This window comes from Myotis nattereri (genome assembly GCF_964212035.1).
Source record: "Myotis nattereri genome assembly, chromosome: 17".
In the NCBI taxonomy this organism is placed as follows: Eukaryota; Metazoa; Chordata; class Mammalia; order Chiroptera; family Vespertilionidae; genus Myotis; species Myotis nattereri.
In genome coordinates this window covers 9757757-9901073 of record NC_138092.1, presented here as the reverse complement: position 1 = coordinate 9901073, position 143317 = coordinate 9757757, and the positions used below count along the sequence as shown (strand labels likewise).

General features: G+C 46.1%; 3 protein-coding genes and 1 long non-coding RNA gene across 7 annotated transcripts; 2 read left to right on the top strand and 2 right to left on the bottom strand.

The window, feature by feature from the left end:
- Nucleotides 1-29883: 29883 nt before the first annotated feature.
- Nucleotides 29884-32778, bottom strand: LOC308533540. Its single transcript, XR_013997099.1, has 2 exons — nt 30732-32778; nt 29884-30622 (listed from the first exon to the last, which is right to left on the bottom strand). It is a non-coding gene; the product is annotated as an uncharacterized lncRNA (long non-coding RNA).
- A 10488-nt stretch (nt 32779-43266) lies between these two features.
- Nucleotides 43267-92219, bottom strand: PTDSS1 (phosphatidylserine synthase 1). 3 transcript variants are annotated; one of them, XM_081111720.1, is made up of 14 exons: nt 91931-92120; nt 83397-83488; nt 76276-76332; nt 72356-72400; nt 69052-69176; nt 67060-67218; nt 64496-64647; nt 61580-61721; nt 60664-60776; nt 59038-59103; nt 52710-52809; nt 47097-47165; nt 46344-46413; nt 43267-44309 (listed from the first exon to the last, which is right to left on the bottom strand). In XM_081111720.1, exons 1-14 carry the CDS (start codon nt 92107-92109, stop codon nt 44209-44211), a joined length of 1470 nt encoding a protein of 489 aa, XP_080967846.1. In that variant the 5' UTR covers nt 92110-92120; the 3' UTR covers nt 43267-44208. The 3 variants fall into 3 exon arrangements, with proteins under 3 accessions (XP_080967846.1, XP_080967847.1, XP_080967848.1); XM_081111721.1 differs by lacking the exon at nt 76276-76332 and having other exon boundaries at nt 91931-92219; XM_081111722.1 differs by lacking the exons at nt 76276-76332; nt 83397-83488 and having other exon boundaries at nt 91931-92177.
- A 312-nt stretch (nt 92220-92531) lies between these two features.
- On the top strand, nt 92532-110706 carry MTERF3 (mitochondrial transcription termination factor 3). Of its 2 annotated transcripts, XM_081111727.1 has the most exons (9): nt 92532-92642; nt 93266-93293; nt 94584-94926; nt 96199-96351; nt 100614-100803; nt 106443-106590; nt 107148-107219; nt 108768-108929; nt 110426-110706. In XM_081111727.1, the coding sequence occupies exons 3-9, from the start codon at nt 94599-94601 to the stop codon at nt 110618-110620; spliced, it is 1248 nt and encodes a 415-aa protein (XP_080967853.1). In that variant the 5' UTR covers nt 92532-92642; nt 93266-93293; nt 94584-94598; the 3' UTR covers nt 110621-110706. The 2 variants fall into 2 exon arrangements, with proteins under 2 accessions (XP_080967853.1, XP_080967854.1); XM_081111728.1 differs by lacking the exon at nt 92532-92642 and having other exon boundaries at nt 93033-93293.
- Nucleotides 110707-114525: 3819 nt separating this feature from the next.
- UQCRB (ubiquinol-cytochrome c reductase binding protein) lies at nt 114526-119074 on the top strand. The gene is made up of 4 exons (XM_081111237.1): nt 114526-114604; nt 117364-117435; nt 118060-118226; nt 118875-119074. Exons 1-4 carry the CDS (start codon nt 114586-114588, stop codon nt 118950-118952), a joined length of 336 nt encoding a protein of 111 aa, XP_080967363.1. The 5' UTR covers nt 114526-114585; the 3' UTR covers nt 118953-119074.
- Nucleotides 119075-143317: the final 24243 nt, after the last annotated feature.

Genomic DNA, 143317 nt, shown 5'->3' with positions numbered 1-143317 from the left:
TGGTTCAAATGTGAATCAACGCTGAGAATCACTATTTATCTAACACAAATTTAGTTTTAGCTCACAAGTTTTGAAATGTAGTTTCATGTTCCTTCAGTTCAAAATATTTTTTTAATTTCTCTTGACCAGACCATGAGATATTTAGGAGCATGAACCTCATCTCATAATTACTTTTGAATTCCTGGTGTCCTGTTTGATTAACAGACACAAAGCTAATACTGGTAAATGTTTGGTGGAATGAAAAATTGGATAAACTTAGGGGTATGGGAGAAAATGGGGGCCAGGTGCTCATAATCGTCATTAATATTTATTGACCACTCGCTACATTCTAGGCCATGTGCTGAGCCCCTGTCACACAGTGCACAGCCCTCTGGGGTAGCTCATTGTACATTGGAGGAGAATACGTTTCAGACAGATTGAGTTACTGGCGGTTCACACAGCTAGTAACCTGCAGAGCTGGGGTTCCAGTCACATCTGCCGAACGCCAAAGCCATGGATCGTGACCTTCCCAATGGGCTGCTGTTCACATCCCTGACCGGCTCGTCTAACCTTGCACACGGGTTATGGGAACATACAGGGGCTGGTGCCCTGAGTTTTCCCACCGTCTTTGCTGTGGATCTCCCCAAATCAGGACTGCGTGTGGGCTTCTTGGAAAAGCTCCGTTTGCCTTCTTGGTGTTACCTCATCGTCACATGGTCACGACCGCTGGCTAATTCACACCGAGCCCTGGCCAGAGGAGACAGCGCTGGGCGTTTTCAATAGTTCAGTACATTTAACCCTGTCAACGACTGCACGAGGAAGGTCGTTTCCGTAAACTCGTTTCACAAATGAGGACATTGAAACCCAGAGAGGCAAGTTACAACTTGCCCGGGGTTCCACCATTTCCGGAGACAGGCTGGTCCTTCATCCCCAGCAGTCTGGTTCCAGAGCCTGCTTCCACCGCCGGCCTACCCTGAAGGGCTGGGTGCTCCAGTGCCTGCGGGTCTTTATTGGCGTGGGGCCTGCAAAGGCCACGGCCATGGGCTGATCTCCGGTAGCACTAGCCTGCACCTTCACCTTGGCCAGATGTCCTGCAAACGTTTCACAAATCTCGGCCCTTGGTTACCAAGGAGACGGGGTGGATGGGTGCAGTCTGCCAGTACCACGGGGAAAACTCCTCTGATAAAAGGTCAGAACTAGCTTCTCCGTGTCGTTAAAATACCCTTTCAAAGCCGTGTCAGTCAGTGAATCCGGTGTATCTGCTTCTTCAAGTGCTAAGCCCGTCCCCGCTGGCTTCCATGCACAGAATGTTGGTTTTCCCATCCGTGATTTGTTGAAAGGGTCAAATTCCGCACTGGCAGTTTCATCAGAAAGGTAAATACTGCATGTTTAGATATTTGATGTGCTTAGTCGGAGAGCATTTTCCAGGGAAAGCTTGGGAGGCTTGTGCAGAGCCTAGAGTCACGGGACATGGAAGCAGCCAGGGGCTGTAGGGGCCGAAGTCCAGCGCCTCCTTTGACCGATAAGGGAGGCCCGGGGCAGCCGGCACCCACGCAGCTAGCAAATGCCAGAACCAGGACTCGAACTCCATCTGCCACTCACAGGCCACCTGAGACTGTGAAATTGTGTTGATTATCGCTTCACTGTGACGTGAAAATGGTTGTTTCGTAGTTGGAGAAGGAAGAAGGATGTGCTATTAAGGCATCGACATCTCTCTGATCAAAATGAAGTGAAAAATTGACTGCCTTTTTGGCCAATTTGATTAATTAAGGTAGTCAATAGGACGTTATTTCCTCAAATAGCCAGGTCCTATATTTGAATTCACTACTCTGTCTACTGATTCTATGTAACTACTTTGTGTATTTCACTGGAATTGTGTATTTCAATGGAATTGTATCGAAGGGTTGTTTGGTTTTTTTCCACCGTTCACTATTAGGAAAATTGTCACACCATTTAATAGATCTTTATACAATTTGCCTTGCACAAATCTTTGCCTGTAAAACAAGTTTGTCGCTTTAAAAATAATTTTGTAGCACAGAGATTCCATTTTGGATCATGAGAAAGTTCTGAAACTAGATAGCTATGATCGTTGCACATCATGAATGTACTTTATGCCACTGAATTGTATATCTTAAAATGGCTAAAATGACAAATTTTCTGTTATATTTCTCCATAATAAAAAACAAATGCTGGGGGGGGGGGGGGGATGAGGACACATTTGTAATACCTTAACTAATAATAAAAATATTTAAAAAAAAAACAACAACAAATGCATAAAGAAAACTAAGTATTGGGAATAAGAAAAAATTAGTTTAATTGCAAATAATATATTTCATTGATTTATTTAAGTACTCATATGGAGCATCTGCTATGAGTGATATATATATATATCACTCATACATATATATATGTATATATATATATATATTATTGATTTCAGAGAGGAAGGGAGAGGGAGAGAGAGAGATAGAAACATCAATGATAAGAGAGAATCATTGATTGGCTTCCTCCTGCACACCCCCCACTTGGAATCAACCCTGCAAGCCGAGCATGTGCCCTTGACTGACGGAAATTGAACCGGGGACCCTTCAGACCACAGGCCAACACTCTCTCCACTGAGCCAAACCAGCTAGGACGAGATGCGTATTTGAAAAATACTTAAAGGCCCTTGCTAGCTGTAAGATGTGATGGAAAGGTAAGCTATGTGTTTGTGTATAACTGTATGTGTTTGTGCAGTGAGTGATGGATAATGTCCATTCACTCTTCACCCTCTCATCCTGCTTTGCGCTTGGGGAGCCTCCCCGACAGGACTATAGCCACAGACTCTCTTACCATTGGCTTCTGTTTGGCTTGGCCAATGAGAGTTACTAGCAGAAGAAGAGAGGGAGGGCGTATGGGAGGTGGACTCCCTTTCTGCCAGGTCATTGTGTTACCGGAAGGAGATCAGGCCTGGAGTGGGTCAGCCTCAAGCAGGCCTGGAGTGTGTGGGTTCTTGACTTGATGTAGGGAAGATTTCACAGCCCAAGTCCAGGTGGTTTTGAGAGTAGGTTTATTAAAGCTGGGGGCAGTGAAGCAAGGGAGGATTTAGGGTAGAAGAAGCAACAGGGAGAGCCTAGCGGTGCTCTGCTTTGGCTCCCTAGAAACATTAAGGAAAGAAGTGAGCCACGGCAGGGATGCTGGTAGCTCACTGGGAAGTGAAGGTCAGAGTGATGGAAGTGAGCCTGGGCAGGGCTGCTTTAGCTCACTGGGAAGTGAAGGTCAGAGTGATGGAAGTGAGGCTGGGCGGGGCTGCTGTTAGCTCACTGGGAAGTCAGAGGAAAGAGGGGCCTTGGATGCAGGATCAGGGGTGAGCCTGGGAAGAGCCGCTGCTGCCCTCTGCTCCCCTGGTTGCAAGTGTTGTGGAGACCCTTAGAGTTTAACAGCGGTTTTCAACCTGTGGGTCGAGACCCCTTTGGCGGTCGAATGACCCTTTCACAGGGGTCACCTAAGACCATCCAGCATATCAGATATTTACATGACGATTCATAACAGTAGCAACATTACAGTTATGAAGTAGCAACGAAAATAATTTTATGGTTGGGTCACAACATGAGGAACTGTATTTAAAGGGCCAGAAGGTTGAGAACCACTGGTTTAGGAGGAAGTAAAAAGTTCATGCCCAAGGAGCATGGGCATGCCCTAGGGCCGTGGTTGGCAAACCGCGGCTCTTGAGCCACATGCAGCTCTTTGGCACCTTGAATGTGGCTCTTCCACAAAATACCACGTGCGGGCGCACACATACAGTGCGATTGAAACTTCATGGTCCATGCGCAGAAGTCGGTATTTTGCGGTTTGCCGACCACTGCCCTAGGGTAAGCCCGCCCTGGTTTTTGTCTTGAGGGTTTTTATCTTTTTTCTGAGGGCAAGAATGTTAGGGGAGGGTTTCAGCAAAATATTATCAGCTTTCCAGGTGTGTTTTTAACATGTTGATGTATTAAAATAAGTATAAGGGGAGGTTGGGCTTATTCTTTGGTCTGCTTTATTGTTTTGCTTTTTATCTTGGGTCTGTCTGATTCCAATTGGATTTTTCCCCAACTTCATCTGCCCTTGGGTTCTGCTGGCACAAATGGCATTAATTAGGTTTCTGTTCTCTATTTTTCTGACCAGAGTGATTTAAGCTATGTATTCTCGGGTTAGGGAGGAGAAGTATAAACCATTTGCTCAAAAGTGTCGCTGGTTAGGGAAGATAAGGTCTTGAGATTCACTGGCTGGCTGGAAGTTGTTCAAATTGTTTGGCCTGGTTTAGTTATCTGGTCTCAGTTTCCCCATTCCACTTGCCCAGGGAGTTTTCTAGCTTCTTACTCTCCTGTCCCAATTGTAGGTTGGTTGCATCCCTCTACCAAAGGCCAAAGCCCCTTATGGTTGGCCTCCCCTTGCAACTCCCTTCTCAGAGTGTTTGGAAGGGCCTTCTCCCCCTTCTTCTGGCTGAGGGTGGTGCCTAGTGGTCATCCCACTCACCAGGAGCCCGTGAGCGGCAAAGGAAAGCAAAGAAGTTACTAGAGCGTATTTTGGCATCTTCTAGACCTTATTTGATCTGTAAAATAAATATGTAAAAGGAGAGAAACAAACTAAAGATTAGCTCCCCGATTTGTTCCAACAAGCACAAGATAGGTTTAGAAGCACTATATTAGCTCCTTCCAGGATAATTCACTTTATCATCTTGAAGTGATCTTCAGCTTTGCATAAGGTAAGAGAAAGATATTTAAAAACAAAATTGGAAAGTGATTCATACCAACTTTTTTTCTGCATAAGGTGTGAGGCTGAAGCCACCTGCATGCATTTTCATGGTGTGTTTATAACAGATCTCGGCTCCCTGACGTCACCGTGCATCGCAGGTTGTGCGACAAGGGCGTTCAGGAGGCAGCCCAACACATGGGCATGAGGAGAGAGCTGTGTACGTAGGACGCAGCGAAAGACGGTGGGAGTGGAGCCAGGCCCCAGGAGGCCACATCCAGGAACGAACTGGAATAAATCAGCAATTACTCAGCTGGTTGCTAGGGGAAGCAGATGCTGAGAGCGGAGCGTTTACACCTGCTGGAAGGTGGAACCATCTGCAACCAGGAGGGCAGATGCACAGAGAAGCCACACCTCCCTCGGCGAGTGCACGCTGCTGGCTCATTGGTCATCCAGTAGGTACTGACTTCCATCTGTCTCCACATCTCTATTGTGCTCTACATTCCCACCGGTGTCTCACATACACTGTAATCCCGTCCGCCTCAGAGCCTTTGCACATGCTGTTCCCATGGCCAGGAATGCTCCTCCTTCCTCTTTGCCTAGGTAACTGCTTTTGCTCTCAGATCTTAGGATATATATATATATATATATATATATATATATATAGAGAGAGAGAGAGAGAGAGAGAGAGAGAGAGAGATCTGTGTATACAGATATCTTGCAATGAAATTATTGCGGATCATTAGCGGGAGCCTACATCCGGTGACAAGTGCTCTTATAGACAAAAGAGAAGACACAGACACAGGGAGGAGGTCATGGGACGACAGAGACAGAGATGGGAGTGATGCCACCATAATCCGAGGAACACCTGGATCCCCCATAACCTGAAGGAGGCCAAGAAAGAGACTCCCCTGGAACCGTGAGAGGGAGTGTGGTCCTGCCCCATGCGGGTTTCAGACTTCTGGCCTCCAGAACTGTGAGAGAATACATTTCTTTTGTTTTAAGCTGCCCCAGTCGTGGTAATTTGTTGTGGCCGCCACAGGAAAACGAATACAATTTTTTTATCCTCTATCTTAGTACTAGTATAGAGCTTGCCATATATTGGGTGTTTTCAAAAAGTGAATTACTTAAGAGATTCATACATAAGGATGATGAAATAACGCTTTAAATCATTTCCAACTAACTGGGATTGAAGATTATAAAATTACACTTGATGATAGATCCCCAGTTTGAGGGTTGGCTAGGAAGAGGACTAATATTTGTTGAGTGCCTGCTGTGTATTAGACACCAAGGTAAATTTCATTCATAAATCACATCACAGTGAGAATAAGTACTGTAAATTATGATGGCAAGAGCAAGGTTTTTGGAGTCCATTCGCACTCTGATTCTTAATAGCTGTATGAACTTCAGCAAATTAAACTCTCTTAATCAAACTTTATTTATCTGAAAAGTGGGGAAGTGGCTCCTATCTTCCTGCCCTGTTTTTAGGATGAAAGTGGTCCTGTTGTAATTAACCCAGTTATTAATTAATGAATAGGAATGGAAGAAAGGGAAGGCCAGATAATATAGGCACGCCATTGGTGCCAGGAAGCCGAGTTTAACACTCTCCAGGTCTGTTCCCTGCAGATCCTGGCAGGAGGGACTGGACAAAGAAGAATAGACACATACCCAGTAAGGTCTGATGATGAAGGAAAGGTAATTGCCTGTCAGTCACACCTGGGAACAGGGCATTGACCAGAATGGGCGTGGCCACTGCAAGGGTGCAAAAGCTGAGATACAGAAACTCCTCAACAAGGGAGCTTCTCTCTTGCTGGCGTGGCCCTCTTCCTCTCTTGGGACTCTTGTAGCAGGGGGCACGCTCAGCCATGTGGGCCCCACACACAATGGACTGATGGGTTAAAACTAGCCTGATGCTAGTCTCTGCCAGACTCACCTCCTCCAGGGAACACAGGCGCTGGACACTGGCTTTGCTTCTAGCTTCTAGCTGCACCTTTGCCAGGACTGGTTAAACAGAGACTTTGGAAACCAAGGGATAGAACTTCACGAAAATAAAAATAACTCATTCTCCCATGCAAGTCTTAGAAGAAAATTCTTTTTCTCAAGAGATGGTGAGAACCCCACTCCCACTAGCAACGGAGAAATTCCACCCGTGCAACTCTCTGATAACAAAAGGAGATCGTGTGTGCAGGAGCTGAGCACGGTGTCGGGCGCATAGAAAATCTCAACCAACAGTGACTGTGAGTGTAGCGTGGTGGTGGGCGCCGAGGGAGGGCTGGAACCGGGAGCTGGCGCCCTCACCTGAGCACAGCAGGTGGAAGATGGCCCCTTTCTAACACTTCAGCGAGCCGCTGCCCTGGGGGCCAGCTGAATCCTGCAGAGTCACACAGACCAGCCCTGGGATCAGCTGGGCTCTGCAGAAGGGGGCATGGTTTAAGCTATCTTACCAGTATCCTCCCTTTGAAAGACACCCCCTAGGGAGGAGGGGCCCTCAGCAGCAAGAGGCTGTTGTGGGGGTTACTTCTGACAGAGCACTGAATTGGGGAGGGCCAACTGAAGTCTAATCTCCACATAAGGGACCAGGGAGAAGGGAAACCCTCAGAGGGTGCCCCAAGAGCCAACAAATGCACTTCATATTTGAAGTGCTTACTAGTATAGTTGGATGCCTGCCATACCCTGAGAACAAATGGCAAGCCGGTGTCAAATAGAGTAGCTGTGGTGATCAACAGTGAGGATTACTAGCTTACAACAAGCAGGCTGGTAAGAGGAAACCTGCTTTCCCTTTCTGCTCCCCCAACACCAAAGCAGTGCATGCTGGGAGTGTTGGTAGAACCAGAGGAAGCCAGACCCACCCTCCAAAACCCTAGCATTAGACTCAACCCTGACTGCATATGAGAATCACTTGGGAGCTTTAAAAATATGCTTCATATGCCCAGATGTTCTGATTGAACAGGCTGGCATAGAACCCAGGCCTTAACATGTTCAATGGGCTGAGAAGCACTTCTCCAAAGCCGAAGTAGCCGCCTGTGCTCGGGAGAAGGTGCAGGGTTGCCAGGCTTAGCAAATAAAAATCAAAGTATTGGATGAGACCTACTTATAAGAAATGATTGGTCTCAAATTCTAATTACACTGGGCATTCTGTATTTCATCTGGCAATCTTCAGAAGGGAGAAAAAGTATTTGAAATGTACACCACTTTGAAATAAAGCAGAATCTTGAAGACCAAAAGTAACTGTTTAGTAATAAAAGGTGACTGAAACCTAAATAAATTGGGCCCATCTGCCCTTCAAAGGAGCGGCTACCGAGTGAGAAATGGGGGTGTGAGAGAGGCGGGAGCAGTTTCCTAAAAAATAAAGCCATTTCCTAGTACAATGTTACATGTTAATTATATCTCCACGTTTTAAAAAGCCATTGCATGCTGTGTGCCCAGCAAGTTGAGACCCCTCGTAAGCTGTTTAAATCATCTGACCGATAGCCTTGCCCCAGAGAAGAGCCAGCAGAAGCCTAAAGGATTTATGTGATTTGCGCCCACTCATCAATGCTGGCGACAGAGCCAGGATCTGGCCCAAGTTAAGGGGACAAGAAGGAGGAGGAGGAGGAGGAGGAGGAGGAGAAGGAGAAGGAGAAGAAATACAAAGTCCTTTCTACTGTGCCAAAATGACGTTCAGAAGTTTTCTCTGATCCTAGTAACACTGGTAGATTGATTCCCTAAAACAGTTACACTCTGGAACCAGCCCAGGGAAATGCACCCTCTTTAAGGGCAGAGGAGGGGAGCTGGGGCTGGAGCCCAGACCTGCAGGCTGGTCCCCTCCTGCCTTCCTGCCCTGCTTGAGTGGGGGGGCGGGGGGGGAGTGAGCTAGGGACACTGCTGTCCCCTTGTCCTCTCGGTTGCTGAGCAGCCAAACGGCAGCGGCTGCTTGAATGTTTGTTTTGTGTCAATCTCTGTTGTTCCACCTCGCTGTCTCCTGCTTATAATTCCGTCTTTTAATTAAATGCTATCTCACTGTGCCCGTACTTGCTGTGTTTGAGCCCCAGGGCTGTTTTAGGAAAAGGTACAATTTTGTAAATCAAATGGAGAAAAAAAATAAACAAAACCGCCTGTTCTGCAAGACTGTGTGCTGCCAAACACGGAGCTTCCCATCACTTCCACCCACTCCCCTTCTTCACCCCAGAGGGCGGGAGGCACCCCAGCCCCAGACAGAGGAACTCGGATTGGGGGTTCCCAGCCACAGGGCCTTGATTTGGGTGGGAGGGGGATGAGAGCAGCTGTCGTGACAAGTGGGGGCAGCATGTGGGGGAAGACAGGCTGCTGAAGGTGGCAGGTCCCCAAATTACCTTAGCTCACAGGTAAGAGGCGCAAATCTGACTCATGAGTAATATCAGCCTCCGCCTCGCCCATTCCCACACCTGGTAGAGGACAACGCGTCTTTTCCCCTCAGCCTCCCCCTTTCCTCGGCCACCTAGAGAATCCCATGTTTGCCAGCCTGTCTCCTGGGGTTTTGAGGGTTGGGATAAAGAACATGGGTACAAAGACACAGAAGTGGAAACACAGAAGGAAGAGAGAAGGGAAATGAACCCGCCAGGCTCCTGGGGTGGGCTCTGAGGAACATTGTGGTGGAGTTGAGAGTGAGCTACAAGAGCAGTTTTAGGCAGGGAGAGAGAGAGATTTGTTTTCCTAAATAATTTATCGAGACGAAATTTCCATAACATAAAATTAGCCACGTTTAAAGTGAACCATTCAGCGGCATTCGTTACAGTCACCATGTTGTATAACCACCACCTTCACCTCATTCCTAAACCGTCTCATCCCTTCCAGAGCAATAAACACGGGAAAGGGTGGTTCAGGATGGGTTGACGTGGACTTTGAGTTGGATCCATTCAATGTCGTACGGAGAAGTGATTCGTTTTTGTATGCCTTTTTATAGATCTTGCCACCTTACCAAATGCTTCATTAATGTGAGTGGTTGTTTTTGTTTGTTTGTTTGTGTTGTTGTTTTTAAGAGAAAAAACTAGAGTTTGGGGGGGGTGCTAGAATACAATCATGCTATTAGTGGAAGAAAATATTTATGTCAGTTACTCAATTTTATGCTCTTATTGTGTTTCCTAAAACACCTCCAAGGCACTGTTACATAGTAATGTTAATAGCGGGCATCAATCCGAAAGAGAAGAGCGAGAACCATGAGCAAAAAGAAAGATTCCAGTACTTGGGTTCCGTTTTCAAATGTTTGTACTAATCACTTTATTTTCTTAACGTGTTATAGTTGTTTAAATCTCTAAGTCTTTAAGAAAATACCAAATTAAAATGAAAATAGTGGGCATTCTTGCCTGGTTCTTGATTTTAATAAGAATGCTTTCCATCTTCTGCTGATTGGAATGATACTAGCTATTGGTTTTTGATAAAGAGACTTTATTATATCCAACAACTATTATTTTGTTCTTATTTTCCTTAAAGGTTAATAGGGGTAGCTGCTGAATTTTATGAAATGGCTTTTCAGGAACTATTAATAGGATGATATGATTTTTCACCTTTAATTTTTCAACAAAAGTATTATGTTAGATTTCTTGATGCTGTGTTTAATAATTCCAGAACAAACTCTTCTTAGCTGCAGTTTCATATTTCTAGACAACATTTGTTACTATTTTATTTAGGATTTTTTGCATCTATAACTGTAAGCTAGGTCAATAGTGTCCTTTTTTTTACTATCTTTATCAGAGTTAAATACTAAAATTATGCTTGCTTTATAAAATAAATTGAAAAACTTTCCATTTTTTTTTCCAGGGCCTAGAATAAATTAATTAGCATTGATATAATCTATTCTTTGAAGATTAGAAAACTGAGCTGTGGAGCCATCTGTCTCATTTCCCTTTTTAGTGCTAGATCTTAATCTTTTCCTTCTCTTTCACTATAATTAGTTCTTCAGGACTTTACTTCTTAGATTAATTTTGGTAATTTCCTTTAGATACTCAAACGCATTGTTATAGAGTGAGCATATAATACATTGTTATAATCATTTTCATCTCTCCTCTATCTGTGATGATGACTCTTTTTTTTCATTCCCAATCTATTTTTTGTCCTCTCTTTTCTTTAATCAGACTGGAGAGGGGATTATTCGTTCTGTTGAATTTTTTAAGAACTAGCCTTGGGGTTTGTTTATAGTGTCTACGGTGCTCCTGTTCCCTGTTTAGTTCACTCAGCGTTCATGTTTACTGATGATCCTCCTTTCGGAGGCTTGTCTTCCTCTCTCCCTCTCCCTCTCCGGAGGAGCCATCGTGGTTTTACTTTTTGGCTCCATCCCTCTCCCACTTCTAGGTTTAGCTGAAATGCGAAGGACTTCAAAAATATCATTATTACCATTTCCTTGGAGCATTCCTTGCCTATTTCAAGAGTCCTTATCTAGAACGTCTAGTCCACATTCTCAGGCAGCCTACCATATGGACTCAGGTCGTCCACATGTGTATTACATGGCATCACAGCTCACTTCCATTTCCTGTCATCTTCTTCTCCCCCGAGCTTGCGTTCTCTCTTCTGATTCATTTGTTGTTTAATGAGAATCCTTTCTCTAGCAGTCTCCCCAGGTGGGTTATGGGAATAACACGTACTCTGAATTCTCGCATTCCCCAACGGTCTTTCTTTCTCACCGACAGGCTAGCGCAGGAATCTTAGGTGGCAGTCATTTTTTCCCCTCAAAAGTCCCTAAGTGTTATACACCTAACTCCCAAAACTGCAAAGCTGACAGCCACTGTGCTTCTTTGAACTTGTCCTTTTTACCTGTGAACCTGAAAGACGTAACGCTTTACCTTTGGGATTCAGGAATTTACCAAGACATGCTTTGGTGTGAAATGTGGTGAACACGGCCTTTCTTCACCTGCGGGAAGTGTTCCTGCGTTGTTGTTGGGCGTTGCTGCTGCCCCGCCCGTCCACCCCTCCTTCGGGCATTGCGGTCTCCCTTGCAGTGGCCATCTCTTGGGGTTGGCTCTGTGGTTTTCTCTGTTTCTTCTACTTCATCCTCCAGGCCCTGAACTAAATCTCAGCACTGACTGTCCTGCTCTTCACCTAATGCACGTTGTTTTCATTTGAGAGTCATATTTGTTTGTTTAAATTCCAGGCTGCCTTTGTTTTTTTTTGTAATCCTCACTAGAGGATATTTTTCCCATTGATTTTTAGAGACAATGGGGTGGTGAGGGCCTTGGGGGCAGGGGGAGAATGGGAGCAGGCTGTAAGAGGTTAATGGGGGTGGGGGGAGAGAAGGATAATTTCAACAACAAAGATTAAAAGAAAAAAATTATTTTTATATATATATGTATATGTATACACACACACACACACACACACATACATAACACTAGAGGCCCAGTGCACGACATTCGTGCACTGGGAGGGGGGTCCCTCAGCCTGGCCTGCGCCCTTTTGCAGTCTGGGACCCCTTGAGGGATGTCTGCCTGCCGACTTAGGCTTGCTCCCCTAAGCCGGCAGTCGGACATCCCCCGAGGGGTCCTTAGCGCTGCTGTGGAGACAGGAGAGGCTCTTGCCACCACCACTGCACTTGCCAGCCATGAGCCCTGCTTCTGGCTGAGCGCACTCCCCCTGTGAGAGCACACTGACTACCAGGGGCAGCTCCTGCGTTGAGCGTCTGCCCTCTGGCGATATTGCACGTCATAGCTACCTGTCGTTCTGCTGTTCAGTTGATTTGCATTTATTATATAGGATATATTTATTATATAGGATATATTTGGAAAAAGAGGATGTGATACATTTACACAGTGGAATACCACACAACTATCAAAAGGAAGGAACTCTTGTCCTTTGAGACAGCATGGAGGGACCTGGAGAGCATTATGCTAAGCAAAATAATCCAGGCTGTCTTTTCAAGGCTTTTCTTAAATCTCCACAGCTTCTCTGTTATTTTTGTTGTATAGATTGTAGACTATCTTCCTCAGTAGTATAACTTTTTTAAGCATCTTTATTTGTTATATTCTGATTCGTTGTTGTTTCTCTCTCTCTCAAGCTGTTGCCCTTCTCGGATGTATTCTTTTTCTTCATTCACTTCTTGGGGCTCAGAAGTAGCTGCATAGAACCTCCCATGCAATCACTCCCATGTGGTCTCTGAGACCCCAGGGCTGGCAGGGGACCAAACGGTGGTGGTCAGACCCTGTGAGGACACACAGGAAGGAAGCCTTTAAGAGTCTCACCTTTCCATGGCCTCCCCACATCAAGACTGAAATGCCTCCACCTCCCTTTTCAGCTCTTGAGATGGGCTATGCCCGTGGATACAGACACTCTCCTGAGGTGGGCAGTCCTCAGGCTATGCATTCAGAGCCTCCCTGAGTCCCCCAGATACTAGTCCCCAGACTCTCCGATGGCCCAGAGGAGAGAAAGCCCCTTAACTTCCCCGACGCCCCCTTCCTGTGGCCAACATCTGCCTGGAGCAGGTAGGACAGACAGGCTGAACCCTGGGTTGGGAAGGAAAGGTGTTAGCACTTCTTCTCCAATTCCTGCTCATTTCCACAACTCAAAACTCTTCCTTTTTAAAGGATGTTCACAAACCAGTTCCTTTATGAATCCCTGATCGCCCGGTCCCAATGGCTCTCGCCTCTGGCTACACATGGGAATCCGATGAGGAACTTTTTAAAGCACCAATGCCAGGGTCTCTCCCTAGACTCGATTTGACAGCCCGGGCTTTGGGATTTGGGGAGTTCTCCAGGTGACGGTACCACGCAGCCAGGTGATCACTGACCTCACCTGCCGTGACCATCCCTCCCACCTGCTCTCAGCATTTAGTCCGTCCGTATGACACCTTCTGTGGGCTTGGCCTCCTACCAGTTAGCTTTTTGAGCTCCATGCACTTATTCACTCAGTAATTTAGTCACATCAGTGTTTCTCTCTCTCCCTCCCTCCCTTTCTCTCCCCTTCCCTATCACTCTCTCTGAAAAGCAATGGAAAGAATATTCTCAGGTAAGGATATTTTTTAAAATGTTCTGCAGATGAAGAAAGACCAGAAACCATTCTGGAAGTTTTCACCGAATCCAAGACCCAATCTTGGTAAATTTCTGAATTCCAAAGGTAAAGCCATAAACCTTTGGGTTCGCAGGTAAAAAGGCTGAGAAGCGACGCAGAGTGGCACTCAGCTCCGCTGTACTTGAAAGTGATTTTGGACTCTGGTCTCCAGAACTGGGAGAAAATAATTTCTGTTCCTTTAAGACACCAGGCTGTGCTAATTTGTTACAGCAGCTACAGAAAATTAATACACTATTTATCTTAACTATTTGGTTGAATTATTGCAATAGCTGTATTTATAATTTTTATTTTTGCTGTTTGCTTTTAAGGTCATTTTCCTAATTTTTTTATGTCTTTTCGGAAAAATGCATGCAAAGTTAATGGACCCAAGATTCATGTTACATGGAGCAAATTTCTATATCTTCCTATTTGCATTTACCGAGCAGTAAAGAATTGTTCTGCCCAATATTCATCTTATAATGAGGTCTATAGAGCTTCAGTACAATTTACATTTTAGTACTGAATTTGTATTTTAATCTTTAATAAAGAATCTGAATTTAGAGTATTGTAGTTCTGAAAGTTAGGTAAGAAGTTATTTTGTTGTTTTTTTCTCATAATAAGTTGTTTAAAAAAACAATTGCTTGTGAATGATATTGCTAATAAGTCCGTGTTGAACACAACTGGCTTTTACCTTTTGTGAGGTGAGTTCCCACAGTAAAAGCAGAGGCTGGGACAGGATAAGACACCTGAAGCCTCCTTTCGCTTACCTGGGAAAGGGTCTCGGACAGTTGAGTGGAATGTTTTGAACTGTGTGCCCAGGGGAGGAGCATGAGCTCAGGGAGCCGGGACCGGCCACTCCTTCCACCTCGTTTGTCAACTGAAAAAAACACACACATTTGTTTGTGATGGTCAGAGGAATCCTGTAGAGGGACTCCTGCCTTGTCTCCTTGTAAAAATGCAAATACAGATTCTCAGTATTCATAGCAGTGATGTTCTTTCTGTGAAGTCTCCATGAAACACTGAATTCACAAATACAGAACGATGGCTCCTAGGGGAAATGCAGGGGTAGGTTCCTGCCAGCTTCAGATCACCACATTTCCATCGGCTGAGCAGTACGTGGCCTTACTTCGTGTGTGTCTGTGCCTAAGCACATCTTATTGAGTACATGTGGTTGATTCCTCAACAATGAACTCACAGCCAACAGCACAAGAACTCGAGCCTGAGTAAAGCTCATCTAAACCCTCACCTGTTCTTCCTAAGGCACATCACAGACCCCCACGCACTGAGGAACCCCAGAGAGCAAGCACTTCGGCATGACACTTGAGCATCCTTTTATTTTTTAAAAACCTTTATCGTTGAAAGTTGTACAGAGGTCCCCCTGTTCCCCCCCCCCCCATTAACCTCTTCCAGCCCGCTCCCATCCCCCCCCTAGGCCCTCACCACCACATGGTCTGTGTCCGTGGGTCATGCATATAGGCATACAAGTTCATTGGTTGATCTCTACCCACCCACCCTCCCCTGCCTTCCCTCTGAGGTTCAACAGTCTGTTCCATGCTTCTATGTCTCTGGACCTATTTTGTTCATCAGTTTATTTGGTTCATTAGATTCCACATATGAGTGAGATCACGTGATACTTGTCTTTCTCTGATTGGCTTATTTTTGCTTAGCATAATGCTCTCCAGGTCCATCCATGCTGTTGCAAATGGTAAGATTCTTTTTTTTTATAGCCATGTAATATTCCATTGTGTAGATGTGCCACAGTTGTTTTTTATCCACTCATCTGTTGAGCATCCCTTTAAACAGCAAAATTAGCAACAAAGCGCACAAAAAATGCAAAAAAAAAAAAAAGCTAGTGGCGCCAAATATACTGCAAAAAAGACATGTTTATAATAGGAGAGCTGAAAGAAGAAGGCAGAGGCTGCGTGCTTTGTCCCAGCTGAGAGGGTGCTTCTGTGACAGGACAGCCTCTCCCAACTGTGAGCTTCTGGAACCAGAGGGGACAGTCTCTGGTCAAGAGCTGCCTCGTGCCCCCTCCTATTCAGTGATCCTGAGTACGATGCAGACACACTGGACGATTAAAGCCAGAGAGGCCTCGAACCTTCGCCTCTCGCACAGGTGGCGATGGTTGCAAACCTGGGCTGACGAGGTGGAGGTGGTTGGTAGCCTGGTCCACCCACGTTTCTCTCTGCCCGGGGAGAGGGGGTGGAGCAGCCTGAAGGCTCCTGGCTGTTGGGCAGTTTTCCTGGGACTGGGCTGAGGCCAGATGAGTGGGGAGAGGATGGGGAATGGGGAATGTCATGATTTAAGTAAACACTGACATTGGATGTACTCTGCGCCAGTACTAGATACATAATGCATTGCACAGAACTCGTTTCACCCCCCTGCAGTAAGCGTGAGGCGGACCCTGTCATTTCTAGGAACGCTCTTTTTGGGAAAGGAGGAAACTGAGGCTTAATAACTTGGCCAGAGTCATCAAGGCGACAGGTGGCATAGCCAGGACCCAAATCCAGGCAGAGTGGTTCCAGAGGCTGTGCTCATATCCACCAGGCCATAGACGGGGTGAGTGTGTGTGTGTGTGTGTGTGTGTGTGTGTGTGAGAGAGAGAGAGAGAGAGAGAGGGATTTTTTGTGTTGTTTTTATCACTGATGCCACAAATCTAACTAGAAACCATGCATTTGATTAAATTTTAGCCCTGGGGAGTGCTTAGGTGGCTATGGATGAGGCGTACACAAAACCCACTGTAGTAGCCAAATACTCTTCACTATAACATCAATCCCAGACGCGAGTAATGAGCAATTCCCTTTTGCTGCATTTCCCAACATGCTGTCGTCACATCAGTAGATTTTGTGTGTGCTTTCCTTCTCCACTGGTAGCGTTATAGCATTTTCCTTTCCATGCGTTTAAGATTTAATAACTTCAAATGCAGTCAACGTGCCATTTCTGAGCGCCCAGGCTCCATTTCCTGTGCCTCTGGCCTATTGAATAAGACTTCTTGGAGGAGATGCCTCGACTGTGGGACGCCAACTCAGCTGAAATAAAACAAGCTGCCCAGAAAAAGGATTTTTGCATATGCCAGTCCTCTGGTCTTAGCAATTCCAGTTGCCAGCCACTGCCTTTGAAATTGAGCTGGGCCGTGGTCAGTTACAGGCCTCGCCCCTTCATCTGCTTTGGGAAGTCCCATCAGACTGTGGGGTCACATCTACTTGGGCAACTCATGGGACACCCTGATATTTACCTGCAGTAAAGAGAACTCACAATGTGAGGATGGAAAGCGGGGAGGAAATAAACCTTATTGGGAGCCTGCTATCACTGGCAATTGCGCTAAATGCTTTACAAACCTACCCTCTTTCTACTCTCACAAGGGCCCCAGGAAGCAAGTCTCATGTCCGCGTGTTTATTTGGGAAGAGTTTGGCTACAAATTACAGGCAAACTAGCCAACAGAGGCTTAACAGGGACCTATTTGTCATGCAACTCATTGCAAGTCCGGAGGTGGGCAGCTCAGGGGTTTCCTGGGGATCCTGTGAGGCCACCAGAGACCAGGTTTCCACCGTCTGTTCAGCCTTGCTCCTCGTGGGTGTCACCCCATAGTTATGGGATGACTTGCTGTCCCTTCCGGCCTGAGGGAAGAAGACACACGGCAAAGAAAGTTCCTGCTAGCCCAGGCTGGCCTTTACGAAGCTTCCTATCTGTGTACTCAGTGATTTCTCCTCAAATGGGACCGTGGGAAGATGAAGGCTTTTATCTGGGACATCTCAGCTCCAAACAAAACCAGAGTTTTATTGGTAAAGAACAACGGGCAATGGATATGGGATAAGGAACGACAGTCTGCCACTCAGTGCTACAAATGAAAAATCAAGACAAGAGACATGAAGTAACTAAGTCCACACAACCAAAGGCTGGCCGAGCTGAGCCTGGAAGCCGCGCCTCCAGGGCTGAGCGCTTGCTCTTCTACCCGCTGTGCGGCCCTGGGACACAGCCCCACCGCGCCTCCTACTCACACTGCCAGGAGGCAGGCGTTTTCCTGCGCAAACTCATTTTACAGATGGGGAACTGGGGACACAGAGAGGGTGGGTGACACGTAAGAGAGGATTTGAACCCAAGCTGGCACTATAAAGCAGTGGTGGCATTAGTCTGAAAATGTAATGTGTCTGGTGAGATGGAGAGAGAGAGAGAGAGAGGGAGAGAGAGAAGGAAGAAAAGAAGAAAGAGGAGGAGGAGGAGGAGGGAGGAGGAAGGAGGAGGAGGAGGAAGGAAAAGAAGAAGAGAGATATGAGCGAGCTCAGCAGGGAGAGGGATCCTGAGACTTGGCTGGTACCAGGATAGGGTCTGCTATATAAAAATATACGTAGTCCGATATTAAAACCTCGTGAGTGGCATCAGAGTTCTTTAGACTGTGCATATCAAGTGATTCAGGAGAAACTCGTGTTGGCGTTGGTGTTTTCCATGGAATGACCCTTACAGGAACGGTTTGTATCAGAAATAGTGGAAGCTGGCGGAGCCCACTGCTAATTGGCCCTCCAGGCTTTGGTTTAGTCAGGGCTTACGAAGGACCAGGCACTGAGATAAATGCTTCCCACTCGTCATCTCATTTCATCCGTACGCAGCTCTGGGGCAAGATTTCCCATTTTCCGCACATCTCCGGTGAGATCTGGCCCCCAAGCACACGCCTGTGGGAGGGGCAGGGCTGGGATGTAATACAGGCCCGTCTGCGGCCACCTGCACAGGCCCTGTCCTGGGCGGGGACAGCATGGAAGCCAGGCACGGCCCAGAGACTTGCCAGCGCCTACCCCCTCCCTGCCCTGGTGCCCCTGAACCCCTGAAGCCAAGCGAGGGATCCTGCATTCATCTTTTCTCACTTCCCTTTTGTTAAATCAGCCCAACATGTCAGCCTGGGGAGATATTTTTGGTCCAGAAAACCAGCCGAATGCTGGGGATTAAACGACTTCAATGCTATTGCATTTCCCTACATCTGGCGGACAGAGCCTAACTGGATGTAAAATTAAAAGCCAATGAAAGTTTAACACCACTTTTTACGTGGGCAGTTGAGTTGCTTTCTTCCCGTGGCTCACAAGTGGAGCACGCGGGGCTGGTGTCTGAAAACCGAGCCACCTGGAGAGACACCGATGGCTCCCAAACAACACGGAGAGGTGGAGGGATTGGGCACGAGCAGGGAGCCGGGCCTGAGCGGAAGGCTATTGGAAAAGCCGGCCTGAAGGGCCCCGGCTGCTCCAGAGGCTCCCCAGGAAGCCCTCAGGCACAGACAAGGTACCAACGGGAGAGCGCATCTTATTTTATTTCATTTTTTTAAAATATATTTTATTGATTTTTTTTACAGAGAGGAAGGGAGAGGGATAGAGAGTTAGAAACATCCATGAGAGAGAAACATCGATCAGCTGCCTCCTGCACACCCCCTACTGGGGATGTGCCCGCAACCAAGGTACATGCCCTCAACCGGAATCGAACCTGGGACCCTTCAGTCCGCAGGCCGACGCTCTATCCACTGAGCCAAACCAGTTAGGGCGAGAGCGCATTTAAAAGCATCCTCCCGCTGGGCACGGGTGCTTGCGAGCCCCTGCGCTTTCCCACGAGTGTGTTCCGTCTCGGGGTAGACAGGCATTTCCTGTGGCCCTCGTAGGTTCTGTTATCCCTGCCCCCTGCCCAGGGAATTACTCACGATGTAGCCCACAGCGTCGGCCACATCTTCCCTCCGCTCCTGTCACACTGCCATGTATGGAAACACGCCACAGAGCCAACTCCCAGCTGGGACACCGTCATGGGCAGTGTGCAGGGTACCGTGGCCTCTCTATGCCAAGAAATCCTAAGGGTGGGTTGACAGCAACAGGTATGAAGTGTGTGTGTGTGTGTGTGTGTGAGAGAGAGAGAGAGAGAGAGAGAGAGAGAGAGAGAGAGAGAGTTTAAATAGCCTTTCTTGCTGCTAGAACAGAGTTGACAAATTTAAACCGAAGGCTTCATCGCCTTCAGCAGTTCTTGGATGGCAAAATGAATTTTAACTATTTAGAAAGGAATTTCCACTCAGTGCCTAGAAGTACAGTTGCAAGGCATGATGGGAGATATTTTTATTTTCTCCCCAAAATAAAGGATTTCAAATCCTCTCCACATTTGAACACGTTCTCAACGGAGGCAGCGAAAGCCACAGGGGTAGGGAGGATGACTCAGCCACAGGGTTAGCCCTGCTGGGGAAAGCAGAACTCACAGAGCCGTCACAGAGCGGCCTCGCAGAGTCTCCCGCCTGTGAGGGCCAGGGGCCAACCAGGAAGCCCCCTGGCTACCAAGCCCTTTGGCTACCATGCATTAATGTAATGAATTATTCTCACACTTCTTTTTGCCACAAATGCAATGCCCTGTTCTTAAAGGGGAATTAAAAGAAAAGCAACGAATAAGGAAGTCACGTGATTTTCATTATGAAAAGCCTTAGGCCTGGCCATGCCTACATGAAAGCAGACATGGGAGGCAGACGGGTATTCCTCCAGGGGAAATCATGTGAACGTGGGACCTCCATGCTCTTTCAGACAGGCATGAGGTCTTCGTGACCAACGCGTCCTTCCCCACTTGACCGTGACCTTCCAACCGCGGCGCCGCTGCCACTCAGGTGAGCGTCTGAAATGGTGAGCAGCTCTTGGTAAAATTCTGAGCAAAGTGTAGCCCTCCCTTCATCCACGCAGCCGCTGCATCCGGGGAAGTGCAGCCCCTTAGAACTCTGCAAAGACAGTGCTTTGCATTCACGTGTAAAATAAAAGTCTTCTCTAGGCTCAGATCATGATGAAGGGGTTTTTTAAACAGTGTGTCATGCTGTCCACTTGAAACTAATATCATCGTATATGTCAACTGTAATTGAAATTTTTTTTAATTAAAAACGAAAGCTCAGTTCTCCTTTATCATCGTCATTATTATCAAAGCTGTGATCTCACAGTAACCGTGTGTAAAAAGCTCACTCTGTTTCTAAAGCCCTGCAAAACGGTCCACCTGCCATCTACGTGCCGTTAAGCAGCTAATGTAATAGTGCCAGGAGTCAGGCCGAATGGTGTGCAGTGTGGAATGGCAGCTTTTCCATTTGCTAGCAATCTGGCTCCAGTTCCTTAAGTGTTTGAAGCCTCAGTTTCCTCATCTATTCCAAAAAGGATGGCATCTCTTCTATAAAGTAGCCCTTCCTGGGGAACTGTTAGCACATGCTTGGTCCAGAGCAAGCATCCCATACACGTCCGCAATTTTATAGTCTCCTTTCATTCTTCTGGCAACCCCGCTAACAGGGTTTATAGCTGCATGAGCGGAGGTTCCGAGAGGCGAAGCAGCATCCCAGAACCCAATGCACAGCTAAAGAGTGCCCGAGGTAGGATTTAAACCAGGCTCCTTCTGCCACAGTCTGCGCCCCTGGCCATGACTTCGTCTTGTTTCACCACTGTGGCGGTCTCAGCGTGAGCGAGGGAGCCAACGCTGCCTTAAGCACAATGCAGAAAACTGAAAAACAGAAAACACACAGTCTTACCGTTTCTGGGAAGGAAATGCAGGTGGGAGGGAGTCACATGCAGGGTGCCAGGGTGCCAGGGTGCCACTCCCAGCGCTGTGTGCTGGCTTCTGTGGCTCCTGAAATGGGGCATTGGAATTCTGAGTCTCTCTTCTCGAGAAAGCTGAGTTGGGCAAGAGCCTCCCTGGAAAATGTCACTATCGGCCCATGATCGCTTACTCAACATTTCCGATTCAGACAACCCCCCAACCAAAAGGCGGTCATCATTCCTTCCATGGCAGAACCTGACGTGACCTGAAATGACAGGTGCTTGTCACCATCTCTGTGGCCTCACCTGGGACAGTCACATGTTCACGGCAGAAATACCCATGCGATGGCAGTGAGTCTGAAAAATTCTCAATTCTCCAACACAGCTGGCCCTCCAGGTATCCTGAATGAAGGCTGGGAGCCTTTCTTTTTTTTTTTTTTTAAATCTCTGGCCATTCTTACTGCTTACCAGAGCAAAGCTAACAACCCCTCCAGGTTCTGTGACTTTCTTCACGGCATGACCTTCATCCAAGAGCCCTTCCGAGGACCCACAAGGCAGAATAAGAAGCCCCAGGCCATGCGGACCTGCCCAGCTCTACCTGGATACAGGCCCAGCCCCTCCCAGCACTGCGGCGGTCAACGCTGTAGCACAGAATTTCCCTGCCCAGAGTGCGGGTTCTGTGACTGTGATGTCGGGGCTCGGGTAAAGGTGCAGAGACAAACGGGAGCCCTGCCCCTCCCCAGTCTCCAGTCTCTTTCTTGGCACGTCTGGGACCAGGAATCGTTGGCTCACAGTATTTTCCTCCCACACGGCGTGAAAGCATATACTTTACGCCTAAATGCCCCCACATCACGCTCGGTCCTTCACCATTTATTTGAATGAGACAAAATGGGCCATAAGCTACAGGCCTGGTGCAGAGCTGCAAAGAAGAATAGCTCCGGATACATGACCCCTATCTCACCCTTTCCGGGAGTCCATTTTCTAACATTAAAAACCCCATTTAGCGCCTCTGCTGTGGCGCGGAATAGGTGGAGCGTCGCTTTCCCTCCATTTGTTTAGCTCTCCTTTGGCAAATGTCAAGCCCAAGTCTGTGTATTTGGACTGCGGTGGATCGAGCGAGGCCAGCAGCTTCCCGACGGGCTTTCCGTCTGCTGACAGCTCCTCGCCGACCTTCACTCCACCAGGAACCGTGACTCCTGGGAGCATCGACTCAATATGGCTTCTGGTTGCTTTCTTCTCTTCAAGATAAATATCAGAGGTCAGCCAACACAGGCTCCAGCTCCAGAGCTCGCCCCGGGAGCAAACTCAGCTGAAGGCTTGGAGCATTTAAACTGAACACAGACTAAAAATACTTCCATGTTTGGTCACTTCAAACGCATGATCTTTCCAGGGCTGTGCCTCATTCATTCATTCCCTTCTCATCAGTGACTTGCCTTTGGCCAAGAAATCATCATTGGTGACCCCTTTTCCAACACATGGGTGGGAGGCAGGGAGGAAGGAAAACAAAATTGGTTTCTTTTTTTTTTTTTTTTCAGTTACATTCCATTTTACAAACAAATTGAGCACCTGCTAACGGCCAGGTATTCTGCTTGGTACTAGGGAAAAAGGGACTAGGAATGACAGTCAAGTGAAGGAGACAGACCAGTTGACTCTCAGTGATGGGAAGTGAGCAAGGACACAAAGCATCAGAGAGCCCTGATGTGCAAGTGGGAGAGTCAGGGAAGGCTTCCTGGAGGTGGTGGCAGCTACTCTAAGTCCTGAAGATTGAAAAGGAGTTCCCCAAGCAAATCGGTGAGAAGGAGATGAAGATGCGGGTAGAGAACAGCTTTGGCAAAGGTTCTGAGGCAAGTACATGGTGTGACTTATAGTGCATGCAACTTATTTTTAAATATTTTAGCCTAGACCAGGGGTCCTCAAACTACGGCCCGCGGGCCACATGCGGCCCGCCGAAAACATTTATCCGGCCCGCCGGGTGTTTTTGCAGCCGCTGCCTGTCCAGCTTAGCAGCCGACCCATCCCGGGCCCACAGTGCGCATGTGTGGAATGTCTGAGGGACAGTGAACTGGCCCCCTGTTTAAAAAGTTTGAGGACCTCTGGCCTAGACAGTTCATTTTACATCCTAGAAGCAATTTGTTAACATCTGAAGCACTCTGATCAGGAATACACATTCCAGAGTGTTTTCTAAGCTTCTAATGAGAGCTTCAACAATCTTTTTTTCAGCTTTATTACTATTATTGACTTATATATGTAAGTTTAAGGCGTACTGTGCGATCGCTTGATACATATATGTTGCAAAATGATTACCACAATAAAGTTAGGTAACACCTCGTCCCCTCACATCATTACTGTTTTGTGTGTGCTGATAAAATTTAGTCTACGCTTTTAACAACTTTGAGGTTTTTGATACAGTACTGTTGCAGTCACCATGCTGGACAGTGGACCCTCAGGACTTCATCTTATACCGGGGGTTTGTACGCTTTGAACAACAACTTCCCATTTCCCTCACCCACCCACCTCCAGCCCCTGACAACCACTATTCTATGCTCTGTTTCTATGAGTTCCGCTTTCTTAGATTCCTCATATAACGGAGAGCATACAGTATTTGTCTTTCCCTAATTTATTACACGTAGCATAATGCCCTTAAGGTACATCTATGTTGACACAAAGTTAGGCTTTCCTTTTCATGGTTAAACTAGAGGCCTGGTGCACGCAATTATTGCACTGGGGGGGGGGGTCCCTCAGCCTGGCCCGCACCCTCTCGCAATCCAGGAGCCCTCTGGGGATGTCCAACTGATGGCTTAGGCCCGCTCCCCATGGGAAGTGGGCCTAAGCTGGCGGCTGGACATCCTTAGCGCTGCCACAGAGGCGGGAGAGGCTCTCACCACCGCTACTGCGCTCACCAGCTGTGAGCCCGGCTTCTGGCTGAGCAGCACTCCCCCTGTGGGAGCACACTGCCCACCAGGGAGCAGCTCTTATGCTGAGCATCTGCCCCCTGGTGGTCAGTGCTCATCATAACGATCGGTCATTCACCATTCAGTCAATTTGCATATTAGCCTTTTATTTTTTTATAAATATATTTTATTGATTTTTTACAGAGAGGAAGAGAGAGAGATAGAGAGTTAGAAACATCGATGAGAGAAACATCGATCAGCTGCCTCCTGCACATCCCCCACTGGGGAAGTGCCCACAACCCAGGTACATGCCCTTGACCGGAATCGAACCCGGGACCTTTCAGTCCGCAGGCCGACGCTCTATCCACTGAGCCAAACTGGTTTCGGCAAGCCTTTTATTATATACATCACATTTTCCTTATCTATTCATCCACTGATGGTGGACAATTATGTTGTGCCCATGTCTTGACTACTGCAGTGAACGTGGAGGTACAACTATCTCTCTGAAATGGTGATTTCATTTTATTTGAATACCCAGAAGGGAGATTGCTGGATCATATGGTAGTTATAGTTTTAATTTTATGAGGAACTTACACACAGTTTTCCATATATTTGCTACACCCATCCACAGAGCATAAGGATATTTCCTTTTCCATACTTTCTTGCCAACATTTGTCTTTTGCCTTTTTTATAATAGCCATTCTCACAAGTCTGAAGTGCTAGCTCATCATGGTTTGATTTGCATTCCCCTGATGTTTAATGATGTTGGGCATCTTTTTGTGTATCTGTTGGCCATTTGTATGTCTTCACTGGAAAAATGTTTAAGTCCTTTGTCCGTTTTTAATTGGACTGTTTGTTTTTCTATTGCATGATATGAGTTCCTTATATATTTTAGATATTAACACTTTATCAGATACGTGGTTTTCAAATATTTCTCCCATTTCCCAGGTTGCTTTGTATTTTGCTGAGTGTTTCTTTTGTTGTGCAAAAACAAAAAAATACAAAAGGCTTTTTAGTTTGATATAGTTCCACTTGTTTAGTTTTGCTTGCACCATTGGTGTTATATCTAAAATATCTTTCCCAAGACCAATGTCAAAGAACGTTTCCCTATGTTTTCTTCTAGTAGTTTTACAGGTGGGGCCTTACATGACAGTCTCTAATCCATTTTAAGTTAATTTTTGTGAGTGATATAAGATTGGGGTTTAATTTTATTCTTCTGTGTATGGGCATCCAGTTTTCCTAATACCATTAATATATCTATTTGATTTCACAGAGGAAGGGAGAGTGGGAGAGAGAGATAGAAACATCAATGATGAGAGAGAATCATTGATCGGCTGCTCCCTGTACACCCCCTATTAGGGATTGAGCCCGCAACCCAGGCATGTGCCCCTGACTGGAATTGAACCCGGGACCTCTCAGTCTGCAGGCTGACGTGCTATCCACTGAGCCAAACCAGCTAGGGCCTAACACCATTTATTAAAGAGACTATCTTTTCCCCCATTGGATATTTTTAACTTCCTTGTCAAATATTAATTGACCATAGATGTGTGTGACCATATATATATATTCTGGTAGAGCTTCAGCGATCTTTTTCTTTCATTGGCACTAGAGGGTTTGTTCATTGGTATAATGGGTTTAGAAATGATTTTTCATTTGTAAAATCAATGGTGCAAAAGATATGTGGATAGTCAGAAATATGATACAAGCCCTCTCTGCTTACATAAACAGAGTGTAAGAATTCTGGAGGCTCAGTAGCTTGCACCCTTTATCGTAGCCCACCACGCCTGAGACTCCACCTGACCTCTGTGCCGCCCTGAGCCGAGGAGGCTGTGGCCTGATTCTGACTAGGGGCTCGGATGAATGCTGCCACTACAATATCCTCTGTCCCGTGATGCCAAGTGTGGGTCAGACAGAGAGCAAAGATGTCATCAGACAGAAAAAAGGAACGTGCCTTATTTACAGCGCCTGCTTATTCATGTTTGTATGTGCAGCAGAATTGGGCCTGGGTCTCACTTTCAATGCAAAGGGACACCCCCTTAGTTGGACGGTTGTGGTAGATGAGACCGATAGTCCTCCCTCCCCTTAGCTGCGGAAGGCGGTAGCTACCCTGCACGAAGAACCGAATGATTCTAAGCCGCCAGCTTGGCTCGGGTCCATTTGCCGCAGCATGGAGCCTTGGTTTGTTTTTAACAGTGCTAGCCATCCTTCCCCACCGCCCCAGGGAGGGAGTTAGTCAAGATGGTGCGACTCAACTGAGCAGCAGGAAGAATGAATCCCGTGGAAAGAAGCCCAAGTCCCACCAGGAAGACAATACCAGTTCTGACCGGTCAGGGTGATGCAATGACAACAGTGAGATGACCACTTGGCAAGGGGGAGAGCTGAGAGCAGGATGGAAAGGGGAGTGAGGCACAGCTTAGGATGAGTGAGTCAGGACGGAGCCTGTGACCAGCAGGGGATTGCCAGAGTTTATCTTCTTTTGCTCTTTTTGAAAATTCCAACTTGAAAATTCCTATTGAAGACCTTCTATTGGTCTGGATGAGATAACGATCCCATCCCTAATGAATATGGCTTCGGGGGAAGGGAAATTATAATTACTGTCTGCCACGAGCATAAGGCACCATCAACATTGATGAAAATGGGTGTCCCTAGATAATCTACCAAAGTTCTAGCCATGAAAACTAGTCCAAATAACGCCCTCCCCCTCTCCCAGCCAGCTAACCCTTAGCAGTATGGTACAGGAGTTAAGCCCCCAGGCTCTGGAGTCAGAGAGATGTAGCTTCAAATCCCCACTTCCCCAGTTACATTAGTTGTGAGGCCTTGGGCAATGTGCCTAACCCCAGTGACTCAGTTTCCTAATCTGTAAAATGGGGAGGAAAAGATAATAATACCTCCGGGAAACTTAAAGGAGACAGGCAGCGAGAGCACTTAGAACCCAGCCTGGCTCCGATGGGAGCTCCGCCAGCTCTTCCTGCTCCCAGCAGCCCCGCGGGAGTGGGCAGCCTTCAGGAGGCAGCAGGGCCTCGGGCCACTGCCTGTTGCCAACAGAATGAGATCAGGTTAATGAGAGGAACAGACTGACCTGATTCACAGAACTCCAGTGAAGTGACCCATCTGACACCCCAGAGGAGATGGTGCCAGGGAGAGGAATTGCTTGGCATGTGATGCTTTCCAAAAGCAGGGATGAGGAGTCCTTTCAAAGCACCGGGTCTCTCCGCCATGGAGGGCTTCTGGGAGAGAGGCACTTCTCCAGCTCTACAGTGCTATTGCCCCCCGCCTTGTGGGTCACAGCCTGCAATCATCCCCTTTATGAAATAACTAGAGGCCCAGTGCACAACATTCATGCACTGTGGGGGAGGAGGGCTCCCTCAGCCCAGCCTGTGCCCTTTCGGGATAATTAAGGGGCCCCTGTAAAGAGAATCTGGGTATAATTACCTGACTCTTTAAGCTGCCCAGTGGAAACCAGGAGGCTGATTCACTCCAGTGGCTGCATATTCAGGCTTCTGGAAGCAGCAAGTGGAGTCTCACTTTGTGGGGGCTCAGACTCACATGGGGGGGCAGGGGGGTTGAAGGCTCCAGCCAGGCCTCCTCCCCTTCCTGTGCGGCAGGAGTTCACTTGGTCTTTAACACGGAGCAGAAGAAAGGGCCAGGGACTAGCTGGGCCAGGAGTCAGCTCATCGGTAGCCTCGATGGAGGCGGAGGCGTTGAAATGAAGCGAGTTGAAAGCGTATTAGTTGAAATGAGACGTTGCATCGAGGAGGGGCGGTGTTGAGGGGGGAAGCAAATGTAGTCATTCTGTGATGGGGCCTAATTTGATAATGAATGAGGAAGTTGTCGGTAAAACCTTGAGCGAGTCCCAGAAAATGAAGAAATCCGTCTTGATGAAGGAGAACCCAGGAGGAAGAGGTACTGGAACGCAGACAGCTCCCCAGCAAGCTCCCCGTGGTAAGTTGGGACCGTCTTCCCGCCCCAGCTGTTTTGTGTTGACTTGCCCAGATCCACTGCCTCTCCTAATGGAGATCCAGGGAAGAGGGAGCCTTGCAGGGGGTGGTGAAGCACACGCGTGTTTCCTTCTGCTTCTCCGAAGGGCAGGCCACGCCTCTCCCAGGCTCCTCAGGAATGGGGGGGGGGGGGGGGGCAGCTCCCTGGGGGCCAGCCAGGCTCCAGCTGCTGTCAGGCCCCAGGGCTGTGCCGACTCCCAGGGCGGGAAAGGGAGTCCTCGGGCCAGGTCCTGCAAGGGCGCCCGCAGCACAGTGGCTGGGGAGCCAGATGCCGGGGTTCAGCGTTCCACCTGGGGACACACGGTGCACGACCTCAGGCAGGCCGCTCAAGCTCTCTGATCTCCGGGCCCTCACGTGTACTCGGGACAGTAATTGTGCCTGCCTCCCGGGCCCTTAGGAGGCTGCAATGAGCCACCAGGTGTGAGGAGTTCGCAGCGCGGCCTGGCTCTGAAAGTCTGTTAGCTCTTCCCTAGTCCTTCGCTGTCCAGTGTGGTCACAACCGGCCACATGTGGCTGCTGAGCACCAGGCATGTGGCTGGTTTGGGTTGATAGGTGCCGTCCGTGTCAAATACACGCAGATGCCAAAAACTTTTACAAGAAGCAAGGAGAATATCCCATTGGCAGTTTTTATATCGATTTTATGTTGAGAGTGCCGAACCCTAATGAGGGCACTTGGGATATACTGGGTTAAATAAATATATGTTATTGAAATTCCTTTTACCTGCTCCTCTTAATTCTTTATTTTGGTCAAAAGCACATAACACAGAATCTTCAGCATTTAAAGGTGCTGCTTAGTATGTGCGGGATGGTCACACGGGTGACACAGATCTCCCACACGTTTTCGTCTTGCAAATCGGAAACTCTATCCCCAGGAAGTAACAACTCCCTTTTCCTCTTCAGGCAGAGCTTGGCAACCACCATCCTACTTTATGCTTCAAAGAACCTGACTGCTTTAGATGCCTCATGTTAAGTGAAATCATCCAGTATTGGTCTTTTCTTTTCTTTTTAAGGAACTCTTTTTAAAAATATATTTTATTGATTTTTTTTTTACAGAGAGGAAGGGAGAGGGATAGAGAGTTAGAAACATTGATGAGAGAGAAACATCAATCAGCTGCCTCCTGCACACCCCCTCCTGGGGATGTACCTGCAACCAAGGTACATGCCCTTGACCGGAATCAAACCTGGGACCTTTCAGTCCACAGGCCAACGCTCTATCCACTGAGCCGAACCAGTTAGGGCCAGTATTCGTCTTTTTGTAACTGACTTGTTTAACTTAGCATGAAGTCCTCAAGGTTCACCCATGTGGTAGCATGTAGCAGGATTTCCTTCCTTTTTAAGGCTACCGAATATTCTGTCCTTTTTATTTTGTTAAGATGGCTACTAGAAAACTTAACATTTTCTTTGTAGCTTGAATGCATTTCTACTGGACGGTGCTAGTACAGAATCGGTCCTCTCAACCACATCAGCTCCCATCCTTCCTTAGAACAATTAATTTGCAACACCCTCTCCCCTCTCCTGAAATAAATGTTATAGATAATATAACTCATCTATATGCACAATTGTTAAAAGTCAATATAATGGCCTACCTGTAATAAAAAGATAAAGGAAAAAAAATCTATAGTTTAAAATGTATTTCAACTTATGACTAGACACGAGTGCTTGAAGACAAAATAATCAGATGCTTGAATACATTTGCAGAGTCACCATTAATGGGCTATTAATGCAGAGTAATAACTCAAATTCTACGAATACTATTGCCTTCAGAGATGTGATTTTCTGAAATGAAACAACTCAGTCAAGTTCCAACAAAACAAAAGTTGTACAACATTTTTATTTATATGGTTACATTCTTGTGAAACTGAGTACTAAATGGAGAAAAACTATGTGTGTGTATATGGAAACGAGTTAGATTCTAGGTTCAGAGACTTACAGATTGTTCACTTAAATGAATATCCAGTGGGATAGTTAGAAATCAAGGACCCCAGAGTCATGGTTCATCGTTCAGAACTCTCCTGTGTGCTGCGGGACATCTTGTATTCCCATGTACCCTGGACGCCTGCTGAAGACCCGTGGCGTCCTCCAGTCACTGGGACAACCAAAAGCATCCATGCTCTGCCTCAGAGGCAGCAGAGACCCCACTGAGAAGCAGCAATATTGTGTTGTGAGGACCACAGGGTGGGCCCATCCATGGCCTTCAGTACCTCAGCCTAAGGCTAGCCCACCAGTCCAGCACGGACCACTTTCCACGCAGACATGTCCGATTGAGCCAGCCCAGGGTACATTGTGTCTTTGTCTGGGTACGGCTGTATCAGTACTCAGACTGCCGTTCCGTCCCCAGGGCCCACTGGCTCTGGGAACTTTTCCTGCTCTGTCCATCCCTGACCATCCTTCCCTTTTTGGAGGTTCCGGAACAGCCATCGAGCACACAGCTGATGCTCTTCTCAGGTGGGAAGCTTTTCCCCTCGTGAAATGGTGAACCTTTCAGAGGCAGGGGCAGCGTCTTCTGCTTCTTCCCGCCCTCACAGGCCCATGACACCGCTATGCGAAGGGGTGCAAATAAAGGTGGCATGAATGAAGAATCAAGGGGAAAGTTAGCAGACAAGGGGAGAAATTTGGGATTGGGGGATAGAGGGGACTATGAACTCACTTTCTGAGCTGGCTTGGGCATGGTCCTGGTGGAAGGGCCCCAGGGAGGGGGCCCTACAGTTGCAGGGCGCCTCTTTCCTAAGGAGCTTTGTTCTCCTAAAGCCCACTCTGGAATCGCAGAAGGACGCATCATCCTCCCGGCAGATTTTGCCACAAATTATCAGAGAGAGATCAAAATTAGGTGCGGCCTCTTCCAACTGAAAAGTTGAAGACCACCTCCAAATGCCTTACAGAGATGGATTTTATCAGCCAGTGGTGCCTACCAAGAGCGGAGAGAAAATTGTTTTGGCATAAAAATCCAAGTCCATTGGAGGCCCCTCCTAAAACATTTCTTTCTTTTTTTAAGAAAAACAGCTCGTTCTGAAAGTTGTTTCTTCCAAATATAGAACCTACTTAAACAGAGCTTAACCTTTCTGAGGTTCAAGTTCATTTATTCTTTGCATATACAATTTCAGCAGCTCCTTTATGTCTAAGAACAAAGGTTTGTTAAAGAGAAACCATCTCAACGTCTCCTTGGACATCAAATAGTTCTTCCGAGGAAATGCTTTGATGAGTTAAGTGTAAATGAGTAAGAAACATACGGCTTGGGTTTCTCATCTAATGCACATGGATTTGAGAATGAAGAGGGGAAAACCTTTTGGGGAAATATGGTTTGGATTTGGGCTCTGCCTACAACACAAACACTGATTAACTTAAAGAATATGGATTTTTTCCCTTGGGTCGCATTCCCCACCTTCAGCCTGAAGCATTAGCAATCATTCTTTCTAAAGATTTAATGTCAGATTGTAAGGCGGGGGAGAATTTTTGATTAGGGAATTCACAGGTTACCAATGTTCAAGAACCAAATCATTTGGTGACAGATCCACTTCCCAGCAGACTGGTTTTTAAGTGTTTTTTTCAGAAACATCTCTCTGTTGGCTAAAGCATCTCCCTAACCAGGAGGAGACCGGAGCCCTGTGTCTGGGTGAACTGAAAACACGGCCTTCTGGTAACCAGGCTCAGTGGCTGGTCATCCCATTAAGAAGGTCTTTTCCTACCCGGGGGTAGATGACTTTACCGGCGGTGGCCCTGATGTGACAATAGGCCTACACCAGGGAACCCAACTGAAGATCTTTTCTTTAGTCAGCACAAGCTTTCCTACAGCGGAGAGAAGGGGTAGATGGCATTAGGGATGTGAAAGCAGTTGACAGTGGTAGTGGCACATGGAAGGTGCTCCCTATATGTTGGTTCTGTCTGAGAAAATCTAAAAATAGACCCCTATGACCTCTGAGGATGGGAACTGCTCATCCCACACAGCCCTGCTAAGGGGTGGGCCCAGCCTAAGGACCAGGCAGCCCTGATCCCCGGATGTGGTTTGCCAGGGCAGGAATGTCGGAGCAGGGATCTGAAGGCAGCCCAAACCCTGGCGCTGGTGCAGTCAGCTGTGGGACCCCGGCCAAGTTACTTCACCACTCTGGGCCTCATTGTCTTTATTTTCCCTATATTTTTTCTAGAACATAAAAATTACCATCTTGACCATTTTTAAGTGTAGGATTCAGTAGTTTTCAATACATTCGTATATATCCATAATGATGCACACCACCTATCTCCAATAACATTTTTCATCTTGTAAAACTGAAGCTACATATCCACTAAACTACAACTCCCCATTTCTCTCTCCTCCACCAGCTTCCGGCAATTCCCATTCTACTTTCCAGCTCTGTGATTTTGACTACGCTCCTCATGTAAGTAGATTCATACAGACTTATTTCACTTAGCATAATATTCTCAAGGTGCATCATGTTGTGTCATATTGCAGAACTTCATTCCTTTTTAAGGCTGAATAATATTCTGTTGTATGTAGACACCACATTTTGTTTATCCACCCATCTATCGATGGACACACGTTGTTTCTACATTTTAGCTATTGCAAATAACGTTGCTGTGAATATACAAATCTCTTTGAGACCCTGCTTTCACTTCTTGTGGGTATCTACCCTGAAGTGGAATTCCTGGATCATAGGGTAATTCTATTTTTAATTTTTTTGAAGAATCACCATACTGTTTCCACAGCAGCTGCACCATGTTACATTCTCACCATGGTCCAGTTTTACCACATCCTCGCAGGCCAACAATTGCTATTTTGTTTTGCTTTGTTTTGCTTGAACAATAGCCATCCTAATGGGTGTGAGGGGAATCTTGGTGCCTTGACCTACGAACTGTAGGGGTTCGACCATAGGCTGACCCTGAGCCCCCGCCTCCAAATGTCTCCTAATTTCCCCTGTCTACATGTGTGTGTATGTTACAAGGTGAAGGTTACGTCATGCAGGCTCTTTGCAATCCAGGCCACAACTTCCTGCTTGAAGGGCTTGCGAGTCAGAAGCTGGGCTGCAGAAGCATCTGGGAGCAACTCTCCTTGGATCAGAGAGGAGGTGAAAATGTGCTAGCCTTTGTCACGCCCTCAGCCTCTTTAAATACAGCCCAGCCTTCTGGTTCCGTCAGCGGAAGGCACTGGTGGTCTGACTACGGGCGGTGATCTCGCAGGAGGACTGTGCAGCCCATGACTCATCCTTTGGCCCAGGGAAGCCCCCGAGAAAGGTCGAGTTCACATCGGCACTTGCCTGGAAAAGGCGGAGGTTGCACAAGGGGGTGGCTTTCTTAAGGAGACGCCTTTTCAAAGAACACATCGCGCTTTGTTCCGGGGATAAGATATTTTCCTCGATGGTCTGCCACTGCCTGTTTGGGAAGCTGGTGGCGAGCAGATGCGAGAGGGAAGAACATTTGCGTTCAAAGCAAACACAGTTCCCCAAGCAAAGCTGGTCCCGGCAGGATCCCGGGAACAGGATGACAGGCAATTATTTCAGTTTGGGGAGACACCAGTGGAAGTGCTTGCTGGGGCTCCTTCCTTATGAAGAGCCGCCGGGCCTGCGTCCAGAGAAGGAAGAACATCTTCCCAAGACACGGGGCCCATCGTGGCCCCAGCCAGAACCCCGTGAATGCTGCTGTCGCCACCTGAGAACCATAGGGCTGCGCTGCGTCTTGCCAGGAAGGAAGCAGCTGACACGGGAGCAGGAACTCCTCTGTGAACTGTCACATCCGATGCAGCAGACCCGGCGGATCCTTCTGGGAGAGACCCCCAGGGCTGGAGCCAGGGGCCTGCCGAGCGCCCACTTGCAATGCCCGCTGGGGACAGGCTGTCCAGGCAGGAGGTGACAGAGTCACAGAGGCCAAAGAGCGGGGGGCGGGGGGCTGGGGACGGGGGGGGGGTGGGGGGGGGGGCTGAGAACACCACTCTTTCCCGTTGGTGCAGTTTCTGGGACTCTCCCTGATGAGTTAGCCTGGACCTGGCAGTGATGGCTACGGAGGCCCCAGAGGAGGGAAGGAGGTGCCAGAGGTGAGCGGGGCTCCACTGGGGGCAAGAGCTGGGTGTGGAGGAGGCTATTGGAGGCGTGAATGTCCAATAGGATCCCCCTTCCTGGCACAGTGCTGTGCTGTGGGAATGACTCTCAGACACGGTGGCCCCTGGCCACCCATGCCAGTCACTGCTGCCGCGGGTTGGGAACTGACCAGACGTGCCAGGGCCTAGTGGCCAGCTGCTCACTGCCCTGAGGCAAGAACTGGAATCGTGGTGCCCAAGGGCTGATGGGACTCCAGTGTAGGCCAGATCCCTAAGTCCTTCGAGAGCACGGGCGGGGTGGAATGATGCTCAAGGGGGCATCCTGCTGGTATAGGATCTCAGGGTCTGAGCAATTAATTGGAAGAATTTAAGATGTGGCTTATTTGATCCCCCAGGTGAAGGCAGAGGCAGATTTACCGTGCGGTTGGTGAAAATGATGCTTTGAGTCCCCATTCACTAGCCTGGGCGTCTTCCAAGCCCACAGCTGCCTAGCATTGGGGTCACGTGGCATTTACTCTGGTCAAGTTTGAGAGGTAAGCCTTTTTATATTCTTTTTCTTAGAAAGAACCTCTAGAATGATGAACCCCAAATGGAGGGCTCCACAAAACCTGGAGTTTTGAGTTGCACCCATGAACCGGCATCCACAAGCAGAAGACGGGAGCATTCTTGGGGCTCAGGCAGCACCAAAGCAGGCGCCGGGGGGGGGGGGGGGGGGGAGAGGGGAGTGGGGGCCTCTGCGCCTGCCCCAGCCCTCGTGCTGGGAATCAAGAAGTGGTCTCGGTCCTCACCATCAAGGAATGGATACTCTCAGAAACTTGGAAATAATTTCCTGAGTAACACTCCAAAGGGGCGCGATCCATTTCCACTACTGATGGGGGTCTATTCACTCTCAGGCAGAGGGATCGAGATTAAATTGCACAAAATAGATGCAGAGACATAGAACCTGGAACAGGCGGACACATTTCAGAGGGAAGGCGGGGGTAGGGGGCCTGGCGGGGAGAGATTAACCAGGGAATTTATATGCACACGTGCATAGCCCATGGACACAGACAATAGTGTGGTGAAAGCCTGGGAGGGGGGGGGGAGGGGTCAATGAGGAAAAAAAAAACAACAACAAAAAACAAAGGGGACATCTGTAATACTTTCAACAATAAAGATAAATTTTTTTAAAAATAGCAGTCTGGAATTAGATTACCTGAGTCTTTAGCTTGTCAAACTTCTCATTTCCCCATCTGTAATATGAAACAACACCAGTGAACTTCTTTTGAGGAATAAATTGGATAATTTTCCAAAAGCATGGTGCTGGGCACATAATTAATCTAAGTGTTAGTTTACCTAAATGTGATTTTTCCTTCTTCTGGTCTGAGCAGCTGGATATTAAAGGATTTCTTAAACACAACTAATTGTAATAATTTTTTAAAAATCAAGGTTGGGCTCCGTGGATGGAGCGTCGGCCTGCAGACTGAAGGGTCCTGGGTTCCAGTCTGGTCAAGGGCACATGCCCAGGTTGCCGGCTCAATCCCCAGTAGGGGACGTGCAGGAGGCAGCCGATCAAGGACTCCCTCTCATCATTGATGTTTCTCTCTCTCTCTCCCTCTCCCTTCCTATCTGCAATCAAACATATATATATATGTTTGTTTTGTTTTTTAAATCAAGGTTGGAGTAGGACAAGTGGGAAAGGCTGCGATGGCGAGTCCCGGTGTGAAATGAACCTTCGTCTCTGACCTGGGGGCAGCTTTGTTGCACCCACTGGGGGTGAGTGCATGACACCGGCGGCAGCCGCTGGGGGGCACTGTGCTGACTCCACTGTCCTAAGCTTAAAAGGCAACTCCGCTGCTCGCCGGGATGTTACCTGGAACCCAGTGACGACGCAAGTTCCTTCACCTGCCAACAAGCACGTTTCGGAGCAGCCGCTACCCAAGCACTCTGGTTTTGTCATTTCCTTTTATAAGTTAAACTTACAAACCTCAGTCCAATCCAAGGCTGGCTGTATGATTCAGGATTCTGCAGGGAAATAGAACCGATAGGATACACACACATACAAAATGCAGGGGTTAGGGGTGCGCCGACCCCCTGCACAGTGGGAAAGCCACGGATAACTCCCCCAAAGCTTAACACCTAATAGCCTGCTGTTGACCAAAAGCCTTACTGATAACAGAGTCAATTAACACATATGTTGTATTATATTCTGTATGTATTATATATGTATTATATTCTGTATTCTTACAGCAAAGAATAGAGCAAGATGTTAGAAAAATCATAAGGAAATTAAATTTACTGTATTTATTTTATTTACTCCTTTATTATTTTTGTTGTTAATCCTCACCCAAGGATATTTTTCCTTTTTTTTTTTTTTTTTTTAGGGAGAGTGAAAGAGAGAGGGAAAGACAGAGAGAAACATTGATGTAAGAGAAACACATCAATTGGTTGCCTCCTGCATGAGCCCTGACCAGGGCCCGGGCTGGGGAGCAGTCTGCAACCAAGGTACATTCCCTTGACCGGAATCGAACACAGGACCCTTTGGTCCACAGGCCTACGCTCTATCTACTGAGCCAAACCGGCTAGGGCTACCGTATTTATTTTTTTTAAATCCTTGTGTAAGTGGACCTGTGCTGTTCAAACTCACACTGTTCAAGGGCCAACTGTATACACACACACACACACACACACAAACACACACACACACACACACACACACACACAGGGTCAGCTGTCTATACGTGCTCACACACAGTTCCTATATGGGTTTGTGACAGGAATTAGCTCACACAGTAACAGAGGCGGGGAGGGCCCAGTCTGCTGTCTTTGTGATGGCGAACTGGGGTGGCTGATGGTGAATTCAGTTTGAGTCAAAGGCCTGAGCACTGGGGGAGGGGGCGGTGGTGGGAAGCCCTAGGCTGAGTTTGGAAGCCTGAGAACTGCGAGCTACCACGTCTGAGGGCAGGAGAAGGTGGATGCCTCAGGAGAACAAATCCACCCTCGCTCCCTCCTTTTGTTCTGTGCAGGCTGTCAATGCACTGGGTGATGCCCACCACATGACATGGGTGAGGGCCACCTGCTTTAGCCTTCCGATTCAAATGCCGATCTCTTCCTGCGACACCCTCACAGAAACCCCCAGAGGGGATGCTGTACGCGCTGATGGGCATCCTTGAGCCGGGCCCAGTGGACACACAAAACGAGACATCGCTCTGCGGTGTACCTGTCCCGTGGCCATCCCTTCGGGCTTATCTTTGCTGTTGACATTATTCAGATGCGCAGACACAGACGCTCCTGGCAGAGACTCCACACTGAAGAATGGACCTGCAGCTGACGTTCCACCTCCCCGCCTCTCCTCCACGCCCTCTGGGTGGCCTGGCTTCCAAAGAAAACATCAGGAAGACATGAGGGCGAGTGCAGGAGTGACTAGGTGCTTGGGAGCGTAGATATGTCTGTGGGTGGACACGTGTGTGATTGTAAGCATCATATTCGCACACACTGCTCCACGGTCCGCATACTTGCTAACCACACAAAGGAAAACACCTTGACTTTAATAGATGCTCGGGCCGTTCGAACAGCAGCTGGGGAAGTCTGAGACGCGGGGTGTTTTTTCAGCTTGCACCCATCATCGGGAACTGGGCGAGGCTGGGCCGAAAGGGGGGAATGCTGAGCAGCAGCACAGGGATCCCGGGCATTGGATTCCGTGGTCGGAGGAGGCGGCCGGAATTCACGCGGCGACCAGCGGCCGCTTCTGCCCAGCTTGTGAAATCCAAGCCGGGCTGGCCCACCCCTGGAACAGACTCAAACCCATGCGGCTGCTTGGTCTCCCCGAGACTCTGTGGCTGTCCTCACTGCTTGCGGCAGCAGCAACAAGTCCCCGTTATGAGCAGAACCTTGCCTGGGAAAAGGGGCAGGAAGGGGATTTCAAAAATAGACAGGAAAGCCTCCTCCTGGGAAGTGAAGGCTTTAGGGAGGGTCTAGCAGAGGGAGACCGCCAGGGCCCGGCCTGCAGGGGAGCCAGACCACGTGGGCAGGCCGGGGAGGACGCAGAGGTGTCACCGCCACCTACTGTCCCATCCCTCCCGGCGAAGAGTGGCACTTCCAACTATTTGGCAGCGAGTCATCAGCAAAATGCTAGTTTTCGTCTGGGAAAAAACGGCATCTCCGTGGGACGTTTCACCCCCGTTATCTGCTCTCCCTGGAACTAGGGCGGTGGGAGAAGCCAGCCCCTTAGAAATGAAAGCCATATGCACACCATATTTAAAAGCCAACGGCCGGGCCATTACAGTATTGCTGACCTTAGGAATGTGGTATTTATGATTTACATTCTTTCCCAGACTTCGCTGTTTTTCAGCAGTGAAGAGCGGAGGTTTATGGCCTCGCCAGATCGTAAAGCAGATTCCTGAGGGCAGGGGGAGCGCTCCAGGCAGGAGGCCTTCCTTGGAGTTTGCAGGATGCATCAGGACACCAGGAAAGGAACCGCGTGGAGAGAGAGGACCCTGCTTCTGGGAGCGAGAGGCACCGCCGCCTGACAGGCATCCCTCCCCCCAGCAGCACCCATCGCACCCGGGCCCACATCTGGAGGCTGGCCCGGAGGCGTGGCGTCCCTCACACGGCCAGCGCCGGGACCTGAGTCCTGCGGCCCCTTCCGAAGGCAGGGAGGCGGGGGCGTGCTTTGCTGAGGCCGAGGCGGCGCGACTGGATCCTACAGGAGGCGAGATGGGTGCACAGGAGTCCAGGAGCCTGGAGTGAGCCTTAGGCTCCGGCTCCCCGGCGCCCCCTGGTGGCTGCGTGCTCTTGCTCACCGGCTTAACCTCGAAGCCTCCAGGCCTTGGAAAAGGGGGTACCACAGCAAACTCGCAGGACTCAGGAACACACATTGGGCTGCCCGCGTGGCTCAGTGGTTCCCGGTCAGGGCACGTGCCCAGGCTGCCAGCTTGATCCTCAGTGTGGAGCCTGCAGGAGGCAGGCATCACTGTTTCTCATCACGTGTTTCTACCTCTCCCTCTCTGAAATCAATAAAAATATTAAAAATATATTTTCTTAAAAAGGAGAGAAAAAAGAATACACATTCGGTGCTGGACACGCGGTGGGCGGGGCTGTGTGAGGGGCGCCCTTTCCCCTGGAAATGAAATGCTGCTTCGCTGTTGCCCTCCAGGGAAGCCAGTGCAAATGTGGCCACTGGGAAGATTCCGGGGAAGGTCCCAGAGGCCCCTCCAGTTTCTCAAAGGTTCCCGGTGCTGTGCAAGCTTTCATCTGGAAGATTCGCTTGCAGTGACCCTGGTGAACCCCTCCCCCCGCTTCTGGTCTGGATGTCATTCACTCAGAGGGTGGGGATCCTAAACATTTTTAAAGCGGGGCTTTCTTGCCCTGCTGGTTTGGCTCAGTGGATAGAGCACCGGCCCACGGACCCAAGGGTCCTGGGTTTGATTCAGGTCAAGGGCATATGCCCAGGTTGCGGGCTCGATCCCCAGTAGGGGGCGTGCAGGAGTCAGCCGATCAGTGATTCTCATTATTTCTCTCTCCCTCTCTCAAATCAATAAAAATGTTAGAAAAAAAAGCGGAGCTTTCTTAAGCCTTCCCCAGGTCGCACTGTGAAATCCAGCACCTCGCCAGGCCGGGCCACGCTGTAGGCGGTTGGATTGCCGAGAACAGGCAGACACAGCTGTTGGTTGAGCAGGCGCAGGTATGCCATGCAGGGCTGCCCATGTGGACTGACGAGCCCCCTGCCGGCGACTCCACACTGTCATTACGGCTATTGTGTGTCTGCTTCAGACATGAAAACGCACCATTTTGGTTCTTCAGTCTCAAATGTTTCTATTTTCCATTTAATGGCAAACAAACCTCATTTCCTGTGGTTTGTAAAGCCAGTTCCCTTTACTCAGCATCCGATGGAGACAGGGAACACGGTGTCTGAGGCGCTGGGGAGACTGCGTGGAGGGGCAGGAGGCCAGGCAGCTCGGAGGAACTCTTCCTGCCACCTCTGGGCATGAGGGTGCCCACCAGTGGCAGGCCTTGGGGCAGGATGTTTTCAGAGCATTCCCGTAGCAAAGGCAAACGATTCACACCTATTCACACCGGCCACAGAGGTTCCAGTCTGAGCCCAGCAGGGCTGAGGCTGGCTGGGTGGTTACATCAGCTGTGGCAGCAAACCTCTCAGGCAAACCCCGTTTTCTGAATGACGTTCCTGTCCCCATTGCGTTTATCAGAAGGGGGTGGATTTGCCAACGCCCGTCTCCCTGCTCCAAGAGATGATGCTGGGACTTGCGAGTCCCTTGTGCCAGCAGTGCGGGCGGGAAGCATGCCTGTCACACCCTCCACCAGCCCAGTTTTCACCCTGAGTATTAAGATGTATAAACTAAGCTCAGTCCTGAGCTGTGGGGCTACGTGGACCTGCTGCACATCCTTGAGTGTTAGATTCTGACGGCAAACATCTCCGGTCAGACAGCTTCCAAACCCGCCCAACTGAGGCACAGGGGGAAGTCCAGGCAGACCCAGTCACGGTGAGCCTCTGAAATGGATGACAGGCAGTCTTCAGTAAGCAGGAGGCAAGGGGGTCTTTACCTCTTAGCATCCCCACAAACTAAAAATTCACAGCCCTCCTTTTGTAGACACTCCCAATTCCTTTAAGGTCACAGAAGATGGCAAAATAAAAAAGCCGTATGTATTGCATCAAAGGTAATTCCGAAGTTCAATTAAAATTTTACTTCATCTGCAATGGTTGTAGCATTGTCACCTGTGATTGTTGTGGCATCAGGTTTAGAATAAAATGTGACACGGGGAAGAGCTGTAAATATCTAATTATGGGCAAGCAGACTGCGGCAGAGCGGTCCTCGCCATGACTAAGGCTGACCCCGTGAGAACAAAATCCCACACCTAATTCTTTCAGTGAACACACCTGAAGGAGAGGTGGGTTTGCAATGAAATCCCGATGAACTTAGAAGTCTTGGCTGACCTTGATTTTAATCATATAAATGGGATATATTCCAGACTGCAACAGCCTGCCTGTGGGATTCCCAGTTTTCCTAACAATCACGAGGCTACACGGGAAGCCCGCCTGCCCAACTGTGTCAGCCAGGAGTTCCCCCAGCAGAACGCGAAGGGCACGCAAATGAGATCTGCGATTGAAGTGCTCGCTTCAGTCTGGCTTTCAATTGGTTTTTTCTTTTCCACCTCGCGTCTGGCCTTCCTTTCTGTGTCCAACCTCCCGCGGTGAGGGCCTGCCCGCGTGCACTATTATACACAGAACAGCGGGTCCATCCCAGAGGCGGAGTCTTGACAAGAGGCATCACTTAGAAGGGCCTCGAAGCAGCTTCGGCGGGAGATCCACAGGTGCAGAGAATCTTATTTTATTTCTCCTGGGTGGGTACTGTCCGCACAAGTCCTAGCGCAAATAAGACTGGCATTTACAGGATGTCTTTTATCATCGAAATGTTCAACGGGTCAATGAAACGTCTGGCTTCGCAGTGGGAGCAGTTTGGCTAAGGCTTTTACAAATGGGAAACAGACAGAAAAGCCGGGAGAGGCCACGGAAAGACCCACAATGACAAGAAGGGAAAAGTATCTAACACTCAGGGCAAAGCTACTTAAGGAGAAAAATACATATAACATTCTTCCTGCATTCCGTCTAAAATAGTGGGCTTTTGGGAGGACAGTTTGTAAATGATGAGCGTGTGCTAATTTGCAAATAATGTCCCATATTAAATGAGGTCTCTGAAACATGCATTCCATTTCCACCAGTGTGAGGCCCATTTCCATAGAAACGGGTGGGGAAAGTAGGCCAAACCCACAGTATGGTTTCCAGGAGGAAGGGGGCTGTGGGGCTGGCCGGTCATGGAAAGCACCGGCCTTGTAACCACTGGATTCGGGAGTGCTTACGGAAAGGGGGGTTGAGAAAAGCTTAAACTCCAAGAAAAGGCATGGAGAGTATCTGAGGACTTCCCTGGCCAGTTCGTACAGGGCGCGTAGGGAAAACAGTCTCGTGTGCACTGGCTTTTTGCACAGCCCACAGGAAAGGCAGGGTCACCCCCCTGTGCTAACAGGTGCCTCTCCCTGGCTTCTCAGGTGGGACCGAGCTATTCACCAGCTCACAACCAGCCAGGGCGTGAAGGCGCTGGGCCTGACTCCCCCGGAAAACAGACTTGCAGACTCTGAAGTGGCCCCGGAGAGGAGGGCGGAGGCAGGAGACACAGAAGCACTCAGTGCCCGACGGCCAAGTGCGGGGCAAACAAATGCACTACATTCAACGGACACACTGTTTCCTCCGCGCCCGTCTCCCAAAGGCCTGCTGGCTGGTTCTAACAGTGCCGTGGGTGCACTTCTTTTCATGTTTTTATTTTTTTTTTATATCTTATTGATTTTTCACAGAGAGGAAGGGAGAGAGATAGAGAGCTAGAAACATCGATGAGAGAGAAACATCGATCAGCTGCCTCCTGCACATCTCCCACTGGGGATGTGCCCGCAACCCAGGTACATGCCCTTGACCGGAATCGAACCTGGGACCCTTCAGTTCACAGGCCGACGCTCTATCCACTGAGCCAAACCGGTTTCGGCTCTTTTCATGTTTTTAATTGATTTTTAGAGAAAGAGGAGGGGAGAGGGAGATTGAAACATTGACTAACATGAACCGGCTGCCTCCCGCACACCCCCTACTGGGGATGGAGCCCACAACTGGGCATGTGCCCTGAGGAACCCAACCAGAAACCCTCTTGGTTTATGGGCCAATGCTCAACCACTGAGCCACACCAGCCGGGCCGGTGGGCGCATTTCTGAGACAAGCAGCTCGCTGCCTCTCCTCGGTGCTCCCATGGCCGCTGCTCACACAGCGCACGGCAGCCCGAGCGGCGGCCCTTCCTCACTGACCCTCAACCCAGCGGCCGCCAGAGGCCGGGTCACAGGCTGTGACCCAGCGTGCATGACTCACTGAACCCCTTCACCCTGGATTCTTCTGCAGAAAAAGAAAAACATGACACTTCCATGGTTAGAGATTGCCTTAAAGGGAGAAAAGACACCGAAACCTCGGTGCTCTGAAATGAGGGAACCAAAGGCCTGCTTTCAGCGGCTTTCTGTACATCTATATAAAACACTGACAGTCACAACCTCCCAGAGTCCCCTGAAAACACACTGATTGCTGGGAAGGGGTGGGAAAGACCAGCGGGAGGCAGAGGAATGAGCACCTGGCAGACAGGTCTTGGACAGGCTTTAATGTGGACTGTTTGACTGGAAACAGGAGCCGCCAGAGGCGAGGAGCTGTGGGGAGAACACTCTGGAGCATGGTGTGGAGAAGGGCACACTCACCAGCACCTCACAGGGAGCAAAAGACAGTGTCACAACACGCCACGGAGGAAGGAAGCAAAATGTAAAGGCACCTGGCTGTGGGGGGGCGAGCGCGGCCCCTCCAGCAGGTCCACGGAGTGCACTGTGGTGAGTGTGGACAGTGAGGGTCCGACTGGGACAAAACCGGTTCTGATCTGAAGCCCAGGCTCCTGCGCAGGCCGCTACCCTTTCCTCAGATTGGGTCACACCTGCTGGGTGGGTTCAGGCCACAAAGGGGGACGAGGTTGGCTGCACAATAACGCAAAAGCCCTCCTTTTCCTTTGTCTAGAAGAGAGGGGGCCTCCCCCTTTCAGCTCCAGCAGTGGCTTCTGAAGGTGGTTAAGCAGCGTGACTTAAAAACAAATAACAACAAAATAAAATACAGACAAGCGGCCTGAGTGTAAACCAATCGGATGGAGAGGCAGATTCCTAACACCTGGGGCCGTGCACCGCTCTACGGCCAACGCCCTGCGAGCGAAGTTTCCCCGGTGCCCACAGGACTCGCCCGCACATGCGGCTCTTGGCGGCTGTGAGGACAGCGACCTTTTCCTTCCAACACGTCCTGCCTGCTACTGGTGACCGCATGCCGAGTGCGGACCTTGAAGAGACCCGCCTTGGCAGAGGGCCCCAGGCGGTGCCTGCCTGCTGTGGCCGGTCTGTGGGAAAGACTGCACCCTCAGATGATGACACCCCCCGAGTCCCCTCTCCTCCTCCCGTCCGCACTGTCCGTGTCGCCCTCTCGCGGGAGGTGCAATGGCTCCGCTTCCCTCGGTCCTAGGCACGCTCCGGAACACGCGGATTAACCAGGTCTTCATTTCTTCCCAACGCCGTTGGTGACTTTGGACTTGGAATGTCGGTTCCTTCTTCTGGAAGAATGGCTCTCGTTGTTGCCTGGATGCCTGTCTTCAGAACCTGGTCAAAGGAACCGGTACAGGTCACTGTCCCCGTGGGCGCTGGGGTCGCCGTGGGCACTGGGGTTCCCGGGCTCACTCAGATTGGCAGCTGCCCAGCTGCCCTAGGCCTGTGGGTGAAGTGCAGACTCTTCCACTGATCCTTGCGCGCCACCTAGTGGCCTCATTAATAAACGAAGGCACGGCAGGGACACCCCAGAGATGAGCCCACAGTGACCCTCACTGCTGGGTGGATTCAGGCCATAAAGGGGGATGAGGTTGGCTGCACAGTAACGCAAAAGCCCTCCTTTCCCTTTGTCTAGAAGAGAGGGGGCCCTCCCCAGTTCAGCTTCAGCTGGTGCCTGGGAAGGCAGGGCACACAGCCTGGGGGGAATGGGCTGGCGTCCCCTAGAAGGATGTGCAGGGTGAATGGTGATGGGAACCAGAAGTGAGTGTACAAATGAAATCAAAGCACAAGGGAGGGGCAATGAGAACGGAAACTGCATGGGTGTCGTCTGCCCTCGCAGCCAGAGTGCACAATCCAGGTTCCCATACCTGACACGATACACACCCATCTCTAAACCCCTAAACTGGACAGGCTTCTTGACTTTACAAAATTAAACAGACCACATGCCCTCGGTCATTTGACCTGGAGGCCACTTTACAGATCTGCTCATGACAAACAGCACTGAAGCCACGCAGCGAAGATGCCACATGCCCTCAAGAGGCGCCGTCTCCAAGGACAACACATCACTTGCCAGGCTGTGTGGTCTGGGAGTTCAGAGAGGGACCTCCCATCAGCTGAGTCCTGAGCAGTCAGTCAGCCGCACCTGCAGGGCGGGGGGAGGGGCACTCCAGGGAGAGATGTGTAAGGCCTGGGAGGTCAGCAAACTTGCTGGCACTGGGTAGGCTCTGCTCTTGGGTTATGTACGTGGCCAACTCCTGGCCTCACAGCCAGGCCAGAGGTTGTCTGTCCCAGGGCTCAGCCCCCACCCCAGGGGGATCTCCACCTGAGACAGCCACTAAGAAAGTTCAGAGGGTGTGGCCTCCATTGGAACGGGCATCTGGCTTAGTCCAGGAGACTTTTACCACTGAAGATCTTTCCTTTTTTTTTTTTTTTTTTTACTATTCTTTTTATTTTTATTGACATATATCTCCAGCACTGCTTACTTCTCTTAGCCTTTTCAATGGAGAAGTGCCGCAAGTGCCAAGACTGATCTGTGAGGGGCGGGCTGTGAATCGGGGAGCCCTGGGGAACCCCTCTGCCCGCTTCTATCAGCATTCCAAAACAGCTTGCTGATCAACTCCTGGGTTTGGCAAAAACCATCTCAACGGGGGTGCTGGCAATGCAGCAGCGGAGTGTATGCCAGTGTCTCCCCAAGGGAGAGCTCGGAGAGGCTTGACCCCAAAAGAACTCAGCGGGCAACCAGGATACTGCACCTTCCTCTCCCTGGCCCACTGCATTCTGGGCCGTTCTCGGAGCTAAAACTCAGCCTCGGGCTTATTTCTCTCCTTCAGTCAGGCCTCCCAGTGGGCTCATAGTGGAGTACTCTCAGTGTCATTATTTCATGTCCCTAATTCTTTAAAATAACCAGGTGGCCTCAAATCTTCCCCAAACGCTCCTTGGAGAGAGGCCAGCGGGAGATCCCTGACTTCACCACTGAAATCCCTCTCCCGCTGGCCTGCCTCTGGGGTAAAAGGGTCCATCCATCTACCCCTTCGGCATACGGTCCTTCCTAACCCTCTCACTCAGGACAAAGCCGGGAGAAGAACACTCCTGGCAGGAAGCTGGAGCTATACGGGCCTGGTGACGTCTGCCTGCCTCAGAAGAGGCAGAACTAGCGGCGCCTCTTCTTAAGCAAGTTTCCGGGGCAGATCCTGCGAGCACGTGGCATGTTTTCTTAGAAGGCACGGAGGCACGCGACGAGTAAGCTTGAGACCCTTCAGGGCACACACTTATCAACAGGCAGAAGCGAAATACTGACTCAGTCTCCTTACTGGGCCTTGGGAAGGGCAGGAGCCAGTAAAGTTTAAACAGTGAGCAAAGAAGAGATACCTTTTGTCCCTTTCCCGTGAGGCCAGGAAATATCTGGGCTGTAGCTGCCGTCTTCACACTCGGAGAAGGTCTGGGGAGAGAGGCAGGCGGGCTTAGTGAGGAATCTGCAGCCCTCCCTGGGAAGACATGGCGGGCAAGCAAGCGACAGGCTCTGCCCAGCCCCTAGCGGCTCGGGTCACACCACCCCATGCCAGGACCTCCTCACGCTTTTATTTCTCAGCTATGAAGCCAAGGTCCAAAACGCTTCTAGAAAGTACCTTTAGTTCCTTAGACTCAAGGTATGAATAAAGGGCGAAGATGTTATTTTTTTAAAAATTACAGTTGACAAGACTGCTATAGCGCTTTAAGCCCGCACACATCCATTCTCTCGTTAATCCTCGTGTCTACTCGGGGTGGGCAGGTAGGCGTTTTGCAAGGAGAATCCCAGGCTGGGGCACGGAGAAGGCCGGGACAAAGTGGAAGGGCTGGGAATAAGAGGCAGCCTTCCCCAAAGCGATCAGGCCCTCCCCACAACGCTTTAGCAAACAATTAAGTTCTAAACCTCTCACAAGAGGAGGATAAATACTCTGACGTATGGAACAAGGAGTGACAAGCACAGACAGCCACCGACAGGGAGTGAATGCTGGGCTGGTTCAGTTTCTACAGGTGGGGCCGCAGCGTGTTCCCCAGGAACCGGCGCTGGGCTCCGCTCGGCTGCCCTGACCACGGGGACCACGGGGACCACGGGGACCACGGGCCTCTGCCCCGCCGTACCTTTCCCCGGTGACCACAGTGCTCCGCGTACCACACCATGCCGTACAGGCACAGGAAGGTGGTGAAAGCCTGCAAGGGAAACAGCACATTTCATCAACATCGTTGCACAAACCCCACGCCCCAGAACTCTGGGTGTCCACGGGAATTCACACAAGGCGCTGGACGCGCTCCGGCCACCTCCCTGGGATGGGGCGAGATGAGCCCGCAGAGGAGCTGGGAGCATTGCTGAGGCTTTTGCCAAGAAGTTTCGCGAGCAGCTCCGACGGGTGGCTGCACTAGCAGAACACAAGCCGTGTTTGGACGCGGGATAAGCGGGAGGCGGTTCTGAGCGACCGGGTTCTGCTCAAGAGGATGCAGGGTTCGCCACAGGCCACCCTGTCCCCTCCACCCCGGGGGGAGATGGAAGGATCCATCTGTCGCCGTCCAAGGGGAAGAGGACTTCTGCACAAGGGCGGTTTCGTTGTCTGGGCCCCAGTCTGGAGGGCATCCGGGACAAACAGCCCCCGTGTTGGGGATGGAACACGCAGGACGCTGCTGCCCGGCTCTGCACAGCCTTCTGCTGCTGCTCAGCCTCGGTGGCCCACGCTGACCCGGTTCTGGTGGCTGTTGATTTGCTGTTTGGGTAGACAGGCAAGTCAAGAGGAACTGAAAATGCCCTGTACACTCCTCAGTGAGGCGAGAAGGGAGTGGTCCCTGGGGACGAGGCAGGGAAAACTGACACCCTACTTCCCCAGCATCCCCACGCACCCTGCACCACACCCTGCATTATACCCTAACTGAAGGGAAGAGCAGCTTCTACAGGAACCCAGAGTCTGAAAATGGCCACAGAACAAAGCCAGGGAAGCCCCTGGCCGCCTAGCCTGAGTGATGGCGGAGAGAGGGGAGAGGTGAGACAAGAGAGGGGCCATGTGCCTGGAGAGTGAGGACAGGTGAGCCCGGCGAGACCCTTCAGCACCTGCAGGCGCCCCCTGATGGCAGGTGGATCAGCCTGCACCTCATGGCTGCGCACTCCCACTACTTCCTCAGGCACCGCTCTCACCGCCGCCTCCTGCCTAACCCCACCCTCCTGCCGAGGACCTAGCACCTCGGCCCAACGTGGGCACAGGTGTGGCTTCATGGGGGAGCCTTCGCTTCTTGAGGAATGCTTTCCGTTCTTTCTAAGAATCACAACTTTAGATCTATAAGGGTCACCCCTCAGATCATTAATTTCAAGTCCCCTCCTTTCACAGAAGAGGAATGAACGTGGCCCTGAGGAGAACACACAGCTAGTGTGTGGTGGACCTGGGGCCAGAGCACAGGCCTACGGATACCCCCATCCCGGTGCAGGAATGGCTGTCAGGATAAAGAGGGCTTCATGCCACACATCTTTGCATCTCTCCCCCCTCATCCCTCCACTCATCCAGCCCCAGAACGGAAAGCACCATAGGAACGCCAATATCCACAGCATCCGCCCTGCCCAGTCGGAAGGGAGGAGCCAGGGCGGGAGGCAGGGCTGGGAAATCTGCAGGCAGCTGGTGGCTTAGCCCCGCCCGGCTCCTGTAAGTTACCGACATTTACTAAGTGTCTGTGAGAGAAGAGCCGACTGGCCTCTCCCCAGATCAGGGGAGTGGGAAGAGCAGCCTGGTGGAGAGAACATGACACACACAGGACGTCAGTCCATTTACACTAAATCCACATGCAAGCTGGCATCCACCTATAGATTTGAGACATAAAAAAAAAAAAGGCTCAGATTCCCCATCAAAAAATTAGGCAATGAATGAATGTATTAAAATTATAAAAGAAAAACTTCTTCTCATCTTTACCATATGCTAGCACACACTCAGATTTCTAACATACACCACCCACTGAATGGACCACCTTCAAGATTTTGGGAGAGACCAGAGGATTTGCAGTGTATTGGCCTATGTATGTGCGAGGTCCCTTCCAAGGAGCAAAACAGGCCGTCCTACGCTTCGCGGGGTGGGGGGGGGCCTTTGGGGAGGATGGGTCCCACCTCCCCAGACCAGTCGGTGGCTGTGCAGTGGGGGCGGGGAGGCGGGCCAGAGAAAGGTCACTCCACTAGGCCAATGGGAAGTGAGGGCTGCGCTGTCACTTCGAGTTTTGTCCACCAGAGGGCAGGTGCGAGAGGCTCTTCTGCTTCAGTCCCCAGACCCACCCCCACCTCTGGGAGGGCAGATCAGCAGACAGCTCTGCAGGGGGCAGGCTGGGTGGGCGGGAGGTGAGCTTATCAGCACAGTCCCCACACAAAGAGCCCACTGTGGCTGCCCAACTTACCACTTCACGGGGTACAAAAGGCCCGTTTCACACCTTCCCAGGAGACAAAAGCTTGTAATTTGGGGTTTGCAATCACACCTGTGGAAATCTAGGCAAGTACCCACTTAAAATGTCAAGGCCTAAATTTAAAACAGCAATTGTACAGATTTTGTTTAAAGAAAGGAAATAAAATAAGAAAGAGAAGAAAAATATGCAGGATGAGAGCCAAGGCTGTGGTGGCGATGAGGGTGTCAAACCCGGCTGGCCTCCAGGTCAGGGCAAGGCAGGTCCCAGCTCCCCGACACTGATGAGACAGACACCCGCTGCGGGCGCTCTGAGCCAGCAGGCGATCTCCTCTCCCCCCTAATCGCTAACCTAAAGTCCTGGTATGTTCTTACCCAGCACGGGGAAGAGGAGGGGCTTCGCTCCTCGCAGTCATGTGGGAGGCCTGGTGTGATAACTTCACATTCCTTTACTGAGTCATGTTCACCTCACTCCTGAGTTTGAGATCAATCTCCATCTTTAAAAAAGGCCCTAAGCCCAGCTGGTGGGTTCAGTGGTTTAGCGTTGACCTATGAACCAGGAGGTTACAGTTCAATCCCCGTCAGGGCACGGGCCCGGGTTTGTGGGCTTGATCCCCTGTTGGGGACGGGCAGGAGGCAGCTGATCAATGATGTTCCTCTGATCTGCAGATCCTCCTCCCACTCCCTCCTCATCATTCTGGGGGGAGGATATATTGTATGATTGGGCCTCTCAACCCCCCAGCAACAGGGAACGACTCCGAGCAGGGAAAGGGATTGAGACCTGGATTCTGAAGATCGCTCGGTGGGGCGGTGTAGAGGATGGATCTGAAGGGCAGGATGGAGACAGCATGGGTGTGCAGACGGCTACACAGGCAGTGGGAAGAGGAGGGTGGAGCTGGGCCACATGGTTGAGTGACTAGAACCTGGTGACCTGCTGACTAGAGAGTGACAGAGGAGAGGAGCGGGGGCACCCAAGGGATGGGAGAGCCGCTCATGGGGACCTCTCACTCATTATCTCCTGGGAGCCTGGCCAACTCCCCACCTCGTACGTGCTCTCCCCAGTGCTCCTTCAGCTCTGGGACTTAGCACACGCTAACGTCACTCCTTTGTACATACGATTCCCGTCCAGATGTGGAGACCCTTGGAGGGCACCCTCTGCCACTTACCCTCCGTGTGACTGGGCAGGTGACGAACCTCCCCGTGCCTTAATTCATTCATCAACAACAGAGGGCCAACAGAGTGCCTCCCCTCAGCGTGTAGAGCTGTGCAGCTCACGAGAAGGGCTGAGAACGGGGTCTGCACAGGGTAAGCACTAATGTCTCACCCATCATCTATCTGTGGGCGTCCCGCACCAGGGGCAGCGTTGAAGAGCACTCGAGGTGTGAAGGAATCACGAACACGCAGGGACCCTGCTAAGTGAGGGAGAGATCGATGGGAGGACCAGAAGGCTCCATGTCCTTAATAAGGTCACAATCACAGACACCAATGCAAATCCCAAATCACCAGCATAAGGAGGCCTATGGGAAGTGTCAAATAAGTAAAACAGAGAGCAAGTGTCTACAACTTAACGAGAGACGGATGGGGTCCCTGAAGGTGGGGTGACCAGAGCGGGCTTCCTGGGCACGGTCGTGAGGCCACTGATGCAGTGGGGGCCGAGGAGGTGGGGGAGCTGTGCCCGGTTGGCTGGACACCTGCCCCTGCCTCCACTTGTCTGTGTCCCCTCTGGTACCAGGTGAGGTCAGTCAGTCACACCGCAGTCCACACACCGGAGATCACAGCACTTGTTACAATCTCCACGCACATCTGCACGCTCTCCTAGCCACTCCCTGCACCGAGGCTCAATGGGACAGAGTGCGAACTCTGGAGTTTCAGTACAAAGGAAACCATTGTTGTTCAAGTTAAAACAGGACAGAACCAGCTCCAGAAACCCTGGCACAGTTAGAATTTCTCACAAGTAACCCTAAAAATAGAAACCGTGAAAGGCAGCAAAAAACACATAAAAATACAAAGTTTAGTCTTGTAAAAAAAAAAACAACAAACAAAAAAAACCTGAATCTGATTAAGCCTCTAGATTCAGCTACCAATTTACAGAAAATATAGAGGACAAAGAAATCTGTTCAATTACATACAGGATGAAATCAGGAAAATCCAGACCGTGGGAAAACCTACAGGACAAAAGAACTGGTTTCTTCAACAAGTAAACTGCAAAGGTGACAGAGCTAGAGATAGAAGGGAATTATACATTAAAAGAGATTTAAGAGGCATGCCAACAATTGTAAAGGGTGGGTACTGATTCAAATACATTTTCCTAATACAAAATTTAAGAACATGTTAGTAATCCGAACTTTGATTAGATATTTGATAGTGTTATGGAATTATTGTTAATGCTTTTTCAAATGTGATAATGATATGGTGGTTGCATTAAACAAACAAACAAAAAACAAAACAAAAAAAGCAATTTTTTCTTCTTTTAGAGATACACCCCAAAATATTATAGGTGCATCTGCTTCAAAATAATTTGGGGTGGACATGAGTAGGAAATAGGAGGACACAAACTGGCTGTGAGTTGATAATCGTTGGAACTGAATAAATAATGGGTACATGAGGAGTCATCTACTCTACTTCCAAATATATTAGAAATTTTCAATGATTATAAAGAAAGTGCAAATTAATCTTCTAGACCAAGTAAATAAAGAATCCTACGCTTAAATGTAAAATGAAACTTTTCTCCAAAATAGTAAAGCACCTAAGTTAAGAAGGACAGTCACAATGTGTCAGCGAGGTAAGCTCTCACTTCCCATTAGAGGCGAGGGAAGAGTCCAAGGACGATGGAGCTGCAGGCCCAGCGCGCTGCCCGTCAAGAGAGGGCGCTCACCCCACCCAGGCGTGGCCTAGAGAGCCGGACGGTGGGGCAGAAACTGCAGTCAGATTACCTTCAAACCATCTCCCATGGCCTATGAACTACATCTGGTACATAAATGGTTGCATGGATGTGTTTGCTACGGGCACTGTAACTGCCCTTGTCGCTTGTGGCAGCCTGGGATGCTCAGCGTGTGTAGATGATGCCTGTTATAAGTAAAATGAATGCATGTATGAGGCACCTGCAGAGAAGTGGGATCCGACCAGGACCCCTGAAGGGGACCCTTCTGCATGCCATGTGGTTCTGTGTGCTTATTCTTGAACTTCGGACCGGTGACCATTCCTAGGTTATTACAAATAGAATATCCTGTCTACGAATTTCTAAGAAACCTTGGTACACAAGAGAGGTGTTTTTCCCCCCAAAGAGACACCATGGGGAGTTTAACTAACCCTTTGGGTAAAAAAAGTAATGACTTACCACGCAAAGAAGCCAAAGCACAACATAGAGTATCTGTGTCTTAGAGAAGAGATCTTGTCCAAATTTTATGCAAACAATAGCTTCCAGGAAAGCAATGACCCTAGTTAAATAAAGAACAAGAGGTTAAATACTAATTCACATTATCAGTGCATATACCTTCCCAGAAATATGCATTATTCCATTAAAAAGTTCACAGAATTTGGTCATAAGATTTCCACCCCAAACAGTGGTAGCAGGTCCCCCACAAAATGACACCGCTCTACCCCACTGCACTTCCTTCAAACATAAAATACATTTGACCCCTGAACAACACGGGTTTAAACTGTGTGTGTCCACTTATATGTGGGCTTTTTTCTATAAATACTGTAAATGTGTTTTCCTTATGATTTTCTTAATAACACTTCCTTTTCTCTAGCTTACTTTAGTGTAAGAATGTATATACAATACATAGAACATACAGATATGTGTTAACTGTTTATGTCATCGGAAAGCCTTCTGTTCAACAGCAGGCGACTAGTAGTTAAGTTTAGGGGGAGTTAAGAGTTATATGCAAATTGTCAACTTCAGGGGTTGATGCCCCTGATCTCCATGTTGCTCAAGGGTCAATTGTGTGTGTGTGTGTGTGTGTGTGTGTGTGTATTATATATAAACATACACAAAGTTTATTTTACTATTATTCCACTTTTCTTTTTGTAGACTTTTTTTAGAGTGGTTTTGGGTTCACAGGAAAATTGAGAAGGTAGAGATTTCTCTTACACCACCTGCCCCCCCACACGCACAGCCCCCACCCCACTGTCAACAGCCTGCCCCGAAGTGGTACACGGTTACAACTGCTGCGCCTACACTGACACATCAGTGTTACCTCACATCCACAGCTGCCATTGGGGCTCACTCCTGATGCTGTACCTTCTAGGGGTCTGGACAAATGCGCAACGACATACCCACCCCTACAGAATCATGCAGCGTAGTTTCCCGGCCCTAAATGTCCTTTGCACTCTGCCAATTCATCCCTCCGCCCCTCCCCAGACACAATAAAATACGTTTTACTTCTTCTTTCGCTCTAAGACTAAAATCTCAGCTCATCCATTTCCAGAGCTGGAGGCACCTGGTCTCATGCAGCTCGGGGCCTGGTACCCCAGGGTGGACAGCCACCACCTGCTGGAACATCAAAGGACAGGGAACCCCCTACCTTTGCAGGAGGCCCACACTGCCGCCCAGTCTCTGGGTGCTGGGAAGCCTTCCCGTGTCTCAGGCTGGTATCTGCCTACTTCTACCCGTGCGTCCTAACTCTGCCCTCCATGGCACAAGGCTGAGTCTGAGCCAGCAAGTGAGTCTTCCAATAACTTGATGCAATCACAGTCCCTCCAGCCTTCTAAGAATTCCCAGATTCACTATCCCCTATGTTTGCTGACAATATAAACTTTTTATTCTCTCTTGATCTGTAAGCAATTTTGCTAAATACAAAAATGTTTAAAAAAACATTCATGTTTTATTCTTTTAATGAAAACATCAAAGAAAAAAAGCCACTCTTATGTTCTAATCTTCACTTACAAATATAAAGATCAAACATGTATTAAGGTTCAGAGCTCAAGGTGAGCACGGGTGAGGTGAGGGTGACACAGCTGCCCGTGATCCCAAAGACTGCTCAACACATACTGGTTTCAGACACATCCGGGTGAGTGCTCCCCTCGAGGGGGATCTGCAGTCGGGGCCTGGGCAGCTGCACAGACACCCTCAAAGGGAAAGGCCCCAGAGGCCCTGGGTCCCCCTACCACAGGCTGACCGGGGGGTCAATGCAATCATCAAATGTGCGGGCGCTCCAAACAGCCGGGAGCCTGGAGCCAGAGACACCTCAGCAAAACAGGAAATCTCCAGAATGTATCTGTAGAGTGTGGGGCTGTCTTTTCCCCTCATCCTCACCAAACAAGGTTTGGGAGTGGTTGGCCTGAGTCTGGGGAGACTACCCCAACCCCAACCCCAACGAAGCATCGTTTTAGCTGAGGTACCCGGGAGGCTTTAGGGGTAGGTCTGAGGTTTAGAGCGTGAGCTGACACTAGAGGGCAGTGAAGCTTTGCTTACTTCCAGGCTGCAGTGAGGGGCAGGGTGCCTGTGAGTGAACATACAAAGAACAGTTAACCTTTAGCAGGGACCTGAACTACAAGGGAAAGTTCAGCCCAGGAAAGAGGTGCCCGTCTGCCCTTAGGTCCAGCAGAGGCCCTGAGCTTACTGTGCGGGATTTCTGGGTATTTACTCACGAGTCACCTTTCAAAAGCACCGTGACCAGCAGACCAGATCTGTGTTTCTCAAACTTCTGTGATCTGAGACACACTCTTTATTGTGACCCAGTCCACACACACACACACACACACACACACACACACACACACACTGAAACAAGTTTCACAAAGTACTCCGTCCCCTTACGCTAACATTTTTCTTCCTATTTCGCTTTAAGATGCAGGTCAGGACCTCACAGCTGACTTCATAAGGATCTCAAGTCTGTTCTGAAGACCTGAACTTCTCAGTCACCAACTTTAGGACGTGCTTTGCTCCTACGCTAAGGACTCTTGGCTGAGCCACTGTCCATGCCTGTGGCCTTCTCAGTGGGGTGACCGCTGAGCAAAGACTGGCTGGGAAGGGGGGCAGTGGGGCGGCCTACAGTGAGGGGAAGGGGCAGTGTTGAGTCTTAGAGTAACATGGTCTGTAGGGCCTCCCTAGGACTTACCATGATTCAATTTACATTTTAATATGGCCCACCTGGTGGCTGATCTGAGCGCTGCTGCGGGGGCAGGAGTGGGAGAGGGCGGTTGGGGCTGTGGAGCTGTGAGAGGCGCTACCCCAACAATCACGTGGCCTCTCCAGTCACAGCACTGCCCCAGGGGGACTCCAATAAAGAACATCCTTTTGGAAGGTTAATGTTACTTTTGTGCAAGACTCAAATGGCTGCTACTTTGGGGCCTGGGCCGGGTGGGAGCCTGTACTGGGCCTGTCAGCGGGGACAGCGCACCCTCCGGCCCACCTGTGTGGGGGGAAGCGGGGGGGGGGGGGGGTGGCGGGAATGCTGGGGGGGGGGGAGGCGGGGATGCTGGGGGGGGTGGGCTCCCTGAACTCAGTGCAAATTGAAATCTCCCTGATCTTTACCAAACTGACCTACTGTGGTTTGATGAAATTCCGTCAGGGCTCCCTCCCTTCGGTGCCATTTTTATCTCAAATTACAAGGGGGAAGCACATAAACTCTGGGCGGAGGCTGGTCAGTGCTCACACTCTCAGCTCCCGTCTTTGGAGCCTGCTCTTCACAGACAGGCCGGGGAGGAAGCCGGGGGGGGTAAAGAGCTCCTCGGTGCACGGAATAAGAAAGCAAGCAGGCGACTGCAGACTGGAAGCTCGGGGCTCAAAGTGTGTAAGCTGGGGGCGGGGGTGGGGGGGACCCTGAGGCTGCCACCGCCTCCTGCACCGCACAGCACTGCCCACTGCTGCCCCGGAAGCTCTAGCGGGGCTCCAGGCCGGGGTGACCCTCCCCTTCCCTCCCCTCCCCCAGTGGAAGTGAGGCATGGATAAGGTGACCCAGCTATCACACCATCACACAAAGCCAGGAAGCGTTCCACAGTGAGTCCGTTCTGATTAGGGGGAGCACAGTGCCTTTTTGGAGGAAGTGGTAGCCGGCGGGTGGGGGCCTTACCAGAAAGCACACTTCACTGCGCTCCTGGAACTCTGGCCTCCCGGGAACCCGGGCAGGGAGGCGGGGCGGGGGGTGGGGGGGGTGTCAGAAGAGGGCCAAGTGGGGATACCCAGCACAGTTCCGCTCACTTGTTCTGATGTGTATTAGGGGTTGGGGCAGGCTGTCATTTGAGGAAAGGGATTCAGCTGCTAAAAAACATCACTAAAAAATAGCCCATTCCGGCCAGGAGCGCGGGGCTGTCGTGGAGGTGCCTCCGAGTGAGGGGGCAGGGAGGCAGGATGAAGGGGCACCAGCCCAGGAGGATGGGATGAGGGAGGGTGCTGGGAGAGGGAGGCTGCCCTAGCAGCGTGAGCACCGAGAGCCTGAAACAGAGGGTGGACTGGAGGAAGGCAAGATGAGGGTGGGAGGAGGCTGTGAAACTCAGTCACCAGAATCTGTGGAAAGTAGTAATTTTTCGCTACTATAGGTTTTCATCAAATATATACTTTCACACTCAATTTAGAAGTTAGCATTTTGAATCTAAGTGACCTAAGGGACTGAAAATCACGTGCAGATTTGCTGGATGTCTCTAGAACTTCAAATACTAAACAGCACGTGAATCGTTCATGGTGTTTAAGAACCACTGGCCTGGCATATTGAAGATGGTCTCACATTTCACATGGGGGGGGGGGTACTGTAAATTAGATAACCTGTGGTTTCTTTCATCACTTAAATAATAGTAAATTCAGATACAGCATTTGTAGCCATAACAAGACAATAAATTGTGACCATGTGGCTAAGTGTTAATTATCTTGGGGATAATGAACTTACACCTTGGAATATATCAAGTAGCTGTTTTGCAGGGTCTTTTTTTAAAAAATATATTTTATTGATTTTTTACAGAGAGGAAGGGAGAGGGATAGAGAGTTAGAAACATTGATGAACGAGAAACATCGACCAGCCGCCTCCTGCACACCCCCCACTGGGGATGTGCCCGCAGCCAAGGTACATGCCCTTGACCGGAATCGAACCTGGGACCCTTCAGTCCGCAGGCTGACGCTCTATCCACTGAGCCAAACCGGTTAGGGCTGCAGGGTCTTTTTTTAAAAAATATATTTTTATTGATTTCAGAGAGGAACGGAAAGGGAGAGAGAGAAACATCAATGAACAAGAATATGATGAGAGAGAATCATTGATTGGCTGCCTCCTGCATGCCCGCCACTGGGATTAAGCCCTCAACCCAGGTATGTGCCCTTGACTGGAATCGAACTGGAACCTCCAGTCTGCAGGCAGACACTCTATCCACTGAGCCAAACCAGTTAGGGCTTTACAGGGTCTTTTTGATGTGAAATAACATAAAAAGTATAGATAATGTCATCACAAAATGATGTCCCAAACTTATCACCAAATTCAGATGATATTGGAAAAATCCATTTTGTATCTAATTTATTTAATAAAATAAGGCATCTGAGTTCTAGGTGGGAGATACCTTTGATTTCCTAATATTTCTTTAAAAGCAGTTTCTATACCCTCTTCCTATAATTTGCCAATTAACTATTCTAATCTTAAGTCAGAAAAAGTAATGTTAATAAAGGAAACCATATGCTAACACCAATAAATCAACAAACAAGTGCTGGCGAGGACGTGGAGAAAAGGGAACCCTCATGCACTGTTGGCAGATCGCAAACTGGTGCATCCACTATGGAAAGGAGTATGGAGGTTCCTTAAAGATTAAAAACAGAACTGCCACATGACCCAGTAATGCCATTTCTGAGTATGTATCTGAAGAACCCCAAAACACTAATTGGAAAAAATATGTGCACCTCTATGTTCACTGCAGCATTATTTACAACAGCCAAGATACCGGAGCAACCCAAGTATCTATCAATAGACAAGTAGATAAAGATGATGTGATACATATACACAATGAAATATCACTTGGCCATAAAGAATGAAATCTTAACATTTGTGACAATATGGATGGACCTCCTAGAAGGTATTAATTTTGCTGAGTGAAATAAGTCAGAGAAAGACAAATAGCAAACGATTTCACTTATACGTGGAATCTACATAAACAAACAAACAGACCCACAGGTGCAGAGAACAAACTGATGGTTCCCAGAGGGGGAGGTTGGAGACTGGGTGAAAACGGTGAAGGGATTGAGAAGTACAGATTGACAGTCACCAAGCAGTCAGGAGGATAACAAGTACAGCATAGGGAATACAGTTAATAATATTGGGAAAACTACGGATGGTGCCAGGTGAGTACTAGACTTACCAAGGGGGATCACTTCGTAAATTATATAAATGTCTAACCACTGTGCTATACAGCTGAAACTAATATAAAATAATATCGAATGTCAACTCTAATTGAAAAATAAATGTAAAAAAATAAAAACAAGCAAAAATATCTACTAACATTTGGAAAAGTCAAATTTGAAGCTTTTAATCTACCTTAACTGAAAGGGATTATAAGGGAATTATCTAATTCACTATATTTATACTTTATCTTCTGAGAATAAAAAGAACTAAAGTAAAAAACCTCCACAAATGAAAGCCATCTAAAAACATCAGCAAGCCTTCCTAGGAAACCTGCATTGAAAGGCATTCAACACAGCGTCAGGAAAGAGCAAAAGCGATTTTGAAGCCTCCACAGTGGCAGGCACTTACCCAAACACCCAGCACTGAGTCCCCACGCGCTTGCACTGCGTGTCGGTGAGGTAAGCGTAGTACTGTCTGAAAGGACAAAGGGGGAGTTCACTGAGCTTCTGTAAGACCAGCCAGTCCACATGGAGTTGAATTACTGTGACAGATGAATAGACAGATGTCCTGCCCCGTTCCACGCACTCCAGCCGCCTGGTCTAGCTCTTTAAGGAACTAGGAAGCTGGTGAGTGCTGAGATGTTCCTGCGAGAGGTTAGGAGTTCGGGCTGGGCTGCAAGGAGGGGAGCCTGGTTATTGGCAAAGATGGTCTTGGTTCAGGGACAGGCTCCCAGAGCCCTGAGCCAAGGCAGCCCCAGTGGGCGCGATTCTGAGTCACCGGTGCTGTCATTAACTGTCTCCTCTGGCTCCCTCCACGCCAAGGTGGCTGATGGTAACCAGGCAAAAAACATAGATGTTTCCTGGCTCTCAGAGACCAGAATGGACCTCGCGGTCACTGAATGCCAACGATTTTGAATGTTACTGACAAAATAAAATAAAAAATTTTTAAAAAGTGGGTGGGCAATGATATGGAGCTGAAAGACTTCGAGCAGCACCTACCCCACAGAAATACAATATAAGCCGCAAATGCAATTTAAAATTTCCCAACAGCCACACAAGAAATGCAAAAATGAACAGATGAAATTTTCATAATCTTTGTTATTTACCCCAATCTATTGGAAACATTATAAAGAAGTGCTCTACATTGTTTTTGTACTAAGTCTCCACAGTCCGAGGTGTTTTACATTATAGCACATTTCGATGTGGACTAGCCACACACTAGTGCTCAACCCGTCCCTTCAGAAGCTGCATCTGAGCCAGGAGCTCATCATCGTTTGGGGACAACAAACTTTGAGGATTTTATGAAAGCCATCTATAAAGGCATATAAAACACACAGAATTTTGCATTAAACTTCAGGGGATTCACTTATACCTAAAGCTCATCCAGAACTATCATCTCTTCACCCCAAAGACCCCGCTGAAGAATTCTGGTAATAAAGAATTCAGGTCTTTGCCCAGCCGATGTGTCTCAGTGGTTGAGCATCGACCTATGAACCAGGAGGTCATGGTTCAAGTCCCAGTCAGGGCACATGCCCTGGTTGTGAGCTCAATCCCCAGTGTAGGGCATGCAGGAGGCAGCTGATCAATGATTCTCTCTCATCACTGATGTTTCTGTCTCTCTCTCCCTCTCCCTTCCTCTCTGAAATCAATAAAAATACATCACAAAAATATATTAAAAATATTGAATGTCAACTGTTATTAAAAAAATATTATTTATGACTTCAGATCTACCATAAAAACATTTGTATTTTTCAATAATCTCACTAAAAAGGGAACCTCAACATCACTGCTACTCATGTTTTTTTAATAAGCACTGGAGATTATAAGGGGTTTGAAAATAATGTTGTGGTTTTGATTATTCACTTCTGTTACTGAGGTCTGAGCAAAACATTTTCTTCATATTATGAACATATAATTCTTTACAATGATCGTTTCATCAAAATCTGCTAGTTTATGTGAATTCCCTCATGCTAACTAACCAGAATACAAAGCAGGTTAACATGCTCAAGTGACAGTCAGACTTATACAGCATTACCTCACTGTGGGCGCCGTGATGCCACCAATAAAGAGAATCCTACACCAACTCAGTGGATGACCGGCTTGGAACACAAAGATATGTTTCAAGAAGAAGGTGTTCAACTCAGTCAGCTGAAAAAGAAGGAGGCAGCAGTCAACCTGGTACTTCATTCTAAGTCATAATCATATATTCCCTTATGGGAATTCTACAACTAAAAATAACTGGTCTGTTCAAAGCATTTTCAGAGGACACCTGGGGTCTTCCAAGGGTTGCTACTGAGACTTGAAATAGCCAGTACAACATGGGCATCAGCCAACAGGGGTCAAGAGGGAGGTACTGGGGTGCTGGGAGAAGCACATGGGGGCACCAGCTACTTGTCATGCTTCTTGTTTCACACAGGTGTCACTTGGGTCAGGTGTGTGATCTGCTGGGATAGTCACAGTTCAATTCCTGGTCAGGTCACACGCCTCAGTTTCGGGTTTGATCCCCAGTAGGGGGCATACAAGGGAGCAGCCGATCAATGATTCTCTCATCATTAATGTTTCTATCTCTCATTCTCTCTTTCCCTAAAATCAATGAAAACATATTTTAAAAAATAAAATAAATTACCCAAAGTGGCAACAGCCTAGACACGATTTTAAAAATCACACATTGAATTTGAAACATAAAAAAAAAAAAAGCCTTGCATTTGTTCCTTTGGTCCTGAAAATGGTCTTTCTAAAAAGCAATCCAGTGCCTAACTCATTGGGTGATGGATGCTTTCTATGAGCTCCTTTAGGAGAATTTTAATTTGTTCCTTGTCATTCAAAGATTCCTATTTTAAAATGCCTTCATGATGAAACACCTAGCTGGTAAGCCATGTCAACTAGCATCACCTCTAAATTCTTGGATAGCTTTATTTTTTCCCCTAGTTCTGGGCATCTGAAAAGAATACCTGCCAGATGATCATGAAAAGGTATATTCCAGCCACTCTCTGAAATGAAGACTTGGGGTCGAACCATCGAACGTAGGTCCAGCTGGCAGGAGTGAACTGCAGCACGGCTCTTTTGATTTTCCCAGTGGTGGTGTGGATGTCCCTGTAAGAAGAGAACAGCTCCAGTGAGAATCCGAAGAGATAAGAAAAGGGAAGAACAAAATCCCCAAAACAAGAAAAAACAAACAAAAAACCCCTCTGCGTTGACTATTTACAACCAATGCTCCGCACAAGAAGATGCCTTTCCATGTGAACTGTCTCTGCAACAAGGGCCTCTCTCTGCACAGGGACGCTCCGGGGAAGTCCGGCTGACAGGCACAGCGCAGAGCCCAGGTCCCGCAGAGCCAGGAGAGGCCTTGCTCTGTGAATGGCTGACGAAAGAAGCTGAAAGGCACTGGAGACCACCTTCTGGAGCCAGGCAGGAAGGAGGAGGGTGCCAGCAAGAATCCGACTCCCTCCACGGTTTGCCTCCCAGATCGGGGGGATTTAGTAAGAGAACATGCGTCATATTCTTGCGGTCTCCCACATCTGCACTCACCCTGTTTCTCCCTCAGATAAGTGAGCCGTGATTTTTAACCTTCTTTTTGATCCCAGGATTGACTCAATTAAAAATGTCATATGCCCATGACAGAAAGTCACATATTACAGATGAGAACATTTAGGCTCAGAGAGAGCAACTGGAAGACGCAGGCCCACCCTGCAAGCCTGGGCGCAGGGGTGCATGCCAGCCCTGCCTGGCTAGTGCAGGAGCCGAAGCCCAGGGCACACAGCAGTGAGCAGTGCTGACTTACATCAGAATCTTTAAGTCTCAGACTGTGCTAAGTGCTGAAGGCACAGTGCAAACAAGTCAGGCCTTCATTCCTTTGCAGGGAGGCGGGGGAAGTAGAAGGAAACCAGATTTGTTCCTCATTCACTCACCTACCCATCGACAACCATGTAGTGAGAAAACCTTGCAGCAAGCACATTCGTGGCAAAAAAGCAATAGCAAAATAGAACTACCCAAAGTAAACAAGAACTATGAAGGACCTGTATTTTTAAAAAATGGCCAAACTTCGTCAAAAGATGTAGGGATAGTTGGGAATAAATAGAGAAATTCGGCATAATTGGGATCTGGAATACTTCATATAGTAAAGAAGTTAATTCAACTTAAGTGAATCTATAGTCATTTGTACATTTCATAAAATTTTTAAAAAAGCACCAATGGGATTTTCTGTTGATTAGTTTGTTGACCTGACAAAACAATTCTCAAGTCCAATTTGAAGCATAAATATATGAAAGTAGGGAAGCGTTATGTCAGGGTTTAAGAAGCTAGACAGTCTGACACAAATTCAGACTCAACAGTTCGCTGGTTATATGTCCTTCAGCGAATTACTAAACCTACGTCTCTGTATGGTCATCCCTAAAATGAGAAGAATGTAGTGTCTACCCCTTGGATTGATAGATAGCTCGAATGCCATACTGCTTATAGAGCTTGCCTGGAGCAGTATCCAGCACAATGATGGGCTGTTACATTATATATGTACTGCCTTAAATATATTAACAAGCAACCTTTCCAGTCATTGGCTAAATAAAGAATTCTAAAATTTCTTATAATAAAAAGCCTAACCATTAAAGAATTAGAAGAAAATATGGGTCAACATTAACCTAAACAAAAAGATTTAAAGCTTTTGAAGTTTAAATGACAAAACTACCACACAAAAAATTAAAAGAGATGACAAAATAGAAACATTTATGACAAATGCTAAAATCCTTAATCCGGAAAAAGCGCTAATGAAAGAGAAAAATCTAATAGAAATTCAATATCACACAATTTTATGTGTAATAAAATTGACAAAGCTTAAAAATAAAATTCAAAGCAATAATGAAATGAACACATATTCACTGGTGTATATAGGTGAGAACATAAATTGGTATATTCTAGTTGTAAGAATTTATGTTAAAAAAATCAGATATGCACACAAAGACACATATTCAAGATGTCCACTTTTTTATAAAAGTGAAAAGTTTGAAATAACTAAATGCTCATAAAAGGGAATTGTTTAAATACATTATGGTTTACCCATATGTTGGAATATGAAGAAACCCTTTAAAATTATATTGTTAAAAAATTTAAATGCTGGAAAAATGCTCATATTTTGTTATATAAATAAAGTTTTAAACACAATAAAAACGACTATTTTCATTATCTCTACCGGGTTCTTTTCCTCCTTATCAATGGCATGGTTCCTGCCAGTCACACTGAGGAGCAAGTTCAGAGAAGCAGGATGAAGAATGACGGGTGTGCACTGTTCCGCACGGAGCAGAGGAGGAACGCAACTAGACAGTCAGAGACAACTACCTGACGACGTAACAAGCGAGCCAGGTCAGGAAAGTGAAGGACCTTGGCCCCTGGGAACACAGGTCAGACCCAGGCAGGCAGGAGTATATACATGGGCTCAGGCGCTCGGTTCCCTGGAGGGTGTGGAGAAAGGTACCCTGCTGAGTCCACGGAAGCACACTTTGTCCTAAAGACCACAAGAAGCTATCATCCGGGAACTGACATGGTGAATGGGACATTCTTTAAAAAATCAGTCCAGCAATGTGTGAGGAGGCTTTGAGGGGTTACCTTGGAGAGAGGGGGCTAATTAATCCAGCGATGGCAGTCTGAATGCAGGCTGAGGCACACAGGTGGAAAGGTGACAGTTTTGAGAAAATCATAAATGACTTAGTACTTTCTAGGTGAATGCCTGAAATTAGGCTTCTAATCATTTATGAGTTTCAATTACTAATGTGTAATTCCCTTCTCGTCATCAAAGACTGTGCCGTAGGCTGCACCGCCGACAGCAGCTCCGTGCTCACGGGGAAAGCTGTGGTGCTGTCCAGAGGGGCGCGGCTCACCTGAAGCTGGCCCAGTGGTAGGTCCGCATCTCTAGGAACCGGCAGACGACCATGCCCAGCCAGATGCCGCCGCCGTTGCACAGCAGGATGTCCAGGACCACCTGGTCCCACCAGCACTCGGCGAAGTTGGGCAGGAGATGCATGAAGAAAAGCTGAGGACAACAGACGATGGTGGTAACATAAAAATAAAACATGGAGCACCGCATGTAAAGATAAATTTCCTTTTTAAAAAAAATATATATTTTTAATTGATTTCAGAGAGGAAGAGAGAGGGAGAGATAGAAATATCGATGACAGAGAATCATGAATTAGCTGCCTCCTGCATGCCCCCTACTGGGGATCGAACCCACAACCCAGGCATGTGCCCTGACCAGGAATCCAACTGTGACCTCCTAGTTCCGTGGTCAGCAAACTGCGGCTCGCGAGTCACATGCGGCTCTTTGGCCCCTTGAGTGTGGCTCTTCCTAAGCCTTAGGAGTACCCTAATTAAGTGAATAACAATGTACCTACCTATATAGTTTAAGTTTAAAAAATTTGGCTCTCAAAAGAAATTTCAATCGTTGTACTGTTGATATTTGGCTCTGTTGACTAATGAGTTTGCTGACCACTGTACTAGTTCATAAGTCAATGCTCAACCACCGAGCCACACCAGCCGAGCCAATTTCCTTTTAATAATACATGTTTTAGGAAAAATTGTTGATATGTCAGTTTTTCCTGATGTATTAAAGCGCTGGCATAATCCTCAAAATTAGCAGCTTGGTAATTGAAGCTGTGCATTTTAGAAATATTCCACTCCCTGTTTATTTGGGTAAAACAGGGAGAAAGCTGTAAACATAAAGTAAAAAAGCTAGACCTTGATGACATGATATACGGAACTGATAGCTTAATGGGAAATCTCACATGAACCGATTCCCAAAAATGATCATCTTTTATGAAGCACCGATGATGAGCAGGTGGTAAGACAAAATGAAATCAAGGTGCTCGATCTCCAGGGCAGGAGTCAGATGCTCATCTGGAACCACACAATAGGGCAGGCTGTGGAAATGTTACCATGGTGACATAAAAGGAGCACAGAGGGGACAGGAGTCATCCTGAGAGATGGCAATCGCACAGGCTTCTGCACGGAAGGCGTCCTGAAGTGGGATCATTAAGGCCAGAAGTGACTGGCTTTGGGCGACAGAGATGGAGACGAGGCATTTCAGAAAGGGGAACAGTAATGTCCAGGGTGGAACAGAAGTCTACTGCACAATGTTGTTCAAAACAAGGGCAGAACAGCTGTGTCTGGGACAGAACGCCCTGCCGTGTGAAGGCCCAAGTCTGAAATTACAGAGAAACTGCCTGGGGTTCTCTAAGGAGGCAACCCCATAATTACAAAGTAATGTAATTAAAAAGTAATAAAAGAGAAGAGAATTACTCTGGAGTAATATAATAAATACTACAAAATAAAACTACTCATGAGAGCATTTCATGGACTGTGAAACATTACAAGTATACGTGTATGAAGCGCCTGCCTCCTTAGCGTGCCTGCTGCCGAGAGGTACAAAGCAGCTCCTGCAGGTGACGGTGGGGCCTGCGCTCTGACCAGGTGGGTCACTACCCTGAGCCACATTCCCAGGCTTCCAGCCATGAGGCAGAGGGAGCATCAGCTCTAACTCAGCAGCCGATGATGACACAGTTGCTGAAACGAAGTGGCCAGGGGGTGGCATGGAGAACACCGCAGCCTGGGGGGAAGGAACCCTGCTCCTCTAGGTTAGGGTCAGGATGATGACTGGCTTGGAGAGGCTGTGCACACGGCCGAAATGTGTTCCTTGTGAATGAATAAGAGTAATATAATAACTAAACAATAAATGAGTTCGTTCCCCAAGTTTCATTTTGCTAATGGTTTTTCAAGAATATCTCTCTTTTCATTCATTACATGAGACAATACGTTTGATTACTGAGATGTAACGCTGTACCGGTAATTCATTCTGCAGCTACAAAACATCACCTATGCCCTAGTAATTCCTAAACACACAATCCTATTTATTTCAAGCTGGAAACTCGTTACTGAGTAAACTACCTATGTACTTCTAAGCAGATCTCATTATCCTTTATTTGTCTCACTTGGGATTTCAATTTCATTCTTTAGCTTTATTTCATTTGTGTGTTTTTAAAATTTTTTATTTATTGATTTTAGAGAGAAAGGGAGGGAGAGAAACACTGACTTGTTCCACTTACTTATCCACTTATTATGAAGCATTCATTGGTTGCTTCTTGTATGTGCCCTGACCAGTGATCGAACCTGCAACCCTGGAGAATGGGGATGATGTTCTAAGCAACTGAGCTGCCCGGCCAGGGCTCATTTGTTTCTCTAAGATCTGTGACATAGAGGCACAGTTTAAGTTAGCAAGAAGCTAGTTTCTTTCTCACAAAGCTGTAAAATATTCCTAAGGGGGTGTTTTCAATGCAGTTTTGTTCCCGATGCTGGAGAACGGATGCCTGACTGTGAACTGAGGGACCAGCTTCTTCCTCCAGATAAACTATCCACCCTGCAGGGTCCAGATGACGGCCCGCCCCCTTCTTACCTCAGTTAGCTCCCAGGTGATGCTGATGGTCCAGCAGAGACCATAACTGCGGATCAGTAAGGCCTTCATGGCCCAGCCCCAGAAATGCCCAAACGCAAATATATCGAAATGGCTGATAATCCTCTCCCAGGTGATAACATGGCAGTTCACAGCATACTCCTGTTTGAAGTAAAAGTGGGAATAATTAATGATACTCTAGAAATCAACTGGCTTCCAGGATTCTGAAAATAAACAGGAACTGATGTGACCTTAATAACTAATATATGTCCTGCCCAACAAAAATGTTTTCATAACTGAAGATTCTTGAGGAAATAAGGATAAGCATTAATTAGAGTTTATGAATTAAATTGCTTTACTCTGAACTGCAAAAGCTGGGTTAAAATGAGAAGTAAAATAATTTTACAAAGGCTTACACATCTCAAAGGGGTATCACATATGCTCTGTCACCTGACCACAGGGCAACTGTGTTAGGTCAGTAACAAAACATAAATAAAGCCCTAGCCCGTTTGGCTCAGTGGATAGAGCGTCAGCCTGCAGACTGAAGGTTCCTGGGTTCAATTCCAGGCAAGGGCACATGCCTGGGTTGCAGGCTCGATCCCCAGTAGGAGACGTGCAGGAGGTATCCGATTAATGATTCTCTCTCATCATTGATGTTTGTATCTCTCTCTCCCTCTCCATTCCTATCTAAAATTAATAAAAATATATATTTTTAAAAGTCCAAGAAAATAGTGGGGGAAATATATCTGAGACATCTTTCTCCTAATCTCTAAGATTTCCTAGACTTCAGTGAGCATGAAAGCACTTCTTCTTATTATTATTGTAACTGTATAACTGAAGACTAGCCCAAAAGGCAAGTACAGATTTTAGAGTCAAAAGGATCTTAACCAATTTGTGCTCTTAGCAAAATACTTATCTATTTTAAGTTTCTATTTTCTCCTTGGTAAGATGGGGATAAGATGTCTGCCATGCATGCATGAGGCTTGTATAGATTCAATATAAAGCGCCCAGCCCAGTGCCTGGCAGAGTAGACAACCCCAATCAGCCCCTGCTATCACCCTCACCCCAACTGTCACAATCATTATCATTAGAAGCTGTAAGTCACCCTGCACCATCCTCTTCCTTAGAGTCCGAACCCCCAAGAGACTGTTCTCCCCAAGACTTCGAAGTCATTTCTGGCATTCTTATTCCTGCCTTTAGCATGTCCTTTATAAACGTTAAAGATAAAGTCTGGAAACACCATTCCGAAGGGTCTGACCAATCTCAACTGCAGTAGAGGATGACTTCCCGGACCTTTTATTAAGTCCTTTCCTACTGTATCTTGCTTGTTAAACAGGGTCTGTCTCTGGCCCACATGCCTGACCTCCCATTGTGAGCATCACCAGCTCTTTCTCCAAACTGTACCAAGTGTTAGGCACTGAAGGGAGGGGTGCGGAGCAAATGCATTACCGTATAAAATAGCCTCTGACACCGAAGCACAGAGCAGCTTCAGCCAAGAATAAAGTTATGTTTTGTGATTTAGTAAAGCTAATGAATGCAATGGCCTAAATCATGACAAGTGGCTCCTCATGGCAGCAGTGGGAAGGATCGTGGTGTAGGCTGGAGGTGGCGGAGCGGATGCAGCTCCACCACTGAGGGCCTGTGCGTGCAAGGCGCTGGGCTAGGCCTCATGGATAATGTTACTTCCTTAGTTCGCAGTCAACTCCCCAAATAGAGTGTGTTACCCGAAGTCCTACAGCTACCAAGTGACGGAGGCAGACACACACCCAAAGCCGTCTCCCGATCACGCTCACAGGCTCCCTGCCAGCCCTTGGCTCCGAGAGGACTTCGCTTCCCTGACTATCCCTCAGGGAAGCCACGCCCTCACCAACCTGCCCAGAGGCCTTGTTTAGCTCTCTACTCAGGAGACACGGAGCAGGAGCCATTGGGATGTGCCCGGACTCCCTCCAACACCCAGGAGCCCAGCAATGCCCGGAACCACTGACCAGTACATACCATGATGTCCGCTTCCCTCGTGGCGTAGCGGAGATTTGGGTCTAGCCAGTACATTATGGATTTCACCTGCTCGAAGTTCAGGAAGAGGAGGAAGACCAGGAAGAGGAAGTAGAGCACACTGAGTCCTGAGAGAAACAGAAACAGTGTCACTGTGACACAGCGTGCTGGACCCCCCGGTACAATCTGGGCTTCCTGTGAGTCTCATGCACAGCCCTAGTTCAGACTGAGGGTCAGCAACATTGTTGAGGAAAGGATGCTGAGGCCGAGACCTGAAGGACTGGCAGACAGAGGGGTGGGCTGGGGCGGGGGTGGAGGGGTGAGTGCAGCTTTCAAGCCGAGAAAGGTTGCAGGTAGGTCCCCTGGAGAGAGAAGTGTCTGGAAGCCGGCATGTGGCTGGGGTGCCATCAGCACGGGGAAGGGGTGCGGTGGCCCTGAAGTGACAGTCAGCTGGGGGCCACGGCAAAGGTTTCAGATTTTATCGTATGTGAAACAAGGAGCACTTGACGGGGTTTCAGTGGGGAATAAGATGATCTAGGAACATTTTACGAGGCCGACGCTGGCCACTGTGTGGAGAGGGGGTGCAGGTGGGCGAGGCCGGTGTAGATAGTTGGGGGGCCAGCTCAGCAGTGACAGATCTGGAGTGCGGGAGGTGGCCCACATCAGCCCTTGCAGGCGTTACCTTACTGTCACATCCTATCATAATTGGTTTCCTCATAATCTTCCCACATCATTGAAAAATAATATTAATCTACTCTAAGAAGGCAACAGCCTGCTAATACACTTTAGAAAGGTCTGAAAACCAACCACCGGGGCTTTGTCACTTCTGTTTCTGTCGAACCTGCTAGAATTTATGCGTTAATATAGGACATCTAGACACTGATACAAATGACCTTGGACCACAGCACCCCGTCCAAACGTGGCTCAGCACCCATCTGCAGGGAGCCACTCCAGAGGAGAGGGCGTCGTGCTGGAACGCAATGGACCGGCTCCAGCGCCGGGCTTTCCAACAGGGAGCTGCCAGTCCCGGCCTGGGGCAGGCGTACGGGGGCTTGGGGGATGGGAGGCTGCAGAGGAGCATTCCCACCAGGTCGTGCATCCCTGGGCCTAGGCACATAGGTGTGAGGACCTCCTCGGGTTTGCACTTGTGCACCAGCTATTTTCACACAAATTTTCAACTCAAATGCTCCCCCCCTTCCCCAGACCTTTTTATTATAATCCTTTCAAAATAATTACTTCATGGCTGGGCTTCGAGGTCCACGAAGAACATGAGAACTGTGTGTGTGAAGCAAACATGCATGAACACATGTGTGTCTGTGTGTCTGTTAGGGGAGGAAAGGATCCATAGTTCTCATCAGATTAGCAAAGGGCTCCAAGATCCTAAAAAGATCTCAGGTAAGAAACAAAACTGCTCATTCCCTATAGTGGACCATCTGAAATAGGAAAAGTTCAGGTGTACCCAACTAGCTAAAAATAACTTTTAACTTCAAGCAGATACATTAAGTCCATGAGGTGAAAGTATGATGCAACCAGGACTGTCTTTTTAAAAATGTAAATGAACTGCTGAACCGGTTTGGCTCAGTGGATACAGCGTCGGCCTGCAGACTGAAGGGTCCCAGGCTCGATTCCGGGTCAAGGGAGTGTACCTTGGTTGCGGGCGCATCCCAGTGGGGGGGCGTGCAAAAGGCCGCTGATGGATCTTTCTCTCTCATCAATGTTTCTAACTCTCTATCCCTCTCCCTTCCTCTCTGTAAAAAAACCAATAAAATATATTTTTTTAAAAAAGTAAATGAACCATCTCACTTCTCTGCAAAAAATCCTCTCATGACCTCCGACAGCCCTTCGCACCCACAATCCTGAGTGGCCTACAAGCCCTGCAGGCTTCCATCTGTGCCTAACTCTGAGCACTCACCACCTCCCCAGGCCTGCTAAGCTCCAGCCCCCCTGGCCTGGAACACGCCGAACGTTTTCTAGCTGCGGACCACTGAGCTCATTCTCTGTCTGGCTCCCACCCCGCCGTGGCACGCTCAGATCCTCCTCTGCATGCAGGTTTTGGATGAAGCACCCTGCCTCCAGCCTCCCCTCACGCACAAGCAGAAGCAGCCACCCAGTCACTATCACCTCACATGGTCCTAACCCTTAAGCCACATCGGACGTTTCTGATGATTGGTTTAACAGTTCATCTGCTGCAGATGTCCTCCCTCTGCAGGGCCCTCCTGACTGGCAGAGCGGCTCCTGGGCTGTCTGCCCATCGCAGACAGCCTCGGGCAGAGCAGCGCCTGCCCACAGGGCACTGAACGAAGGTCTGGAATGACCACCAAGTTCAAAGGGATTTACCTTTGATCCCTGAACATTGAAAGAAAAACAGGCAACCTGGAGCGAAAGGTCCATCGTTAGGGCCCTTATGCAGAAGATTATATTTTCTGAAGTTAAAGTAATTTATTTGATGTCTTATTTAGGCAAGATAAAGCCAATGTCTATAGTTCTGAAGATCTGTGTTAAATCCATTCAGGTGATATTTGGACTAGAAGTCAAATAAAAATAAGAAGCCAATATTTATATAAAATACTGATCACTAAACCGTAGTTCAAATCAGGGCTCTTTGTCTAAAGACTCCCTTGCCCAAGTTCTTTCCCACTCATAACACTGAGATCGCTGGACTTTTCAGTCCTCGATGCGGAGGAGACCAACGTGCCCCTAGGATACACCTGAGCTGCACCAGCAAGAGAAACAGGAAGATGCTTAACCCATTGTCCACCATAAGCGTCTGTAGACGCAAGCGGCGGGCGGACCTTCCCCACACGCCACACGCGTCTATAAAAAAAAAAAGTTTTCCCTAAGTGGCAGCCCTGACCAACTTCAAAATCATTTTTTTGTGAGGATTTTCAGCTGAAAATATTCAAGAACACCCGAATTGTAATATATTTATTTTTGTAATATTCATTGCAAATTGATGTTTTAAATTCAAAATACCGTGGCGGGTGGAGATGGTTTCCGTTTTGGACGTGTGGTGGTTAACTGGTTAGAGAAAAGCAAGCCACAGTCCCTGTCAAGTCCTGAGTACAGTAGAGAAACAGCATAAGAAGGGGCAAGTGGAGCTAAAACAGTTCACATGTACCAGGATGTTGATTGTCACCAGTACTTGATTTTGCGGCAAAGACTTTAATAAAAAATTTATATTAGGAACACCAAGAAGTAAAAAGCTATAGCTTTTTTCCTACAGAGTGGCAAGCAAAACTGCTATGATAATATGCAGGGGAAAAACTTTTTAAGTAGCATATATTTTAAAATCCAATGGGCAACTCACCAAAAACCATTCTCCATAAGGCTGGATGAGGTCGAGTAAATGGACCTGCAGAGGTAACATTACCGGGTTAGAACGAACTCATTTCAGAGACAATACTAACGACAGTAAAAGGCCCTTTACTTAAATTGTTTTCTGACAGATCCTTTGAGGTCCAAGTCTAGGCTGACATGATTCATCCACATTGTTACAACTATTGCCATACACGGAACAGGCACCAAGCCTCCTCAGGTTGTGTGTGTTTTGTTTCTTTCTTTGGAACTCAGGTCATCATTTCCCAGGGAAACAATGTTATAACAGTAAGTAGGTTACCTGTAAGTGTAAGTCATACAGATTGTACCTTAACAAGTGAAAGCTCCCTGCTCACAGGAGTGTGTGTGTGTGTGTGTGTGTGTGTGCGCGCGTGTCAGTCAGGGTGGGGGCGCACTGACTTATTCTGAAAATGAAAGAGAAAAGACAAATACTACGCTTTGAAAATAAGTGAGGTGAGTAGTGAAACTGAAAATAAACTCTGAGCACTGGACTGTGCAGGCTTTTAAGATCATGAACTGTGGTAACAATAGCTTTTACCTGGCAACTCAGTTTCCATACACCAATGCAGATCATGTTCAATGAAAAGTTTCACAAGATGAAACTTACTATAAGTGATACACAACACTTTCTCTTCTATTTTATTTCATTAAAAAAAAAAAAAGGTAGAAGAAGGCAAGCAAGCTGGTTTCACCAGAGTGATTTACGACCAACTGAAGGGTTACACTCGCAAATGTTGAACACTGTTCTAATGGGCACCCGACCTGCCCGGAGCTGCCCGCGCCTTTGGACAGCCTTCCTACACTTGGAGAATTTCCAGCGTTATGCGTCCCGCGTCTCCCGGGGAGATGCCAGAACTTGCTGCCCAGGATTCTTTATAACTAGGGCCGGGTTCTTCAGCCGCACCCATGCCAGGCTTGGCCTCAGAGCTGGCGGCAGAAGAGGTGCCTATGCACCGCCCTCCTCTCCTCCCTCCGGTGCGGGCTGGAGTGGCGGGAGGGGGCACGCCTCACACTGCTGACTGTGGCATGAGGTTCCATTACAGTTCACTGCAGAAGTGACAGTGGGACAGACTACAGCCTAAGCTCACTGGGGTTTCCTCATTAGACCAGCTCTGCGTGACATGCCAGTTCTAGAAGCTTCCCTGGGAACTTGTTTCCCAGCCTCTACAATTCCTCCTCAAGCCAGCCAATATCCGTTAACAGGCTTTTAAATCAGCACAGTCAGCTTCTGTTGCTTGCAACCGGGATCCTGTCTGAGGCAAATATTTATACTATAGTTTTTATTCTGGAACTCATTCTAAAATCACTCTCTTCTTATACAGGCTAAATTAAAACATATATGAACTGCTTTCTTCTGATGTATCAAGTCCACATGAGGAAAATCTGTTACAACTATCCCCACTATCCAATTCTCAGTTCCTGAGTATAGATGGTGAGAATTCAGAAAGTACATTAGCTTTGTGAGAGACTTTGCTTTCTCCAAATTAATCTGGTGCCCGAGTTTTGGATGGCAAACAGTGAGAGCTCAGAGAGGGAGAGATACCTATAGTCTTTTTAATCACCTGCTCCTCAGAAAAGCACAATGAAGCAGAGAAGCCTGAATCCCCTTTTAGGTAACATAACGTGGTTAACTTCCTTCACATGCTATTGGACAGCTAATATTGCCACATTTTAAGTAATTTTCTCTTCACTCTTCACTGATTTTGAGTTGATGTCTCTTGACTTGTCACCATGAATGAATGAGCTCCGTATTATGATGGCTATCTGGCTTGAAATATTACCAGTACTTCATCCATGCCACTGAATTAACCTCTCATAACAGGGGACCCCAGCTTTCTCTATGGTTTCTCCTTACAAGGTCCAACTCTATATTTTACTTGGTTTGCAATAGAATTCCATGCCCAATCAATACTCCAAATCATATGTTGTTGTTTTTCCTCAAGAGCAATCACAATGTTAATTTAGAATAGTCAGCAGTACTTTCTGAGCACTCACTGAGTACCAGGCTGAAGCCTGAGACACCCCCACATTTTCTCTTAGTTCTCCTAACAGCTGGGTACCATCATCCCCATTTTATAGATAAGACAGTGAGCCCCAAAGAACTTGTCCTGGGTCACACAGCTCACAGGACTCCTCTTGGTCTGAGAGCACAGAGTACTTCTCTATCAACTCTATCAGGAGGAGTGGAGAGCCTGAGCCAGGACTGTCTCAGGGTCAGGAGAGCAGGCGGGAGAAGCAAGCTGCTGGGAGCTGTGGAGGCCCTGCAGTGTGGAACTGATGCGCAAGGTCAAGAAGAGCTGCAAGGATGGGGCAATGCCAGGCAGCTGATGGGAGTTCCCTCACATCAACTAGTAGAAAGGCCCCGAAGTCCTCTTCCACCTGCCACTACTGTAAGAGAAGCCTCTGGAAAGCAGACACAGCCCCAGCTTATCTGACCCTAAGCAGCTGTTCCAAAGTGAGAGGACAGACAGGTGCTTGAGAACCTGGGAGCCGAGGGGCCTTCCAGCTCGCTTAACCTACACACAACTGCTTCAGCCCCAGGGTACTTCCCTCTGTTACTCTGTGATTCCCTGTGACAGGCCCACGCTGTTCCAGGACCTGGAAAGAGAATTTTCATTTTATTGCAGTGCTGTTTGTTTGTTTTTAAGCCTTGACTTATCCCTAATTGATCTGTTTCCTCTTTTTTCTAGGTTTCCCACTTACACATCATAATATCACATCACAATGTTTCTCAAAAAAGACAACTTTTAAAAATGACCTATCAGCTTTGCAAACTGAAATGCACTGGATCTGAAAAGGCTTAGGAAGATGGGTTTCAGAAGAGACAGTACAAGGTGCTCTGTCCCGAACCAGGCTGGAGGGAACCACCTGTGTCATTTACCGCACACCGGTGGGATGGAGCCCTGGAGCAGGTAAGGTGAGTCTGAGCAGCCAACTTCAGAGCGGCCCCTTCTGACAAGTGCAGTTCAGTAACATTATTCACGGAGGGAACCGCCTTCACCATCAGACAGTAATTACTAAAATGCCATTATTCTTTTTAAAAACTAAAAATGAGGCTGGCATTTTTCTATACCACAAGCCTTGGTATTTAGGCTCACTGGGTCACCCGCGCTTGGCTACTCCATGCAAGCCAAGCCGCCTTCCTAAAGCCGTGCTTTCCGCAGCACGGTCTGCCTAGGAGGACTAGTACCACCGCAGCCTCCTCTGAACATGTGCCTTCCTCAAGGCTTCTGCACAGACCTCATCTCCCACCAAGCTATGCACAAGTGTGCCTGGAGGAGCCTGGAGCCCCCGCAGGTCTCTCCTCCGTGCCCAGGCGGCGGAAGCCGGGAAGGCACTGCGTGTGGGAAGAAAGAGGCCTGTTTTGCTCTGGATTCTGGTTTCTCACCAGGCTCATCTCAAACCACATGTTTTCTCTTCTTCAGCAGGCTCTGCATCCCGAGGACATACTTGTATTCAGATGTTCAGAGCAAGTTGAATTTCAAAAGACATAGAAACACAATGTCTTCATCACGCGAAGAGGAGCCTTTCAAAAACGACCTTAGAAATTAGCAACCCTTATACCTACTACTAAGTTTAAGGGACCAAACCCGCAGGAGGTACAATTCTTTAAACAAAAACTAGAAGTTGCACTTTTGTCCTCAGGCCCTTTTAGTCAGTCTGCTTCTTCCCTTGTTATTTTTTTCAGCTTTATTGAGGTATAGTTGATAAAACTGGAAGATATTTGCTTAAGATTAAAGTTTAAATGTCTCTAAGAAACAAGAAAGTGTCCCTATGCATATTTTAAACCTAAGGGAAAAAACTTATGAGAAAAAGGGGTGAGCAGTGGGCAGAGAATGAGGAGATAAGAATTTGGGGGGGAAATTAGAAGCCGGGAACCTTCTGGATCACCTTCAAATCTCAGGGATGTAATTGGCACCACGCTGAGCTCAGAGAAGCCAAATGAGCCTGAAGGACAAACAGAATGATAAAATCAGGAAAATCAGGAAATACTACTTCACTCTAATCAGAATACCTTACCGAAGTGCTGAGGGCTGTTTGTCTTGCAGATAAGTCAAGGGGAAAGGAGGGCTAATGATGAGAATCTTTTTGCTGACAGATTTGTTACTTAATTCAACATCGATCCTCTGAGAGGCCGCTGAGGGCCAGGCACTGGGGTGCAGAGCAGGCTTGGGTGCTTTGGGAGGGGGTGGAAGAGGAACAGTTCAAGGAAGTCTTCAGAAGCCAGAAAAGTCCACCAGACAGTTATCTGCTGAAAGACATCTCAAAGCCAACTGGAGACTGAAATAGGTTTCTAAATTTCACTCCCCTGATAGTGATATGATTACACTCAATTATAAAATTACACTTATATTTGAGTGTCAGTTGCTGTAATGAGATGATGGAAGTAGCATTTAAAAAAACAAACGAACCAGATTTAAGGGAACCAAAGGAGAACGGGAGGAGACCAGACCATCCTTCCCGTCAACCCGGGTCTGTCCCTCCGGCCTGTGGACAGGGCTGAAGGAAGGAACCGGACAGCCTCGCCTCTCACTCATCCTGTTGACTGACAAAGGATTTGTTGAGGATCATTCCTCTCCCATGTGCCTCTGCTGAACTCCAAGCCGAAGGAGGTAATCCTTTCTTTTATTCTTTCAGTCAATGAGAGCTACTGAAGATCTACTGTGAGCTACTCCTCTGGGCACCATCAGTTCCTGTCCTCAGGTCTCCTTGGAAAGAGGCTCGTCGCCCAACCCTAGGCAAGGAGGACTGAGGGCGAGTGTGCTGGAGGCTTGCTAAGAAGGAAAGGTTTCTTCACTCTAAAAACACAGGAAGCGAGGACGTCTTCTTCCGCTGGACCCTGTGAGGACCTGTGTCTGGCGCTGAGCAGCTCCCTCAAGATCATCATGGCGAAAGCACAGGCTGGGCCCAGCGAGCTGGAGACGGTGGGAGACAGGGAGAGGCGCCCGAGCCACTGAAACAGCCAACCCTGGAACCACTCTACCGGGGAACTGCTGGCGATGTACGGAAGGCTACATTTTTCTTATTCTTTAAGCCATTTTGAAATGGGTTTCCTATTACCTGCGGCCCAAAACACTCTGTTATAAAACCCTATGGAGAAAGTCAAGGGCTTCTTTGTTATTCAGAGTCTGCACAACAAATCACCGGGCTCCCTGCCCGTAGGAGTGGACCGATTCTACCACACAGATAGTAGCGTGTATAACTCACACACATGAGCCACATGGATGCAATCATATGTAGGCCTCTACTCAAGCATGCAGGGCAGCCTTTACTGGGTCAAGGAAAAATGCATCTGAAGTTGCCAAAACAGAACCATTCTGTGAATGCCTCCACTGCAGGCAGTGCCCCAAAGCGTCTTTCACGGAGAAGACAAATGTTGGGCTTTGTCTCTCCGTTCATTTCATTACTTAATTTGAGAACGCGTGCCCAGGGTGGGGAGAATGGAGAATAGGTGACAAGACTGGAGCAAGAAGGGGCATAAACATTCCACTCAGAGGAGCAGCTGTCTGGCACGTGGCTCCTGGGCGGCCTGAAGTCGGCTGGCTCTGGGAGGGGACAGCCACACAGCTCAGGAGCACCCTTCCCAGTAGCCTGGCTTCCCCGTCAACTCCAAGCCAACTCCCAAAGCCACCCCTAACTTAAACAGAGTCGATTACATTCCTTAGTTGAGTATCCATTCCTCTCTCATGTGCCTAACACCCCATCCTGCATATGAAGATTACCGAACTGCCTTTGTCCTTTCCCCGGTCTATCTGAGACCTTGTTTGGGGATGTTCTACCTCCAGGTGAGTGTTGTGTGTGAGCATGCGCCCAGAGGTGGCGGGGGAAGGAAAGGCAGGAAGAGAGTAGGAGAGGGAGAAAGTATGCAGGTTTGGATCGATCCGCTGGCCTCTGCTGGTCTTGGAGGATGTTGCCAACACAGGAGTATGGCCACATCCGCCTTCTGCAGGACCCAGGGCACACTGCCTAAGACCACACTCCTGGGAAAAGAAAGCCAGAGACTGATAGAGAGGAAGAGAAGCAGAGGGAGACAGGAACATAGGGGAAGACAGAGAGAAAACGCCTCACAGAGAACCTGATAGGAGAAATGACCAGAGCAATGCTGAATACAGGGAAACACGTGAGCCGGGCCGGATCACCAGGCTGACATCAAGTAGCCCCGGGCCAGATCACCAGGCTGACATCTTGGGGGAATGACATGACGACTATGGGTGCAGCCTTCTCAGCTGTGAACCGAGCAGGCTGAACTAGGCGAGCCATAGGGGATCTCCCCTCGTTGTATGTGTATGTACCACAAAGTCCCCACATCCAGGATAAGAAAAGCATAAAACAAACTTAACTTTTATCTTTCCATCAAGAAAACAGAAGCACAGCTCCACATGGGAGACTGGGCAGGTTGAGTGGGCTCTGAATATCAGAAGACTTCATTAGCAAATAGAGGAAAAACCAGCAGAAATCACAAAATGTTACCTCCTATAGATTTTAGCCCCCAACCTTCAGGGCCTTTGGTACCTTAAGAAAAACATCTGCTAGTGAAGCCCCAAACCCAGCTCCCACTGAAGCTTCGTGGATGGGTGGCTGTAACGTCACGGCTATTGAGTTGGCAGACTTCCAAAATGGCTCTGAGACCTTAGATCAAAAAGCCTTAAGAAATAGCAATTCAAAAAAAGAAAAAAGAAAAAAAGAAAGAAAGAAACCTTCAAAGTGTGAAGAAGTAACCCTTAAGAACTAAGCAACAAGTTAACACAGAGCCAAAGGAAGCAGGAGACTTGAAGAACAGACCTGACACTGTCGGACGGATCGGTTTCCTGAGCATGTCCTCTGCTGACTGACTTAGGAGTGGGACTGGGGACAGGTGAGATAAGGAACAGAAACAGAAGACACAGGCCAGTAAGGGCCCTGGCATCCACTGGTGACAAGCAAGCAGCAGGCCTTCACAGGACACAGAAGATAAGAGTGGCTTCGGGGAGGAGTGGCAGTCACCACCACCACCTCAACTGTCACCTACTCGCCTTCCCTTGGGGCTTTGGTGGCAGCTGGCCGTGTTGGTTTCCCACCTGAGACGAGTCTTATAGTCTTCTTGCACTGGGCTGTGTTCTTAAGCTGCCTTTGTATGAGAAGGCCAGGTTCCTGAGCTCAGGGGGACTACCTGGTGGTTCCAGTGCGTGTGAAATGCTGCATATGGCAGGTGGCCACTTAGCTGGCACTACAACATGGCACCCTTGAAAGAGGCCAGGCTACACAATGTCCAAACGATCTAACCCTAAAATTCTGAGACTTTGTGCGTTGGAGGTGAGAAGGAAAAGAAGCTGGCAAATAGCCAAGCCGCTGAATGACATCAGGGTCTTTTCCGAGAAAGTGAATCCCACAGCAAGGTCAATTCATTCCATATCATGGACGTCCTGTCATCCTGCCCCAATAACTATGCACATCAGAACCCCCGGTGCTCACAGAAAGGCCCAACTATGTTTCCAATGTGCACAAGACATGCAGGTGTCAATGTGTGTGTCCCTCCAGATTCTGATGTTGAAATCCCAACTCCGAAGACTGCTGGACTTCCTAGAGACTGAACCAGAGTTACCTGATGGGACCGCTGGCTCCTCTTTAAGACAAGAAGGACCCCAAAGGCGATTCAGAGATTGTTCAGGCTGGGCTGTCACTTCCATCACAGGCTCAGAGTGCAAAGGTCATGGAGAGGAAGGGAGAGGGGGGCAGCCTTCACCTTGGTTTCCAAGGGCAAGCACTGAGGCAGAGAATTATTCTTAAACCTTAAGCCTCCTTGATCTAAGATCTCACAGGATTGGCCTTCCTCGGTGCTGGACTAGCTTCACACCCATCACTCCTCCCTTCTCTCTCATTCTCCTTTGGAACAGGAATGTCTATCCTCTGCCTGTCCCACTATAGTGTTATAGAACAGCAAGAAGCTAGGGAAATCCCAGGACAAAGGAATAGGGCAACTGAGACAGATAGTTCAACAGCAGTTTGCAGCCATCTAGTAAATCCTATCTTCCCTAAACCAGGGACACTTAAGAGTAAATGGTTTGCACTTCTCCTCCCCAACCAGCGGGTAAGTAGCTTAAATCACCCTACTCAGGGAGACAGTTACAGAAATCCAACTAGTGCCATTTGCCAACCACACCAAGGACAGACAAATTAAGAGAATAAATCTCATTTTGGTCCATCAGCATAAAGCTGATGAATATTCTATTGGGCTGCCCCTAAGATCTCCCCTAAATGCCCAGCCTTTAAAATCCCTGAAAATGAAGGCCCCAGTGCACTCTTCTTTCAAGGAATATGTCCATGCCATCCCCTCCCCCCTGTTCTTCCCCCACAGGCACGTATCCCCTAACCTCTAAGGGATCCCATGAGACTTGCAACCAGGGGAGCAATGGGCAGCTCGTCCGGGGCTCACCCCCTGAACCTGTCTCCAAGGCCCCTTTTTCTCTGGCTTCCCCGTGAGCCAAGGCAGCCCAGCTCAGGCTCTCCTGTGGCTTCCTCTATGCCCTTCCTTGTGTCACTGCCCTAAGTATGTTTTTGCTGCTGTCAATAAATTCTTGCTTGCTTTTCTATACTTTGTCTCTTGATTGAAATCTTTCCTTCAAGAAGACAAAAACCTATGTCTCCTCGTCTCGGAAGCACATAACGTATCCGGTTTCAGGTTCACAGCCAGAGAGAAATTGTGCTTCAGGATAAATCCTCTGAGAAGCCCCCTAGTCCAGTGATGGCGAACCTTTTGAGCTCGGCGTGTCAGCATTTTGAAAAACCCTAACTTAACTCTGGTGCCGTGTCACATATAGAAATTTTTTGATATTTGCAACCATAGTAAAACAAAGACTTCTATTTTTGATATTTATTTTATATATTTAAATGCCATTTAACAAAGAAAAATCAACCAAAAAAATGAGTTCGCGTGTCACCTCTGACACGCGTGTCATAGGTTCGCCATCACTGCCCTAGTCTGTAGTATTCTGTTAGCACAGTCTGCACTGAGTAGGCCAGCAGAATCTCACTGAAAAAAATATTTAATCTAAAAGCTTGAGCCGTTGGAGTTCAACTCCACAATGACTTTGCTATCTACAACAGTGCATTCCCTAAAGGATTCAGTCATGGCTTAATGGCTGGATTATCATGCTGCTGGCAAAAAACCTCGAGTGCTGCACAAAATAAGCAAAAATACAGAACAAAATTCCACTGCCACCCTCCTGAAAAGCCTGAAGGCTTTGCCATGAGTGATATTGTTTTTTATAATAAATATATATTTGGAACAGGATCTGTGTCCCTGTTTTTGACACAGAGCTCCTAAAACCCTTGGAATTTCCAAAGTGATGAGGGCAATAAAGTGTCTCTTGTTCTGTTAATGAGGTGAAAGCACCAGAGGGTGGGGGCTGGTTGCCAGTGGAGCCAACCAGGTGATTAGAAGGTTGGAACTTTCAATCCCACTACCAGACCTAGTCCAGGGGAGAGGAGCTGGAGATGAACTCCGATCACCAATGTCAACGATTTGATCAATCCGATCAGCAATGTCAATGTTTTGATCAATCGTGCCTACGTGATAGAACCTCCAGAAAACCCCGCGAGGATGGGGCTAGAGAGCTTTTGGGCCATGACCTTGCATAGAGGCCAGGAAAGCGGTGCTCCTGGAGAAAGCACGGAAGCTCCTGGCCCTCCCCACGTACTCTGACCACATGCTTCACACATCTTCATCTGGCTGCTCATGAACAGACTTTGTAATAAACTGACAGGTTCACTGAGTGAGTAAACTGGCTTCCTGAGTCCTGTGAGCCTCTCGAGCAAATCAGTGGAACCCAAGGAGGAGGTTATGGGAACCTCTGATTTACAGCTATTCTAGGAAGAAGTGCAGGTAGCAACCTAGACTTGCAACTGGCCTCTGAAGTGGGGTCTGAGCCCTTAACCTGTGGAACCTGACACTCTCGCTGGGTAGACAGTACCAGAATGGAGGTGAATGGAGGACATCCATCTGGTGTTGGAGCACCGCTTGTTGGCGGAGGCACGCCACCACGCAGCACATACACACTGGGATGGGTACTAGACTCCTATTACCATGGTGCATTTCCATGCAGCAATCAGTATCATTCATAACAAGCTTCTCATATCACACATTACATTCTACTGGATAAATAGAATAGAGACGAAACACAATTTAAATATTTAAAACATGAATGAAGCTTATGGAGCATAACTCATAAGAAAGACCGAATTTCAAAATACCATAACTGTAAAAGAAGTAGGAAATAGAAAGTGAGCATTTAAAAATGGTTACAGAGAAAAATATCCTAGAAAGAAGGTGCTGAAGGGAAATAAGAAAAATGGAAGTGATTTGTAAGGGACAGTTCAGAGGAAAGAATGAATCTTAAGGATGGCAGAATACCAAACTAGTTCTTTCAACAAAGTTTTAGCCTCACTCTATAAGCATGATAGGGAGTAAAATTCATGGTAATAATGTCTTTTTTACCTGCTGATGAAAATTCATATCCAAACATATAATCAGCAAAGTTTAGTGTGATAAAAGATCACTATGACAACAAATTAAGTAATACTCATTACAGCACTGACCCTGTCCTGAGCAGAAAGGAGTAACTGAATAATTGAGCATTTACGACTGGGCTGATAATAACAAAAACAGAAACAAGAACAGCAGCTGACATTCACTGAGAGGTTGCAATCTGTCATTCACTCTTCAGAGAGCTTAACAGGCATTGACTGAATTAATTCTTACAACAGCACCTACCTGTTACCTCCATTTTGTAGAGTAATAAACTGACAGGTTCATTTAGTGAGTAATCTGGTTTCCTGAGTCCTTAATGTGGCTACAGAGTCAGGAAGTAGCAGAACGGGCAGTCTGCCTCCAGAGCCTGTGCCTCAGTCATTACACAAAACTCTGATTATTTTTTATTCCACCTTTAAGTTTCATCTTCTAGATGGCTTACAGCTAAAAAATACCCAAAGGGCACAGGGCACAGGAGAAATGTGATAAGGAGTGCATCACTTACCGTTGGGGAAAGCTAACACACTGATGATAAGAAAGAAGAAAATGACAGAGAGGATACCCCGCCAGATGTTGTCTTCTGGGACAGAGTCATCCCTGAAAACAGAAAAAGAAGACTGAGTATGCATTTCCAGATCTAAACCTAGAGGAAGTCAGAGCTCCATGCTCTAACAACCGGGGATTGCTAAGATTTATTTTACTGAGCAAAGGCATTACGCACACTACATACTACTCATTATCATTTCCTAAAATAATTCAATCTCATAATAAAGTCCAGTTCTTGTAAGAAAGGCACCTGGCAACCTTACACACCAACACACATTCTGTTCAGGCAAATAGTTGAGAATCACTCTTCTTTAAAACACACACACACACACACACACACACACACACACACACACAAAATACCCAGGATGTCGAAAGGTAAGGTTTATTTTGGAGAAACGCCTTTTGGTTTCAAGAATAACTAAAGATGACCTTCATGATATAGACTGTGGCAAAGAAACTTTCCAGGAATCAGAAAGAAAGCAAAAGATTATGAGGAGAAGGCATAAAGCAGTGAATTATATACTCAATCCTTGTAAGTGAGCAATTACCTATCTAAGGGATGAATGAAAAGGGGAGGGGCGAGGGAATGTGGAATAAAAAGAAGGCACCAATAAAAAAACTTTAAAAGAGAAAACAAAACACAAGATTTAAAATCACACTAGACAACAAAAAATTATAATGAAAAGAGATGAGCTTCCTCCGTGTCATGCCTGGCCATTTCTAGTTTATTACTGTATTCATCGCCTCTATAACTCCAGTAGCTGAAATGACTCCATTTGTTGGTTTATATGTTGTCTGCCTTCCCTGTATAAAGTAACCTCCTAAAGGCAGGGAATTATTCATTTGTTGTATCCTTGGAGTCTGGCACATAGAAGGCCCTCAAGCAGATATTAATGGACTAATTATTGACAGAGAGAAAACTTATTGTGTAAAACAAAGTAAAAATTCTCAAATGAAAATTTTCTTAATATCGACGGAGTAGAGGAATTAGGTTTTGACAGTTTACATTTAAAAAAAGAAGAAGAAGAGGAAGAGCCCAACCAGCCGGTGTGGCTCAGTGACTGAGCGTCAACCTATGAAGCAGGAGGGCACGGTTTGGTGCTGGTCAGGGCACATGCCCGGTTGCCGGCTCAAGCCGCAGTAGAGGGTGTGCAGCCAGTCAATGATTCTCTCTCATCATTGATGTTTCTATCTCTCTCTCCCTCTTGCCTCCTCTCTGAAATCAATAATATATATATTATATGTATATAATACACACACACACACACACAAAGAGTCTAGTAACATATTTGGGGCTCAAGAGAAGCAAACAAAAGAGGAGGGGAAAGAGAACTCTAAGACAGTACGGTTTTCTGAATTATCGGCAATCACTGAGAAGCGTGGGAAGGGGAAGTTCAGCGATTCGGTTTAAAAATATACAGGATGAGTAGACAGAGAATGAGAGAAAAAGAGTGGAAAGAAATATTTTAGAGATAATGAGATATAGCAATAAATTTAAAAATGATTATAAAAAGTTGAGTTTACTAGTATATGGGGAAGGACTGCAGGGAAAAAACTTTCAAAAGACAAATATTAAATTAAGATTAAACATCACTAAAGGGAAAAAAATGTCAAAAATATCTTAGAAGAAAACAAAATTAGCATAAAAAATTTAGAACATCAGAATACATGAAGAGGTATGGGATGAAACAATATTACCTAATTACCTAATTAAAGACAGGTCCTGGGATGTTGTTTTATAAACAGAAATTAATGCAGATATCAACTTCTGTTTATAATAAGTTTCTGCACTCTACTTAATAATTTCCAGACTTACAACAGGACTGAACATAAGGTACTAAAATAAAGAGATCACACAGGTAATAATGTCTCTTAGATCGTCATATGGCCAAACAGCACTAACACTGATGCTGGACAAACAAGGCCTGACTGTTAAATTCATATAGACCTGATTACAAAACCAAACTGGCGAATCAGACAGACTCCTCCTGCAGAGAAATGCAGTCCTACACTAACGGGCACTCTAAGGACTTAACATCTGTTCAGAAGTTATAAGCGCAGGCCCCAGAATGCCAGCCTGATGAGAATGCCAGCCAGAAGATGACGAGGTTGCTTGTGAGGCCCTCTGGCTTAAGGAGGGAAGCCAAATCCAATTCCCAGGTACATCAGCTTGGACTGAAGAATGGCTACACACAGGGAGCGGGGAGACACAGCGTCCTCCTTCAGACCAGCATCACACTACTGAGACTGGTAATGATGAAGACAGTAATAATAGCTCTTCTTTATCAAGCATCTCCTGTGTGCCAGGCACTGAACAGCAATTTATAAACATTATCTCCAACTGTCAAACTCATTTGCAAAATGGGTTATGAACCAAAATTTTCTATAGTTAATTATGAAAAGCAACTTAGCTGCAAAGGCCACAAGACCACATGGGTAACTCCAGAAAACCCAATTAGGGGATAGGAACTAGTTAGCTCTGAACATCCGCCATATCTCTGCCATACTCGGAATGCTAGCTGTGCATGATAGTTCTCTTAATCTTCCTATCAGCCAAAAAGGGGGAATAATCACAATCTGCATTTTACGGATGGGACCTGGCTCCAAAGTTCAAGTTTTCTCCCCTGTAGGAGGCTTGCGGCCAGAATGCCTGGGCCAGAATTCTGGCTTCAACACTCACCAGCCTGTGTGACCTTGGGCAGATTACCCAACCTCCCTGTGCCCTGGTGTCCTCCCTAGTATATCAAGGATAATAATAGTCCCACCTACAGGGTTGTTGTAAGGATAAAATAACTGACCACATGCACAGTATTTAGAGCCCAGCACAGAGGAAGTGCCAGCTGTTAGTTCACAATGTCTGAATGCTCTTCATTTATGTCTGCTTCCTCCCTCACGTGGCTAACGCCTAGCTTGGGGTAGGTATTATTCTGGGGGCTAAGAAGACAAAAATGAACAGACACTGTCCTTATTCTTGAGAGAATCACAAACAAAAGGGACAATGAGACATAAAACTAAATGCTTATCTTAGCCAGCTTTAACCCTGTCCATCTCCTTAGTCCCATGTCAAGGAGAAACCTAGCTTGGACAAGTTGAAATCCCTTGGACACAGCAAGCTGCAGGGAGGCAACCTCTCCCGGGTGAGTGACAGCGCCTGTTGGACCAGGGCTGACTCCACCGTTCTACTGCCAGGTGCCTCTTGAGGAGAGGTGGGCTGCTGTGAATGGGAGTTAGTCGATTCTGTGTTTTCAAATCTAAAGTTGGAGTTTTTGAAACCAAGGCTATTCAACATTTTCAAGGTTACCAGCCTCTGTAAGCAGAGTAATTACTATACTCTGAGCTTGAGACAAAGGTTCTCCTTGCCCCGCTTTGGCAGAACAAACTTTTTGACACATGCTCAAGCATTTAATTTATAGAAATATTCTAAAAGGTAGCAGAATGAGCTTTTGTAAACCTTGGAGAGAATGATTCAATAGCATCTGGCTTTATTTTTAATGACAGCGATAGGGACAGGACATTTAAATGCTATGATTTAACAGTGAGTTGGCCTAGTTGCTATTTAACAAAAGTACTTGACAAATCCAAACTTGTCTCAGACTTCTGCATGACATGTCTAATCCGTCCCAATCCCAAATTCTTGCTGTGTGTCTGGAGCATGTGACGTGCCCCAGGTGCTGTGGTTCACACTGGTAACATGACACACCGAAATGTTCTCTGATAATATGACAGCCCGAACATATTCTCTCTCCTATCCTCTTACACGACTAGTGTTTGAAAAAGAAACTTGAAGACATTTTTAAAGTTTTACAGAATTGCAGTGAACAGTCAGCCAACTAAAATCTGGTACAAAAAGAATCTGGTATCAGATAATCATCACAAAAGAGAACAGAATAAGTAATTTTCATTTAAGAAGTCACAACTTTCCATCTTTTTAAAAAATATATATGTATTGATTTCAGAGAGGAAAGGAGAGGGAGAGAGAGAGACAGAAACATCAATGATGAGAGAGAATCATTGATAGGCTGCCTCCTGCACACCCCCGACTGGGGATGAAGCCAGCAAACTGGGCATGTGCCCTTGACCAGAACTGAACCTGGGACCCTTCATTCCACAGGCCCATGCTCTATTCGCTGAGCCAAACTGGCTAAGACTCAATCTTTTTTTGACCAATATAAAAGTTTATTTAACAAAAGCGTAATGTGAAAATGTATGCGACTCGATTTTTATACTGCAGGAAAACAGGTGCTGTGCACAGGGGACTGGAAGCAGCTGATTTCTCTGGTGAACAAGCCATTCTTCCTCCCCGTTCCAAGCTGCCTAACATGCTGATACTACTTCCTCGTATTACCACCATTCCAATCCTCTGTTGCCCACTAGCTGCCATCTCTACACACCGATCTAGCACAAGTTTCATAAAGGGATCAAATCTCCACAATATTCCTTGATATTTCTGCCACCATTTAATTTCAAGGATAACTGCTTGTCCATAAATTTATTAACGAGGGAGCGTGAGCTTTGCTCGTGGTGTCCACTCAGCGAGCTCAAAGACACCTCCAAACGAGTGCTTTCCCTTTTTATGGAGGAAGATAGAGCTATCACTGTAATGTCCCACCTTAACGGCTGACGAATCATTACGAAACATGAATAAGATATAGTAATTACTAATTGTATTAGCGGTGCTTATGATTTCACATAAGGAAAGATCTATTATTAGTTAGTTCTTCAGTGTGTGATTTCTGTCTCTTTATTAAATTAGTGAAAGAGATAAAATTATCATTTTTAGAAAAGGCCATAGTTTGAGATTTAAATTATGCCTTTACTTTTGACAAGCTGTTAAAATTCGTATTTATTTCTTATATGTTCACTGCTGCAATTTATCAACTGTTTTTGGCAGAATATGCTGTAAAAGGAAAATTCCAGAAGAATGTGACTTCCTGTATCAGAAAAGAGGAAGGGAGACCTATTCTGAAGGGTCTAGAACAGCCGTGGGCAAATTACGGCCCGCGGGCCGGATTCGGCCCGTTTGAAATGAATAAAACTATTGAAAAAAAAGACCGTACCCTTTTATGTAATGATGTTTACTTTGAATTTATATTAGTTCACACAAACACTCCATCCATGCTTTTGTTCCGGCCCTCCGGTCCAGTTTAAGAACCCATTGTGGCCCTCGAGTCAAAAAGTTTGCCCACCCCTGGTCTAGAATAATCCTATCTAATAAAGAGGGAATATGCTAATTGACTGCTTCACCCTCAAAGACAGCAGCACCCACAGCCACAAGATGGCGGAGCCCAGTCCCCTCAGCCCCGCCTGGGGCCTGGCCGGAGTCCCCCAAGTCCCCTCAGCCTCCCCCCCAGCTGTCCAGTGCCGACCCGAGGTGCAGGGAGGCCTTGGATGGCAGCTGCCCAGCCGCCCAGGGCCTCCTGAGGTTCAGGTAACCAGGCCTGGCCGAGGCTGGTGCTGCCGGCAGTGGCAGCAGCAGAGGTGTGATGGGGCGGTCGCCTTGCCCCGATCGCCGGGTCGCCTACCACCACTGAGGGCTCCCAGACTGTGAGATGGGGCAGGCCGGGCTGAGGGACCGCCCCCCGCCCCTCCAGTGCATGAATTTTCATGCACCGGGCCTCTAGTATTAAAGATAAAAGGTTGAAGCAAACTAGTCATTCTTGTTTCTATTTAAAAAAAAATATATAATTGCCAACCCACATATGAGATGAAGTTAAAATGAAACAGGCAGGTGTATTATCTAAGCAAAGCAATGTCCATTTTTCCCATGCCTTTATCCTTTTTCTCAACCGGAGAGCATACTACATCCTCAGTCACCGAAGGAAAAAAAAAATTAGAAGGTATTAGCATACAACAAAATGATTTAATGATAACAGCAGCTAATATTGGGCACTTACTATTTGCACTGTGCTAAACACAGATTACCTAAAAATAAAATAAAATAAAAAATAATTGAACCCTCATGACAGACAATCCTGAAGTATTACTAGGTTTTTATTTTTTTGGTTTTTACACACAGATAAGGAAACTGAAGCTTGGCAAAATTAAGTGGCCACGAAGCTATTCAGTTGTAAAATCAGTTAACAAGATGAAATATTTGAGGGTAACCATAATTAGGACAAGACAGATTTCTCTCCAAAGCTAGAAATGTGCTCCTGGGCACATTGATTTTAGAGGGGCAGGGACAGGGAGAGATTGGACACTGTGGGAAGGTCTGGTCTTGCCCCACAGCACAGCATTAGCAGAAGATATTACAATAACAGTAGCTGCATCTTCAATCATATGCTTTAAAGCTTTTGGTAGATTCATGCAAAGAAACACTTCTCAAAATAAAAACCAAGAGTCAAACGAATGATGGCAGTAAAGCACAAGTATAATGTGGAAAGAGAGTATTAGTTTTATGAAAATCTGCAATGATTCCCAAGGGAGGTACCATTGGCGCTTGTGTTGCCTATACACACACACGTACACACATGGGTGTGTGTAGAGGACAATTAATTCTTTGTTGTTCAATGCTGTCCCATGTCGTAATACATTCAGCATTCTCCTTTTTTTAAATTGAATTTAGAGAGAGAAAGGGAGGAGTGGGGAGAAAGAGAGGAGAGAGAAAGAGAGAGACAGAGAGAGGAAGACAGAGAGAAATGCGGCTATGAGAGAGAAACACCCATCAGTTGCCTCCTGTACATGCCCCAACGGGATATGGAACCCGAAACCTGGGTGTGTGCCCTGACCAGAAATCAAACCCGCCACCTCTCAGCGCCCAGGAGAATGCTCCAATCACCTGAGCCACACCAGCCAGGCAGTGAGCATTCTTACAAAATACCCCATGCCCACAAAATGCCAGTTCTCCCGAAGCTTGTGAACACTGCACATTTTCTGCTGACCTAGACTGAGAACCATCAATTGTTGGATTCAAATGTTGGAAGAGAAGTAACTGACATGAACTGTGCATCCTGCACCAGACACTCTGCTAAGCACATTCACACATATTCATTCAGCCTTGATAACCCCATAGGAGGTGTGAATTTTATCCCCATTTTACAGGTGTGAATCCTGGGGCTTAGAGAAAGGTTAAGTAACTTGAGAACACAGTTTTTGCCCGGCCCGTGTGGCTCAGTGGTTGAGTAACGCCCTAAGAACCAGGAGGTCATGGTTCCATTCCCACCCAGTGTAGGGTGTGCAGGAGCCAGCTGATCAAAGATTCTCTCTCATCTCTGATGTTTCTATCTCTCTCTCCTGCTCCCTTCCTCTCTAAAATCAATTTATACACACACACACACACACACACATATAAAAACCATCTCTCTCCAAAACCACATTTCTTTGGGTTGGTCTTGTAAGCCACAATGGTGTGTGGTAAGTATGCCTTGCCTTTCTTTAAAGAGGTTTGCTTAGAAGATACAAATTTTGGTAAGTTGGACCCATGGGTTGTGTGTCCTTATGAACTACGGATGCATCAGTTCCCTGGGTTGGGGCTGAGGGGCCATATGTTCCTGACAAAATGTCAAGAATTGGGCTGAGCAGCCACTATGCATAGGTGTGGCTATTGGAAGTGCCAAGTGAGAGTGTGTGTGTGTGTGTGTGTGTGTGTGTGTGTGTGTTCAGGGAGATAAGAGTTGTGCTATACTGTGTGAGGCTTATGTGTTTTAACATTTCCACAGCATTTACTGTGCCCCGGGGTCGTTACACCTGCTTGACAATATCTAATTCAGCAAGCATGTTAGGTGATTAACGGTGCATTGTGTCTGTGCAGCCTCGGACACCGGTGGTGATGGGGACTGGCTGTGCTGGAAGGAGAAGGTCCACAGTGATCTGTGCCGACAGGCTGTGTTGGAGCGATAGAGGGTCGTGCTTGGGGCTGCAGACGGGCTGTGCTAGCTGATGTGTACCGTGCACACGGGAGGTGCGGCGCACCTCGCATGTGCGTTTTTTTGTGTTTTTTTTTGCAGGGCGGGGAGTGCCCAACCCCGAGGAGCTCCGCGGGAAGGGGGCCGGTTGGGGCCTGGGCCTGGGCCTGGTACGTGGAGACGCGGTGGGCCGCGGTGTTTTCGGGGTGCAGTGCCATGTCCTGGAAGTGGTGCATCGAGATGATTCATGCGATTGCGCTGGTGGAGGCGCGGGCTGGAGAGGAGGGGGCCGGTGTCGTGATGGGAGTGGGGAGCGATGCCGAGCGCGGCAGGAGACGGGCAGCGTGCGAACCCCGCGAGGGTTCCGGGGTCGCCCGAGGCGCCGTCCGAGGAGGTGGGAGGGACAGGGCTGGGGTGGGGGCCGGGGTCGCGGAGCGCGCCGGTGCCGGGGCTGCAAGGGGAGGGTGTGCGGCCCCGACACCCGGCCGGTGGAGGAGCTGCGTGGGCGGCGAGCGCGCGAGGGGCAGCCGGCCCGCTTCCCTCCGCTTCCCCTCCCGGCGCCCCCCCGGGCCGCGCTCCCGCCGCCGCCTCCCGCCCCTTCCCTCCGCCCCAGGGCGCGCCCCCCGCGCGGCCGGGCCCAACGCACCTGGTGAAGGCGAAGTACATGAGGCTGACGATGGTGAAGCTGAGCAGGGTGATGGTGTGCGGCCGGTAGAAGAAGTCGATGGTGATGTCCTCCACTTGCTGCTCGTTGATCATCCGGAAATGCATCTTGTAGTTCACATCGTCCTTGCTCAGGGTCCTGCTCCCCACGCAGGACGCCATGGCCCGCCTCCCCGTCCTGCCGCGGCGGCGGCGGCCCCGGCCCTGGGAGGCTGGGACCCCGGAGGTGACGAGCCGCAGCGCGAGGGAGGCCGGACGGCGCGGCCGGGTCTGGCGCCGAGGGCCCGCCGAGAGCGGAGGAAGGACGGGCGCCGGAGGGCGGGGTCGGCGCCGCCAACGCGGCCGCGGGCGGGGGGCGCCGCCGATCGTGTCCCGGCTGGCGCCGCGGGCCCGGCACCTCCGTGCACGGTCGGTGTCCTCGCCTTCCGGGGGCCGAGGCCGAGGGGAGTGGCGAGCGGGAGACGGGGCGCTGTGGGCTCCGGCCCGCTCTCTGCGCCGCGAGCCGCGCCCTCCCCCCCCGCGCTCCCGCCCGGATGGTCTCGCCCACTCCCGCGCAGCCCACGTGGGCGCGGCGGCGCCGGTGCGGGTCCTGCGCCGGCCGAGCTGGGCTCGGGGTGGTGGGACCCGAACGCTCGCCCGGCCGCCGGGACCGTCTCCGCGAACCGAACCGCTGGGCTGGCCAGGCCTCGCCGCAGGTAAAGCGAAGCCGGTGGGGCGCGAGGGCGCTGCCCCGGCCGGGGTTGGCGTCCGCACTCGTCCTGGTCCTGACCTCGGGGCCTTTTGGGGTCTTCGCGGCCCAATCGAGGGGGTTTGTTTTGTTTCTGCCCGTGGCTGTTGGGACCCAGACCACGCTCATTAGCCCGCTTTGCGGAGGGCGGGGAAGTGTAGTGGCTGTCTGTCTGTCTGTCTGCGGAAGCTCAACCACTGAGCCACACTAGGTGGGAATTTTGACTTTTTTTTAAGGCTTTTCTTTTCTTTTTTCCTACAAACAGAATTTGACAAAACTGATTTTGTTCAATTCCCTTGTGAGTAACAGCTGTGTCTGAAATAAGCAACCGTGTTTAGTCCTGAGGATGAAGCAAGAAGCAACCTTCTAGAATAGTAATGATTCATTTAAGACAAAGTATTCATCGTGTAGAACATCATTTGTGAGACTTGTAGGGAAGCGAATAGCCTAGCCTTACATAGCCATAAGGTGGATGATATTTAATTTAAAATTAATGTGTTAGTTTTCTTACTGTTTTATAACATTGCTTTCAAAGAATTACCTTACCATAAAGTCTCTCTCTTTCTGTCTCCCCCTCCCCTTCCCCTCCAGTACTTGTAGAAACTGCATACTATCATAGGTAAGTGGTTATTTTCAAGAATGTAACGATGTTTTCAACACTATATTATGAATATGGATCATATTGTATGCCCTGAAAATTTCATAACCATTTTTCATTAGTGTATAGGTTATGTCAAAGCAATCATATCCATTACACGAGGCATCTCGATAACCATGAAGCAATTATAATGGTGCTTTATTGTTAATGCATGAATCGTTATACCTGTTAATAAGTGCAAATTTCTTTTTCACGTTATCTTTTTATCTTTCGTGTCTAGTGTTAATAATACGTATAACATCTACAGTGTTTCGTATCATATCAGACAGTGTTGATATGTAGGTACTTTCAGTTTATCAAGTAAACTTACAATATTGATAAATACCGTCCTGTAGATATTTTTTCTTCCTTACGATTTTCTTAATATTTTCATTTGTCTAGTTTACTTTATTGTAAGAGTACAGTACATAGTACATATAGCATACTAAATGTTTATCAACTCATTATGTTATTGATAAGGCTTCTTCTGTTCAATAGTCGGCTATTAGTTAAGTTTTGAAGAAGTCAAAGCAATACCTGGATTTTTGACTACAGGTGGTGGGGCATGGTACCCTTAACTCCCATGGTGTTCAAGGGTCAGCTGTATATACGTAAAATACATTTGAATAATTCAGTGTTGTTTTGATGAGCAATCTGTTACTTAAATGTCCTACAAACCAAATTTCAAGAACACTTAAATTGCATCACTTTACTTCCTTTAAATTATTAAATTAACAGGGATTGTTGGGTTCAGCTGTAATTTGAATGTTCACAGATTTTTGTTTTAAATATTTTTCTTACACCAGTCATTTTGTTTTTAAATTGCAAAGCATAACTTTATTAGATCCTGTCTTTTGGTTTGGAAATGAGACTGCCTTGTTTTTTACTTGTCTTTAAGAAACATCTGACTACTTTATTCATCTAAAGTTATTAAAGACCCTTTAATTTGAGAAAATAGTTTTCAGTTTATCTTTTGGTTGTTTGAATATTGTTTTAAACATTTAAATAAAGTACGTTTCTATTTTTTTAATTGATTTTTTACAGAGAGGAAGGGAGAGGGACAGAGAGCTAGAAATATCGATGAGAGAGAAACATCGACCAGCTGCCTCCTGCACACCTCCCACTGGGGATGTGCCCGCAACCAAGGTACATGCCCTTGACCAGAATCGAACCTGGGACCCTTCAGTCCGCAGGCCGATGCTCTATCCACTGAGCCAAACCAGTTAGGGCACGTTTCTATTTTTTTAATGGTTATTCATATATCCTTTGCAGGCCACTTTAAGAAAAATGGCCCTGTCGGCCCAACAGATACCCAGATGGTTCAACGCAATTAAACGGAGCAGCTTAATTACTGCTGCACAACTCAGAAACCATTTTCAGAGACCAGGACAAACATGGTTGCATGGACTTTCTGCTCAGCCTCAGATGTCCTCTGACAATTGCTTTCTCCAGTGGGGATTTAAGACCTACAGGACTTCCTCCAAATGGAATAATAGTTCCCAGTTTACCAAATCAAGTGGGCAAGAGATTAATTCTGCCCAAAGCACTATGCTTCCTTCCGTGAATGAGCAGTCACAAGAGATACCCACCTTTGATTCTGAGCTGTCTCTAGAAGGTAATTCTGAACTTTCAGAAAAGTCCCTTTTGCCCCACTAGTAGATTGAATAAGCTACCTGTTTATAGTCTTAGCCTATTGCAAGTCATATTTCGTACCAGGCAAGAAAAATAACATTGCCAGTTCTATTTACTTCTACTTTGCCTCTATTTTACTAAGATAAAATGTTTGTAGGGTGATATGTATAAAATTACTTTATAGCTCTATATACAGCATTTGCTTTCTACATTATTTAGATCCGAAAATTTTTTTCAGGTAATTAGATTTATTAGGGTATGATTTATATCAATAAAAATGTATCCTTTTTTGGGTATATAGTTCTATGATTTTTTTTATATACATTTTTTAAATATATTTTATTGGTTTTTTTTACAGAGAAGAAGGGAGAGGGATAGAGAGTTAGAAACATCGATGAGAGAGAAACATCAATCAGCTGCCTCCTGCACGCCCCCTACTGGGGATGTGCCTGCAACCAAGGTACATGCCCTTGACCGGAATTGAACCTGGGACCCTTCAGTCCACAGGCCAACGCTCTATCCACTGAGCCAAACAAGTTAGGGCTAGTTCTATGAATTTTAACATACACGTTTAGTTATGTAATGACTACCACACTCAACCAATACAAGTTATATCATCCCCAAAAGCTCCCTTGTGTCACTCTTTAGTCTTCTCCCTCCTGCTATTCCTAGTCTAGGAATGTTTCTATGCAAGAATATTTCACTGCAAATGAGATATTAGGTTAAGTAGAATTTGAAAGACAAGAAGGGGAGGAGATTTGGGAGGCCAGGAGGAGAGACTGGCTATAAGAAATTAGAAAGTGGTGGTTAGAGGCAAAAAGAAAAAAAAAAATCAGTCCTTATTTCTTAGGTAGGTTATAGTTTCCAGTATCTTCCATAATCGTTTAAGACTAAAACCTCAGAATCAACAGTGTACTAGAGAGAGTCACTTAATTGTTGATTAAAAGTAAAGGAAAGGGGAAGGACCCATCTTTATGGAATAGAAATTTACCAAGAAATTTCTTATCTTGGAGGAAGAGTAATTGATTTCTAAATGATCTTAACCTTTCCTATCAGAAGATAGAAAATATTTGTACTTCTTAGATGTTTAATCTTGCAATGATCCCAAGATTTATAAATAAGCCAACTAGGGAAGCCAGGCATTTAAATGCACACATAAGAATAGCTAGAATGCAGGTGGTGGTTGTAGAAACAGTTTCAAGTGTACAGATTGGAGAGCTGACTTGCTTCTCTCTTTCCATGGCTGGTTTCACAGGCCTGGACGATGTGCCTCCATTGTCTCCATTGCAGCCAATTTCTGAGCAGGAGGCTGTTCGGATTATTGCAGACCCTCCTTTGCCCCCCGATTCATTCACACTTCGAGACTATGTGGATCATTCGGAGACTCTGCAGAAGTTAGTGCTTCTAGGTAAGTCTCGAGTGTACTCTTCATTTCTTTTTACTTGGTTTAAATCCAGCATTTATAATCTATCACAGTAGTACATACACATGAGCAGAAGTCAAACTGTGTGGATGGCTTCTAGTGAAAACTACTCCTGCTTCATCCTTCCTGACATGGCATCCCCCTCCCCAGAGGGTCCACTTCTGTAGCTCTTTCTGTGGGTATTAACCCTAAATGTTTTTGTAGTTACTTACTGGTACAGTGCTGCTGTTTGGCTCATTCGTTTCAGACATCAGTTGATCTCATATTCCCCCTGTTCCCGTCAGTTCTTCCAATATAGTTATAGTAACAAGTTTTAGATGAGTCTTTAGTCAGTGCTTACATAATGACCATAAATATTCCTCACTGCTCTCCAGGAAGTGTATTATGATTATTTTCCTTCCTGTAAAACTTTTCATTTTTCCATGAGTAATAATTGTCTTGTTTTTTATTAGTTTTCTTTGTCCCTCGGGCCACATTTTCCCACACCTTCCTGTGGCCTCTCAGGACAGTTTTTCCTACAGTTATCCCTACAGATGATGTACTTGTTCCATTTCCCCACTACCCCGACCTTCCCCCTGCAGCCGACTGTCCCCCTGGATGTGATGGGTTCTCTCTAGGACTGCTCCATAAGTATCTGAGCTCTTGACATAGGATGCGCTTGGATTTGGGTAGTTGAAGGCACCCGAGGGATCTGCGAGCTCTTACCTAGTCCTCTTGTTTTCAGTCTAGCACAGGGGTGGGCAAACTTTTTGACTCGAGGGCCACAATGGGTTCTTAAACTGGACCGGAGGGCCGGAACAAAAGCATGGATGGAGTGTTTGTGTGAACTAATATAAATTCAAAGTAAACATCATTCCATAAAAGGGTACGGTCTTTTTTTTTTTTTTTTAGTTTTATTCATTTCAAACGGGCCAGATCCGGCCCGCGGGCCATAGTTTGCCCACGGCTGGTCTAGCACCTTACTGCAGCCTTCTGCTTTTTCCATCGTCTATGGGTCTGGCACTTCTCTTACTTGATTTTCCCAGATGATGAACCTTCTTTCTCCTGGAGGATTGAGAGGAAGGTAAGGGATTATCTCAGATCCATCTAGTTTAGGTCCTCACTTTTCATTGAAAAGTTAGGAGCTTCCTAACTTGATAGTCTTCTCATCAGCAATATTGCCCTGATAATCTCTCTAAGGTTAGTGCTCTGTCTAAAATGCAAATCCGACTGTCAGTAACCTATTTGAAATCCTTTGAAGCTTTCCCATGGCTTCGAAGTTCTTCCTGGTCCCCCACTGATCTTTTAGCTTCGCTGCTTGCCACCCTTCCTTTGGTTGGTCATCTTGGGCAACTGGAGAACTTAATTCAAGTTCATGTAACTTCTGAAATATCTTCTCTGACCTTCCAAACAGAGTGGCCTTTCTCTGGGCTCACCCCCTCCTTGCTTCGATCCCAGCACTAATAACATTGCGATTGTTGACTCATGTCCTTGGGCAAGTGCCTAAATGTTTAGGGAATGGCCATGTTCTCAAGAAGCTTCAAGAATTCACAAGCACCTAAATACACACATACGAATAGCTAGAATGAAGGATGAAAGTGGTAAGTCCCGTATGAGGGGCACAAATAAAGCGATGTGTGGGTTCAAAGGGGAGAGGAAGATGGCTTCTGCTGCAAGCAGGGGAGCCAGTGTCCTTCCTCTTAGAACAGCTTTCCCAGCCTTGTGATCGGTGCTCTGGGTAACACAAGATAAAATAACAGGGTCCCTACCTTCAGATAACTACAGTACACCTAGAGCTGTGGAATATGTCAGGCATTCCTTCATCCGTATGCTGATATGTACTTGAGATGCACACCTAAGAGGTAACGTAAATGACAGTACTGTAGAGGAACCATGACTGGCTTGTCAGGCAGTATTTCTGAGGACCTAGTGATCTACTTCTCTGTTTGCTTCCCAGATGTGTTTTCTGCCTTTCTCTGCCTGTTCTCCATCCCAGGAGGCTAACGTCTGTGCACGAGGGCTCCTTTGTCAGCTGGCTTCTGGGCTGCTTGAGCCCAGTGGGAGGCACCTGCAGGCGGAGAGGGAGGCAGGTAGGAGTATTTTTTTCCTGTTGCCTCCCTGCTCTGCGTCATGTAACTGTCTCCTCCATGACAACAGCTCCTACCGAGAAACCCTTCCTTAATTGCTTCCAGCTCCCTTTGCATTTGGGTAATACTTTTTCTCCCTGTGTCTTTAGCTCTAGGGGTGCCCTCATTTCTTCTCTTAATTCTGCTCACACCACTGTCTACATCAGGGGTCCTCAAACTTTTTAAACAGGGGGCCAGTTCACTGTCCCTCGGACCGTTGGAGGGCCGGACTATAGTTTAAAAAAAAAAACTATCAACAAATTCCTATGCACACTGCACATATCTTATTTTGAAGTAAAAAAACAAAATGGGAACAAATACAATATTTGTATTTGCATGTGGCCTGCGGGCCGTAGTTTGAGGACCCCTGGTCTAGAGTCTCTCCATTAAAGTTGTTGTCATTTGAACTTTCTAGGGCAATTTTTTTTGCCTGCCACACCCTGATGGATACAGCAAATAAATATGTGTAACACTAACCAAACACAGCAGTAATGTTTGTAGTTACTGAAATGATGGGATAAAGCCAACTTAGACTGTGGTCACCTAGAAGTTAGAGTCATTCTTTATTATTCATTTTATATATCCCCAGAACCTACCGGAAGGGCCTGGTCCATAGTAGGCATTCATGACTATTTTTCAAGTTAATGAAATTGTAAGCCCATGATTTGTGCTGACAGCAGTGTGCCCTCCTGATGAGATTCAGCTCTCGGTTTGCTGGAAAAAAGCAGCTTTTCAGGATTTTTGTTTCAGCATAGTCAGGATGTGACAGCTCATGCTGAGCAAGGCACTTTAGCAAATGTAAGCTGTAATATTCAGTTACATTTGAAGTCTGAACCCTTTATGTTATTTTTAAAGCATCCCTTCCCCCGTTTTGCACAGATTTTTGAAACTGGTTTCTAATTTAACTGTCCATTCAAAAATTTCATTTTTTAACTTAATATTTTAAATTGCAAAAAATTGTATCGAGTTGTTAAAAGTGCAAATATTACAAAAGAAAGAGCTCTTAACACCTCTACATTGTCAGTTCCACTTTTCCAAAGGTAACCCTCATTATCAACCATTTTCTATGCAAATATTACCATACAGAAAGCTATACATAGGTTTTGTACTTTTATGTAGTCAAACTTAATATTATTTTTTAAATTCTGTGTTTTCTTCTAGTAGTTTTAAAGTTGGTATACTTTAGGTTTATATCTATATGAAATTAATTTTCAAATCAGATACAGAAGGAATTCTTAATTTTTTCCAAGTGGTCCCATTGTATTCTACTGAATAGTTTTCCCCTTTTGATTTGAATGCCACTGTTACTGTAGGCCAGATTTTTAATTCATCCTGGCTCTTTTTCTGGTCTTCATTCTGTGTGTGTGTCTATAGTCTTTTTCTGCTTTCAACCATCTTATGTCAATACCTGATTAATACCCAGAAATTTGAGTTTAGAATATGGATCTAAAAATATCAAATAATAATTTTTCTATTTGTAGATACCATTAAAGAAAGAATGTTTTTATTTCATTGCTTTTGTATTTTAGATTGCAAAGTTGCATCTATAAATCAGTTTGAGTTATTTTTAACCTGATGAAATATGTTAATGAATATTACATTTGAATCTAAAATTAGGGTTTTACATTATCCTTAAATGTTTATTCTAAAGTAAGGAATAGGCCTTTCGTATTCATGTTTATTTTTTAAAATCACATAAAAGGAAAAAAATGAGAGAATCAAGTGCTCGGTTTTAATGAGAATTTTGAATTACAGGTTACTTTGATTCTCTGCCTAATTAATGCTGACACCTAATTATATCCATAACCAAAGAAGGATTTGAAATAACACCTTGATATTGCTCCTTTTTACTCTTTCTCTCCTGTCCTTGTGTGCTTTACTTAGATCACCTCGGAGTGGTAATTTAGCTCCAAATACAGTTTTCCTCTACATATGACTTTGAAATAAATACTGTGTTTTCATTTTTATTTATTTTTATTTCTGCAACCAATTTAGTTGAAAATACTTTGAAGTTTCTATTGGCCTTTGTCAGTTCTCCTTTGGATAGGTTGTTGATTTCCCATCACTAATTTCTTAAACGTCTGTGTCTGAAGTTTAATGGCTGAGTTAAGCAGTTCTCTTCAGTGTTTGTATTTATTACAGGAGTGGACTTATCCAAGATAGAGAAACACCCAGAAGCTGCCAATCTCCTTCTGAGACTGGATTTCGAAAAAGACATTAACCAAGTACTCCTGTTCCTTAAAGATCTGGGGATAGAGGATAGCCAGCTGGGAGCATTCCTGACGAAAAATTATGCTATTTTCTCGGAAGACCTTGAAAATCTTAAGACCAGGTAGGGTTTTTAGAATGATTCCCACATAACCCACGAAGTGATTCTAAAGGAAATATATGTGTTGTTTTTTTAAGTCTCAGCTGCACAAAAATCAACCGAGATAATGAACATGAATGTTATTGTTTTGTTTGGACTTTGATCAAAATTAAGAATCTCTCTAAAACAGTTTTTTTTTTTAATTCAACAGCCCATTCTTATTTTTATCTGAAAACAAAAACATCAAACATAAAAACTTCTTGCTGAGTCAGTACTTAACTGTTTCTCTTTGGAAACTGGAATAGGTTTTCTTTTAAATCCATTAACAAATGTCAGGATTATCTGAGAGTACATTTAAAGTTAAGAAAGCCTGAATTTGTGTGTTCTTTACTAGCTAGTTTTTGAAGGTAAACATTTGACATTCTCTTGGCAGATTGTTATATCATTTGCTTAATCGTTCTCATAAGTTAGCTATTTTAGTTCCTTTTTTTGTCTTTCATTACCATTTCTATAAACACCTTTGTGCTTCCTTCAACATCCAAAGAATTTACTGAATCTGTGATATGAATACAGTGAGGTAGTATTGATCTAGAGCAGTGAAGGCGAACCTTTTGAGCTCGGCCTGTCAGCATTTTTAAAAACCCTAACTTAACTCTGGTGCCATGTCACATATAGAAATTTTTTGATCTTTGCAACCATAATAAAACAAAGACTTATATTTTTGATATTTATGTTATATATTTAAATGCCATTTAACAAAGAAAAATCAACCAAAAAAAATGAGTTCGGTGTCACCTCTGACACGCGTGTCATAGGTTCGCCATCACTGACCTATGGGATAACGATTCTGCTAGGCACTGGGAACACCATAGAGAACAAAGCCCCTGTTGTAATTCACACGTTGAATTCATCAGCACCCCCACCTCTCACCTCAGGGACTCCCTGTCCTCCCAGGTTCGCTGAATGGAGCGCTGTTACCTGCTGCCCCAGTCAGAAATGCTGGTATTAACTTGGGCCACTCTTTTAGCATCCACATCCAATAAGTCACCTCGCTCTGTCGATTTTACCTGTTTATATCTCTCCAGTCAGTCACTGCGTTTCTCTTAATCTTCACTGCGAATGCTTTACCTCAGGTCTTCATCATTTAGCACCACGATTACTGCAGCAGTCTCCTCGCTGGTCTGCCTCCAGTCTTCTCCCCCAGACTCTTCTCACTCTGGTGTTGGTCTCGCCACATTTCAGAGAGCTTTGCAGTTCCTTAACCTTCATAGTTTGACGGTCTTTTTTTGCACTAGGAAAAAACAGAACAGCACATTCCTTATATTGAACAACTTGAGCCCTTATTATAAAGCAAAGCACTGGGCTAGACTTCAGTCATGTAAGACAGTCACGCTCTCTCCCTTCATGGGATTTCATTACAGTACAGAGGTGGGAAAGAATGACTCTAGGAAACTCAGTCTGACATACCCACATCTCCTCCTTGCTGTCTGGAACACTATTTTCTTTCCATTCAAAAACCTACTTGCCCTTACAGTACTTCCTACTGTAGTACTATTATAAAGGCCTCATTTTATAGGGGAGGCACAGAGAGGTTAAATAATATGCTCAAGGTTATGTAGCTAGTGGCAGGCCTTGGATTCAAACTCAGTCTAACTCCAGAGTCCTGGCTACTAGACCTGGCTGTACTGCCTCTTCTAATTCTATGAAAGAAACTGAAGTGTAAAAGGAGTTTGTTACACATGCTCCTAACAACTAAGGCGTATTCTCATACAGATGGTAGTTGAGTGGTTCCTAAAACCTGGCTGATAAATTAAACTGTGGAGCATTTTTTAAATTAATTTGAGTATTTTATTTTTATTTTTTTTTAAATATATTTTATTGATATTTTACAGAGAGGAAGGGAGAGAGATAGAGAGTTAGAAACATCGATGAGAGAGAAACATCAATCAGCTGCCTCCTGCACATCTCCCACTGGGGATGTGCCCGCAACCCAGGTACATGCCCTCGACCGGAATCGAACCTGGGACCCTTCAGTCCGCAGGCCGACACTCTATCCACTGAGCCAAACCGGTTTCGGCGTAATTTGAGTATTTTAATCAGTAATTTATCCACATGTACTCAAAGGGTGTACAATGAAAAAGAAACTATTTAATTGAACTTAGCTTCTGGCTTTGGTTTATGTACAGGATTCTTATTTTCTAGAATTTCTAAAAGCACTGATTTCATATACTTTTCTTTTTAATGAAGAAAATTTTAAATATGTAAAATGTTATTTGATACTTTATAAGAATTTTCAAGTGAATCTGCATTTAATTATTTTTTTCTATTTGTGCCTTATATGTATAATATTTTATTGATAAAATTATCACAATGTAGACAACAGTTTTGATATTTTAATCGGATATTGATTCTTTTACTGCCACACAAACAAAGAGTAATCCCCCTTGGTGGCCAAACTGAAAGGCTACACATGCTGGGCCATTGGACTATTTGTGGCAGATCTGGCTGCAAGCATAGTGAAGAATCTTAGGCAGGTGCGTCCAACTTCCACCATGATTAAGGATCTGTGTGGAATAAAAGCAAACGTCTTCTACGGTGTTCCTTGCATCTTGGGACAGAGTGGCACCTCAGATGTTGTAAAGGTGACCCTGACGCCTGAGGAAGGGGCCCGTTTGAAGAAGAGTGCAGACACACTGGGGGACCCAGGGGAGCTGCAGTCTTAAAGTCTCCTAATGTCCTACCACCTCACTGTCTAGGCTGCAGCAGGATTTTAGTCGGAGATTGTACCTATTGTCCTTTTTATCTGATCTCTTGACTAAAAACATTTGTTTCCTAAATACAGAAATAGGAGTGGTTCGTAAAACCCAACATCTGTATCCTGATGCGGATGGTGCTTGTCTTTTGTCGTCCTACACTGGTTAGTGCGAAACAGTCCCACTTCCTCAAAGCGCCAGTGTTGCACACACTACAGTTGCCTTGCAAAGTAGATGTGTGTTCACTGTGTTATATAACTGTGGTTCCTTTACCCAGCATGCCTCAGCCAACACTTTTTTCTCTGATCCACCACATCCTGGGATCCAATGTACAGACTGAATATTAAATGTCCTGTGCATAACTATCCTGAAGGATCTTATTTTGTGTACTAGATGGATCAGATCAGTATACATTGCCATATAATGTATAAAGAAAAGTCTACATATGAATAATTCAGCCAAGTGTCATACCAACTAAAGCACCAAATGAACGGTGGAAAAAAAAAGTAACCCTCCTTTCTGCCTACTTACTCCTGTCCCTCATCGTCCTTCTAAAAGCCATCCATGGAGGCAGCTACTATTATCAAGTTTGTTGTTCAACCTGCTAAGAATGTTCTACTGTACACAAGCATATATGCATTTCTTTGTACATGCATACACATGAGCACACATACATACAACTGGTAACATTTATACATACTACTAGAGGCCCCATGCACGAAATTCGTGCAAGAGTAGGCCTTTGCAGCCCCAGTTGCCTCTGCCCTCCCAGCCCTGGCTTCATCTGGAAGGTCGTCTGGGTCTGGACGGTCGTTCCGCTGTTCAGCCGTTCGGTTGATTTGCGTATTAAACTTTTATTAGTATAGATTCTGCACCCCACTTTCTTACGTTAGCTATACTAGTATGTTGTAGATAGTTTGATATTGGTGCTTCCTATTTTTTTATCCCTCGTGTAGTTCATACTTTGAGTCTATGTAGTCCCTTACTTGTAAACATGGTGGTTGTTTGTGGTCTTTACTATTTCAATGAGTAGCAGTGACTCTCCTTGTATAGACATTGTTCCACACGTATTGGTGCACATCTATAGGAAAGATCTCTAGAAATGGGTGGGGGGATTATAGGTCAAAGGATGTGTGGGTTTGTCATTTTAATAGGCGTTGACAAATTGTCCCTTGTGTAGGTGGTTGTTGTCCAATTTATACTCCCACCAACATTGTACAGAGTGCCGATTGCCCTATTATCCTCACTAAAATGGTGTTACCAAACTTTATGATTTCAGTTCATTTTATAGATAAAAATAATGCCTTATTGTTTTTGAAATGATGCTTTGAACATCAAATATTTGGAGCATTTTTCATATGTCTATATTTCATCTTTTTTTGGTAAGCATTCTTTTATATAAGAAAATGTGTTCTTCCTTGTGACATGTAAATGTTTTCCGAAGTAACAGTCATTTGAATATCTATAATAAAAGCGTAATATGCAAATCGACCGAACGGCCGACCACGCTATGGCACGCACTGGTGCCAGGCCAGCCAAGGCCAGTGCAATGCGATTGTTCCAGGGGCCTCGCCATCACCCCACGATCACCCTGCAGATGGAGGCCCAGGCCAATGGCTGGCGGGGCAATCAATCAGGGTGGGGGGGGGGTCCGCGGTCGCCCAAAAGAGGGAGGCCCAGGCCACCTTCTGCAGGGCGATTGATTGGGGCACTCTGCAGAACTGGGGACCTGGGAGTGTGTGGATGCAGACATGGGCAGCACCAGGCCAAGGCAGGTGCGGGCGGGGGGCGGGGCCATGAAGCTGGGCCACAAAACTGGGGCTGCGAAGCCGGCAGCCGGGGGAAGGAAGGCCTACCCTTGCATGAATTTCGTTCATCGGGCCTCTAGTAAAATATAATGTCTGATACATGGTATAGAAATATTGTAAGTGTTAAAGGGAGGCATACAACTTAGTTGAAATCTCAATTTGCCACTAAGTAACTGGTAGTTTTGTAAGTTATTTAATTTCTCTGGATCTATGTGTTTTCAAATGTAATATGGACATTTTATCTGGTTCACAAGGTTTGTGTGGGGGTTTTTTTGTTGTTGTTTTTTTTTCCTGGTAAGAATTAAACAAGATAATGTCCTGATATATTTTAGACATTTACTATAGTAATAACACTGACTTTTACTCTGTTTATAGATTTTTAAAAATCAATACTGTTATTTTATAGTCAGACTTTCTATATTTCACTACCTTATTTTGGTTTCCAGAAATTTAGCAGGAAATGTCTTCATTGTTAACAAAATACATATTGAAAAACTACAGTAAAAATTAATTATGAAAATACATACTTAGTAAATGCACTAAAATTCCTTTCAGTTTCTCTGAGATACTAAAATAAATTTCATCTCATACTTAAGAGTCTTTCTTTCTAAAAAGAATTCTGAATCTATTTTCTTAATTTGTGTATTTTCTATTCTTAGACCCCAAAAAAATTCTTAAACAGAATCCATTTCTTTTTTTTTCTACCAACTAACAAAATAAGTTAGATTAACTAAAATGGTAATTCCTGCTTTTAACTGTAAATGGGGACCATTCTAGAGTAGGATGGATGCTTAATTTAACCATATTTGGGCCATTATTGTAGACTTAGAGGCCCAATGCACGAAATTCGTGCAAGGAACTCAGCCCTCACAGCCCTGGCTTTATCCGGAAGGACATCCAGAAGGTCGTCTGGAAGGATGTCCAGAAGGTCGTTCAGCTGTCCGGTCTAATTAGCATATTACACTTTTGTTATTATAGATGGGATTTTTTTATTATTTTATTTTATTTTGGGGGGTATGGAAGTCTTTAAAAACAGTAATTATTTTGGAAAGTAGCATCGCTAGTAGATGTTTATCATGTATGTGTATTTGTGTTTCTTTAGAGTGGCTTATCTACAGTCAAAAAGTTTCAGTAAGGCAGACATCGCACAGATGGTCAGGAAGGCGCCATTTTTGCTGAATTTTTCAGTGGAAAGACTGGATAACAGACTGGGATTTTTTCAGAAAGAACTTGAACTTAGTGTGAAAAAGGTAAAGCAAAGGGGAGAGCCCTAGCTGGTTTGGCTCAGTGGATAGAGCATCGGCCTGCGGACTGAAGGGTCCCGGTTTCAATTCTGGTCAAGGGCACATGCCCGGTTGTGGGCTCGATCCCCAGTAGGGGGCATGCAGGAGGCAGCTGATCAATGATTATCTCTCATCATTGATGTTTCTATCTCACTCTCCCTCTCCCTGCCTATCTGAAATCAATAAAAATATATTTTTAAAAAGGGGGGTGGAGAATTTTTATATTTCCATGTCAGCTATATTTAGTAATTGTTAAATCTCATATTTCTAACAGCTATGAATGAAGAAACCTGCTAGCTTAAACATGTAGCTGTATTATTTTATAATATTCCATCAAATTGTTACCTTAAGTTTTGTTTTTAGTATGTTTTTTTCCTCAAACAGTTTTACATTTATGTATTTATGCGGTTCTTAGCCTTTTTCTGTGGGTCATTTTAGAATTTTTAGTTTTGTATTTTCTTGATTGCTTTGGTTTCCCAAACTAGTTGCACGTATAGTAATGATAGACTGTTTTATAACTGCAGACTAGAGATCTGGTAGTTCGTCTCCCAAGGTTACTAACTGGAAGTCTGGAGCCCGTGAAAGAAAATATGAAGGTAGGATGATTTTAAGCTTTTGAAAAATCAGCTTCTTTCTTGAAGTGTTTAAGTCCTCTGAAGAGGATAGATTTTCCTATTGTCATCTTAAAGAAAACTGTTATAAATGAGGTTCTTTCTAAAAAGATGAAAATAGGAAATGATAAATATCTAGCAAGCTATTTGTTTTAGGTGATGATGTTTTCACATGTTCACCAGGTGTTACATGAGTAAGTCACCTTGCAGACACAGATGCCTGTAATCCTAGGTATGTGGGTGGTCCCTGGAAACTGCTTCCGTTGCCAGTACGAGGGTCTTTGTCTGTGTGGCACAGGTGGGAGATGAGTTTTGGAGACTGGATCCAGAAGGCTTCTGTGGGGAGAGCAGTGGCCAGCACATGGCTCTCCTCACACCTGTGCCAATGAGATTTTTTCAGAACTTGAACTTACATGGAACATACCAGACATTCTTCACCGTTTTTCTCCCAGCGAATAGCATAGAGCCAAGGGCAGCTGACGAGTTAGTATATATACAAAGCTGTAGTAATATTTGAAACTAGTAGCCCATCGTGCGATATTGCACCCAGTAGGCCGCCCACCGCTTCTGTGGGAGCCAGTGGGAGCCGCGCTGCTTCCAGGGGAGGCAGAAGCGAGCTGCCGATGCCCACGGGAGCCGGGAGGGACCTGCACTGCGGAGGCTGCGGGCCAGCCCCCTTGTCCCTGTCCGTGTTGCTCTGGCTCTGGGGGTCCGGCCCGAGCTGGGCGCAGCAACAAAGTAAGCATTCCGCCAGGTCTCTCACGCTGCCCACTCTCAGCAGCCGCCACCCCCTCCCCTCCCCCCTTCTCCCCCCCCCCCCCCCCAGGACTGGGGGACTCTGGTGTGGCTGAGAGGACTGGGCGCTGCCATCTTTGTGATGGAGTGATGGTTAATTTGCATATTACCCTTTTATTATATAGGATTATTACCTAAGGCCTCACAGTGTTTTCTGAGGTGCTCACAGTGTTTTATATTCAGTTGTAAAAGTTGTTGAGCACCTGCCCCCACACTGTGCTGGGGGGAGGCCCTGCTCTCATGGAGCTTCCAGTCTAGAGGGGAGAGTGTGCGGAGTGATACAAGCCGGGGACTGGTGGGGGCGCTCAGGCTGCACATAGAAGACCAAACCCACGTTTGGGTGTGTAGTTTTTTCATCTCTGTCTGGAATTTTGACATGTAATGTTTCAGATCACACTTGGGAGCAGAGGCTCAAAAAGCACTTTGAAAATCTTACTGCTGTATGGCAGGGCCCAAAACGACAACCTGACCGGGTCTCCCAAGCCACTGTCATTCTGTCCGTAATTATGAGAGCTCCTTTGGGACCCGCCCATGCTGTGAGCAGCTCATTCTCAGGAGAGGGATTTGAAATTCAGGTTACCCCAGAAGTAGGAGGCTACGATCTCATGAGGGCATTGGCATAGCTGTCTCCAGAATTTACTGTCCTTATTTTAAATATTAAAAGAATCAATGTGCCCTCTAGCATAGTACCAAGATAACTTTCTATTCATGATTTATAGCAACTCTACTTTCTTTTAGGTTTATCGTCTTGAACTAGGTTTTAAACGTAACGAAATTCAACATATGATCACCAAAACCCCAAAGATGTTAACTGCGAATAAAAGGAAACTTACGGAGACGTTTGATTTTGTGCACAATGTGATGAGCATTCCCCACCACATCATTGTCAGGTTCCCGCAGGTAATGCGCACAGCTCTGGAGAGCCGTCCTTGCCCTCCGTCTGCCGCCGCTCTCCAGCACTCCAGCATCACGCTGCTCGCTGTGACAATGCCTTGCTGTTTGTGAAGGAACTGGACCAAATGCAGTCTGGTGCTGAGGGTTGTCTGAAAGTCACATTTCTTTTGCCCATCTTTTTATCAAGATAACACTTTGGAGCAAAGGCTCAAAAAGCACTTTGAGCCCTAGCTGATTGGGCTCAGTGGATAGAGCATAAGCCTGGGGACTGAAGGTCCTGGGTTCAATTCCAGTCAAGGGCACACACCCAGGTTTCAGGCTCCATCCCCAGTGTGGGGTGTGCAGGAGGCAGCCAATCAGTGATTCTCTCTCATCACTGATGTTTCTTTTTCTCTCTCCCTCTCACTTTCTCTCTGAAATCAATAAAAATACATTTAAAAATAAAAACATACACACATAGATTTGAGTCTCCCCAAACTCTAGATTCTTGAAACCCCAGTCGTAGAACTGTTGCTACAGTATTGGGACTCTTAGACTCCTAGTGGTCTGGGTGGTAGTGCTGGGAAAACAAAACAAAACTTATCAATGGAAAAATACATTAACTGAAAATAGGCTGTGAGGAAACTGATATAGACTCAATTTTTGACAGATACATTTATAATTCTGGTGTGAAACTAATTGTCTCAAGCAAATAACAGTTATTGTTGGCACAGCAGTTTTATGATTAAGTAACATGGGAAACAATTATAACTTAATAGGTATGGTTAGTTTGTCATTTCAGAGCAGGATGGTGGATGGTAAAGGATAATGACATGAGGAAATATCTCGCTAAGGAAAGATTTGGTACACTTTTGGTTATATTCAGGATTCCATAAAACTTTCTTTCCCCACTCCCTCTGCACTTCTATGAGGCAGAGCTGGAGTCCACATCAGGGAACAGGGAATCAGTAATTCTCAGGCCAAGTTTTTTTTTTTTTTTTTTTTTACTCCCTGATATTTTAATGGATCATTAACAGAATGAAATTTTCCTGTCTCTGGATTGATTAGTCAGTGTTCTTTGACTACAATGTAGCCCTTAATTTTTTTTATAATTGTTCTGTTTGTAAGTTTTGAGCAGGGGTCCTCAAACTTTTTAAACAGGGGGCCAGTTCACTGTCCCTCAGACCGTTGGAGAGCCGGACTATAGTTTAAAAAAAAACTGTGAACAAATTCCTATGCACACCGCACATATCTTATTTTGAAGTAAAAAAACAAAATGGGAACAAATGCAATATTTGTATTTGCATGTGGCCCAAGGGCCGTAGTTTGAGGACCCCTGGTTTTGAGTCCCTTTTTAATCATAATTCCTTAGTGGAAGCTATAAACCTTGGGCATTTATCAGGTTTACTGAGCATGTGGTCAATACTTTACATTTGTTAGCCTATTAACATTTTTAGCCATATAAACATTTTAATAGTTCATCTTTCAGTGCATAATTTTTTAAAACTCTTTTTCTTTTGTAGGTATTTAATGCAAGGTTGTTTAAAGTCCAAGAAAGACATTCATTTCTGGCCTATTTAGGAAGAGCACAGTATGATCCAGCAAAAGATAACTACATCTCTTTGGACAAATTGGTATCAGTACCTGATGAAATATTTTGTGAAGATCTTGCCAAAGCCTCAGTACAGGACTTTGAAAAATTCTTAAAAACTCTTTAGTTTTTGATGAATGTTAAAATGTAATCATGTAAAATAAAAGTATGTATTAATAAATTAATATACTTCAAAAGAAATGCCTTGAACCTCAATTGATATTGGACACAATTTCTTGATATTATAAATTTGAGTACACTTCTGGTAGATCTTAAAAGTTCCTAGTGACTTAATTCTTTGACTCAACCATTTCCTTCCTTCTGGGGAAGGAGAAAACTCACAATATAGTGAGCTTAGAGAAACAGCCGGTTTTGCTATATATAGGCTGGTGTTGCCATTTCTGGTGAAGATGAGAAGTGGAGGATTTTCCTCTTAAAGTCACAGGGCTTTTATTTTTTTAAACTTTTTTTTTTTCCAGAGAGGAGAGGGAGTAAGAGAAACATCAAAGATGAGAGAGAATCATTGATCACCTGCCTCCTGCACACTCCCTACTGGGGAATGAGCCCCCAGCTCAGGCATGTGCCCTGACCTGGAATCAAACCGTGACCTCCTGGTTCATAGGTCGAAGCTCAGCCACTGAGCCACGCCGGCTGGGGCAGTCATAGAGGTTTTCAAGTGGCTTTATCACAAAACATATGTATTTTCTTTGAAATGTTAAATGAATTTCTGGAGCATACTATATTATCTAATATCTACTACTCACCTAATGCTACAAAACATGCAATTTTGGACTATTTACAGTGTTGTCTTCCCAAACACAGATACTCAGAGTTGCCCACAGGTGGCTACTGATAATCAGGAAAAGGAAAAAGCATAGGGAGGAATGCAGTTTGAAGGAAAGTAGATGTCAATGAGACAGTAAAAGGTCAGAACAAACTTTTGACTTATTGTCTGTGTACAAAGATTTATAACAAATTGAGACTTTTTTTACATTTATCATTGAGATGTGTAATCCTGGGCAAATGATTTAACCTGTGAGTGTGAGTCTTTGGAAAATGAGGCATCATGACTTCATTTATCTGCCTTACGCTCTCAAGACTGAACAGAATGTTAACACTGGGGACCCCGAGGGAATCACACCTGGTGTTTGCACTCACATAGTTTCCTCCAGGATGGAACTGAGCCAGTGCGATTTGGTCCATGGGACATTATCAAGCTTCTGAAGTGGAAGATTGATAAGCCCTTGCAGATTGGGCCTTATCCTCTTGGTGTACAGTGATTCCTGGCCAACTCTCAGCCGTTCCAGCCATGCCAACTGCGTGCCAGACATATGAGTGCAGAAGCTATCTGAGTATTCCAGCCTCAGCTGATACATGGAGCAAAACTACTGGCTCAGTTCAGAATTGGGAGAAATAATAGTGTTTTACACCTGTGTCTGTTAGGCACCAGTGTTTTGCGGTGTGTTAGATGTCCGGGGACCGCCGGAGAAATTAAATTTGTAATTGGGCAGGGCCAAGTATATCGGCCTTCCTGTTACTGGTGATGTACTGAATAGTCCCAAAACTTCAAATGATTTAAAACCACCAGCTTCTGCCCTTGGACTGCAGAGTCCTGGGTTCCATTCTGGTCAAGGGCACATACCTTGGTTGAAGCTCAATCTCTGGCCCCGGCAACCAATTGATGTGACTCTCACATTGATGTTTCTCTATCTCTACCCCCTCCCTTCCATTCTCTAAAAATCAATGGAACGATGTCCTCTGGTGAGGATTAACAACAACAACAAAAAACCCTAATGAATCCCAGCAAACATCCAGGCACTCAAGATTTAATGCCTGCAGGAGCTGGATTCTGTGACAGTCCTGGGTATCAGATCCCCTCACAAGATCTTCCTTCTCTTGCCACTGAAGCTTACGAGGTAAGGAGGAAGGGACAGGAGTTGCTGAGAACTTGTAAGGCAATGTGCCAATGTACACATGTACTGCATGTCTTCACATCTCTCTGACCATTTAGGTATGTGTTTATTTAGTTATGCATAGAAGGTGACGTGAGAAACTGCAGTGGCACAAGGAAAAAGAGAGAAGGCAACAGAATTTTAGAACTGGAATGGACTAAGACGATTAGGTCTAACCTTTTGAACTTACGAGATGGATTCTACTGTCCTGGGTCTCAAGACCAAAAAAAAACAAGAGTAGGTGTTCTTGGGTAGTTGCTGTGGACTGAATTGTGTCCCCCTCACAATTCACATGTTGAGACTCTAACCCCCAATGTGATGGCATTTGGAGATGGGACCTCTTGGAAGTAATTAGGTTTAGATGAGGTCATGAGGGCATTAGTGTCCTTACAGAGAAGAAACACCAGAGGTGGCTCTCTCCCTGCCACGTGAGGACTCAGTGAGAAGACAGCCCACTACAAGCCACAGAAAGAGCTCTCACCTGAAACTGACATGCGGACACCTTGATGGGTCTCCATCTTCCAGAACTGTGAGAAAAATGCTTTTGAAATTACCCAGTCTACAATATTTTATGGCAGCCTTAGCTGACCGAGAAGTAGTAATGGGCCCTGGCCTGTATGGCTTAGTGGATAGAGCATGGGCCCGTGGGCTGAAGGGTCCTGGGTTCAATTCCAGTCGGGCACATGCCCGGGTTGTGGGCTTGATCCCCAGTGGGGGGCGTGCGGGAGACAGCCTATCGATGATTCTCATCATTGATGTTTCTATCTCTCTCCTCTCCCTTCCTCTCTGAAATCAATAAAAATATATGTTTAAAAAAAGAAAAAAAGAGCTTTCTCACTCCCCGGCCATCTTGGCGGCTGCATTTGGTTGGGGAACGTCCCACACTTGAGGCAAGAAGATGGTGGCCGCAAAGAAGACGAAAAAATCGTTGGAGTCGATCAACTCTAGGCTCCACAACTCTTTATGAAAAGTTGAAAGTACGGGTTGGGGTACAAGCAGACACTGAAGATAATCCGACAAGGCAAAGCGAAGCTGGTCATCCTCGCCAACAACAGCTGGGCCCTTGAGGAAATCTAAAATAGAGTACTATGCCATGTTGGCCAAGACTGGTGTCCATCACCACAGTGGCAATAATATTGAATCGGGCGCAGCGTGTGGAAAAAGCTATGGTATGCACACTGGCTATCATTGACCCAGGTGGTTCTGATATCATTAGACTCATGCCAGAACAGACTGGTGAAAAGTAAATCATGGGAAATTTTTCTTTAATAAAACTGGCCAGAGCATGGTCAAAAAGAAAAAAAAAGTAGTAATGGTAGTTCACCATAACTGAATAAGCACCAGTCATACTAACTCCCTTGATTTTTTTATGTCCCTAGATTTTTATGCCCTAAACTGAATATGTTGGAGCTGAGCCTTAAAAGTGTACTTGCTTTTACCTCAGTTGCATGCAAATTCTGCGATACAGCTTAGATTTGACATTAAATCCGCCCCCCCCCCCCCATCCCCTGAACCAACCTTTAACCTTGTACTAAAATGGTTTGATGCAGATCTTCAGCTGGAGAAGCTGAAGGCCAGAGAGGGTTAGTGTCTTCTGGATTAGAAGTGTGGCAGATGGCCCTGGAATGAAGGCGTCCCGAAGTTGTATCTGGATTCTTCCTAGCTGTGTGTCCTTGGACAATTTATCCAACTCTTCTGAGCATGCTTTTTCCTATCTCTAATAGAGATAATCATAGTACTTAAGAATTAGAATTAAATGAGAGAATTGAACGAGAATATGCCCAGACCATGCTTAGCGCGTTGCTTGGCCCAAGGGAGCGATTAATATCGCCCCAAGTCTCACAGCGCGTCACTAACAGGACCCAGGCTACAGCCCCGGAGCCCTCATTCCTTCCCTGGGGTTTTCCCATCACGTCACGCGGAATGCTTCTCGGAACCGGGCGCGTCATACACCGGCTTACTCCGTTGCTAAGGACGCCGACGAAATGGCCCGCACGACAGCTACCGTACGTCGCCGCGGGAACTGCGCCTGCGCGAGCGGCCTCCCGAGCCTCGCGCCCAGAGCTGAGGCGCCTGCGCACTGGACCCCGCGCGCCCTCTTGGACTTACCCAGTAGGCAACGCTTCAGTCTCGGGTCAAAATGGCGAGCCGGCCTGCCGGTAGGTAATTGGTGTCCTAACTGCTGGGCATCGCTGCGCCCAGCCTTTCATTCTCGCAGCAGCTTGCGTCTCTCCCTCTGCTCTCTCTGCGTGGCCGGTTCCGCGGCAGAAGGGAAGGGGCGGCTCCGGTCCAGCGCGAAGGCCGCCTTCCGCCTGCCCCCCGGCGACCCCAGCCAGGCTTGCCGAGGGGCTTGGGGTGCGGACCGGCTGCTGGTGAAGGTGCCCGCGGCGTCTCGGGCACCGCTGGGTCCCATCTGCCTGCGCTGGGCATTCCCTCCGCTTGGCCTTAGAACTAGAGTTCAAGGGCACAAGGACGTCACTGGGTGACTTTCAGCCCACAGGACCCGAGTGCTGCCTGTGAGCCAGGTGCCCGCAGGTGCCTGAGCGCGGGGCACGCTCCGGCGGGGATGAGCGACAAGAGCGGCAACAGAAAGGCACAGTTCCATCTGATGTTCACGCTCTGTTTTACATATTCCGGTCATTTCAGTTTTCTGTCCAATAACAGATCTGTTGGTCCCGAGAAGGGTGTTGGTTTGCCCTTGACCCGGGTAACCGAGGCAGAGTGGCCGGAGGGAAGGGGGCCGGAGGCGGCATTGCACCCCTCGCGCTTCCCGAACCGGGAGTTGGAGGAGGGAGGGCAGCCGAGGGGACGGGAAGCTTCGAGTCCGCCTTGTCGGCAACGTCGGCGTGGTCTGTGGATTCGAAGACATCTGGGTGCGTGGTGGGCACCGAGGCAGACATATCTGTTACTGAATAGGAAACTGAAGTTGCCGGAATATTTAAAACAGAACGTGAACGCCAAATAGAATTTTATTTGCTTTTTTGTTGTTCTTGTTGCTCATCTCTGCCCTCTGTCGGTTTCAGTGGTTCTCAGCCTTCCTAATGCCGCGACCCTTGAATACAGTTCCTCATGTTGTGGTGACCCCCCAACCATAAAGTTACTGTCGTTGCTACTTCCTAACTGTCATGTTGCTACTGTTATGAATCGTCATGTAAATATCTGATATGCAGCATGTCTTTTCATTGTTACAAATTGGACATCACTAAAGCATAGTGATTCATCACAAAAACAATATGTAATTATATATGTGTTTTCCGATGGTCTGAGGCGACCCCTGTGAAAGGGTCGTTCTGCCCGCAAAGGGGTCGCGACCCACAGGTTGAGAACCGCTGGAAATTGAGGTCGCTGTTGAAAAAAATATTGGTCCCTCTCCCTGGCCCTCAGTCATCGTGAAGCTGTTCATCAGCCTAAGCGACATTGAGCTTTTTGGGGGGTTGGGGGAGACGCTTGAGAATTCAGTATTTAACTGAACTTTGCGAATGTTGAAGGCGCTCTGCCCCGGCGCAGTGTTTGGAGCTCAGTCGACCTGGCTGGCGTCCATCTCGGGCGGGGTGACGTCTGTGAGACCTGTTCCCCCTTTTCAGGGACAGGCGTGCGAATCCGGGTCAAGCAGATGGGACGGTGCTGGGCACACAATAAGTGTTGGATGCATGGTAATCATGCTCACCGTCACCGGTTAGTACGCTCACAAGTCAGTGATTTTCTACAAGTAGGTGTGCTTGTAGATTGTTGGCTCTGGTACTTGTTTTGCTAGAAGCCACGTTATCCCTGGTGCTTGGTTTCCAAGGAGAGTTACCGAAGCCTTGTGCTCTGATGTACTGAGGAGTAGGAGCAAGGCGGGGTTGGAGGAAGAGGAGTTTGCTTGGCAAGGGGCTAACCCTAGACAAGATTTTCAAGGCGATCGTAAGCTTTCTCTACCTCCCCTTCTGGACCACATTTCTCCTGTAAACCTCAGGCACTATCATGTTATTCCTCAAGGAGTTTTAGCATGACCTGTTCTCATCCGTTTTCAAATATCCATTCCCTTGGTGGAAAGCTTGGGGAGTGGAAAATGGGCTTCTTTTGCTGATCCTTTTGAATATTAAGGGACTAAGTCAGTGACGGCGAACCTATGACACGCGTGTCAGAGGTGACACGCGAACTCATTTTTTTGGTTGATTTTTCTTTGTTAAATGGCATTTAAGTATATAAAATAAATATCAAAAATGTAAGTCTTTGTTTTACTATGGTTGCAAATATCAAAAAATTTCTATATGTGACATGGCACCAGAGTTAAGTTAGGGTTTTTCAAAATGCTGACACACCGAGCTCAAAAGGTTCGCCATCACTGGACTAAGTAATGGTATCAGAACCCTCCCAGAAATACATGTGGTTCTAAAGAGGGTAGCCAAGTAATAAAAAGGTAATGTAGAATACAAATTTTGGAGGATGAGGGTCATTTAGACCGCCACCCTATCCTGAAATGTCGCCTTCTTTTCTTACAACACCAACTCCCTTTAAAAGGGAAGTTTAAATTTGTTACCTGTCATCTATTTCTGAAACTACAAATAATTGAGTTCTGAGTTTCTTTCCCATCCCCCACCCGTTTAATTCCGATAGTTGCAGGGAGACATACAGGAATGGCACGCTTGCCTTTGAGTGGCAATAATTGTACTCGTAAGTCTTGTACATTAAGTGTTTGAATTTACCTTTTTTCCCATGATTTGCCCAAGTTGTTTTTACCCGCAGTTTCTTTTGCTCATAGATAAAATAAGGAATTTTTATCTACAGTATATAGGGTATACACTGTTGAAAGGAAATACCTTCCTATGCTTGCACGCTCTAACAGGTTAACGATCAGAAAGCGGTTGCTTACCTATCAGCATTTTCATATAGTACAGTAAGTGAATTGCAGCAGCTAACAGTGTGATAATATCAGTTGCAGCATCAAGCCGGTGGCTGGAGGGCATTCGAAAATGGTATTACAATGCTGCAGGATTCAATAAACTGGGTGAGTGTCTGCACTTCCTTCTTCTGTTTTTTCTTTTTTTTTCTGAGAGTAGTATTTTTGCAAGAGTCATTATGGGTCCCAAAAAGTAGCTAATTATGCTTGTGTACATTAGAAGATGTTAAAGTTAGGTCCCATTTTATTGTTATGTTAAATCACACCAATTATTTTGAGAAGAGAGGGATGGAATTGTCTTAAATGTTTGAGGTGGAAATAATTTATGTTCTTGAAATATAGTAGCTGGACATTTTCCTTCGTATGCGCTCCCTCTCCCAGCTCCTTCACTTAGCATTTAAAATTTAAGTTCTATGAACTTTGAAAGTAGAGATTTTTCCAATTTGATATGTGTTTAAAAACAAGGGAGACATTTTAAAATTTGTTTTAGATAAAATGTGAATTCTGTGGCAATAGATTTTAAAAGGCTTGTATATTGTTCCCAAAGTACCATTTTAGAAATAATCCACTAAATAACCCATGATTATGTATGAAATACATTGAGCTTGATCATACGTAGCTCTTGATATGTCACCTAAGTCTTAAGTTTATAAGTCATAAAGATATTTTACTCGTTTTTTAAAAATTCCTGATTTTTGAGACATATTCAGTCTCTCTTGTTTCCTATCATAGGGTTAATGCGAGACGATACAATACATGTGAATGAAGATGTAGAAGAAGCCATCAGAAGGCTTCCTGAGAACCTGTACAACGACAGGGTGTTTCGCATTAAGAGAGCCCTGGACCTGTCCATGAGGCAGCAGATCTTGCCTAAAGAGCAGTGGACAAAATATGAGGAGGTAGAACAGCTTCTGTGTATCTGACAATATTGGCCACCAAGGTTTGAGTATTACAGACAGAGAAACATTCATTTGCATGTTTAGGGTTCTTAATGTTGTCACAAATAAATGTCCTTAAGAGAGTACGGTGAGGTTATAGAGCAAATGTTAACTTCATTTTAGAGACAGACGTAAAGGTGAAGTGACTGTTCCAAAGTCACTAAGCAAGTTTCTAATATATAATATCCAGGTTTTTTCTTTCCCAGGCTGTGTTCTCCCTCCACACTCTGCTTCCTGCTCAGATGAAAAAATGCTGTTCATGTGATCAGCCCACTGAGTGGCGCTCTAGCTCCCAGGAAGGACTCTGGGAAGCCAACCCTTGCCCCTGTGCATTGAAACTAGGCAAAAGCTTACAGGCTTTCATTTCCTTTGCTTTTCTGTCAGACTTTCCTCTCATAACCTATCAAAGCAATTGATTACACTATCTTCATGGGTTTTACATTTTAGAAAAGCAGACAGTTCTTAGTTTGCTAGAAAATACTTTTTTAAGTTGGAAATAAAATTTTCAATGACTTTCTTTTGTTGTTTAAGACCTCTTGAGTGTTTGAAGTATACCAGTATGCGATGGTGATAGTAGCATATGATATTTTTCTTTTATTTGTTCTTTAGGATAAATTCTACCTTGAACCGTATCTGAAAGAGGTTATTCGGGAAAGAAAAGAAAGAGAAGAATGGGCAAAGAAATAATCATGGAATCAATCTGTGGATGCATCTGTCCTCAGTATTTTAATTATGTTGGTTAAACTTGAAATGCACAATTTGAAACCATCTTGGTTTCAAATATATAAATAAATATCTATTATAACTTTTGTTGGAGTTTTTGAATTCTAAACTTTATTCTTAATAACTACTGAATTTACTTATCTGTTAAATTCTTTTTAAACTTACGAGGTATTCTTCAATTAGTGTTTAATGGCCTCCTGAAGCTAAAAGAAGCCATTTTTTAAAAATTTCATTTTTATTCCTCAGCTGAGGGTATGTTTATTGATATGAGAGAGAGGAAAAAAAAAAATCGATGTGAGAAACATCAATCGGTTGCCCTCCACATGCACCCTGACGAGATTGAACCTGCAACCGACGTACATGCCCTGACCAGGAATCGAACCCGCAGCCTATTTGGTGCATGGGACAACACTCCAACCAACTGAGCCACGTGGCCAGGGCTGCTAAGCCATTTTAATCAATTTCCTTCACTGGTTGGATAACTTCTTGATTTACTGAGAGGGATAATATTCTTCCAAATAGAATAGTCATCTTGATATTGCATTTGCAGATTAGCAAGATACTTAATCGCCTTGGGGCCTAACTTGCAGGAATGGAGTGGAGCGAGGAACAAGTGCCATCACTTCATTTTATCTGAAGCAACTGCACTTGAGCAGACTGGCTCTCAGACTTCAAAAATTACTGAATGCAGGAGAGAGGATCCACCCCCTGGTGTGCCGGGATGGAGACCACTGTTGTGCCTCTGCAGCCACTGCTCTCAAAATATAATTGCATTCGCATCCTATCTTTTAAAATTGTGTATACAGCCCCAGGATGGGTCTGTATAAGGTATCTGTGTTCCTGTGTATTAGAAAACAAAAATATGAAGACATTGTATTTTCTCCCCATATCCCAGAGACTTTCTACTTTCGAAATGATTGTTAGAAAGTATATTTTAAGGGTTAGATACTAATAATAGTTTGAAATTTTAAGGTTATGGTAATTTTAAGAAATACATATAATAAAACCATTCAATGATGTCATTGCCACCCCTAAACTGTAAAATGGTTTCTGTGGTGGAAGCGTGCCTAGAAGCCCAGCAAGTAGGAAAGGAACTCTGGAACCTGCAGGCTGCACAGGGTTCTACAAGCCCCTGCGTGGATGGTAGGATCTTCCTTCGAAGAACAAAACCAGAAAGTTTTGTGTCAGGCAAACTTCCTAAAACAAAAGCATGTGTGTACATATTTTATGTTCGTTTTCCACGAAAATTAGGTATGTTGACACATTTATTTATGTTTGACTTTTGCAACATGAACATAATTGTCTTAAAAATTTGCTAAAATATTAGATCAAATTTCCTAAGAGCCTCCCTTCTCTTTGATATTCAGATTATTTTCTGAAACACCTATTCTGAATCATGTCAATTTTTTTCATTTGGTCTGAGTTGCCTAAATTTTTCTTTGATGTACAGGTTTTGGTTATGGTAAACACAGGTTTTTTTGTTTTGTTAATCCTCACCTGAGGATATTTTTTCCATTGATTTTTAGAAAGTAGAAGGGAGGGAGACAGACACATCGATTACCACACGCACCCCGATCGGGTCAGGGATCAAGCCTGCAACCGAGGTATGTGCCCTTGACTGGAATTGAATCTGAGACTCTAGTCTGCGGCCAATGCTCTAACCACTGAGCAGTCGACCTGGGCCATTAGTTCTTTAATATGCTCAATATTTTGTCTGGTTTGTGATTTGACTGCAATACATTTGAATTTCATGTTTGGAACAGTATTATAAACCACATAGAAACTGATAAAGATAGTAGTCGATGACAATGTTAAGAGACATCTTAGTGAGGGACTATTTGCATAAGGGTCAGTTGAAGAATAAATATTTTTGAGTCAGGATGCTTTCCTGTCAGACCTAAGTAGGTACTGAAATAAGTTCTCAGACAACCAAGCACCGCCCAGTATTTCAGTGCTCCAGTTTCTTCCTGCAGACCTTTTCAAGTAAACCTGAATCTCCTACATGGTTGATTAGTATTATATTCCTATAACCTATTTGGCTCATCACCCTGTAGATAGAAGAACAGAGTGATTCATAGCCAATTCTAGGTACGACTACCCAGATCTGAATCCATTCACTTATCGGGTAACTTATTAGTATGGTTTGACTTCTGTGCCTCAGTTTCCTCAGCTCTAAAACGGGGCTCATGATAGAACCTGCTTCAGAGGGTTGTTTTGAAATTAACCAATTTCATTATATATCAGGTACTCAGAACAGTTCCTGGCACATGGTAAGCGCTGTTCTGCCTGCTACAGGATTCAGTAATAAGAATGAAAACAGGGCCAAAGCTTAAAGTTACTATAGTCATAATAATCCTATGTTCACAGACAGGATGATGCTAACATAGGCCTGTGTATGGCTTTGAAAATAACCAAAGAATTTAGGATTTAAAAGCCAGGTGAAGCTCAGCTAGAGTGGCTCAGTTGGTTGAGCATCGTCCCATGAACCCAAGGGTTACCAGTTTGATTCCTGGTCAGGGCACATGCCTGGGTTTCGGGCTCGATTCCCCTTGGGGTGGGAGGTGGTGCAGGAGGCAGCCAATCGATGTTTCTCCCTCTCCCTTCTCTAAAATAAAAACATTTTTGAAAAAATAATAAAAGCTAGGTGAACATAAAAACTACACTAAGTACTTGAAAGTCTGGTGGGTGAAGTGCAAATGGGTTTACCCTTTTGGGTGACATAAGTTTTAGGAACTAAAGTATCAGGTATGAATATACTTAAAGGGTGAATGAGAGATAACTGGGAAATATAGGGGAAAGGTCTCTTTATTAGAATAAGGCACTAAATTCTGCCACTAGGTGGCAATGCACTACAACTTTACAACTTAAAAGTACACCACACCACACTGTTGAAGATTTACCATTCTGTACCCTCACCAACTCCCTCCCCTTCATTTTTCAGGATGACAACACCTTAGAGGTTTATGGCCATCAGGAGAATTTACTACTAAGCTATATACTGATGTAATGAAATCTAATATATGCTGTGCAATGAATTATGAGATGTTATTTAGTTTCAGGATTTTATTACTTCAATCAGTTATGACCATATTTCCTCTTATATGATTGCTCACTCTTTAAACATACCAGATGACTGTATAAGGAACACCTAATAAAGTCTATAGATGTTAAAATCTAAATGTTTTAATTTATTTGCCATAATTTGTTTAAATTCTGGTTATACCGGTGTTCATATTAAAAGCCATAACATATTAGAATTTGAGATGTCAGGTCAGATGGTGCCTCTGAATTATATTTTGTTAAGAAATTTTATTGTATGTATTAGCAATTGAGCAGAGAAGACGAACTGAATCATTCATTACAAGATAATTTTCAGCATAGATTCCAGAAAGCCTGTTAGTATTTGAGGGTCTTAGGTATTTTGTATTAAGACAAACTATTTAAGTTATTCTGGATTCTGACTATATCTCTCATACAATTGAAAAATGTATTTGTTTAACTTTGTATTTTAATACATTTGCCCATTTCTGCAAAAATGCCAAAAAGTAATTTAAAAATAAATCCCTATGAAACTTCTGGTAACAATTCAACTGAATCATCGCTCTGTTAATATTCTATTTTAAAGAACATTTTATAAATATACATAAAAATTGTATTTACAAGCCAAACCCTCCAAAATAATTATTTCTGTTACAAAAGAGTCAGTTTCTAACTCCTTTCTTATGCATGCACTTAAAATGTGGTTTGCCACTAAACTGGAAACTAAAATGTGATACCAATGATCTAGGCAAATCATTAGCCTTTATAGATTGGTGCTCCTCAGCTATAAAAAGAAAGGTTTTGACTACAAAATCTTTAAGATTCATTTCAACGCCAAAAGATCCTGTGTCTGTAATTTTATTTATGCACTTTATTGTTAATATGAACTAATATTGATGGGAGTATCAGGTTCTCTTCATATCTTCCCTGCAAACTTCTGACATAGCTTTTACACCTATTCTATAGAAGTAGAAATTGGGCTTAAAAATACCATTTTACCCTTATTCATGGTTTTGGTTTGGGGGGGGGGGGGGAGGCATGCTTTTTATGTGCCAAGCTAGGCAGAAGTTAGGTATGGGACAAGGTTTCTCAACATTGGCACTATTGACATTTGGGGCTGGATAATTCTTTATTGGGGGGGGGCTTACCTGTACATTATAGGATGCTTAGCAGCATCTCTAGTTTCCCCCATGTTGTGGCAACCAAAAATGTCTCCACACATTGCCAAACGTCCCTTGGGGACAGAATTGCCACCAGTTGAAAACCACCAAGAGAGAATTCAAGATGGTGAACACAACTGTATGTAAATAGCTATGTAAATAAATATGTAAATTAACTGTAAAAAATATGCACCAGGTGTTATAGAAACATGGAGACAGGAAACTAACTCAGCCCTCAGCCTGGAGGGTGATCAGAGAAGACCTTTTCACAACCTGGATGAGTCTATAGAGTAAGCAAAACCAGTCAAACCAAGAAGGTGGTGAAGTGCTTTACAAGAAGAAAATAAACGGGACATGCTCAGAAGCATGGAAGTACAGGCATATGGAAGAACAGGCATTGCATTGATTGAGTGGCAAATATCTGGGAGATTAAACTTGGAAAAGTATATGCCATATTGAGCTGTTGGGATGCTGTGAGCAGCATCCAAAGTGTTTGGATAGATTCTAGGAAGTGAAAGTTCCCAGAATTTTCATAAAGGGGTTAAAGGGGGTGAATTTTAGTTTCTCATTACTGAACTGCCAATTTGCTTTTCAAAGTTTTGTAATAATTTATGCTTTTCTAAAGAATTCCTGAGGGCCTTTTTCTCTACACCCCTGCCTGCATTGAATGCTCTCATCCTGTATAATAAAAAGCTAATATGCAAATTGACCAAACAGCAAAACGACTGGTCGCTATGACTCACATTGATCACCAGGGGCAGCTGCTCAATGCAGGAGCTGCCCCCTGGTGGTCAGTGTGCACCCACAGGGGGAGCACCGCTTAGCCAGAAGCCGGGCTCGCCAGCAGGCTTATGGCTGGTGAGCGCAACGGCGGTGGCAGGAGCCTCTTCTGCCTCCGCGGCAGCGCTAAGGACCCCTTGGAGTCCTGGACTGTGAGGGGGTGCAGGCCGGGCTGAGGGGACCCCCATCCAGTGCACAAATGTTATGCACTGGGCCTCTACTCTCTATATATAAAAGCCTAAGCAACCGTTATGACCCAATGACCGGAGCAGCCAGTCGACCAGTCACTATGAGAGGGAAGGAGGTGGCGGGGGGCGGGGAACCGCGCTGCGTTGGCGTCCAGTGTCCGTTGGCGTCCAGTGTTCGTTCCTTTTGCGCCCAGCCTGGCTACTGTTGCCTCCTCTCCCGACCCCACCAGAACCTTCCGGCCTCAGGCTGGGATGGGGAACAAGGAGTGGGTGGTGATGGACTCAGCCCCTTTCCCTCCTCTCCCAACCCCACCAGGGCCTTCGAGCCCCAGAGGGACAGGGAATTGGAGGGGGGGTGGGGGGCGCGCGACGGATGCGGCCCCTTTCCATGGGCGCCAAGGGCTGGCTTTCTCCTTGGGGGCCAGTGGCCAACCTCCCGCACCTCATCCCTCCCCCCAGCCGGCCAACCTCCTGCAGTTCCTCGCCTACCCCCCCACCACCCTGTCCTGTTTTTTCCTCCAGCCTGCCGGCAGGCCCCAACCAACCCTGATCACTGGCCAAGCCTAGAGACCCTACCCATGCAGGAATTCATGCATTGGGCCTCTAGTTAAAATTAATCTCTGTGGCCCTGGTCAGTGTAACTCAATTGGGCATCCTCCTGTGCATGAGGAGGAGATTGCTAGTTTGATTCCTGGTCAAGGGCACATGTTAGGTTGCGGGCTGGATCCCCGATCCCCAGTCAGGCGTGGAAAAGGTAGCCTATTGATGTTGCCCTCTCACATCAATGTTTCTCTCTCTTTTCCTCCACCTCTAAAAATAGGTAAACTATTTTTTTAAAGGATAATCTTGGTGAGTTTAGTTGGAGAGTTTTTTGTTTAAATTTGCATTTCTTAGATTGAGTAAACATTTTTCCATATGCTGTTATCAAGTTGTTTTTCCTCATTAATCAATCCTGTTCATGTCCTTTGCCTATGCATCTATTTTTACTTTCATAGCTTTTTCCTTATTTGTTTAGTTTTCTTCCTAATACCCCCCCCCACCCCAAATTTGGGTCAATTCTTATCTATTTGCATGAGAACTTTATATATTTAGACAGTACTTTTTTTACTTAAATTTGCTAACAATATATTTTCTTATTTTATTGTTTTAAATTTGTTTTGATTATTTTTTGGCAACTTTTCAAATTTATTCATGGTGGTTCTTGTCAAATGGAAGTTTCCATTTTTTATGTAGTGCAATCAGTCCTCTTTCCTGTGGTTTTGCATTTGAGGTCATACTTTGAGAAGTCCTCCCTTTCCTCCAGGGTTATATAAATATCCAGTGAGGTTTTCATTTAGTACTTTTAGTTATAAGAAATAAAATCATAATCTTTAATCCCAATGGAATTTAGGTATATGGTGTGAGCAGAGTGTGTGTATGTGTATATATATAATTTTAATCCTTGCCCGAGTATGTTTTTATTGATTTGAGAGAGAGGGAGAGAGAGAGAAACATAAATGAGAGAGAGAAACACCAATTGGTTGCCTTCCTATATGCCCCAACCAGGGATCGAATCCCCCACGTAGGTATGTGCCCTGACTGGAAATCGAATCTGTAACCTTTTGGTGTACTGGACAACACTCCAATCAACTGAGCCACCCTCCTAGGGCTGGGCTATATTTTTTTAGAGATACTAGAAGGTCCAGTTGTCAATTTCTTTAGAGATATTAGAAGGTCCAACAACATGTGCAAGGGTGGGGTTGGTGGGTAGAGAGGGAGGCATGGAGGGAACCCACTAAGGGAGACCTCCTAAGGGGGCTGCAGGCTGGTAACCAGCCCCTTCTGTGTAAGATTGTTTGCTGTGCTGCATATTCCAGAATGCACTCTACACTTCTTCACTCTGCTCTGCACCCCCAGATGCTGACCTGTATGAGTTGCATATAAATAACACCCTTGCCATCTGGCTTCTGGCTTGGACTTGGCCAATGGGAAGTCACCTGCAGGAGACGGCAGACACAAAGAGAAAAATGGTGGAATTTATTCCCCAGCCCACCCCCTACTGGATCAGATGTTGGCCGTTGGCTGTGTTCCTCTGGAGAAGGCCACTCCCTGTCAATCAGCCCCTCTCAGGATTCCTACAGCTCTCTCCCTCCCCACCCTCATCCCTGTTGGTTCCACAGCCAGTCCTTTATCAGTAGTCCCTTCATTGGAAGTTTCTCAGTTGAGTCGCACAGAGCTGGGCTCGCCCCAAGGTTCTCCCAGTGGGAGCCCTGAGTACTGCCACCAGGAGCTGGTTTGTGGTCTGTCCCCAGGAAACCTTACAAGCTTTCTTCTTTGAGGTTGGCCAACTCACGGCTCAGAGTCAGCCTCCAAGAGACCACACACGTTCCTGTTGAAGAGAATGGCTTTCCAAAAGCCCATCTCCTAGCCCCCTCCCCCTGACCCCTCACCCCCCAACCTCTTTGCCTGATGAATCTGCTTCCAATCAGAGACTTACTCTTCTACACACTTTAATTCAGGGAAATGCCAGTGCCAAAAAGATGCTGCATGACAGAAAACAGAAGGCTCGCCCATCCTGACATACCGCTGCTGTACTGTCTGACCAGGCAAGCGCTTTTTTCCTGTTTAACTCCCTCTTCCCCACACACACTCGAACGCTTGTCCTTCCCGTTCCTGTATCCTGGGATGCCGCTCACAACCCTCATTATTCTCTCTACTGGCCCAAGTTCTAGCTACTCGGAGAAACTCTCTCTGATCCCCAGACACTTGACATTTCTATTTTCTTTGAATTTACGAAGCATTTACTGCTTTAACCAGCCGTTTGTTAATTAACAATCACGAATACTATTTACCTAGTGTTCATTTCGTGCCATCGGTGGTCTCGTTATTCCTTAAAAATCTAAGGCGGGTACGACTATCCACTTTTCATAGAGGCTCAGAGATGTTAGGTAACTGGTACAACATCACAGCAGGTGAGCAAACTGAAATTTAAATTTTGTCCCCCTTGAAATTGCTATGCTGTCTTTTCAATGTATGCTGTATCATACGAACCATCTTTACCTGTACAATTTCATTCTGTGCTCATCTTTACTTACTGGGGTCCCCGTGCATGAAATTTGTGCACGGGTAGGGTCCCTAGCAGCTGCCGGCTGCCAGCTGGGGCCTCCCTTCCCCGGCTGCTGGCTGCTGGCCAGGGCCTTCCTTCATTCCACACTGCCCCCTGGTGGTCAGCACACATCATAGCGAGCAATCAAATGCCACGTCGGTCGAACTCCCAAGGGGACACTTTGCATATTAGGCTTTCATATATATAGATACTTTTCTTTTTTAACTCGTTCAACTAAACAAAATATTTAGTTTTAAAATCATGTAATCATACTTTTTCTGAGGAGGTGACATTTAATTATTCCCTAAATGTTCAAGAGGAGCCACCATTGGAAACCATCCTGATTCTCAAGCTGGCCTGCATAGAAAATCACCTGAGAAGCTTAAAAACAAGCAGGCAAACCAAAACAGCCTGATGCTTAGGAACTGCTGGAGGCTTGGAATTGATTGATTTGGGATGCAGCCTGGGATGCAGATGGATTTAATGTATAACTAAGGCTGAAAAAGACTGGTCCAGGGAAGATTATTCATGGCAAAGAGAACAGCAAGTGCAAAGGACGTGTGGTGGCAACAAGCTGGTAGCGGCCAAGGAGAAGCTGATGGAGAAAGCCATCGTGTTGAATCTGAACAGAGGAGGGGTGAGTGCAATCCCTGGGGTCAGAACGGCAGGCGTAGCCAGCTGGCGGAGGGCATTTTAGACCAGGGGAAGGGGTTTGAATTTTACATGAATACAACGGGAAACCCTGTAGGGTTTTAAGCAGAGCAGTGAGTGGAATGTGTAAAACTCATTCTTTTTAAGGAAAGCGTAACCCTCCAGGTTATGGATGTCCCATAATTTATTCAACCACTTTCCTGCTGATTGACACTTGGTTTGCTTCCAATGGAATGCTATAACAAATGGAGCTGCAGTGGGACTCCTTGTGCACTTGTGTGTTTGCATTTTTATAGGACAGAGTCCAAAGGCTTAAAGAATTTAGACAGGGAGCATGGTTGGTGAGGAGGGGAGAAAATCCTTTAAAACTCTCTGTCATGCAAGGGAGGGAGATCTCTTAAACCCAAGTGTCTCCAATGTGTGTTCCACACAAGCCTGGACAAAGCCAGGTTTAGCAGACCATCAGGATCTTGCAATCAGCCACTGGAATGTCCACAATAACACTTGAGGTGTGAGAAACACAGACACACCCAGCGGTACCAAAACGGACATTTCATCTCCCCTTAGGTTTTAATAATATCACAAATTGATTACATTTGCTCCACTTTCAGTTCTGTTCGAGAGATTTAGCTAACGTATTGTATGTTTTGTATTTTATGTTCACATAAAAGTCAGCTTGTTCAAATCTGTCATAGACCTGAATTTCTCTTTTAGATACTATTTAAAATGTCCATTGTCTAAAGGCAAGGAGCCTAATATGTTTCTCTATCTATTCAAAAGTTTTTTATTTCTTAAGGCATTTCTACCATTTTTGCACAAACCAAGACACATCAAAATTGAAATGGTTCCCTACAAGGGAGCTCACATTAGGCTGTAAGCTGATTTCTCAACAGAAACACTTTAAACCAGGAGGGATTGCCATGAAATATTTAAAGTGATGAAAAGTAAAGACCTACAATCAAGACTACTCTACCTAGCAAGGCTAGTATTTAAAATTAAAGGAGAAATAAAGAGCTTCCCAGAAAAAAATAAACAAAATGCTAAAGGAGTTAATTACCACTAAACCAGTATTGCAAAAAATGTTAAAGAGTCTCCTTTAAGAAGAAGAAAGAAAAAAAGTAGAAAAAGAAAGGAACACAGGTATAAAAAGTGAACTGGCAACAAATAAGTACCCATCAATAATAACTTTAAATGTAAATGACTTAAATGCTCCAATATAAAGACAGAGGGTAGCTGAATGGATACAAAAACATGACCATATATGCTCTCTACAAGAGACCCTCCTCTTGACTTTGAATTCTTCCTTAGTCAGAACTCAAGTACTGAGGTTGATGAATCCAGCTCCAATGCCAGCAACAACTGGTGACATTTTCACTGCCAACAGAAAGAGACTTGACTTTGGGTGGTGAGGGCATGCTGCAGTATGCAGATGATGTGTTATAGAAATGTACACTTGAAACCTGTATGGTTTTCATAACCAATATAACCCCGATAAATTCAATTTTAAAAGTATGGATAGACATATAAACACTAAAATAATAAAAACACTAATGAGATTAGAGGTGATTTTAATACTTTAATGTGTGCTTTTCCATATTTTCAAAGAATTGTTTTTATAGTCAGAACATTAAAAAATTAAAGGCGTTGGAAAAAATTATGGTATTAGGAAAAAGTAAAGAATAAAAAGTAAGTATACAGTACAAATCTTCTTAACCAGGGGTATGTATACATGAGAACCATCTGGATGCTTTTTCTGCAGTACATATACCCAGAGGTTCTAACTCAGTATGCAAATCTACACTAATAAAAGAGAAAAATGGTAATTGGCATACGGCGATACCTTTTTCATTGGCTAATCAGGGCTATATGCAAATTAACTGCCAACAAGATGGCGGCTAATTTGCATATGTAGGCACAATGCAGGGAGGCGAAAGGGAAAGCAGGAAGAAGCCCCCTGCCACTGACAGTGATCTGAAACCCAGGGGGGAGCTAAGAGCTGGGGGGCAGGGCAAAGGCGGCCCTGGGGCCGCCTTTGCCCTGCCCCCCAGCCATGATCGGAGAATCAGGCGCCTTTGCCGCCCTGGCCAGTGATAGCAGGAAGTAGGGGTGGAGCCAGCGATGGGAGCTGGGCACGGTCGAAGCTGGCAGTCCCAGGAGCTAGGGGTCCCTTGCCTGGGCCTAAAGTGAAACCCACAATCGCGGCGCCCCCCGCTGCCACTGCAGGTCCCCGCTGCCTGGGCCGGACGCCTAGGCCAGAGGCGTTAGGCCTGGGCAGGGGCGGAGCCTGCAACCAAGGGGAGCTGGGGGTCCCCTGCCCAGGCCTGACACCTCTGCCAGAGGCCTCAGGCCTGGTCAAGGGGCCGATCCGGTGATTGGTGACCGGAGGGTGATGAGGGTCAACTCCTTTGGTTGAGGCATCAGGCCTGGGTGGGGGGGCGGAGCCGGGGATTGGGGGGATATGATGGTCCCCTTGCCCAGGCCTGAAGCCTGGGTCAGAGGCGTCAGGCTTGGGCGGGGGGTGGAGCAAGCGATCAGAGGGAGATGGGGGTCCCCTGCCCAGGCATGATTCCTGGGCCAGAGGCCTCAGGCCTGGGCGGGGGCCAGAGCCAGTGATCGGGGGGAGATGGGGGTCCCCTGTCCAAGCCTGACACCTCTGGGGGAGGCGTCAGGTCTGGGCAAGGGGCCGATCAGGCGATCGGAGGGTGATGGGGGTCAACGCCTGAGGGCTCCCAGTATGTGAGAGGGGGCAGGCTGGGCTGAGGGACACTCTCCCCTCCCCCACCCCCCCCACACCCAGTGCACGAATTTTGTGCACCGGGCCCCTAGTATATATATAATCAGAATCATCTAGTTTAAGGATCACTGATACAGTATGTATTCCCTTACATAAAAAAAAAAAAAAAAAGCAAACTCCAAACCTTTCTCAGTGCCAGTGCCTTATCTCTCTTCATTTCTTCATGAAGTAAGATATTTAATGTGCCTTCAGTTCTCTTCATTTTTTTTCACCTTCTTTTACTTTTTAATAGCATGCATGTTACCAGAAAGCCCTATTCTGTCTGAAGTGTATTTTGTGTTGTGTCATTGTTGTCATCTATAAAGTATTTTGGATTGAACTTGCTGGCAGAGCACTCCTGGATAGCAGCCATTGCTGCCCTCCCGCCATTTGCATAACATTAAGTACCCAACTATGGAAAAGTTGCTTTCATGGCCCCTTCTTGGAATTCTGGGAGCAGTTTGTCCACTGCAGAAGGAATAAGTCCTAAATTGCCCTCCAGAGCAAGGGTCAAATCTTAAAGCCCTTAAACTAGAAAACTACAAGACTAGGTTACATAACTTCATGAGCTAAACTTGGTAGAAAAGCAACACACTCACATGCCTTTTCTTGGGTGTGGGAAGAGCTTCCTACTGGAAATTGATTGAGAAGCCAAAGCACATGCTAACCATTGGCTGGACCTTGTCTCTGGGGTTAGAGAGAGTGCCTTGTGTCTATACCTTACTCAGATACTTACAGCACAGATGGGTGAGCCAAAAGAAGGAACAGTCCTTTGGGGGCAATGGTTCACTTGTCTTTTTTTCTCCCCAAGTTTCTTTCCTTTCCAACACACACTGAAATTTTGGTATTAAGATTTGAGGCCTAAAAACATGGCTTAGTTCACTGACCTATATTTTCATCTTTTAACTGTTGAGACTGTTATCTGAAGATCAGGGAAAAGTAAGAAAAGCAATTTGCCAATGAACAGCTGTTTCAAATTATGACTTGATTAATCTAAAAAGCAAAATATCAACATTAGACCTTAACACTTCAACTTGGCGCCTGGTCTTGGGGCTTGACTGGATTTATAATTTTGATTCCATAGCTTCATCATTCCTAGGAGAAAAGGGCCTATGGACTTTAGTTCAGAGATTTAAGATAGGGATCTGAGAGTACAGGGACTGATGAAGACAGCTGTTTTAATATCTAAAGAGATTCTTTCATTGGACAAAAAAAAAAAATCTGTATTTCAATTGTAGAGGTTGTGCCTGAGTTAAACAAAAGTAGAGATCTAGTATTTTTGGTTTTCTCTCTGATAGTTTGGAAAATCTTTAAGTTAAGCTTGACCCACCCAATATTATCCTTACACTGGAATGTTGACTTCCTTTCAATTATGAAAATATTGGTAATAACTTATAAATTATAGCTTTTCTGCTGTGAGTCAACAAAAGTAGCTTAGTCTAGTTGGAATCTTGAGACTTTGTGTGAGGTTTGAATGCACTGGAAGTTTCAGAAAGATGAGGAATGGTATAGTCTGAGTAATGGAATTCAACACTTCTAGCTAAGTACTTCTATGGCCCAGGCAATGAAACATTGGGTGTACAGTGGTGAACAAAACAGATAAGCTGTCTGCCCTAGTGACACAGTGACATGAAATAAGCCTTTTGGGAATAGTGTAGGAATTAAACGCTTTGTGAGCGGAGTCCTGGCCTTCACAGTTTCTCTCTCTCTCTCTTTCTCTCCTTCCCACTCCTCTCTCCTTTCTTTCTCTTGGTCTCTCTCTCTCTCTCCTCTCTCTCCCTGTCTCGCCCTCTCCTGTAATTTTTTTTTTTTTGGTGCTGATGAAGCCTTATAGAATGGCACCTGCTATAAACTGAATGTTTGAGTCCCCCCAGATTAATCTGTTGAGCCCTAATCCCCAGTGTGATGGTTTGGAGGTAGGGCTTTTGTAAGGTAATTAGGCCGTAAGGGTGGAGCTGTCATGATGGGAGAAGAGACAGGAGAGAACTTGCTTCCTCTCTCTCTACTCTCACCAGACACCAACCTGCTGGTACCTTGATCTTGGACTTCCCAGCCTACTAAACTGTGAGAGATAAATATTTATTATTTAAGACACACAGTCTTATAGTATTTGCTATAGCAGCCTGACAACTTCTAATAGATCTTTTGGTTGTGTTAGACCACACACTGAATCCTACCTACATATCTTTGGTAGGTCACTGGGGAGAGAGAGATATTTCTCACAGTTCAGGCGGCTGGGAGGTCCAAAGTCAAGGCCCAAGCAGGTCAGTGTCTTGTGATGGCCTGCTCCTTGGTTTGTAGATGGCCATCTTCTTATATCTTCACATGGAGGAAACAGAGAAAGGGGAAACAAGTTCTCTCATGTCAATCTCATTATATGCATATTGATGTCCAGCATCAACACCTCAACCTTATCCACATTGGAGGGCACTTGCTGTCTTTGCATTCTCTCCCATGAACAATGCAATGTTAAGGCACCTCTCAGGCCTTTCTGATTGGTTGGTTGACATGTTGGTATGTAGGGGCCCTGTGTCTGGCTCATCACAGAGACGCGTACTCTTGGCAGCACCTGGCCCAAGGAATGAATGCTGCTGCTGCTCTCCTCTCATGTGGTTCTCTCTGCTCTTCTAGGTAGCCCTCATCTACAGCCCTTCACCCATGGGAATAAGGGTGGGGAGAAGTGTTGCCCAATCACTTGGCTGTTGGTCACATACTTTTACTTAGGGGCAGGCCAGATCTGTCTGGAATTATTTAAGAGCATGGTCACGGAAGTCAGATTGTCTGGGTTCAAATTCCAGCTCTGCCATTTACTAGCTGTTTAGTTTCTCATCTCTAAAAAAAGAAGATGATGATAACACTATTAGTTCCATAAGACTGTGTGGTAGGTTGGTAAGCACATGCAACGGTGCATGACACTTAGTGAGCACCTAATACATGCTGGCCACTATAATGTCACAAGTTGTGACACAGAACTAAACATTAACCTTGGCCTTCAGATTTCTAACACTAAAACAGATTCGTTTTTACGTTTAGACTCCTTTGTCTTTAATGCCAGGAGGGGGGATAGAGTATATTTTACTGACCTGGAGAAAATCAGCCGCAGGGGCACGCCATCTGGAAGGCAATACCAGGAAAGGGGATCTGGGTACCAAGAAGTCAGTATCAGCTCTTTCAGACTGACCAACTGGCCTGCAGAATACCTAGGACCCTGCTCCCTCCCGTGTTCCCTTACTGGCTCGCCCTTTCTGGGGTGTGATTGCCTGTGAGTAGGGAAGGATAAGGATAACTGAGGGAAGAGGCAAGGCTCAGTTTTGGTGCTTATTAGCAACTAAAGAACAGACTTTGGCCTATGAATGGATCTTACTTTTTCATCCACCCTGCTTTCTCCTCCCCCACCTGGTGCTGAACTATCAACAAAGGATTGTTTGTCTGTTGGGCTTGAAGGGGGAAAAGTCCTAGATTTGTACATTTGTAAAGAAAAAATTATCTGGCTCACATCTTTGCCTCCTGTTGTCAATGGCAGATCAGCAGCTTCCAAAGTTCCCTGACCACAGAAAGCTGAACTTCCCAGCTCTAGCTTTCCGAGTAAGGTGAGACTGACCTCAGAGATTTGTATTTATCACTGGATTTTGCCAAACAAACCAGTTTAATGAAAAACATGGAATTGAGACTGTTTTCACAGGGCCAAAACCTGAACAGTAACAAGAACAGAAACTTGGCATTTGGGTCTCCATTTGTTTCTGAAATGCTTCTCTTGTCTACCCCCTCCCTTCCCCCAGGAGTGTTTAAACAGTTGAATAAAGATTTCATTCAAAGGGAACTGATTGGCTCCCCCACAACCCGGGTGGAAGATGCGTCATCGGGCGTCATTGGGAGGAAGGTGGTATTGCTGGCACCTTTTATGTCTGGAGATCAGCTTTCTCTTTTGGCTGAAAGTGTTTTGTTATTAGAGTTTGTTTAAAACTGGAATCCTTAGATTCCCCTTCTGAACCATCAGCATCTTTTTAAGCAGCAAAGATGTTTCTTTTCTACATCAGATCTGGCCTTAAAAAACCAGACCATGTCTGTTGGCCTGTTTTCGTTTTCTAGACAATAAAATTTTCAGACCTTTTGAAGTCTTAGAAAGTTAACCTTAACAATAATGAGAACCTTGATTTGGAGATATGTTTCGAAGATATAAGCCAAATGTCAACGCACAAAGTACAAGTCCTTATAGACAATAATCTCTGTTAAAGGGGACCTTAAGAATGATAACTTGATAAAATATTAGGGTGATAAGTTTGGAGATGGAAGTTAAGGGGCTCTAATAAAATTTGGCTCAAGCCAGCAAACCTTTATTGGTATTATATTGTTAAATATCTTGCTTAGCAACTGGTAACTTAACCAGATCAAGGATGGAAAGGTAATGGAATTGAGGGGATGGTGGAGAGAGAGAGGAAATAAGTATGACTTTGGAGTTGTAAATTTTAGCAGGTGGTGGGATGGTGATGGAATTGATTTGGGGATAGAAGATGGTAATGTACTGGATGTGTTGAGATTGTGTGCCTGCATGACCATAAACTCCATGAAGACAGTAAGACTTCTCATGTATTTTTGTACCTAGAACACTTACTACCCAATAAATGTGTGATAAATAGTTGAACTAATGCACTAATAGCACCATGTGGAAATGTCCACCGTACAGGTGGGAAAGTGCTTCAGAGAAGGCCAGGCTCTGTGATTGCGGGAAAACCCACACAGAGATGATAATTGATGCCCTGTGAGCAAAATACATTGGTGAGTGAAAATGAGTCAGAAGAGTAAGGCCTTGAAAAAACCAATTTGGGAGATTACTCATGTTCCCTAGTGTCAGATCCCACGGGATCCCTGTCTTCCAGACCCTTGGGGCAGGGACCCTGTTGGCCTTTCACAGTTGGTAGACTGATTTGATTAGAAGTCTGAGAATTATAGACACGTGCTGTGGGAAGACCATCTGAAGACACGAGAGGATGGTCATCTGTAAGCAAGGAGAGAGGCCTCAGAGGAAACCAGCCCTGCCAACACCTGGACTTCAGACTTCTGACCTCCAGCACTGCGAGAGAATACATTTCCTTTGTTTTAAGCCACGAAGGGTGCAGTAATTTGTTACAGAGGCCCCAGGCAAGTAAGAAGGCCCCAGAGGTTATATTAAGGAATTTGACTTACCTTATGAATGATATGGAGAAACATTGGAGGGCTTGAGTAGTGGAACCACATGATCTGACTTTTGTTTACAAATCACTATGGGAACTACATTGGGGTGTGGCGTAGAGGGGCAGAAGCAAGGGGACCAATTTAGGAGACAACTGTTAGAGTTCAAGTGAGCAATGACGGTGGCCAGGATCAGGGGAGCAGAGTGAAGGTGGTGAGAAGGGGCCGGATTCTGAATATATTTCATGGTAAACCTGGCAAGAGCTCTATAGACCAGGCACGTGCTGTGAGAGAAGGAACACTCCAAGATTTTTGACTTCGGCCACTGGAAAAAGAGAGTTGCCACTCCTGAGATGGGGCAGAGGGCAGTTGGAGCTGGTTTGGGTAGTCGAGGTGAAGGGCCAGTTAGGCGCTCAGTTTGGCTGTGTTGTCGCTGAGATGCCCTATTGCACATCCAAATGGAGATACAGAGTAGCAGCTGGTGTGTGGACAACTAGAGTCCATGTAAGGGGTTCGGACTGACAACTAAATTGAGGAGGCAACAGCACAGAGGTTGTATTTAAAGCCGAGGACCAAGTAGTTGGCGCCTTTCTTTTATTTATTTTTGTTAATCCTCGCCTGAGGACATTTTCCCATCGATTTTTAGAGAGAGTGGAAGGGAAAGACCGAGAGAAGCATCGATGTGAGAGAAACACATCAACGGTTGCCTCCTGCACGAGGCCCTGACCAGGGTCCAGCCAGAAAGGAGCCCACCACCAAGGTACGTGCCCTTGGCTGGAATTGAACCCGGGACCCTTTGGTCTGCAGGCTGACGCTCTATCCACTGAGCCAAACCAGCTAGGGCACGAGTAGTTAGCTCTTAAATAGCAGGGCCAAGTGGCGGTTTTATTTTGTGTTGTTTTCTTTTTTTTTTTTTTTTAAATATATTTTATTGATTTTTTACAGAGAGGAAGGGAGAGGGATAGAGAGCTAGAAACATCGATGAGAGAGAAACATCGATCAGCTGCCTCCTGCACATCTCCCACTGGGGATGTGCCCGCAACCAAGGTACATGCCCTTGACCGGAATCGAACCTGGGACCTTCCAGTCCGCAGGCCGACGCTCTATCCACTGAGCCAAACCGGTTTTGGCGTGTTGTTTTCTTTTATTTGACAGGAGCACCACATGGCAAAGCCTTGATTGAGTCAAAGCAGCACAGACAACTGCCTCTAGATGTTTCGGCTCCTGATGTGTCCTTAGCTGACTCTGAGTGCACGGACCACAACCACCAGGCAACAGCATCATCTGGCAATGGTATTGACTTCAGACTTAGGAAAATGTAAAATATTTGAAGGTCAGTCACTTTATCAAATCAGTCTAAGGTTCACTCCTCTTGCAATCCCCCCCCCCCCCCCCGCCCAAGTCTCCAAACAGCCCTCACTGCACACAGTTTGAGGAAGAGCTGATATCTGCTGCATCGTCCTCACTCTGGCAACAGTGCACCTCTAAGCAAAGAAAGTCTTTCAGCGAGACCTGAGGGTTGCAGTGTATTTTCAAAGCCCTTGTTGTTTGTTTGTTTTTTTTAAAAAAATAATAATAAAGTTGTGAATGCTTTAGGTTAAGTCAAAAGAGCTGCAAGAGCAAGTTAACTTCTGAGAGAAGCATGTGGCTAATGTAAAAATAACAACAATGACTTTATCCTCACAATCGCTGCTTTATATAGCACTTTACATTCACAATTGGTTCCAATAGCTGTCATGTTTATCATCAAAATGACTTCCACCTTATTCCTCTTGACAGGGAACCTGAAAATATCCGTGACCAGGAGTAAAACAAAGTAAAAAAAAATCAGGGAACATAAAATAGCTTACTTAGAACACAGTTTTCTAATTTTTCTTCATTAATTACAGGACTTTATGTGGGTCAAGTATCCATTTGTTTAAACGTAGCTGGGGCCTTAGGGGAAGCAACGAAGTGGAAGAAAGAATATAGACATTGATGTGAGAACTGGGTTCAAATCCCAAGTCTGCCCTTCACCAGCGGCGTGACCCTGGGCAAGTCACATCAGTAATCTGACACTCAGCCTCCTCCCCTCAAGTGGGGGCCATTGCAACAACCTCATAAAGTTGTGAGGATGGAACAAAGCCTGAGTCACACAGCAGAGACCGGTCACAGGCAGACACTCAGTAAAGGTCAGCTGCTTTGCTGCACACACTGCCACTTTGCATCATCACGTTTTGCCCCAGGCCTACTGTTACCTGGCTCTAGAGCAGTGGTCCTCAACCTTCTGGCCCTTTAAATACAGTTCCTCATGTTGTGACCCAACCATAAAATTATTTTCGCTGCTACTTCATAAACTGTAATGTTGCTACTGTTATGAATCGTCATGTAAATATCTGATATGCAGGATGGTCTTAGGCAACCCTGTGAAAGGGTCGTTTGACCGCCAAAGGGGTCGCGACCCACAGGTTGAGAACCGCTGCTCTAGAGGCTCTCACAATCTCTTAGATAATTCATTCATTCATTCATTCATTCAACAAATATTTATTAAGTGCTTATTATGTGTCAGGCGCTGCTCTAAGAATAGACAAAATCCTTGTACTCCAGGAGCTCACCTTTTACTGTAGATGACACATCACAAAGAAGTGGATAGTTCCAGGCAGGTAGGGATCAGTGCTCTAAAGAGAACAGGAGCTAGAAAGCGATGACAGGCTTGCTATTCTGATAGGAGGTTTGAGGTAGCCTTTCTGAGGAGGTGACCCTCAGAAGAAACCTGAGGAAGACGGAGTGAGCCACTTGGATCAGGGGAAGAGAGTTCCCAGAAAGCGAAAAGCTCTGTGTTGGGAATGGCGGAGAAGGCCAGCTGAAGAGGAGGCAAAGTGGGGTGAAAATACTGGCAGGCAATGTGGGTTTCTGTTTCAAGACATTCGGTTGCAAACTGGGTGGTTATTTGAGGGGAGTTTTTAGGATAGGTTTTAGGCAAGGTTGCAAACATAGGCTGGTACAGCTTATGGGATATGCCTCCCCATAGATACCAATTACTCCCAAGAAGTCGGGTTCGGTTCTTTAATCTGTTCAAGGGTTAGTAGAGAAAAAGGGTAAAATCATGGCCACCCCGAGAGAGTAGATTAGGGACAGAGCCTCTGCTTAGACTACCTTTGGGCACCTATAAAGCACCTTTGTTAGCACCTATCACCATGGAAACTACTTCACCCATGAAGTAGAAATCATGACTTATATTCTTTGGTTAGCTCATTGCCACCACTGAGGAAAGAAAAACAAACAACCAACACTCTCACCACCCTTCATCACCCTAGACACATAATACATACCCGAAAATTATTTCTTGGCTGCACAAATCAATCTATTTTTTCCTCTAATCAGAAATGAAATCAGCCCTGTCCAGCGTGGCTCAGTTGGTAGAGCATCATCCTGTGGTCACAGCTTTGATTCCTGGTCGGGGCACATGCCTGAGTTGTGGGCTCATCCCCAGTGGGGGCCGTGCAGGAGGCAGCAGATCAAGGTTTCTCTCTCATTGCTGTTTCTCTCTTCCTCTCCCTTCCGCTCTCTAAAATCAACAAAAACATATTTTAAAAAGTTAAATCATAATCTATTATTGGATGAAGCTCAAACTAATTCTGGTGGCTAAAGTCTGATGATGAGATTACTTGGCCAACGCATAGTCAATTCAAGTTCAAGGTCATAAACTAGAAATGCCTTGCAAAAAACTACTAAAAATTTTCTAGGTCATATGCATTTATTAGCCCACGTTTGCAACAGAAGTGACACAGGTGGGACCATAATTTAAGTCAGCCTTTTAATTTTGGCTGTGGAAAGTCATTACTCACTCTGGGCAAAGAAATGGTAGGAAGGCAATGGAGCAGAACCCTTGGCAGTTGAGAAACTAGAGGTATTAAGACTTATCAGCTGAATTTAACAGCTGAAAAATTGATAGTATAGTGGCTTGGTCAGTGTGCCAGATTTAAGGACATGATTAGGGATTGATAGTGATAACTTTCCTATGAATTTGTCTAAATACTGCAAAGCAAAAATTTTTCAATTTTTTTCAACAAAGAACTCAGTAAAAGGTAGAGGTAGCAAAGGAAGATGACTAAGCAGTAGAACTCTTTTTAGAGAAAAGTGAAAATGTGTCCAAAGTACATAGACAAGGAGCAATATTAGAGTCAGCCCGAAGAGACCCAAGGAGTTACAACTGTTTAAATAAAATTGCCATTTTATATTCACAATGGGCCAGCTTTTATCCCAGTATAGCTCTGCAGGAATTCTTTGGAAAGGTTCCTAACTCTAGAATTACTTGGTGAGAGTGAATTGGGGCCCTATGAAAATGATACTTGGTGATGATTTTATGCAACTGCTTTTTAACCACCTAATAGACATAGAATTACTTTCCTACTAGTCCCAACATTGGCACGACCCTGGGACAAACATTCAGCAAATCCCATTATATGTGGATTCAGCTTTTCTTTCCGTTTGAGAGCTTTTGTGGAAAGAAATTCCAACGAGTTGTGTATTTGTCCAACTATCCCAGCATAAATATTCATTTCTACAGAATATGTGCACTATGCAAAGTTGGCCCAGCCATGTAAGCTGATAAAAGTCCAGCTCATGCTCTAAGACTCACTTGAGTAATGAGAATAAAAACAAGCCAGCAATGTCTATACAGCTAGAGAATCAGACCGCGTCTACCGTCGCCTGTTTTCTTGCTATGGGTAGCAAATACCAGGGAAGCTTATCTGTTCCCTCCTGCTTCTTCCATCTGTTGGTCCTATTGTAATTACATCCTTTCCTTTAATATTTTTAAATGTTCCAATTTAGTCTTTTGGTTTTATTTTTTTAAAATATATTTTTATTGATTTCAGAGAGGAAGGAAGAGGGAGAGAGAGAAAGAGAAACATCAATGATGAGAGAGGGTCATTGATTGGCTGCCTCCTGCACACCCACTACTGGGGATTGAGCCCACAACCCAGGCATGTGTCCTTGGCCGGAATCGAACCTGGGACCCCTCAATCTGCAGGCCGACGCTCCATCCACTGGTCCAAACCGGCTAGGGCTAGTCTTTTGTTTTTTTAAAAAAAATATTTTTATTGATTTCAGAGAGAAAGGGAGAGGGAGAGAGAGAGAGACAGAAACACTAATGATGAGAGAGAATCATCCATCGGCCACTTCCTGATGCCCCCCTCCCCTCACTGGGAAGATAAACCTACAGAGAGACCCCCTCTGAAACCCCCCTCTCCCTCTGCCCTGCTTAGAACAAATCTGTAATAAAATTTCCCGGGCATGCAGCCTTTGGAGGGGCTTTCTTCACCCGGTTGCAAAGGGAGAGACACGCATCACTTGGTCTCATATCTGGGATGACCGTGGCCTCTTGCCTGTCCCTGCCTACCAGGTCCTGTTGTCAGGTGTGAGTTACTGTGTACTCGCAGGGCTCCTCTGAGCGTGATGACAGTCTCCTCCAGGGAGGTCACACGCAACATTCCTCCTGGAATATATTGCTCTAATCAACTTCAGACGTTGCCTTAGATATCCTTGAAGCTCACCAGGAACCATCTGCACGTTCACTCCCACGAAATTGTGACCCAGGACACCAGGGCACTTTGAAATGAAACAGCCTGTGAGTTTAGACATCGCTATTACATATTTCTGGGGCTATCGAAATGCAATGTACTTTCTATTGTAGGATGAGCTTGTATTTGTCTATCGCGTGAAATGGCAGGAAAGAAAACACATATTGATTTTTGCACATGTATACTTTTTTATGGTCTCTAAAGAAACGAAAGAAATCAGAGCCTCCCCTTGCTATTGCCATATGGAATATAGTGCGAGAAAAATTTACCAGTCTGCAGTTTCTGGTCTTAAATCTTATCTATGAATTGTGTTTTTCCTCATACAAATGGAAACCCCTGACCATTTAAATGGGGGGACTCACTTTTCCCTTGAATTGTAGTTCCATGCAGTGACATCTTTCGCTGGATTAGATTGTTTCCATTTCTCTAGCCAGGAATACTTTTTCCCTGACATTCAGGTTTCTTGCAGGAAACCAAGTAGGCCAGAGGAGAGATATCAACCTGAGTTTGTGTGGATGACGGAAAGTGCGGCATATTAGTTCAAGTTTGCCAGTTTGGGAGATGGGCGGCCGTGGAAGGGAATCTTGTATTCTCCGCTTTACCGGCTCTATAATTAGGGCAAGTCATGGAGGGAGGTGGTGTTAAAGATGGTGAGGAAGGTGAGGCTCTGGGTCTGACAGCAGGAGTTGAAATCCTGCTTCTGCTACTTATTCTATAACCTTGGACAAGGGACTAGGCCTTTGAAAACCTCAGTTACTTCTGTAAACTAACGCTTGCTTCACGGGTGGTTGTGAGGATTCAGTGAAATAAAATATGTAAAGCTCTGAGCACTGTTTCTGGCACATAGTAAGAATGCAATAAATGTGAGCTTCATCAGCATCTGTAGCGTTAGTCATCGGGGTATGAAGATCACACAGCTAGTTACCGATAGAATGTAAAAATCTCTTAGTTGCCTTATTCCCAGCCAAGTGATTTTCCTGTTATGTCAAAATATGCAGCTCTGGGAGAAGATGGGGCAAGATGTTAAATAAATAAGGGTAGAGATGATGATGACGACAACGATGATGATGATGGTAGTGATGACAGTGGTCATTTGAACCACAGCTTTCTTTAAAGCAGTGGTTCTCATCTTTGGCTACATATTAAAATCATCTGCATAATTTCAAAAGTACTGAAGGCTGGATTTTACCCCAACACTTCTGATTTCAACGGTTTGGGATGCAGCCTAGGGGATGAGATTTTAAACTACGTTGCCCTGGTAATTCTATAACATCAGCCAGGGTTGAGAACCACTGGTTTAGAGGCCCTTCTTGTGGCTTGCTTAACATCACTTATCATCAGAGAAATGTAAATTAAAACTACAATGAGATAGCACCTCACACCTGCCAGAATGGCTGCCATCAATAAATCAATATCCAAATCCTGCTGGCGAGAATGTGGAGAAAAGGGAACGCTAGTGCATTGCTGGTGGGGATGCAGACTGGAGAAGTCATTATGGAAAAGAGTATGGAGTTTCCTCAAAAATTAAAAATGAAACTGCCATTTGACCCAGCGATCCCACTTCTAGGAATAGATACTAAGAAATCAGAAACACTAATCAGAAAGAATGTATGCACCCCTATGTTCATAGCAGCACAGTTTACAATAGCTAAGATCTGGAAACAGCCCAAGTGCCCATCAGTAGATGAGTGGATAAAAACCTGCGGTACATCTACACCATGGAATTCTAAGTAGGCTGTAAAAGAGACAGCATGGAGGGACCTGGAGATTATTATGCTAAGCGAAATGAGCCAGTCAGAGAAAGACAAATATCACATGATCTCACTTATATGTGGAATCTAATGAGCAAAATAAACTGATGAACAAAATAGGTCCAGAGACATGGAAGCATGGAACAGACTGGCAGATCTTAGAGGGAAG

What these genes read in the sequence shown, in the direction of transcription:
- PTDSS1 (XM_081111720.1), bottom strand. Translation starts at nt 92,109, where the DNA reads ATGGCGTCCTGCGTGGGGAGCAGGACCCTGAGCAAGGACGATGTGAAC. An exon ending in TACATCCCTGAGATTTGAAG is followed by an intron (nt 72,401 to 76,275) that starts GTGATCCAGAAG and finishes TTACCTCTGCAG; the next exon opens with GTCCATTTACTCGACCTCAT. An exon ending in CGAGGGAAGCGGACATCATG is followed by an intron (nt 67,219 to 69,051) that starts GTATGTACTGGT and finishes TACTTCAAACAG; the next exon opens with GAGTATGCTGTGAACTGCCA.
- MTERF3 (XM_081111727.1), top strand. Translation starts at nt 94,599, where the DNA reads ATGGCCCTGTCGGCCCAACAGATACCCAGATGGTTCAACGCAATTAAA. An exon ending in GCAGAAGTTAGTGCTTCTAG is followed by an intron (nt 96,352 to 100,613) that starts GTAAGTCTCGAG and finishes TATTTATTACAG; the next exon opens with GAGTGGACTTATCCAAGATA. An exon ending in CTTGAAAATCTTAAGACCAG is followed by an intron (nt 100,804 to 106,442) that starts GTAGGGTTTTTA and finishes GTGTTTCTTTAG; the next exon opens with AGTGGCTTATCTACAGTCAA.
- UQCRB (XM_081111237.1), top strand. An exon ending in TGCAGGATTCAATAAACTGG is followed by an intron (nt 117,436 to 118,059) that starts GTGAGTGTCTGC and finishes TTCCTATCATAG; the next exon opens with GGTTAATGCGAGACGATACA. An exon ending in AGTGGACAAAATATGAGGAG is followed by an intron (nt 118,227 to 118,874) that starts GTAGAACAGCTT and finishes TTTGTTCTTTAG; the next exon opens with GATAAATTCTACCTTGAACC.